The sequence below is a fragment of the Melozone crissalis genome, unplaced genomic scaffold, assembly GCF_028551555.1.
Source record: "Melozone crissalis strain CALT ecotype California unplaced genomic scaffold, PUWL_Pcris_2 ptg000006l_1, whole genome shotgun sequence".
Taxonomy (NCBI): domain Eukaryota; kingdom Metazoa; phylum Chordata; class Aves; order Passeriformes; family Passerellidae; genus Melozone; species Melozone crissalis.
Genome location: NW_026535784.1, coordinates 6,335,297 through 6,479,475, shown reverse-complemented (window position 1 = coordinate 6,479,475; position 144,179 = coordinate 6,335,297). Strand labels below are relative to the sequence as shown.

At 37.2% G+C, this 144,179-nt stretch overlaps 1 protein-coding gene across 1 annotated transcript; it reads right to left on the bottom strand.

Moving 5' to 3' along the window:
* Window positions 1-51,267: 51,267 nt before the first annotated feature.
* ADGRA3 (adhesion G protein-coupled receptor A3) lies at window positions 51,268-105,005 on the bottom strand. The gene is made up of 19 exons (XM_054295722.1): window positions 104,740-105,005; window positions 90,295-90,366; window positions 82,977-83,048; window positions 80,901-80,972; window positions 79,933-80,004; window positions 78,316-78,476; window positions 77,218-77,431; window positions 76,129-76,293; window positions 70,672-70,873; window positions 67,431-67,580; window positions 64,893-65,054; window positions 64,414-64,617; window positions 63,141-63,354; window positions 62,816-63,024; window positions 57,705-57,829; window positions 57,051-57,174; window positions 55,294-55,439; window positions 53,089-53,184; window positions 51,268-52,901 (listed from the first exon to the last, which is right to left on the bottom strand). Exons 1-19 carry the CDS (start codon window positions 105,003-105,005, stop codon window positions 51,659-51,661), a joined length of 3,969 nt encoding a protein of 1,322 aa, XP_054151697.1. The 3' UTR covers window positions 51,268-51,658.
* Window positions 105,006-144,179: the final 39,174 nt, after the last annotated feature.

The window sequence follows — 144,179 nt, the reverse complement described above, 5'->3', positions numbered from 1 at the left end:
GAAGCAAAATAGTTACTTTGCCAGACTTGCCTTTTCCTAAAAAGCCTTTCCTACCTTTACATACTGTTGGGTATGGCCCCTAAGTTCAGCTGCTGTCCAAACACTAATTTGTGTAAGAAGCAAGAGGAATTCACATCTGCACTGAAATAATTCTGCAGTGGCCTTCTCTAAATGTTATAAATACAGTTTTTCTATTGGCTTGGACAGATCAAGGTCCTTTTTGTACAAAGTCACTAGCCGGAAACCTTGCATTCAGTGCTTGTTTGGCAGATGATATCAATGGTGATATTACAAACACTAAATATTAAGAAAGTAATAATTTTTTCAGATATAGAAGTGTTCACTTTTTTCCCATTGTAAATTCTGAACAGTTTACGCAGCAAGACAAGGATTTTTAATAAATGTAATTACCAATTTTTTCAAACTTTACAGAAGACTTTATTCTGACAATCACAGAGCACAGAGTGGGCAAAATGTCATTTATGTTAGTACAAAACCTCATAATTTCTAATCTCATAACAAAAAGAAGATACCAGGGAAAAAAGACAGAATTAGGTCACTCTTCACAATGGTGCAGTAAAATGTGATGATGTGGTGGATGCTAACTGGTTTAGCATTGGGAAATAAAGGTTAGTGGCTATTTTTACTGCACCTGGTTATCATTTAATGCATGCAGAGTTCACAAAGACTCATTATTTCTGGCAGTAATAAAGGTGTATAACATTCTGAAATATTTTGTGTAAAATAATGCATTGAGCTGTTCCCAGTCATAGGAGAGATATTTCAGTAATCTCTACATTTTTCCCAAGGTGCCAGGACTCTATGAAAGAACTAATGCAACAGCTGTAATTAATTTTCCTTTGTTCACAACTAAATTAAACAGTACTTAATCAGTGGATGCCAGAATATAGACCCTCAAAGAACTTTGATATGATACAGATACTAGAAAATTGCAGAGGAGCAAGAGGAAACCTTTCTTTTTAGGATAAAAATAAGTCAAATTAATTACAGGAGGACTGAAGGAAAATTGGCCCAATTGTTAACTCCTGCCCCCACATATTTGCAAAGATGTATCAACTCAAATATCTGTTTATGCTTTCAATTGCACAAAAATATCTTTGGAATCTCTCCTTTGTTGTGTTTGATATTGCTGACTACAGTTTTTCAGAAAAGAAGTGGTATTCAACAAAAATAATTTTACTTGACCTACTTTCTGCAGAAAAATATCAATACTTTACCTATTTTATAAACAAAAAAGTGAAAATTAGCAGATTTTAAAATTATTTGCATAAAATCAAAAGCAAATTTGCTTTTTTTTTTTGTAGTGTCTGAAAATCTTAAGTAGCAAGCGACAATGAAATAGCAAGAATTGTGACATAAAACAAAAGGTCAGTGAAATACTTTTGTGTTCCCGGCCCTTTCATCCACTAGAGTAAGTGTGTCATTTTATTTATCCACCTCTGTTCATGTGCCTGGGTTATAGCAAGGCAAATCAACACAAAAGTGTAAAATGTAAACTTCACATCCCACAGCATGGCCTCCCAACCAAACACTGTTCTTCAGAGTCATACCTTAAAATTTTTATTTACTAATATGACAAATACAGGTTCAGAGGAGTTTAGAACCTGTTTATAAAAGAATTGAAACAAAGTACTTCTTAATACCTGAATTTGCAGCTATAGTAAATTAATTTCTCAGGTACTTATGCAAGACTGTCAGACTCCTTCACATGACTCCTGTATCTCCTTTACACAATATTTAATAACTGAAAGACATTTCTCACAAGGTCACTATCATTACTTTTCTTGAAGAATGATAATATTTCCCTCTTTATAATTTTCTTTCTTTTCCCTTATTTTTTGCTCTATCAGAGAAGTTATTTCAGAAGCAGATATTCTCTTACTCTAGGATGGGTAAGAGAGAGACCAGCTTATGGAAATAGAAAATTTATTTTTTCCTGAATTTTGGTCATGGATAAGGGAACCCCATTAGGCTGCCACAAAATGGTTTCCCAGAGTGCAGGGAAGAAGTTAATGATTTGCTTTACATTAACTCATTCACAAATTAAAAATTAAAAGGAATCAGAAATACACAATGCCAAAAAAGTGGTTTTTTTAAATTTGTTTTTTCTCCTTACTATATTAAAGTATAAGGGTAATAATGCTATTTATTGTACAAGCCATGAATTCAATACTGGTTTTCTACAATACTTGACAACATTTTGGGAAAAAATTCATTTTATCATTCTTCTTCATTTTTGTGTTAAACACTAGGAAAGTCATAATTCATCAGAAGCTAAAAGAAGAAAGAAATAATTTTTGTGAAAGTATACAGAAAGTGAAGAGGACCCGTACAAAGTTTCCTGGAGATTTAGGTAAGGTTAAAAGGATTTGCACTAATATAAGATTCAAGACACTATTAGACCATTACTTAAAAGAGTGTGTACCATTATAATCACCTTCATACAGGCAGACAATGAAGGATATCAACTTATCTATTGTCTACAAACCATTTGGAGATAAAAATATGAAAAAGAGAGCTAAACTGAAGGCCAGGGATAAAGCTGGCACAGGAACATAAGGGTGTGAATCACACATTAGTAAAACTGATGGTGAAATAAGAAGGTACCAAAATGATCAAATTTGCTGAAGAAGAAATTTGCCAAAACAGAAATTTGCTTCTTCATAGGCAAAAAATTGTAAGCTTTTTGAAGATGAAAAGAGTTATGAAATAAAGTTGCATGTTACAGGCAATTCCTCTCCCTGCTTCTTGTGATCTTATGTACATATAATATGCAACTTCAGTTTAATGATATCCATACACAAAGCCAACATTGTATATCACTGTTCCATGCTTTATTTCCAAATGGATTCAGTTTATTAACTTGCATTTATAAATATTTATAACACATGTAACATGACTGACTTGACAAGAACGAAACAGATGGAGCATATCAAGTTGTAAATGTAGTGAGATGGTGAAAACATTAAACTCAGCAGCACTTTGCCATTGAAGTCAGGCTGGAGTGAGAACAAGAATCAGACTTCAAACATGGCAGGAATAGAAGAGCTGCACATGACTTTATAATAGTTCTCAACTATTTTAAAAGCCCTATCAAAGTGCAGAACAGCAGTATTGCAGTGCTTTCAAAGGGCTGGGGGCTCTGCTGGCAATAGGCCAGAAGCTGTCAGGGTGACAGAACTGCACTGTGTCACCTTCTCCAGCTGATACACGGTTGCTCCTGTCTGGAAGCCTCTCCATGTCTATCTAGTTTATTGCCAAGATTTTCTGCGAGGAATCACTGTCATCTTTTTATATGGATAGGTATTCTGCCTCAGGACTAAAGTTAGCTTTCTTCACAACAGTTTTGTGTGGAGGGATAGAATGTAAGAAAATAAAGATGGTGCAGAAGGTAATCTCACATCTGAGGAGTTGCAGCTGTACTAATCACCAAAGATTAGGAACAGGCCTGCCCTTAACAGTGACAGCTGTGTCCAATAAGGAGACAAGTGCTACAAAAGAGTGGGTTAGCTGGGTGAGGAGAGAGCTGGGGTTGTTGTCTGTGCTGTGAAGGGAGTTGGCGGGTTTGAAGAAGAAGGAGTCTGTACTGTGAGGAGATGACCATGAGAAATCACTGTGAAGGTATGAGAGCTTTGCAATATGATGACAACAGTGTTGTGGTGCTGTGATACACATTTGTAGGTAAAAGTGTTGAATATGCCCTGGTGACTTGGCTGCTCTTGAGCAGCGCTGGCACAGCCTGGAGGTTTTTTCTTTTTCTCATTATGCCACTGCTCCCAGCCAGTGAGCTGGGTTGGGTGAACACTGTTGAGATGGCTGAGCTGAATTGAGCAAAGGCATGATATACTCTGCCATAAAAGCTGGGGAAAGGAGAAGGAAAGGGGAACATTTATGGTTATAGCATTTGTCTTTCTAAGTTATTAGGCATGGTGAGGCCCTGCTTGCCAGGAGATATCTGGACATTTGCCTACCCATGGAAGTAGGGAATCAATTCCTTAGTCTTCTTTGCTTGTGCATGCAGCTTTTGCTTCACTTGTTGAACTCTCACATAAACCTTCTCTCCCTCCTCCTAATTTCTCCCCAGAGGAGAGGGAGTGAATGAGTGTCTGTGCAGGGCAACATCAGCACAGCCAAGAGGAACAGAGTCTGCAAGGCTGCTCAAGCTAGAACAACACTGCTTGATATCTGTGTCAGAGATTCCACTGTAAGGTTAAAATACTCTGCTAAATCACACTTTTAATACTCACTGTACAGCATAAATTGACTTTCTAAATTATTTTAATGCCAAATAATGTGATTGTTCTCTTCATCTCTGTGGTCCAGTTCCATACTCAGGTATTTTATACTATTTAAAAATTCTTCTACAGGAAACAGAGACTATTGCTCAAAAACTTTAAAATGGAGGTGCGAAGTGTAAGTCCTGGTATGTGTCTGTTCAGGAGAGATGGCAAAGTAATATTCTACAGTCTCAATTACCCTTACTCAAATGGGCCTTTCAAACACATTTGATGGGCCGCACACAAAAGGAGTTTTCTTCCTTTTCTTATTAGACAGCAAGAAAATGGCCACAGGCCATAGTAAGTGAATTGTGGGCTACCTCAGCTTCAGCTAGACTATATATTCCCTATCCCTGGGCTCAGCATTTCCCCTGATACATACCATAGGTTATCCATACGTTTCTTGTGCCGTGTGGCTACAACGTAGAATGGGCACCAACAAAATGCAGAGGAATTAAGACAAAACTGTGTGATGGCTGTGTCATATAGGGGCCTTCTGTCTGGCCTTAAAATACGTGAGTTTGTGGCTATATGGCAGAAAGTCAGCAAAAGCATCTGTACGTTTACTTTATAAAGTAAAGCAAATATCTGTTCAGGAAAAATTTATTAAAATATCCTGTAAGCACCCTATTCACAACAGCCTTTACAGCCTTTTACTTTAACATTCATATTGTCAACATTTTCTGGACTAACCTTACTAAACATATTTTTAAATCCATTAAAAGCCTTAGCTTCAAGTTTTTGCATGAAATATCAATACTATTGATTCACGCTTTTCCTCTCCTCAGGGCATGGTTTAATTTCACATCAGTTTGTATAATGAAAAAAATGAGTGAATCTGCCATAAATGAATGCTATAAAAATCAATTAAAACACCTTATCAGCAACAAGGATAGTCATATCCTTTTACTAATGAAGGAAGATATATTGCAACATAGAAAATCAGAGTTAACCTGATATCTGTGTCCACTAGCTGATTTTGTGCTTCAGTTGGCTAAAATGATTTATGCAGGTGTATTTGAATTTAATTTGCCCACTATCAGCATTAAATTAATGGAAGATTAAGTAGACAACTCACTTCGGTGGAATGAAAATTGAATTATAAAATAATAAAAAATATTTTTATCCTTCAATGTTTTGCAATGTGTTTATTTTTGTTTCATCAGCATAAACCATTTGTAGGCTATGACTTCTACTCACAGCCAGGAAAATAAATAAAAAAAATATATAACATGTAAATAGATACCCCAGAAATCTATTTTAAGAGAAGATAGATGGTTGCTTTTCCTCAGAATGAAATCTTGCTCTTGAAGACCTTGCTTTGGTAGTGACAGGAGTTTACCCCATGAAATATACATTAAAATGTATTCAACCTGTAGAATTGAAGAGAGGTTGGCTGGAAGGAGTTTGCAGCCCAAATTTCCACCTGATGTAGTATCAGTTGTCAAGTATTGAAAGCTTCCAAGGTTGACATTTTTACCATCTCCATGGGTTACTTAGGGTGCTGTAGCATCAAAGTGAGGCTGTTTAAAGTCTGACTTTCAAGACCTTTGACACTGGAAATTTACATGAAGGGTGTTAGTTGTTATCCCTTCTCAAACCCAGATCCTTCTTGTCCTCAGAGATTTAAGTTCTACATTTTTCAGTTTCAGTCTCTCTGTTTCTTTAACATGTGGATTACTGTAGTGATTGGAACACATTTTGTGATGATGTGATGTTAGTCTGCCTGGCACAATGGAAAATGGTGTACCAAGTAGCATGGGAACATTGCCTAGCACTAGGACCCACTGTGTTGCTAAATACCAGCACCATAAATGTAAATTAGTATTTCCCTAGGATCTGGGAAAATAATCTAAGTGTTGGTTATTATGCCTCCACCAACCTCTTTTGCCTAGATGATGGGTGGCTGAGACTTGAAATTGTATTCTGTTGGTTGGGACCTTGACAAGATTTTGGCTAAGAATGAGTTTCCCTATGGAGGTTTTCTGTATAATTCCAGACGTTAATTTTCATCTCATGTAATGTGGTGTATCTTCATCTGTCACTGTTTTTTACCTCTACTTAAAAGGTTCTAAGTGAGAAAGGATCCTAATTATATATATGTTCTGATTGTTTGTCACATTTTATCTATGTAAGACAATGAACATTAATTTTTCAGTATAAGATGTGCTTTCATTAAACCAATAGCCAAAGCTTTTGAGAACTTTTACTTGATTTTAAAAATAAATGTTGAAGCTTTTATTCCCTTCTGCTGTAGCCTTTATGAGCACTAATGCTCCAGACCTTTATTCTTTTAAATATAAGCTGCTAGTGTATCAAAGTGGAGGCCAATAGTGCACAAGAAGATAAGCTTTTACAGTGGCAGTTCCAGAATTCTATTAAGTAAAATTATTAAGGATTTTAAAATAAATGGGCAATTTATCTTAGGCTTGGAGATTTGTGCCAATTTCATTAAGGAAGAAATATACTTGGTAGTCCATCCTTATAATTGCCATAAAATGCTGCATTTTAAGATTTTTTGAAAACTTTTGAAGATGCAGATCATCTGTCTGTGGTATTTTCAAGATTAGGATAACAGATTTGACATAGGGTATGAAAATCCCAGCAGAACCTGCTGACAACTGCTGATTATCTAATCCCAGCAGCCTGTCTGCCTCACCTACAGCAGCAGTGAACTATCACTGAATAACAAAAGCATCTGCATGCCTTTTGTCCCTTACTATGTCTCTGCACCTTCCATTCATTCCCACAGGTGATCTACTAGACAAACACCACCCCAAATCAAATGTTTGGCAGCAAATTATGAATATAAATGTGCTTCAATGGAAGAAAGGCAGTTATGGAATTAAAAGGTAGACTTCTTTGTTTTTCTTTTCCCTTTTCTTTTCAAACTGGTATGGTTCCTTCGAGTTTAAAATTGGTAAAAACTTTTACAAATATTTTTGGTGACCCCTGTATAACAGTCCATAGGACCCTCTGTGTTATCCAGTGGTGTCTTGAAGGAAGAAAGTAGTTTTCTGCCAAATGGCTTTGTCACAATTTTTCTCTTTACTAAAAAGGAGCCACTTTGTGCAAATCTGTCCTGGGGATAATATTCAGAAATATAATTAGTACATGATGCAAACAGCTATAAGTTGGATTTGTGGCCCTAAATGTTTGGCTATGAAGGTATGCAGAGGATATCCTGGAATAAAAATAAGGAATGGTAAAATTGTTTTTTATGATGAGAGTGGTGCTTCTTCTGTTATGGATATTGATGTGATCCTCATTCTTTTCTGCGTTTATAATTAGATAATCAAATCTAAATAAAATTGCTATCTGTATTCAGAATGTTTGGACTCATAACTAAGATTGAAAAATCTATTTTGATTTTTGCATCTCTAAAGTTTGAAAGTTTGACAGTGAGTTAGAAACTGTAAGTGATTATACCTGCTTCTATAATTTCTTTGCACAAAGCTGGAATTATTCTGATGATAACCTGAATGTATCTGATATATCCTTGGCAAAGCAGTTTCAATGAGTCCACCAGGATGTTTTTATCAGACAGATAATGAAAAGCCTCTACTCTGTTTTTAAACAGGGCTTGTTGAACAAGTTGTATTGATGGATCATTAGGTTTCCCATTTTACAAACAGGACAACCCAAGCTAAGAAGCAACATATTTACAAAATACCATAGACCATCCATTGCTCTTTCTTAGATGTTTTTGTCATAAAGCCAAGACTCCCAGTTCCAGGGTTTTTCAAGCTTTTTATTTAGATTTGCGTTCAAAGTTTACGCTGCATAGACCTGATTTGTAAGTTATGAACCTGTGTTTGACAATTTATCAGTTTGTCAACTTGAGACTATTGAAAAGCAGAATAACTCAGTTGAAAAATATGTGGAAAGAAGTAATTATGAAATAAGTTTCTAAAATGCCACGAAAATATATTTAGGGTACATAAGTATGCAAGTATAATTGTCTTTTTTATATAAAATGCTATGTTTCCAAACAGCTAGAAACTGAAGAATAATATAGGGAAGCTCAGAGATCAGCTGTAAGTTTACATGATTAAAAACAGCAATCAGCAAGTGAGATTGGTAAGATGTTTCTGCTAGAAGCTATTGATTCAGCAGACTAAGTGTCTTTTGGAAGCAGTCTAAATTTACAAAAAAAACTTTTTGGCTGAGATTTTGCTGATGTATTTGATAACATCTCAGAAAGAAACCTGCAAACCTGGCAGACAAAGGAATTCCTCAGAGTTTGCACTCTCTTTGACAACAGTTGACTCCAAGACAGTTCTCCATATGAGCAGTACCAGAGCCAGAGTGCCTCTTTCTTAGAATTGCAGCATTTTAGATAGAACAGAATAAGTTTTCCTGGTGCTGTTCTAAGAGCTACATCGTTAGCCAGACATAAAGCTCAGGGATTCAAGTGGCAAAATCCCCTTGTGTATATTGAGTCCAAGCTAATGTGAAGATTAACTGTTGCCTAAATAAATATGAAAGACAGAAAATAAGGTTTAAAAGGTGAAAGCAGTTAATACAATACTAGGGTTAAAATGAAGCAAAATCTGTGAATATTAATATTTTGGGGTTATATTCAGTATGTTTAATTTTAGGAATAGTTATGATTGTTTTCTTTCAAAAATATTAGTGAGATTAACAGCCTGCTGGAATTAAATTTATCTTGTTTTGGCTGCTAATTTCCATTGAAATGCTTGAGAAATATAATACTAGTTTTAATGACAGTTAAAGAGGAGTTATTTGTCTGACCCAAATAGCCTCAATTTATGCAATTTGATGGTTTACAAGTATTTAATCAAATCACACCATTTTGTTAAAAGACACTGTGTTTGCACTATAACATAAGTCTTAACATCAGAAATATTTCAGTTTTAAAATGAGGGATTTAACTGATAACAAAACCAGGAGTGAGTACAGAGGGCTACTTAGAGATACCTATATCTATATCTCAGCATATCTATATGGCTGAGAGACAGAGACAGAAATTTATAGACAATGCAATTTCTTTTCAGCATACAGAATAAAAAAAATAAACAAATTCAACTTGCTTAGGGGGTACTTGCTTACACAGAGCCAAACTCTCTAAAATTCCACCTTCTGCATAGTATATTCAGCAGAAGAACTCAGCAATTCAGTCAAGGTCCACGTGCAGTAACCTGCAAGTGTGATAACCTGCTATCTTTGGAAAAGCTAAGAATGAGAGGGTTTCTCTAATGCAGGTTTGTACAGCAAAATAATACATGAAGCACATCTTAAAGAAGTAGGAAGCTTATGTTGCCAACCTCTGCATGAGGAGAGTGAAACCCCTGTCTACTGTTTCCTGGAAGAATACTCAGACTTTCAAACCATGGGGTTTTTCTGGGCTTTTTACTGAGATGGTGCCAAAGGCATGAAAACAAAAGACTCATTAAGCACAGATGAGAACCTTCTTGTACCATTAAGCTGCAGCATTTTTCACCTTGAAGAACAGATCCTCCTGTTCTGGTTTCTGAAGGAAGAGCAGTTTGTGTAATTTAAAGCAGGAATCTCTAACTGCTAAACTATTAAGTAAAGGGCATTTGAGATTAGATGGCAGTTCTGGGTTTTCTGAGAACTTCAGGATTGAATTAAGACCAAGTACCAAATCTTCCTGCCTCTGTCTTCTAACAGGTGGTAGATACCAGCAGACCATCATCTTTGAGAGTTTGTCATAACACAAATCAGTAAATGACTAATGATTCAGAGATGGTCCTTATATTTCCTCATGCCACAACAATTTATTAGTGTATTAAAAGAGATCTATAGAGCTAGTTTCTTAGCAGGTATATATTAATTTAAATCTGAATTAATGGTTGCCTTATTTCATACTTTTTATAATGCAAACTGAGTAATTTCATTTATTAGCAACTTTAATAGATGTACCTAATTAAATGCAGTATGATTAATAGGTATTTGAATATAGACATAAGATCTGTACAAATATTGTCTGTTTTCTGCTCTATTAAAACATGGCATGGTTTTGGCGTTACTTCATTTCAATTTTACTGACCAAGGCTTAGGAAGTACTCTGCTGGAAATGATGAAAGATGGAGGCTTGAGGTTCTTACTGAATTAAATTAGGAGAGTTTCAGTGTCCTGTTCAGGGTACAGATCCCAAGTTCACTCTAAGATCAACTGTTCTGCAATAAAGTAACTTATAAACTTCCACTTCTTGCAAATGTCCAAAGTTTCTCTTGGTTTTGTCTTTCAGTCTCAGAAAGTAAAATATCTTTCCTTCATTTTCAATTCTTGCAAACCCCTTTATTAGCATTATAAAGAAATAAATAAATCCTACTTTAAAACAAAGCATTTATTAATGTTTTAAAAGAAAGGAAAAAAACCACTCAGCACAAAACAGACATAATCCTTCAAGAACAGACAAATCCTAACTGCTGAAAACCCAGTTTTAGCAGCAGCTGGTTTTTGGATGTCTGACAGAGTGCAAGTTTTAAGCTAGATACCTAGAGAGTGAAAAAGATTAAATTAGATATGCTCCCTTCCAGCAGTTGTGGGATTTAAAGTGTCACTATACTTTGGTTGATTTAGATCCTTAAATTACTGTCTTTTGGAGATTTTCTTCTCAGAACAGTGTCTAATCCCCAGTTCTCCCTAATCCTTCCTACAGCTCCTTTGTATTGTCTAAGGAATTTCCACGTGCTTAGGTCCATGATTTTTATTAAGATCTTTCCAAAGCACAGGGGACCTTTTGAATGCAAACCCAATTTACAATGTTTGTGTTCAGCTGCATGGAAATTCACCTAAACCAGCCAGTAGGAAAAATTGAAATGGAAGATTCCAGTAGCTTTCATTATTTTCATTAATCTTATTAAAGAAAAACATGTCAATATGGCTTCTTTACCTCTTAATGGTTTTGACAATTATGGAATACCCTGCAAACGACTAAATGATGGTCTAGTTGCTACAAATCAGCCACACACCACTGGATAATTTAATTCAGCTGAATGGTCATATGCGTCTACTGAGGCTCTTACTCCTGTACAGCAGTTTTTTCATACCCAAGGTTGACAGTTTTGCAGTAAGAGCAACCCAAAACACAGAATAAATAAACATCTCAGTTGGGACTGTGGGGTTTTGCAGTGTGGGAGCTGTTTCTAGTTAGAGCTCTCAAAAAACTTTTCCTCCTTGGCTGATGTTGGTGATGCTAAACAGGTCGGCTGGCTGTTGAGCAGATAAAATTATGACAGACAAACAGATAAAGTTTTGACTTTATCATGGTGAAAATTGATTGCAAATTTTAGCTTGATAAAGCAAACATCTCAGACAGAAAGAACCAGTATCTGTTTACTTTTCTATTTGGTTCTGTAATGGAAGCTCCAGTTCCCACTGAGATAAAACATTGTCTAGGTCAGCAGGAGTCCCAGGAGAAGATCTGACAACAGTTCACTCACTCTGCCATGGGGCAGATTCCCAACACATTGGGAATTGTCTGATACATGTGACAAAAGCTGGCATTTCTGGTCCTTCTTCTTACAGCTCAGGGCAGAAGAGGCCTTTGAATGGTCCCATCCCTAAACTCCCCAGTTTTCTTTGCTAAGGGAACCCTTTGTACTGTTGTCTCTGTTTCAAGTGATGACTTGCTGCTAAACTGCAGGCAGCCCTGTACATCCCCCTATCTCCACGTATTCCCTTAGGATGGTGGGGAAAATGCTCTTCCAGCCACTGCAGTTCTGCTATTGCCTGTTGGCAAGAGCACTCCTCACCTCACCTTGGCTGCCCAGGGGAGCTCCCTCCTGCTTGATCTCCCTCCACGTGTGGATGCAATGAAATGCTGGTGACATGAGGTGTCTGTCTCGGGTGTGATGACCTGCAGTGACTGGCAGACAAGTGTGCTCTGGGAGGAACATTTCACCCTCCTGTCCAGATATATCCTGGCTTCCCCTTCACCAAGTAAACACAGGTAAGCCTATTATTCTTCAGAAAATTTCCAAGGACTAAGGAAAGTATGTGATCCTTACTCTTGTCAGATTTTATTAGGGTAGGTGCTCCTGCAAAATCTGCCATTTGTTTCTTTAGAAAGATAATTAAACTAGCAGGAAAAAATGCTTAATGTGGTAGCTAGTGCAGAAACTGTTCCATCACCCTGCTACTCAGATTTCCCGTTTTAAAAATCTGGATGTGTCTGTAAATCAATGAGCTATTTTTGTTTGTTTACCTGATCATAAGCTGGTGAAACTGAATATATTTATAAATGCTGATATTGCCTGTATTAGGAACAGCAAGCTCAGTACAAAGCACACCTGAGCCCTCTGAATTTTGTCAGATATTTATGTCATTTCATTAACTAAGTTTTCAGATTATTTCACCTCAGTTTCAGTTGCTTAATGAAAAACAGTCATTTCTCCTGCTGTTTTGATTTAGTATTTTACTGAATTTCATACTTATTTATTTGTAAAATAAAATATCTCATTTTGTTTTGTTACATCTCCTCTCAACTCTTCAGAGAATTTTTTTCAAAAGGTTATGCCAATCTTGCTGTCTATATAGCTGAAGAATTTAAACTTAAACTAGGACATCAATTTGTTGATTCTTTGTATTTTAAATACATGAAGATGCAGTGCATATTTTAATCAAAACTATACAGAATTAAACATAGAGTTTTGTAATGATTAGTTCATCTTATGTTGTTCTTTCCCTTAGATATAAGTGCAAGCCAAATTAAAACAAAAGTTACTCCTGGGAAATCAGCACGGTTCATATATTCTAAGTTTATTTTCAAGAAATAAATGGATGTAATTTTTTGGACAATTTTATACAGGTAGCCTGTTCATTCCAGTGAAGATTTAAGCCTGGGAGAATGACTGGAGCTAAGCAACAGCTTCCCCTTGGCACAGCCAAAGTGAGTTAAATATTTGAGTTATTCAGTGGAGCAGAAAGGTGCTGACTGCTTCAGTTGCTGGTGGAAGATCTCTTGGATGCAAAGCAGGATGTGTAGTTGGTGCAGACACAGTTTGGATTGAAAGCCCTGTCTCAGGGAATTTCAGTACAGGGCAAAGACATTTTGGAAGAAGAGCCTGTCGACTCCTTTTAAAGACCTGCTTTCTAGGATTAGCTTTTTTGTCTTCTTGGTGGCACATGTACACATACTCTCCTCAAACCCTGACACACACACACACTGGAACATGCACACATGTTCATGTGGCAGAACTTCCTAAAGACAATGCTGGACTGCAACACATCTAAGTACAAAAATTTGAATGAGGGCAATTTCATTTCTTGAAATGGGTTAACTCCCTGCCCAAAGTATTATTTTATTTAACAGCCTGGGCTGGCTCCAAGCCCTGTGTCCCACAAGCTTTGAGGCTTTCTTTATCTTACCTTAGTTTCTTTCCACAAAAAGGGGAATGTGCCAGCATCCAGCTACAGCATGTTGTCAGCAGTTCTCAATTCCTCCTCCTGCAAGATTCCTGCAGCTGACATCTTCTCTACATCCTGCTTGAACTCTATTCCAGCCAGCCCAGGCTGCACCCAGCATGACATAAGATGTTGCAGCAGTCCTCTTGTTTCTCTCCTGTAAAAATTCTTCACCTTCTCTGTTTTCTGACAGTTTGCCCTTGCTCTGACTCCTGCCTTCTCATAGTACAATGTCACAGCCTGCCAAAGATGGTGTGCCAAGAAAGGGGAGCACATCTGCTTCCACATCCTGGCTAGGTCAGCGCAAGGAGAATTGATTTAATAAAATTTATTTTTGGAGGTTCTATCTTTCCTGATCTGATATAATCAAATCAACTATCGAGATAATCCCTAAACTGGCTATTTTTCCTTCAATACTTGAAACCATAACACAAGTTAGTTCTCAGTTCTTCCTGATATGGATTAAAAACACACTAACTAAAATATATCTTAAGGCACTTTGGAATTTAATTAATATTATCTCTAACTGGTTAAAAAAATACAGCCAGATTTTGAAGAACTAGTAAGACATAACAAGTCTATAGTCAGGAACAAGACTTAGCATTTGAGTCTTGGGTCAAATAGATTTCACCCAAGCAGTCTTTTATTTCCACCAACAGAGTCAGGGCAAGTCCTAATAACTCTAGAAAATGCTACCCCTTTGCCTTTATGCAGTAATAAAGACTTGATGGGTTTTTATATGGAGTTTATATCAGCTGAGTAAGAGGCAGCTGGGGTTTGTCTGGTAATAAGAGTTAGAATTCATAACCACGGGTAGGCAAATGAACACAATAAATTATAAAGCCAAATAAAATTGTCAAGATGCATTTTTGGAAACTCAGTGAGTTTTCAGAAGAGTTTTCTGTACCTTTCACAGTGATTAGATGTGACCAGAACAGAAAAAATAGGCAGAAAATAAAGGTACTAATAGTGAGTGCCTGAGCAGCTACAGAAATTAACAATAAATTTGTGTTCACTGGATAGGAAAGGAATACAGACTGTCCTGAGGGGAGAATGAAGTCTCACTGCACAGTAAAAAACTGCAGGTTAGGGGCAATGTTCCAAGAGTTAGAAGAAGAAGCTTGCTAAAGCACCAGTAAAGACAAACCCTGGAAAATCATTGGCAAACTTCATGTTTGAGCTTCATATTTTAGCTAGTTTTTATTTTGATTACTTATAAGTTTGAGTGATCACATTGAGTCAGAAGACACACAGCACCATTGTTAATTTACTTCTGAACTTCTGCTCTTACAGCTTCTCAGCAAGTGTGGTAACCCTGCTTGCAGTCATGTTCACCTGCAAAGGCCCCTAGATGAAGTAAGCAGGGAATGTTCACAAAAATGATGTTTAGGCACAATAAAATGTCAATTCAAAGGAAGCATCTTGTGCTACCTGTACTCTGCCTGCATCCCAGGATGGGGTTGGTATCTACTGAATGTATGGCACAGCTTTGCATGCAGCAGTGTCACAGGATTTAATTTTAAACCATACCATTTTACAGCACAGAAGTTAATCTGATACAGTACAAAGATTTTTGCCATTACTGATTTGTAATTTAATGACTACTGAAACTTAATTCACCTGATACCCAGTACCTTGATAGCAATAAGATCAGCATCATCTCTCAAGTTATGGCTCCAGGATAGGAAGAATCATGTAAAATTTCATAGGAGCTGTTTGCTACTGAGCTCTCAGAGGGGCTGTATAAGCCAGCAACTAACTAATGAGGGTTTTGATGCTGTTCTTGTTCCTACTTCCTAATTACCTACCAAAAATCTTTAATTCTACTGACTGAAGCAGTTACTGATTTCTGAACACGTGATACGCAATCATGGGGCCTTGCTGCATCTGTTCCCATGGACTATGTGACCAATTCCTCACCAAACAATGTTCAGAGGCAGAAATTGCTACTTCCATTTTGGCAGTGGAACTACTTTTGTGAAGGAATGTTGCTTTGTGCATGTTTTTGAGGATGAATTTTGAAGTGCATCCATTCCTTTGGGTGAAAGATTTCTGCCTGTAAGGTTTAAGATGGCATTGAGGTGGCCTCCAAGAAAGCAAGAATATGGATAGTTGAAATGGGTAGGATATACACTGCATGGAAGAGCAAGTTACATAACAAAGTGACCTAGGCCTGAGGAGTTTATTTTAGAGCCCACAGACACATGCTCTTATACTCAAGTGTATTTCTCTCTTCATTTATACACATATGTTATACACATATAGAATCATCAAAATGCCCTTCATGGCTAATACAGGGATGAGGATCATAGGCAAATTCATAAAACACAGACCACAGTTTTTCTAGTTATTTCTAGGAACTTAAATATCTTCCATAAATTCAGAACTTCATTGACAGAGTCGCTTTTTACAGTCAATGGAAAACACCTGAGAAGGATTTGGCCCATGGAAGGGTCAAATCATCTTCTGGAGAAACTTGATCCACTTTCCACTGAAGATGGCTTATTCTGTCAATTATATAAGAAGTCCAGAGCAACTGTGCCCCTGGAAACCTCAATTAAATACCTAAAATTTGTCAGAGTAAAATGGCCCCAGGAAAATGGTTCCAAAAACTTCAAATGCACCAGGCTGTGTTGTAATTCAGTTAACAGACTTTCAAATTAGTGAGGAAATGTGATCAAAGCATCACATTAAGGCACTATTAAGAGGAATACACTTTGATCATGACTAATGAGGTGCAAAAGCAGGGGAAAAAAGGAAAAAATTCTGTGGAATAAAAAGATAATTAAATGTAAAAACTAATCTGCCTCCATACTGTCTTATTGACAGGGCAGAGGTTAATATCAGTGCATATTTAGGCAGACCTTATTATCTAATTCTCAAACCAGTTCTTTTCATAAAAGCTGAGGCTACTTGTGCTAAGAGTAAAAAGGATTAAACATAAAAATCCTGGGTTATAAATGGGTGGCTCTAATGTATTTTTTCCATACCATTTCAGGACTCAAGTATGAATTCTAAATTCCAGTCTTTGGAAAAATTGGTGAGGCTATGCTAATGTATGGGAAGACTAAAACTAACCAAGTATTTAATAGATTGATTAAGCTCTGTATATCTCTCTGTGAGTGATCAAGTGAAAGTTCCATTTTTTGACAGAAAACCAGAAAAACATGAGTTAGGTATTTTTCTCTACTAAAATAAAGAGTAGTTTTAATTTTTAGATTTAGCATTCATTTGCCAGATATTACAGGGCCTCTGGTTTATTGATAAAGAATCTGAGATTGGTGTGGTTTGTACTGCAAAAAAGTATAACCATAGTGCTGCACATGAAGGAGCCTCTATGCTCCATGCTCTGCTGATCTGCACTATAAATACGTGTGATAGTAAAGTTAGAGTCAAAGTGAATTTAAAAGCTGTGAATTTATCATCATTTATCTTCAGCTTTTATTGATCTAAAAAGACTGTGCTATCAAAAAAAGGAAAAATAAAATGTCATATAAATAATGTGAATCAATACTTCTGATTCGTTGCCACAACTGTTGGTAGTATGAAAAATAATAATTGTGACGCAAACAGTACTCAGGGTCTTTGATGAAATTTCAACCAAGCTGCAGCAGCTGGTGAGGATATGCAGTTTTGTAAGCAATGCAGCAAACTTGAAACTGAGTTACCCTATCATCAGTTATATCTAGTGGCAAAAAGTTTGTATAAATAATATAGTATAAAATAACTATTATTATTATTATCATCATCATCATCATATATAATTGTGTTGCAAAAGTGTCCTCTGCTATCTTGAGTAGCTATGGTGTAGGACACCTAAATGTAGTGGGATGTAGGATGAATATATTATTATTCTGTGAGTATATTATATAGTTATATAGTACATACATTATAACATGGTATTAATCAAATTTTATTATAATACTCACTAAGTGAGTATTCGCTAAGACTTATGTCACTTTTTAGTAATATGTATATGGTAATCTAAAATACTATGTGGAGTCTATAACCTGAATATGATACACTGACCACTTCATTATTGAATTAGTACATTTATATTTTTAAAGTCCAAACATCTGAGTAAGAACTATGCCTTTCATATTGTGACCACTAAAGCTAGGGAAATTGTCAATTTTGTTGCATAGTTAGAACTCAGTTTATATCACCTATGAATGTCATCCATGGCATTATGTTCTTCTGTCTTTTCTCATTGATGAATGATGGGCCTTATATTGAAATAAAAACAAAACCAAACACTTTTGTAAATGTGGTAAATGGAAAAGCTTTTAAAGTCTAAATTAGGAGTACCCTGTAGAACATATTGCCACAATGACAGAGTTGATAGACCAACTCCTGTAGGTAACAATGGAATCAATGGTGCCCTTCCCTATTAAGAACTAGGAGAGGCACATCACATTTTCTGCTTTCCTCCTCTCCTGCACCTCAGAAAGAAAGGGTGATAAACCCAGCCTGGTGATGCTTTCTGCTTTTGTTAACAAAGAGGTTCTTCAGGCTGGAGGCATTATCCTTGCATTTGTGTTCACACACAGAGTCTCTGTGTGTACAGTTACTCTCACTTTCAACCAGATATTGGAATCTTTTTGAAATCTAAGTTAGACTAAAAAGTCTGTCTTCTTAGTTGTATCTATATTATAGGAGTTGTATTAGCTTCTCTTGATTGTTCAATATTCCCTTTGGTTACCCATAGATAGAGCATTGTTCTCATCCTTTTACATGGGCTCCAGCAGCTAAAATGTACACTTTTAGTCCTGAAACTGTCTCTGTTTTAAGCTGCTTTGTCAAATGGAAAAGAAAGATTATTTACTGAAACACTGAGCTTTTTGGTAAGGCAATAAATAAAACATCAAAATTACTGCATTAATTGACTAAAGCAGCAGCTGGTTCCTATGCCAAGTTATCAATGAATTCCTCATTTCTTATTAAAATATGTTGTGGAGCAGATTCTTTTTAAAAAAGCAGACAAGTAAAAACCAATTAGTATTTGTTTATAATGCCGATCAACGTTTCTAATAACTGTTGCTAGCATTTCCATGAGAATTTTTTTTCTGTATTTTTAAATTTTCTATTTTTAATAGAATTCTCTTTGACCACATAGTTTATGATTGACAGATGGTGGCTGTGCAATGTATTTTGGAACAAGTGCAGCTGACAGACTGTAGGTGGGTAGTATATTGAGCTGGCCAATCTCAGCATTCTGTCCACATGTAAATAGCACAGTTTATTAGGTGATTTTTTTTTGTTTCTGTCCTGTCGTTGAAAATACAGTTAAATACTAATACTATGAGTACAGAAATTAAAAAAAAAAAATACTTCATATAAAACATGCCCACTTGCCTGACCAAGGGTGGAGCTAACAGAAACATGTTGATTTAGACAACGGAGGATGTAACAACTAGTTCATGTATCAGGAGTCACAGAAAGATGTAGAGAAACTCTATTGCATTTGTAAAGATTTAGCACTTTGTCTTCTCCATACAGAATGAATGGAATATTCTATTGGTTTTACCCATCAGCTTCAGAAAAATGTATCCTCTGACTAGACTCTGCAAGATGCTCTCATAAAATGAATAAACCTGGATTTTTATTGCTGGAACACCAACAGGCTATCAGAAAGTAAAAAATGTGCTTTAGGGCATTTAAAGCTTGGGGAAAAAAATGTTATCTCAAGTTCTGCTTCTGATCAGGAGCCAAAACCAAGGCATTTTATCACATACCCCAACAGAAGGCTTCATTGTACTCAAAGATGAGTAAATTTTTAGAAAAAACAGGGACAGAATTTTAAGGGATTCTAATTTATATAAATTTGATTTCTTATATCCAAACTAGAATGTGCATGTTTGCTGATAATTCTTATCCTTATCAAACTACGGTCTGTCTGTCTGTAACAGGGTTCTCTGCCTCATAGGATCCAAAAGCTCCATCAGTGCTGTTAGCTGCCCCATCTAACCAATGAATGCTGCCAGAGGAAGAGGGCATGTTTTGTCGGAGCCTGGGGAAAAAAGGACTGCCAGACTGTGATCTGAAGATGGAGCTGAGCCAGTTGGTGTCCAATGCAATGATCAAATGAGTGCTGAGTTGCTGAAGATGGTTTTTGGTCTTGACTTCTTCCAAAGGCCTTGGCTTTCCTGATATGCTGAGAGGTCATGAATAGATGGCAGTTATGAATAGAATCTTTGTGAAGAGAAGAAGCAAAAAGAGAAGAGCTGTTCTAAAGCTGGGAGCAGGAAAGGGCTGTTAAAAGGAATGTGATCACCAAGATACCGTGAAGGGAAATGTGACAAGTTAAGGAGAATGTCCAGGCAGGAGCTGTGCTGAATGCAGAAAACAAAGCCAACTATGAGATCAGTTTGTTCCATGTTGGGAAAGTGCTAAAACTGCTGGCAGAAGGGCAAAAGGCAGGAGAAACATGCATTTTATAGCACTTGGAGTAGATTGGGAAGCAAAACTGGGAAGGGGTCTGAATAATTCTGAATCAGGTGGAGAAAATGAAGCAAGTGGAAAAGAAGGGTAACAAATTTTCCCTTCATTCAAGTTAATTTTGAGGGCAGGCTGTTGTGCAGGATAAAAAAAAATACTTAACAGCAAAGGAAGAGATATAGAAAATTTTAAGTCAGGAATTGGCAAGAAAAATGGGCCCCTGAATTTCTAGAGACACCTTCAATGGGTGCCAGATATTTAACTACAGAAAAAACCTGGGAGATGTGTTTTGTATTTAACATGCATGAGGTAGAATTGGCTGCTGTAGATGAAAAGTGATGGGAGACCTTAAAGTAAGGTGCTACCTGGAACCAGTTTTACTGTGCCAGTGGGTACATTGGTAGATGACTCTTATTAAACTCTGTCCCTGGTTAGCTCATGTGTGAGATGAGCTCTGGGAGACAGGGGCCAAATTAGGGAGCAGCTGAGGGGCTGGAGGCCATCTGGCAAGGAATGACGGAGGAAATGTGTTGTATTGCAGGAGTTGGCCTGGTTTTTAAAGAGGCTTCAAGAGGTATGTGTACAATAGCTGGCTAGATTCTCTGTGGGTTTTGAGGTCTTGAGCAATTTATTTGTGCTACTTCACTACTGATCCTGAGAGACAGAACCAGGCAGTAAATGGCTTGTGGGTAGTTGGAGGATGATGAAAATCTCTAGATATTTTGCATACACTCTCTCTGGAAGTCATCATATGACATGCTGTTGTGAGGTATAATACTGCCATATGGTGTTCTGGAAGATGTGGCTGCCATACACAATGGAACAGGTGAAAAATGTCCCCATTTGGTGTAGTTTACAGTGAGCAATGTCTCTGCATGCATCTCTGTAAGTGGAGCACAACCTAACAGCAATAAGCAATGGCCACACTATTTACCATCATCATGATGATTAATGTCAATATTTTAACATTTTTCATTCCAGATAAAAGCTTGTGATTCACTTCTCTTCTTGTACAATTAGATCAAGGCTATCACATAATTTACTGAGTTCATCAAATCCACCTTGTACATGGTCGATTTGATGAACTGGTTCTTTCTTCTTTCAGTCAAATACAAAATGTCCAGGAAATGTGGCTGAAAGCAATGACATCAATGGCCAAATATGTTTCATAATTGCTTTGTTTTTCTGATTGTAATGGTAATTTAACTTTTTCTAAAAAGCACTGAAGCTTTGATAGACTAAATAATCCATGGCAGATATCTCTTGACTTTTGGCTTAACCACCTGCAATGACCCCAGCATTTGAAAGAATCCTTGTGATACAGATGGAAAATACCATGGTTGAGCCTTTCCTTTGGAGAAATATTGAACAGAAACTTATGCCTAGGGAACAAGCAGGGCACAGCTTGTTTTTTATTGATCTTAACACTGAGATTACCATGGCAATTCTCCAGACCATGATGTAGGTAGAGAGGTGTGACTTGCTATGTTTACAGATATCTGAGCTTAGTTAGTTCTTGAGATGTCTATGTAAAGAATATAATGGATATATTCATCTCAGTGAATTGGTATTATGCAAATATTAAATAATTTCAGCAATGTCTTTTTTTGCCTCTAAATATCATGATGTTAGGAAGAGAAAAATATTTACTGGGACACTGAAGAAGAAAACTTTTGTTTGAACAGTGCTTGTCTGAAATTTGATAAAGCTAAGAAAGGGAGAGAAAAAAATCTGTGTATCACTGTCACATACATAAACAATGAAGGGAAACGAAAACCACAGGTGAGAGTAGCTAGCTGCAGAAGGATGAGATTAGGAGTAATTACAAGCTCAATGATTAAGCTTTTTAAGCATAAATAGGGAAGGGAGACACTTTCAGAATAGCAAACTACAATGTTATAACTGTACATGGGAAGAACGAGACAGTTCTTTTCAGGACACTCAGATGTTTTTTTCATTAAAGGAAAGTCATAATATTTTTGAACAGTTATGCAAAAGAAGACAACAATCATATTTGTTTTAGCAATGTATGTCTAGAAGTGTATGTGTTTGTGAAGAGCTTAAGAGACAGCAAAAGGGGAACTGAATTATTTGTGAGAGTTTATTAATAACATGCTTCGTGTTGAGAAGGAGAGAGGAAATACAACAGTTTGGAAGCATGTGGGAAGTTTTTATGGTTCACTTTTAAAGAAAAAAGATATTAAAATCTGTATATAGAATGCATGGTTTTTTAGAGCCAAATCTTTAGGAGAGATCTTGTGATAGTTACACAGATAGACATTAAAGGAAAGAGCTGGCATTTCCCTGGAGTGTAGAGGACGACCACTGGCATTTCAGGAGGGGTAATTATCCTGAGTTCTGCTGGATAAAATTGCTGTGGAACGAACCTCTTCTAATGAGTTGAAGTTACATATTTTACCTGATTCCTTCTTTTATGCCTTGTTTAGAAGTCTGTCCCTTCCTTGTTGTACCTCACGATATCTAATATTTAATTTGTAGTACTGTACTGTGGTGTTATCAATGCTGTGTGTGAATAAATAGCTGGAATTTGGAGTAAGATCAGTTATTTATTCTGACCAAATGAGTTGTGTGAACTTCATTCTCACTGTAGCTCTTTGAATCCCAGACTGTATGTCGAGGTAATCTCTTCTGTAACTACCAATGTGCAGACTCAGCCTTGGATATGGCAATAATGCCATGATTTTCTTTCCCTTCCCTCCTTCTTTATCACCTGGCATAGAGTCTGCAAGGCAAGCTGATCTTATGATCCGTGCTTGTGGATAACTGGAAAAATATCTCTGAAATATGTTTCAAGAAATTTCTTGCTGTGAGAGAACTTGCCCTCAACTTCTGCTTTCTTGCATTATAATGGCTTCAAAAACTGGTTGTTTAAAATGTCAAATTAAAAATTTCATTGCATAAAAAGGTTTTTTTTGGTACAAAAGGGCTATTTCGGAAACTTCCGTTCAAAATCAATTTGAATACTAAGGGATTCAAGGAAGATTATATAGAACAGAAGGATTTGACACTTTAAATTGAATACTCACAAGACAAGTTCTAAAGTAAATCAACTTGACAGGCTCTTTAAAAAAAGAAAATGAATGCTTGCATATTAATGAGGAGCATATTAGAATATTTTCTTTTAGATTATAAAATTTTTCTACCTGAAAACAAATAGCTGTGAGAGATATAACAACTGGTATGGGAATTGGTAACATTCTTAACTTAGAGATGCTGGCTAATGGCTCCTTGTGTAATGTGTGAATGAGTATACCTAAAGGGTCATAAACCTCAGAAAATTCCCCAAATACTCAATAGTGAAAAGGGAAATCATGTCTGTTTTTCCAGAAAAGTTGTTTTGCTGGTCCTTAATGTTAGGAAAAGTTCTATCATGTGGGCTAAACAGCTTGGGTATGGTATTCCTGCTTCTGGTCCTGCCAGTTGACTGAACCTTACCACAGTGTCTCAAAAAGACTTTGAGGTCAGATCACTCAAATTTTTATACATTAATTTAATGGTTGGATTCAATAAACAAATGCTAAGGATAAGATGGTGCTGACCATCAGAACAAACAGTGATGCAAATGGTATGTACTAGTGCAACTATACTGCTTGTTTACCTAAGTACAAGAAAAGGTTGCTTGTCACTCACCTATTGTGATTAAATTAATATGACCCATGTGGTGTTTTTATAGTTACTGAATGTATTCAGACATGGAAACCTCCACTTTCCTTGACAGCCTTTGGGAAATATTACTTCAGAAAGTATTTTTTTTGGAGGGAAGTATTACTTCAATAAGTATTGGAAAGGACTTAATGCTCTTGGCAATTATGTTACCAATCAAATGTTCACTGAAGTGAACTGTGGAAATATTTCATTAATTTTGTGATGTTTTGAACCAGCCCTGAGACTTTTCTTTTGCTTATTAGACTTCTCAAAGCAGGAGTCACACAAGGCATTTGAACTACAGGTACCAACACATCATGAGTGTCTGAAGGAAATGCCTCCAGCATCACACAACTAAACACTCAGCTTTGATGATCATCTTCTGCTTTTCTGGCAGCTCAGCTACCATTTGTAGGTGACAGAGAAGACACCCTGTATCTGAATTGGCAGGCTTAGGAAGTGCTCAAGTGCTTTCTGTGCTTTATTTCTCCCTAATTGTGGATATCCTTTCCTTAGACATCTTATTCAGATTGTGGATTGAGCAAGAAATCTTAGTTCTGAGCTTGACACTGATGCATGACCCTAGACACTGTTAAAGGCTAATTACTTCTGACAGTTATCCCAAGTGCCTTGTACAGTAATCAAACAGGAATACTGTGCTAATACTGGAAATGGAGCAAAGGCCTCCTGAGTCTGAGTCTTAAATGCAAGAATTTTTCTGTTGATAGGGGGAACTTTCTGCACTTGAACATATAACTGATGGCTTTATGATGGTTTTCACTTAATCAAAACCAATTTGTCATTGGAGTTTTTTAATCATAAAGGTCAAGAGTTTTTCATATGCTTTCTATTATTATTTCAGTCTCTAACAGAATTTATTACTGAATATGTGTCTCTTGCAAAATGAGATATGCACCATAAATTATATTTGACAGTTCTTTGTGTATTTCTGAATAAAACAACAAATCTGAGATCTGTTATAGGAGGAGTGCAGGGCAGACCTGAACAAAAAAGCTGCTACAGAAAGACAAATTAGCCAGACAGAGAGAAAGGAAAGACAGACAAATGACCTGAAAATATATTCTAACTCCATTATTTAAATGTTTTAATGCAATTATAAGATGTATTGTAAGTGTGTTTTTAGACATCATCAGCCAAAGTGGATGGCAGGTGATTAAAATATTTCAAATTAGAGGTGAAGCCCTGCTCTCCTTTTCTTGTGGTGTCTGAATATGGTGACAGAAGTCTAAATTACAGTCTGTTTCAAGGTGGCTACATTTGAAACATCACACCAGTTTATAAATCTCAAACTACAGTGACCCAATTCATCAATACCTGCCTTTGCTTTTTAGTCTGTTTCAACTCCTTTTTCTTGCATATATAGGACTGGGAAAGAAATTGGAAACAAAAAATTTACCTTTCTTATCCGTCTTATGTAGCTTTGGTATTTGTGAAATCAAGAAAGTAACCTGGCTTTTGGAAAATATGCTGAACGTGGAATGTAATAGATCACATACCTGAAATGTTATTTTCCATTGCTTTGTGCCTCAGGGTGTTTATTTTTTAAGCCAGAAAATCACAGTACAACCCTTAATATAGTGATGAAAAATTTGAAGTAACTTGAAGGACAGTAAATCAGTGGTTTGCATGTTAAAGCACAGGCTCTATAACATATGAGGAATGATGAAGGCCCATACCCATGGAAGCTGTGTACTTCCATGATTGGGTTGGGGTTTGGCTACCTCAATTCAGTTGGACATGTTTTCATTCTCCCTGAGTATCTCCCTGAGTTGTGTCACAGAGCAAGCTGGTAGATATCCCAGAGTTTCAGAAAAGCTTGATTAGCTTTGGGAACATTGAGAAATGCTTCCCCATCCCACTCTGGTTCTGATCACTGCTGCAGATTTCCTTTCATGTACTCACAGATATGTTATTCACAGCAGTGTCTGTTCCCAAGAGGAGGGGAGAGCTGCACCCCCATTTCCAGTCCATTCACCAAGGTATGAAAGACAGAGATTTCTCCAAAGGGATCCAAAGAGAGCAGACATTTGCCAATAGGATGGGAAATGCTGGCTAACTAGAGCCAGGACTACTCTGGGTACTGGAGCTGCAAAGTGGAATTTGGGTGAGAAAGCCCAGGTTGGAAGAGACACCAGCATGCCTTGGAAATGTGTCCAGTGATTGCTGCAGTGTCTCTGCTAAAAGTCTTTCCAATGAGGAGCAGCATGTATAGTGTACTTTCAGGTAATAACCTAACAGATGGCAAATCAAAGACTTGTGTGAAGGAGCAGATAGAATTCTGGAGGGAGAAAGAGCATCATGCAGCACAAGAAGTGTGGGAATGAGCTGGGAGAAACCAGGCAAGCAAGCAAGTGTCCTTTTTGTTAATGGAACTCTGGATTTCAAAGCACAGAAGAATAGCTGATTTGGTGTAATCAAATTATTTATGTACTTGGAGATGTGATTTTTTGCAGGCATGAATGGGAAGCTGCTTTGTCAGATCTGGTTGCTTACTGACAAATCCTTAATTCTCTTTGTGAGATCTGTGTGCTCTGGGCTGTGTTTACTAACATTTTTGCACCTTTGACAGTTTTTATGTGCTGTGTTACTGCAAATGTCTAATTGAGCAAGAGGAGGGACAGGGAGGGTGCAAAGGTTTGCTGGGGTGTTATGTGCCTTAGATCAGACAGAACAGAACTTGCTCCTTTGGCAAGCAGTTCTTCTGCTGAAGTGCAGATAAATACCAGATGGGGACTTTCTGTTTTGGCTCACATTTCTTGTTTTGAAATGTGTTGAAACATTTTATGAGAAGGACAGGGTGCCATCCAGAATTTCTGACAACCTTGCCTCATTTGTTTGACTAGAGATGTGCCTTAGCTATAGATTTACCCAGGAAATTTTGTGGGTTTAACACTAATTTCTCAGCCTTAGTACATAAACTGGAGTATGCAGTGCTTCTTCATGCTCTTGATGTCATCATTTTTCTGCAGAATGATAGATATGTACATAAAGAAAATTGATACATGATCTATTGTCTAAATCTGAAAACATCCCTTAGGGCTGGGGACACTTGCACTAATTTAGGAAATTCTGAGCTTCCTGTTCCTTCATTACTGCAGTTGTCTGAACCATTCTAGGGTAACTTGTTACAGAAAGTTTGATCAGGTTTACAGTATTTGTCCTATATGTTATCACAAATACTCTACTTTTTCCTACCTCTGACCGTCCAAATCCTAAATTTACACAAAAAAACCCCGGGTAAAGGCACTCAAGTTGAGCCATTGTATTGTGGATGTACAGTGTTTTCCAGAAAAAGTTAATGGTTCAGTAGGGATGACTTCTGGGGTAGTGAAACTCACATGGTTTCACCATGAGAGTAAACTGCTGAAATGCAAAATCCTTATTGGTTGCAGGCAGCTTTTATAAAAAATCCTTTCCTTAGGATTTTTTCCTCCTGAGAAGCTGAGAGGCCTCAGGAAGAAAATGTAAATAATGATTATCTGCTGCTGTGGAATGCAACAGGTGCATCTGTGATTGGTTCACGTTGGATGTTTGTAATTAATGGCCAATCACAGCAGAGCTGGCTCGGCTGTCTGTCCGAGCCACAAGCCTTTGTTATCATTCTTTTCTATTCTTAGTTAGCCTTCTGATGAGAACCTTTTCTTCTATTCTTTTAGTATAGTTTTAATGTAATATATATCATAAAATAATAAATCAAGCCTTCTGAAACATGGAGTCAACATTCTCGTCTCTTCCCTCTTTCAAAAACCCCTGTGAACACAGTCACACTTATCAGCTTTCTTATAGTTGTACTAACTGGTTCTTCTCTGGAATATCACTCCTGACCTTCCCAACACTGAGCATAGTAAGGGAACTTTGTGGCTAGGCTCATTGACATTTCCTTAAAAAATGAGTAAAATGAATGCACAGCCAAGAACACTCACCTATTGCTTGGTGTGTATTTTACATTCCATCCTGATCCCTTATCCAGTGTTTGCTTGTTTGCAGATTGCTAACCCTCTTCACCTGTTCATAAATCACTTGCATTGTTTTCTAGGTGTAGAGGAGAGAAAAAGGGAGTGATTTTGGAGAAAATAGGAAAGAGAGCTGGATAGTTTAAGTGAACAGAAAAGAATTAGAAACAAAAGAGAGTTTCTTAGTTTCTTTGGTATTTTTTGGAATGTAATGCTGCCTTTTCCCCCCCATGCTAAAGAGTTTGATAACTAAAAAAGCAAACTACAGCTTTGAGAAAGGCCCACTGATGAGGAGTTATTTTGGTCACTACAGCAACAGCAGATTTCTCTGCACAGAAAATTCTTCTCAAAATGCAAGGAGCTTGCATTGAGAACAAAACAACAGATAATTGGTGTACAGGTGGACAGAAGATGGCCAGAAAAGATCGGCCCCTTTAAGCTTCAAGAAGCAATTCAAAACATTTGTGGCAACTTTGGGGGCATGGAACCTGAAATGTAAGCATGTCTATGGTTGGTCTCATTGGTGGTTTTGACAGAAACTTGCCTGCAAGGGTTTAGGATGTGTTTGCATGGTCCACAGCTTTGCCACCTGTGACTTACAGGCCTGGAGCTGGGTACACCAGCAAGAATCAGCTTAAACCAGAATGTTTTTGTTTCTTTTCCTTTCTTCCACCTTTTAAAGTTTATGCTTTCAAGCTCAGAATAGGAGACCTTGATGTAATGTCGCTGATCTTCAGAGGTCACACGTGCCTGAGCTGGACCCTTGGAGCTGTGGTTCCTCCAGTGCTCTGCTCCTGCCTTCACCACAGGAAGCCACCACCAGATGCTGCCTGTAACTTCCTCAAGCACAGACACTGATACTGCAAACAGTTTAACAAGTGTCCACTGTTGTCCCATAATGCATCTTTTTGGGCAGTGTTGCACTAAACATTCAGTTACTTTCATCTTGTGAACCCTTCTATTAGGATTTGCATCTTTTGCCTTTGTTTCATTGAATATCTGTATTCTATAGGTAGTGTTGAACTGTTCATTTCAAATCATTGTTATAAATAATTCAAAATATTGGATAACATGCCAGCACTGTAAATCTTCTTTTGTCCAGAAATCCACAAATTTTGGAAAAAATAGTATTTTTGTGTCAGTTTATAATGACACATTCTGACCTTCGTAAGAGAAAACTGTTAGGAATAAATGAAAACAAATGACAGTATTCAGTATTTCAGCCACTGTAATTGGCTTCTTGGTTTTTTTTTTCTTTCTCCTTTGGTTTCTGCTACTTAATACAAAAGAGAATCACTGCCCTTATAAGAAGACTGACAAATCCTATTGCAAAACTCACTTAAATAATTTATTTTAAAGACCATATATCCTCTTATCTACCCTGTTCAATTCTGAAAGTAGTAAGCTGGGAAATCCATAGGAAACAACTAGTGTCAAAACCAGCTTAAGCTGCGTCTCTGGCCTCTGAACCTTGTGATTCTACCCTTACTTGCTCAACTCAATTACTTTTCCCAGATGATGGTCTCTATTAATGAGGTTTTTCCTCATGTGCAACATATATACTGAGCTAATTGCCTTCTAAAGAGAGGAAAATTCTTCTCTATTTCATGATAGCTAGAATAAGCAATAGTGATCCCAGCCTAAGCCATGTAGAATGAACTTAGTGAGAATTAAAGTTAAATAAAATCAAAGAGGAGAGAAAAAGGGATACTCTTGAAGGTGTCTTCCTATGCAGAACTGTGTGACAGTGACAGATACTGCAGGAGGCAATTGTAAAAGCAGGGCTGGGTAAAGCCCTCATTGCCATATCTGTGTGAAAAATTAAGTATTCCTCATGAGGTTTTGCACAGAGGCCAGGGAAAGCCTGAGATTTCTGTCTTTCAGAAAGCTCCATAGGGAGAAACCAGCATTGGTTTGGGAATGAAGATCTGATGTGCGTTCTTTGTAAGGAAATCAAAGAAATACCAGATCCCTTTCGGACTCATCTAGCTGATGGAAATAACCTGGTGAAGGCCCATCTCTCTGTTATGTGCTAGGGGTCGAAAGGAACATGGCCTATATCCATTTGGATAGCAAAAGATTTATCAATAAAGAGCAAAATTGTATTGTAAGGCAGAAATTACTTACAAGAGTTAACAGACATGATTTCAAACATTTATTTTGGGTAAGCCTGGGGTCTGTAATCTCCAATCCAAACATACACACACCTCCATAAATTAAAAAGAATTTACTGTAATCAAGATTTGCATCACTATTATATATTATTTTAAATCTCACAGCATACAGCTCTGACTTGTGAACAAATTATTTGAAGAAAAGATTTAAAACAATCAGTATGCAAAGAGAAAAATGTAGAACTATTATAAATAAAAACAGTAGCCACTGTTTTTACTGTGTTTGCTAAATCAGAAACTGAAAGCTAGGGTACCTTTCCACAAGAACAAAACCTTAGCCATGAGAAAGCCATACTACTCTGAAACAATCTTCCTTTTTTGGTTTTTTTGGGGTTTTTGTTTGTTTGTTTGTTTGTTTGTTTCTTTCTTTCTTTCTTTCTTTCTTTGGGGGTTTGGGGGTTTTTCTGTTTGTTTTGTTTTGTTTTACTTTGTTTTTTGGGGAGTTTCCTGGGGATGAGTTAGCTAAGATTACAAGGGAAATGTCTCAGCTGTGTGTTCACAATGATGTGTATGTCTGCCACTACTGAAAAAGATTTGGGATTTTTGGTTTTGCACTACATGCTGTGCTGCAGTGGTTGCAAAACTCAGATTGCATTGCTCACAGACTAAATGGTAAGTGAATAAAAGATGCTCAAGTTATCTCCAAGGAACCAAGTTAATTTTTGGAACTATATTATCAAATACTGCCTCTATAGGGGTGTTAAGAGAGACACACGAAGCAGCAAGCAGGATTAGTGCTCATTTATGCATGGACTTCATCCACACCTTACTTCAAATAATATTTCCTGCTCTAGTGTGTTCTGCAGGCACAGCCATTATAAACTGCAAATAGCAGAGGAACAATGGTATCTTTATGGTATCTTTATTAAAGTGTAATGGTTAACAAAAAGATAATGCCATAAACCAATCTTATCACTTTCCAAATGAAACTGATTTTCCCATCCATGATCTCTAAATAGTATCTGGAATCCATAGAAATTATATAATGTTTAATCAGATTACAGTATAAAATCTATTGACTCTCCTCAAGAGATTTTTTAAATTGCAGTGTATGCTCTGTTAATCAAGCTCCTTGTTGCTGAGAAGAGGAGTCACTGTCCCCTCAGGAACAGATTTCTGTGCCCATTTAGTGCAGGAAATTGCAATGTACACTAATCTTGCTAGATTGGTAGAGATCACGTGACTTAATGCTTTTACTTTCTAAAACTCAAACTTTCCAAGAGAAATTAACTGTGTTATTCAGTCCTGAGCAAGAGATGTAACTAAATCTGCAAATGAAATCAACACATATTCAAAGCTCTACAGGCTACCAGCCATGGTGAAACTATTTCGTACCCAGCTCATTACAGATAATTTAGAGCATGTCTTGAAGTACAGTAACAGTGAGTGACATCTAATACCCCTTGGAAGCAAGAGTTGGAAAGAGTTTCCCAATCTGGACAGAGTTCAGTTTTCCTTGTGATATTACACAAAATTAATTAAAAAGGAAAGACACATTTCTTGTCCAGGTTAGGGCTGACTGAGAATGTCACAAACCCTAAAGCTGTCATCACTTAAATACATCAGCTGAAACATCTGTAGGATGTCCCTGCTTATATGCCATTTTCTTTTACCCATTCCTCAAAATCCTATGCCTGGCCATCATCCTGCCAGTTTTGTGTGCTAATTGTGTTGTATATTCAGCTGGGAAAATGGTTTTCAAGAATAATAGGGAAAATGCTGATTTTAATCTTTAAATGAAACAACCAATAGAATTCAAGCTGCAACAGAAGAAACAATTACTGAATAAAGGTTTTCTAATATTCCTCTTATTAGATCAGATTATTAATAACAATGGCTTGTTCTTTTGTAGAAAAATATAACAGCAGTAGGAAATTGATTCTTTGAAATAATCATGAAGTTCTGCCTGACAGTAAAAAAAGATCTGTTTCTCTTCAGGATAGATGACTTTAAATTTATGAATTATATCTGTGCTCCACCCTTACCACATTAGTACTAACACCTAGCTGTAAACACCACGCCCATAAATATTTGATACACTTCAGCCCATAGGAATGCACCATCAAATTTCAAAAGCAAATCTTGAGTCATGTTGTACATAATTGGAGTAGGGATAATAATAGTTAGCCAGCAGGAAAGAAAGATTTAATAAGTTTTAGAATTAAAACTGAAGAATACAATATAAATTCAGCATTCTGTTCAAGAAGACATTAACATTTTATAGGTCTTTGGTCTTGTTTTCCATTTTCTCAGTTTAGGCTCCAGGCAGTTCAGCAGGTTTGATTTATACCAATTACATGTGATTGCCTTGTGTACTCTGTAATGCTTGGAACAATAAGGGGATGTAAACATCTCTGTTTCTGAAGGAATAATAGGTTTCATTTCAAATATGTTCATTATACAGCACATACTTTGAAAGACAGATAAATCTGATTACTTTTTGTTTACATCCAACTTACAAGATAGGACATTGCTTGCCTCTTAGCACTCTGGTTGTGGATTCTTGGCAAGGGAAAAATCAAAGGAAAACAAAACTCTGACAGGTCTTTCTGTTTTTTTGGGAGTGAATGTGTTCATCTAACAAATATCCAACATTAACAATATTGTAAGAATGGACTATGCACCAGCTAATGCTGCTTCAATAACTCTTCTTCAATCTATTCCTCTATTAACTGGTAAAGAGGTCCGTATTATTTGGGGATTTATTTATTATTTATATATTTAGATAAAATATACCTTTATTTTTAATCTTATTATTATAAATGAAGGATTTGTATTTTGCTTTTTTAACACCAAATCCCCTCGTGACTGGGTCTCCTGAAACCGATTTTTTCTGCACTGTGGAAAAGCAGAAATCAGACTGTTCTTGCTCGTATTTCTGCTAATCTTGTTCCCACATGTGGTCTTGGTGCCTCCCCAGCCCAATCATATTCTTTAAAACTATTCTCTCTTCTTAACACTCCCTGCCCATGCACACAATTTGCCCCCAGGTCTTTGTTGTGTGAAATCCCTTCCTTTCTCAGAATAGAGGTGCTCGATGCAGCCTTCCTGGGAGAGATCTCTGTCCTTAGAAATAATTGTTCCTAAAAATAAGTGGATATTTGCTTATCTCAAAACCTTTCTGGGTTATGGAGGCAAGGAAAGGACAGCAAAAAGGGAGTCTTCTTTTGTTATTTCTTAATGAAGTTTCTCCAGTACTTTGCCTGGCAGGGAGACACAGTTTAATTTTCCAGGTCTGCATGGAACTAGACTCTGGTTGTTCTCCTTGAGCAATGCTGGAAATGCCAGGCTTTGAGTGTGAGCCATTATGTGCCTCTGCTCTGTGCCTGTGGTTCCCGCCCTGGCAGTGTGTCAGAATGTGCAGGATGAAGCGTGGGGATGCTGCTCTTGCTGCTCAGAGCAGGCTCATGGAGCAGGGGTGAGCACCAGCGAGGACCACGTCTCACCTGAGCTCGAGAGAGGTTCCAGAAGCAGAGCTCCCAGCAGAACCCTGGAGGTCTCCTCCTCTGCCCAGAATTGCATTTACAACTGATTTAATTGTGTTGCCTTCCCTTGTGTATCTGCTCCTCGGCTCTCTTGTGCTTGGTTGATCTTGGGCTCCTTTTCCTCTGGCCACAGGGAGCGATGGCTCCCTCTGAGCACAGAAGCTTTCTCCCACCAAGTGGTGTGGATTTGAGCTCCTCAGCCTGAATAGGGACTGAACACAACATTCCTGCTTCCTTGCACTCTGCTCTTACAGAGGAAATTGATGCTTCTTTCCAAAATACAACAGCCAGAACTGTTTTCTGTGTGTAATATATCTTCTCTGTAAATATTGTGCATGCTGTGAGGACATACAGTATTTGACATCCCAGCACAAAAACATCTACTAATTTGTATGAGTATTGACTGTACAACAGCCAGGAATTCCAGAAACTTTTAAATACTGCAATATTGTTATTGAAGCAGTAGCTGGAAAGAAGAGGATCAGGAAAGCAGAAGGAGTGAGCCCTCAGATATTTACAAGGGCAGACCATGGAGTGAGGAAGGGAGCAAGGGCTGGTGAACTTAAGAGAACAGATCAGCCACATGGCAACTTCCTGACTCCTTAATAACTTGAAGACTTGCTTTTTCACAAGTCTTATCAATGAATAAAATCCCTTTTTATCATGCATACCTCCAGGCTATTTGATTTAAAAATATTTTATTTTAACTTGAATTTTCTTTTCAGTACCAAAGGTATAAGGCCTTTGGGACACATCCCCTTGTATATGACTACCAAGTTTATTCTTTGCAGGAACAAAGATGTTCTGAACAGAATTAACTTTAGGAATTATTAATTGTGACTCATACTATCTCATAGTCACAAGGAAAATGAAATTGATTGAGAAAATAAATACTCAGCATAAGGGTTTATAAGAGCAGGGAACAGGACACAGCCTTTGTCACTTCATTTCAGAGAGTTACTTAGCAAAAAGTGCATTGAGACTCTAGCTTGTTTTTCAGAGATTAAGTTAAAATACTTTTATGCAATTCATCAAGAGGAATTTTCAAAGGTCAGATGGCCAGATGGAAAAAAAGTAGATCTTTTCTCTGAGCAGAAAAATAGTCCTGTCTAGCTAATCCATTAGTGATTTTCTTTTTGTGCTCCACAGCACTTAGGCTGATTTTATTCAGCCTGTTTTTAAATGTCTGCAAATATGAAAACAAATGGTACGGGTTTTTTTGTAGAGGGAAACTTAGTATTAAAATCATTCACATTTACCAAAGTGTATCAGCATGGTTCATGGCATTCCCCTTTCCTCTCATTCCTCTGTTCCACGAACCTACTCAAATACTTAATTTAAATAATCACAAATTTCTTATTAATAATGTACAAGTTTCCCAAACACTAAATTGTCCTTGTTGAAAATATTAGAAACTGGTTAACATCAAAATTTCAAATGCTGAAAGGTCAAGGGGCACAAGTGCTGCCTCAGGTGTTGGTGATTGTCACCAAGTTCCCCACAATGCAGACTGAAAGTGCCTGCTGCTGTTTCTTCTCCCTTTGGTATCAGCTCCTGGTGTGTTTGCATGTTTTGTACCTGATTTCCCCTGGCCATTCTCTGCAGTGAGGCTGCAGGCATTGGCAGTGGGAGGATTTATTCACACTTCTGCAGGGCTCACGTGGGGTGAGGTCAGTGGTGCTCTGTCACTGCTCTGTCACTGCTCCTCAGCAACTGATTGTGGCTCCTGAGGCTGGGCTGCTGCTCTCTGGTTCCTCTGGACACAGCAGGTTCTGTTAATCCCATCACAAGCCAGCCTGTTAGTTTGCTGTGATAAAAGACATGGCATTAGATTTCAATTTCTACATTTCCTGATTATCAGGCAATCCTTAAAGGCTACTGAATGGCATATGCTAAAGATTACTTCTTCACACATACCAAGAATTTATTGTGTAGGAGTCTTGTGAAAGTAATGAACAGAAAAAGCACTCATTCCAGCTCTTTTTCTGTATTTTTGACATTATAGTGTCTACTTTTTTTTTCCTGAAAATAACATCTGGAGACTGCAGATTTAACTGTTGCTCAGTGTTTCATTATCATGACAAGTGTCTGATTTAATCAAAATTGACTTAAGGAGAAGCATTGAAGCGAATTGCATGACAGAATTTGGCTTAGAAACCTGACTGTCTAGTGCTTAAATTGTGAGAAAGAGATTTCGGTACTGAAAAATCTTTTGTGTCTAGAAGTGTATCCTGAAAGTTTAAACTTGGAGAACTCTGCACACTGAAATGAGTTCTAGGAAAAGACATGGAAAAAATGCACTGAGTATGAGAACAGCTTATTTTACTGTATCTGTGAGAATGAATTTAAAGCATTGCAGAGAATAATTTGATGCCAACATCCTCTGAGACAAACCGGGAAAATGCTTGTGACCTGGTTTGGAGGCTCAGTGGAAGAGCAAGAGCAGTCACTGGTCCTGTGGCTGCTCTCTGCAGCTCTGCAGTTTCGTGTCTGACAGCCCAGTGGCACATCTGCTCCAGTGGCCCTCAGCCCAAATGCTTTAACTCAAGTGACAGTTTGTGACTCCTTTTCCTCTCTGCATTCCTTGCCAATACCTTAGCTGTGATCATGTTTTCTTCCTTGTGATTTAATCTTTATTTAGATTAGACAAAGGTGGGTGGTTCAAATCCCACTGGGCTATGCAGAAACATTTTCTGGCACAGTTGGTAAACTGGGAATTTTTAAGGGTATTTGTGGGAGGCAATGTTTTGGGGTTTTGTTTAACTTTGCATGGAACAGATTTTCTTCTCTCAGGTGATGTGACTTGATGTGTCTGCAATGTCTTTAACACTGCTGCCTCCCAGTCAGTCTTGGAGTCTCAAAGGATGTTTGCCAGTTCATAAAAAAACAAGTGTAGGATACTACAGGGGTTTTGCTGTAATCTTGAAAAGCAAATGATTCTCTCAACAGCAAAGCTTAAACATGCTTCAGAGGCTTTGGGTCTCGTTGATTGGACAGTATTGGTCCAGTAACAATGTGGAAGGTCTGAACAGTTTTTCAGGCTGTTGGTTTATCTAGAAGCTTGGTCCATTCTCAGCATCTGCATTAAGTTGTTTGATTTTATCTATACTCACACAATGCAAAAATCTCCTGAGATATTAATCCCTTTTTAAGTAGAGTAGGTCAGAATGTTCCATACAAACTGATACAGGTTAAGGTAGATACTTACCCAAAAATAATGTGTCCCAAATGGATTTTTTACCTTCTGCTTTTCTAAAACAGAAGGGAGGTTTATGATATAGAAGATTGTAAGAGAAGTTTAAAAGGCAGAGAGTATGAAGACTGAATTTCTTTATCTTTCTCAAGTGAAAAATTGCTTTGGATGCTAGCATGAAATTTCCCTGATATGAAAGCCTACAGAATATCCACAGGTCATGTCCTTCAAACATCTTCCGCACCTCCAGAAAGGGAGAGTGCTTTCCCTGATGCTACCTGCTAATTGCAAGCAGATGCATAATTAGATGCATTGTTGCCCTTCTCCAGGCTTGTCAGGCACCTTTATCAGGTAAGGTAGAAAGACAGAGACATTTTACCATATCCACAATTGAAATTTTGTGGTTCCACTGGTTGCAAACACTTTTTGTGCCTGCTGAGATCTGGCAACCTCTCTGAACCTACTACTGCTGATCCTTTGTCACCCGTTTTGAAGTGCTGCATTAATTTGAGATAGCTCAGAAAATCATCTAGAAATCTTTGAGTTCCTTTCAAAACTTATTAACTTGCTCATTAGTAAGAGTCAGCCTTGAGAAGTGCCTGCCAGAGTGGAAGGGTGTGGCACTGAAAGGGGCATTGCTGGGTAGAGCAGTGGGTAGAGCACTGGCAATCCTGGTAAAGCAGCTCTGAGCTGGCTCTGCTTGGGCTTGCTGAGAGCCAGGACCTGCCAACTCAAGCCCAGCACCTGCTGATGCAGTCCTGCTGTGTTGTTGTCCCAGACAGCATCTCTGAACAGTCCTGCCCAGAACATACTGTGTGTGTAAACCATTGCAGCTAAAACTCCCTCAGAACTCTGACCATTATATCCCAAATACCTCATTTTGTGATGTGGATGTGCCCCATAAGAGTAACTCCCAGTGCTGCTCTTCAAAATGCTGTCCTTAAAGCAGCTGTCTTCTGAGTAAAATTCTAGTGGACAGAACCCATTTGATCTACTTTCCTTCTTCATAGGTTATCATTTACAGCTTGCCCCTTTCATAAAAGTATCTATTCATTTTTTTGTCTTTGAAAAATGTTTATAAACAATTTGGTAGTGCCATTTTTATTACCCTGTCCAATTTTCTGAGAACAGTGCTATTTCATGTGTTTCCATTTATTTTCCAGACTTCATGTTCCAGTAATTAAAAGAAAAGATTATATATCCAGCTGGCTTTATAAAGCAAAACCAATTTTTTTTTTAATAGCAAAGTCATTAAAATCATGTGTAAGTATGAGATAGACTCAAAAGTATTCTGGTTTAAGTATTAGTAAGTGTTCATTCTGTGCATTTAGTCTCATGATTCATTGTTACCCTTACAGTGTTTTGAAAGGGTCATGAAGATGACTTTCAGCAATACAAACTGCTTACCAAATTCTATCTTCATATTTTAATTAATATGCAATTCACATTCTTCCTAAGAAAATTTTAGCTAATTTCAGAGACTGGATTTGAAATTAATCTGACTTTTATGAGTTTTGAAAGAAGGAAAAAAGAAAATTTCCTGCAATGGAACTGCTTTCTTTAATAGTCCTCAGAAACAGAAGTATTAATAACCCAGGTTGCAAAGTAAAGCAAAGGGACAGAATGTTTTTAAGGATCAGTGAGGAAAATATTAAATTCTCTGTTCTGGTGCTGCCTCCAGGGTGCCATAGGGTCTCTTTATCTAGTACAGAGTACCAAGTGCTGTGCTACAGAAGCCATCAGGAAGATCTTGAGTTACCCTGAGTCAGATGGGAACTGCCCAGGAAGAAACACCCCTATAACATTCCCATTGCAGTGACAAGAGGGAAAATCTCTGAAGGCATGTCTGGTTCTGTGTCAGTGGGTCGAGCCCTCTCAGGCAGCCAATAATCCATTGCCATGTGACTTAGAATAACAAAGAGGGGTTAGAGTTGTGACTTGATGGTCAGCTTGTCTGTGGTGAGTTCTAAGAACACCTTTTTCAAATAAAATGAGAATTTTATTAATTTTCTTGGAGAATAACCTCATCATTCACCTAGATGCAAAATTATTATTATTATTAGCGTTAACATTCACATTCTCTGAAAAAATTCCTTTGCCCAGGATTTTTCTCCTGGGAAGCTGGGAAGCCTCAGAGACAAGGAAAACAATTCTTGTCTAAGTTGCTTCTCCTCTGTTTTGCTCGTGTGGAATGTGTTTGGAGATTGTTTACCCACAGGTGATTGTTTAATTGGATTCTGGTGTGGGTTATTTTGACTCTTTGGCCAATCAGGGCCAAGCTGTGTCGCGACTCTGGAAAGAGTCATGAGTTTCCATTATTATCTTTTTAGCATTCAGTAAGTATACTTTCTGTATTCTTTAGTATAGTATAGTATTCTTTAATATAATATAGTATAATAAAATAATAAATTAGCATTCCCAGTTATTATTATTATTATTATTATTATTACTACTACTACTACTACGACTACGACTACTACTACTACTAAATGTGAGGTAAAAATTCATATATGCATCTATAATGCAAACCACATCCACCCTGACTTCTGCAATACAAAATAAACCTGCAGCAGTTCTACTGAATGAATTCACCACACAGTTTCTTTCCAAGCAATTTTTGTAATGATAATAAATCCTAGAATTGACATTGCTGTTCTTAGGAAAATTAAAATGAGAACCTGACCCAATAAGAAACAAGCAAATTTAAGGGAAAGTTTGAACTGTTGCTGTTTTGCTTTAATTCGTATATTCTCTGACCTATTATTTTGGTCCAGCAGCTTAGTGCCAGCTCTTTTCTTGGGGCAAAAAAAAAGTGAGACAATAGAGCAGGATGATATTTTTGTCTTCTTAGGCATGGGCTGGAGGTATAGGAAATTAAGTTTTGCCAAAATACATTGTTCCTCTCCTCATTGCTGCTTTTTCTTAGCCAAGTAATAGGATTTACATTTTGGTGATTGCTCACGGGTGAGAGGTATGAAAATATTTTAATTAAACAATGAATCAAATTTTGGATGGTAGCCCTTCTCTCATCAAGATTAATATGAGGCTTGACAGTGTTTTCAAGGATTAGTGGTGACTTGGGAGAGAGAGCACCTCTTCATGCCACGTTACAGAGAGAGGAGGGCAAGCTCAGGCAGAGATTTTGGGGAGAACAGAGCTGCCCTTACACAGGTTACCCACACATTGTGCACAGATTCCCTGAATGTGGTGTTTGCAGTAAGGCTACTGGGACAAAACAAAGAACTGTGATCTAGGAAATATTTGCATATTGGCTGCATATTCCTCTAGCTCAGCTCCCTGCAACATATCACACATGAAAGGATTTTATGCTGCAGTATGGAAAAAGTACACCCTGCAATATAGAGCCATCTTCTGGGGGAAAAATGGACATCTGCCAATGTATTAAATATTATTTTATAAACAAAAGAAAGCAGCAGCAGCAAATAAAACTTTGATGAATTCTTAAAAAAAAATTAAAATACAAGAACTCAAGATGGGATTTTACAGTGTGAATTTTGATTCCAAAGCAAAGATCTCCATGATCATTGTGGAAGTAATTTATTAGCTCATAAATCATCTGGGATCTTCTGAAAATATCCATAGGAAATTTTACATTCTTTAATTAACTACCTGGGGATATTTGAAAGAGGGTGAAGCTCATGCATTTTGTACACACACCCACACACATACTTGCATGCACACAACTCCTCTTTTAACTTGCAACAAATCCTAAGAAATTAGCAAAAACTATAGAATTAGTGGAATTATCCAGAGAATTTGCATTCGGTTCTGAAATCAACAAACATGGGCTTTTCTTAATCTGGACCCAAATTTCTGTTCTTTATTCTTAGCCCAAACAAATCTTCTGTTCAGTAACAACAAAAACAGTAACATTTTCCTGATATAGGTGACTGGTTTATTTTTTGTTCTTAGCTCTGTGTTTCACTGCTTATTTTTTATCTTAAGTTTCAGTGGCTTTTAAGGGCACCTGAATATGTTTTCACCACTACTATCAGACATGCAGAACCACTAGTCTGTCACATCTACAACTTTGTCATGACTTACTTGAGAAGGGTATGGCAAACATATGCAATTTTGCATTAATGAGCAATTGTTGCAAAACTATTGTTAGATATTATTCATCTGATGAATACTTGAAATGTCTGTTTTCATGCTTTAGGTGGCTTAACATCAGTTGACAGTATGTTTCTTGTATCTTGAAAGAAGTTTATGTGTAGGGGGATACAATATAAGAAAATAAAGGTAGTATAGAAAGTAATCTTACCCCTTAAGGAGTTGCAGCTGAGCCAATTATTAGAGATTGGGAACAGGCCTGACTTTATCAGGCCACAGCTGTAGCCAATAAGCAGAGTGTTATAAAAGAGTGGATTGGTTGGCTGAGGGGAACTGGAGTCAGTGGCTGCTGTGAGAAGAGGAAAGAGGCCGTGCTGGAGGAGCTGCCTGTCAGAAACATCAAGGAGGTACAAAACTCTGGCAATATGGAACCCTTGCAATGTAATGGCAATAGAACTCTTGCAATAGAATGACAACATTTATGTGGTAAAATTTGCGATAATTGTCTGTCTGCGTGGCTTCAAGATGGCATTACTTGGCTGAGCTGGTGCCTTCACCAGCAAATAATCTCATGAAATTGGCAGGACAACTCAAGACATAGGACGATCTTAAACAGAACTTAGAATTTACTCTTCTAGCTCATACAAGATTGTAGGTGCACAGTTTGTGGTGACTGAGAGTGGGGCTGTGGCCCAGCCTCATCCCCAGTGGGCACAGCTGAGAGCAGCACTGAAGGCAATGAGCCATGGAGCGCCCAGGGGCACTGACCAGCCACCAAAGGGAGCAGAGGGCACACAGGTGCAATGCATCAACAGGAGGGTATAAAAGGTTGGGCTAAAGAACAGGAAGGGCAGACACTTTAAGCTTTTTGATGTGATATTACTTGGTATGGGCAGACAGCTGAAGCCCTCTGAAGTTGTATGGAATTACTCTCTCTGGGTTGAAGCCTTCTGGTATTGCATGGTGACACTCTGTGTATTGTGGCATGTGCTGCAATACAACATGTGTGTACATATGTTAAAACCCGTTGTTTCCTGAGATGAAGTTTTGGTTTCCTGGTGTTTCTTGATACCTTTGTGACTGTTTCACTATTTTAGAGAGTTTTAAAAAATGCTGCACTTGTGTAAAAATGACCAGGAGAAGCCCAGAAGAACAAATTGGTTACGGTGTGGATTTTATGACAAGGGTTTTGTTATGGCTGCATCTCTTCTGAGATTGAAAGGTGAATATTTCAGTACTGCACTCCTTCAGGTGTGTTGGGTTTCACTGAGATGGACATATTCCTGTCCCTAGCTTTGAAATTATTTCAGAATCAATGTCATTATGTTACAGTTAATAACATAAAAGAATGTCTTTCATCTCTAGAAGCAATTTACAGCTTACAATAAACTGGCACATAAACTCTTCAGAAAGATCACTTTGGGCATTAACTTCTGCCACACCTTAGAAATCTATTTAATCATGAGTCAAAATGTTTTTTCTGAGCAGACATTAGAGCCTGTGGTTCTTTGATTAAACTTATCACATCATAGAGTGAATGTCAGAATAGCTCCTTAATACAGGTGCAGCACACCAAAAATACAGGTTATGCACACTGTAATTTTGAGGAAAAGCTTTGATTTTTGCTAATCTGATAATACAAGAATAGCATATGAGGGGTTATTTTGCTTTTTTTCTGGTATTAACATTGGAACCAAAGTTAAGCTTTAATACCAAGGCCAGCTGTTATCTCTTTCCTTATAGCTTTAAATGCAGTGTTTTTCTTATACATTTTAGGGAATGCTGATTTTTATTGATTATGGACTGCTTTAATTTATTTAATTCTCTGGCTCAATTCTTAAGAGAAGATGCACATGCAAGATACAGATGTCAATTACCATAAATCAAGTTCTTTAATGCAATTGTCTTTGGCAGGGCTGGGCAAGCAAGGCTGTTTTCTGTGTCTGGGATTCTTAACTAGACCTTTTAAGTATTTGAGGTTTATTGTTCACTTGCTTCATAGGAGATCAGTGAAAGCATCAAAGTAATTGAATACATTACGTAAACTATAATACAATTATTGATTTGGGAATATGCGTACGTTGTTGTTCTAAGAGGATTTCTATAAGAACCCAAAAGCTAAGACTGGGAGTTTGGGTGGAGGTCACTGAGGTTTATTCTAACTTTCTTTTTCTTCTATTGCATCAGGTTCAGAATAGGTTTTCTGGGGTTGGTAGTGCAGGATTTTGCAAAGCTAGCAATGATAGGAGGGCCAGAAAACAATTATTTTGAAATTGCACTATTAAAAGTAAAAATAATAATAGGATTTATGAATGCAGTATTACTTGCCAGTTTTCTCTCTCTAATCACAGCTGCACTCCACTCACTCTTTTTCTCTGCCACCTCTATTATTGAAGCAGGCTTTCATTTCTGGAGATGATCTTGAGTGTGCTCACATTTGGGAACGTCTTCTATTTTAATGTGACTGAAGGCAACTTTGAAGACTGCTGCCTGTTGAAATGTGTGGCAATGCTCTCTCCATGACTGAAACTGTCTGACAGGCTTGCATTTCCTCCTCGCAGTTAGTCACATTGTAACTTCATAGCATTTATTTCTTATTATGTCCTGCCCATATGTTTGTGATGGGTTTCCAGTAATGTATTTTGCCTATGACTGGTAGAAGTGGCATGTCACTAGCAACAAAATATATTTAGAACTTTTTCTAAATACATTTTCTCCTCTATTCTTTCTTCTTAAATCTTCCTGGGATCTTTCAGGCCTTGAAGTTATTTCTGCAGCCGTGGCCCTTAGGAGGTGTGGGAGGACTGGGAGAACAGCAGGCAGTGGAGTCTGGTCCTATTAACTGCAGAGGCCTCTCATAAATGTAAAGTCTTTCTATAAATCACATTTCTTTCACACGTTCTTCCATTCCCACTTCATTTATCCTTTTATGTTTCTTTGCTTCCTGCTCTTTTTTGCATTAATAAGTGGAGCACGGTTCTAGGAAATTTTTCTCTCCCCCTATCAAATAGATTTGGTTGTAATGCCGCTGAAAAGCATAAGCATTATTTAAGCCTGAAGAAAGGAAATGTCACACAACTTGTAACTTGAAGTATAACCACTTTAATTTTGTCCTTGAAATGAAGAAGGGAATCTTTGCATTATTAAAGACCTGATTTTTTTTTTGTTTTGTTTTTAAATAGCAAGTTTCCTTAAAACAAAGGCTGTCCATAGAGAACTAAACATTTACCACTACTCTTGCTTCAATTCTTTACTCTTTGAAAGTACGAAGCCACTGGAGCTTATACTTCTGGAGGAACAGGGGGGAGCTGAGACAGATGGAATACTGTACTCTGCATCTTATGCTCATTGTATGGAAAGGAGATGAATTTTCTTCCTGCTGAGTTTTTAGCATGCTGTTATTCTGGGTGAGCAATACTTTACTCAGTTAGCAGTCAACTCTGACTGCCAAGGCTGGGTTTGATCATCCCTAGTGTGAGACATTGGATCACTGAGATTCTACATCTGTGAAACGAGTTGGGGCCTCATTATCACAAGGCACAGGGTACCAGCAACTCCCCCTCAAAATGCCTGCCTGACAGCACCCTGACTTTGACTTCATCTGTACAGAACATGCAATGGAAATGGTACAGCACAGGAGGCAAGATGTGAGCATTAAAAAGCATTCTTCACAGCTTTGTAGTTCTGGACATCTGTTCTGTAATTGAAAAAAAAATTGAAAATCTTGCCCTTATGCAAAAATGCAATGTAACAGTATCTTGAATCTTTTCAGCAGGCACAGTTTGAAAAGAACCAATTTCCTTATGGAGGTTTGTGTCTTTTTTTTTTTTTGGGTTTTTTTTTTTTCAGTAGAGCTATCTAAACAGCCTATTATGAATGATGTTGGCAAGTAGGCACATATTTAGAATTTCTGACATGTGCTTTCAGAAATAAAAGGGTTGAGCTTTTTATTTTCTCTAGGTGTTCTGTGTGTTAAGAATGATGATATATTATTTGCTCAAGACAAGGCTAAGATGATACTTGTTAAAAAGCAGAAACACTTTAGAAAAGTAACAGGAATAATATAGCAGGTCTTAGAAACACTTCCAGACAATCTCTCACATTTCTAGTCCACACTCATGATGATACCATGCTACCATAGCACCCATCATCTTTACACAGGTGAACAGTTTTCTCACAGAAGAGATACCATGGCCTTGTAGAAATTTATCATCTATGCTTTAATTTCAATAGTATTGAATAAAGCTTATTTTAAAAAGCTTTTCAGTTACATAAAGCCACCTTGCAGCTGAAGCCAGTATTCCAGGGGGAAGGGGAAGGGTGTGCAGGGGACTTGGGGTAGACTTCTTGAGTTTTGCTCATAAAAATACACATCTTCAGGAAAAAAATGTATATTGGGATGTATAATTGGAAAATTTCCCATTAGAAAAGATACATGACATGTGTTTGACAAGCTAACTTGCTGAGTTAACAGCTGTTACCTGTTAACTTCATGGGGTGGGGAAGGGAAGAAGACCTCCAAGTGGGCAAATTTAAGATAAGCATAAGCTGTTCAGCAGTAGGCACAAACTAATTTTACCCTGGTCCTAGGATGGTGGTAATTACACTGTTCTAAAACATTGTGTTTTGGGACACAGATCACCCCTTGGATGGCTTTGGCCATTAAGTGCTGTGGTATTTCTGGCACATAACCTTATTCTGAGTAATTTTTTCATGACACTCCTGGGTCTCTCTGGATGTTTCCAGACAAAAGCTTCAAAAAGAGGTTGGTAGAGACTAAATTAGAATGGTCAATGTCAGCAATTAAACTCCAGCATTATCACCATGTCTAGACACTAGGCACTCCTAGGGCACCTCAGAGCAGCTTCATCTCTTGATCTTTACCATACTGAAGATATTTTTACCTATTAAGCACTATTAAGATTTTCATCTTAATACTTAAGCTTTCCTTTGTACATGAGGATACTTAAGCTTCTTTACAAGACTAATGAAGAAGACTTAAACTGGCTTTTGTTCCTGTTCTTGAAACCAGGAACACTGGATATAAGGTGGTAAATGTAACAGGCAAGAGGAACCACACCAGTTGGGCTGGTATCTTTAATAAATTAAACTTACCAAGCAACTAACTTATATATAAAAAATAAAAAAAGATGAGAAAAATCTCTAAGTATAGACCAGCTTTATCAAAAAGGTGGCTGTTGAAGGTGACAGGAAGGCTGAGCCATGAACTGGAGGGAGCAGCTGACACTACGCTATGTGCTGTTATCCTTGTGCAGCTGCCTGCATTTTACATGGAAAGATGCATTTCTTGGAAACCAGTAACACAAAATTGTTCCAACTCTGAATGAGGCTTTTTTTCAAAGCTTGTTTGTTTTGTCCACAAGGTTCAGATAAAACTGTAGCTATGGGATAACCAGATGATACTACTTCAGAGGATAAGACAATGTGAGTCATCATCAGGGATTGTGTCCATTGACCGATGACGGTTCCCACATCCAGGTCGTCTTTCAGCAGAGAGGTACTGGCCAACTGTGTGTGTCACTCCAAAATGGCAGCATTTAGGGCAATCTTTTGGATTGTTCATTACCCATAAGTGGAAGGAGCAAAGTACTGGTGATTGTACTCATTTTTGTTTATCAAATCTTGAGGCTGTACTGGTCTGAGAAGATATTTTTACATCTGCAACTGTATTTAGTAAAAGTGTCCTTTCAACTATCCTCTTCTACTGCATATCAAAATCTTCCCTTCAAACACTATGTGCCTTGTAGTTACCAAGCCGTAACTAAACTCAAGTACAGTTTCACTTGAAATTTGTAATAGTAGTACAGCTTCAGCCCATAAGAGCTGAAAATTAAACTGTGGCCTGATCCAGCTAAGTGCTATGTGTCAACAGAATTGACAAGTTCATGTATCACAGCTCCTCTAAGAGCCTGTCAAAGTTGCATGTCTGGCACCTTTAGAGATAAGCCTCTTAATCATTAGATGCACACTACACCCAAGTATTTATTTTAAGAATCTTGCTCAGCAGCTCCAAATGTTACCAAGGATGCCTCCTTCCCTAGGAAGGAAACTGTCCATTCGACATGTTTCTATTCTATCAGTTGCATCCAATAAAAACACCATCAGCTAACAAATGAAACAGAGTACCTGCATACTGCACATTTTTGCTGTTCAGATTTGGATTCTGCCTTATAAGAACAACTTACTCATTTGTGAACTAAAGGGAAATTGCTGCAAAGAATTCAGAAATCTGCTCCACAGTGTCACAATGTAGAAGGCTGTTGGGGAGGGCAGAAGACAATCTATGTCAATTTGTAGCTGGCAACAGATTGAAAAAAAGGCTGCAGGAGAAATATTTGATAATGAAACTGAATGATCACAGACAGCAAATAGACTTGTAAGTGGATGAAGTGAAAATTTCAGGTGTGTATTGTAAGAAAGTGTTCATCCTCTCAAGAATTACAGAGTGATTCATACTTTAGGCCCTTTAGGCTTTCCAAGTGAGCTAAAGTCCTCCTCCTCTAGGTGAAAGCTGAAATTTACACTTGGAAGATAAAACATATATGAAAGGTAAAAAAAAAATGTCTTTAGTAATTTTATGAACAGTATATCTCTGACACAATCTCTAAAAGCAATCTCTAAAAATTAATCTATACTAACATTCAGCATTCTCTTTTATTTACACAATTACTGGATTTGAGGCTATTCAGTGATGTCCCACATGAAGAGGTATATCAAACTCTTAATATATGCAGCAATTAAGTATCAAATGCAAAATTTCAAGAATCTTCATCTAATAAAAACTAAAAATTTCTCCTCAGTTTTATCTCACTAATATCTAGTCTGCCTCATCTATTTAATTACAAAGCTTAAACAATATAAGAATTATAGGTACTATTCCACTGAGTAAATGCTGACTTCAGAGAAAATGCCACGTTCAGCTAAGCACCTAATTTGTATACTCAAATTGTATACTTTGGGATTACAGGTGTTTAAAGGTTGTTTGGCTTTTTCATGATAAAGTCACATCAGATGTGTAATCAGCTGGCTGTGAGTCATGCTTTGAGAATGTCAGCAAGCCCATTTCTGCACTGACCTTTTAGTTTCTGTCTTTCAGCTCCCTAGAGCCATCCTCCACAATTCCATATTTTGCCTACAGTGCATGGGGGAGCCACAACCTCAGCCAGCAGAGAAGCTGCTGTGAGCTCTGTGGAGGCTTTTCAGAAGTGGCCAGGTGAGTGGAGCAGGCAGATGGCTGCTTTCCTCACCTCTAGCCAAAGACTGCCATTCTCTTACACAGAGGCAAGTTTCAGCTGTGATGTTCATGGGCTTGTCATACTTACAATCTAAGTTTTCAAAACTTGACTGTTCTTTATAAAATAAATTGTACATTTGCATACATTCATTCCCCACATAATTTCCTCCTCCATCTTCCCAAATGTCCATATTCAACCAATCTGGGAAGCAAATTTATCTAAACCTCACTTAAACTAAAACCAAACTCCTACAACACAACACGTTCCCCTTTTTTGAAAGCAAGGATTAAAAATACAGTGTGCTCATTTAAATTAGGTGCTTTTTTCATGTTTTATGTTAATCTTGAACACCAAGGAGAACAGTACTTCTCACTGATGTCTACGCTATTAAGCTCTCTAAAACCTGGATACTGTGTCCTATAAAACCAACACTTCACTTTGCTCAGGGATGTGAAAAGGCAGCAATAAAAAACATCAACAGCTTCAGCAAGCAGCACAGTGCTAACAGAGCAGGGGTCAAAATGTAATTAAGTAAAAATGAAAGAACTTAATAAAAAATCATTGTTTCTTCCAACATCTGAAGTACTTCTTAACCTACACAAAGCTTAAATTATTAGCATTGAAGATGTTCCGATAATAGGTGAGATCCCATTGACAAAAGATGCCTTTGTCCAAATTAAGGTGCAAATGAGACCATATGCCAAGTCAATAGCATGCATTTAACAATTAACATGAGGCAGAAAGATAGAAAATTCTGTGTAAACTTCATCACCTTCCACATCTGAAGGGGCATACAGGAAGTCGGAGAGGAACACTTTATCAGGAATTGTAGTGACAAGACAAGGGGCACAAATTAGAAGAGGGGAAATTCAGGTTATGTATTAGGAAGACATTGTTTACTCTAAGGGTGGTGAGATACTGAAACAGGATGCCCAGGAAGTTGTGGATGCTCCATCCCTGGCAGTGTTCAAGACCAGGTTGGACATGGCCTTGAGTAACCCAGTCCAGTGAGAGGTGTCCCTGCCCATGGCAGGAACAGCTGAAAACAATTACCTTTAAGGTCCCTTCCAACCCTTAACTTTCTATGATAAAACCACCAAAACTTTTTTGCCATAAATAGGGTGTGCTTATACCCTTTTCCACTATACCCATGATGCTTTTCAAAGTCTGCTTCTGGCAGTAGTATGACTGCACAAATATATTCACTTTTATCATGGAGGCAACCAGCCCTAACTACTGTTTCTAGTCTCTCCATTTTTTTGGAGATAATACCAACTGTCCCCACAACAGCACTTTGTATTATCTGCTTTCCTTTATATATCTGATTAATGATTGTAGCAACTCTCTCATTGATCCACTTCCTATTGAGAAGGCGAAAATAAGCTTTTTGTGGTTTTGTTTTGGTGGGGTTTTTTTTGCATTGGAGTGATTGAGGTGGTTTTTCATATGAAGATTAATTACAATTCTGAAAATAAGCTTGCTTTACATTATTAGAAAGGTATGAAAAAGCCTGAAGATTTTTTGTTTCTAATTTTCCTAATAAGAGACTATATTGAATATTCCCACTTTTACACAGTCTAATAACCTGCCTTCCACATTTCATTTACAGAAATTCTTTCAATTTAAGATTCTTCATGAAAAATACAGCAGATGAGAGTATCATTGTGTTTGTCAAGACTGTATCAGAGAACAATGTCTTATCATCTGAGCCAAAGCACTTGTTAGATGAAAAGCTATGTATATAGCAATGAGTGAACTAAGCATGTTCATTAGAGTTTATCAGAGTGATGATTTAAGAAATATTTTACATTAATGACCCTATCTGTACAAAGCTAGGCAGAATTTATTAGGTACTATGAGAAAAGCCTTTTTATCTCATCAAAACAGGGCAAACTATCAAGCTATGCAGAATTATTACACATAGAATTAATTTTTAAGGTGGGTTTCAAGAAATACTAAACTGATGTTTGGATCCAAGCAAACCTATGAAAAGGGGGCAAGTGCTAAAAGCAATGGAAAGCAGATTCTAAAGGATAACTGATCCTGCCCTAAGTCCCTATCATACCTTGTTCAGAAAATAAATAATCTATGGACTGTTTTAATATCTTTCATATATACATGAATTACAATTTTCCAGCATTATAACTTTAAAGATAAAATGTAGGGTTAAATTATTTGCATGAGTACATACATTTGTTACTATAAAAAAACCACAGTACTGACACCTGATTAAATATACTGTAAGAGCATGTCAGTTTGAGCTACAGACTGTGAATTGCTCCTAGCTGTGTAATATATAAATTCATCTCAAGAGATGATTGTTTCTCTTGAAGCACGTGACCCTACTGTCTGCAGTTCAGTTTTCTTGACTTGCAGCATTTGGAATGAAATAGGATCAAGCTGCTGGTTTTGACTTCTAGGTGCAAAACTACATTTCTGCCACCAAAACAACCCAAATACCAAACAGCAATTACAAAACAGTCAGTTGTCTAAGATATGTCGATACCTTACCAAATAGATTTAACACAGATATTATATATTTTTATATTTAGTTAAAATTCTTTTCTTAGGTAATACCCATAAGCTTATTTTTCTGAGAATCTATCATTTTGGTAGCTGTAAGGTTGGATACAAGCAAAAAGCCACCTCTCCTGAAACCAGGAAAATAGAATAGCAGTGAAAACTGAGTCATACACTTGTCAAAATGTTCCTGAAAGAATTCTTAAATGCTAACTACCCACAAGAAGTAAAAATAGAACCCAAACTCTAACAACACTGTCCTACTGCAGAGGTTTGTACAAACTAATTGAAAATTAGTTCATGCTGTCAGACTACTAGAGGCTGCAGTAAATCTGGCAAGCAGTAATTAAACATATCTGAACAAGTTTATAAATTATTTAACACAGTATTTGAGTAGGGACAATGTTAGATCTGTATCATAACTCAGATACACTTAACTAAAACACCCAAAAGTGGCAAGTCTGAAGTGGGTACCCAACTAACCAAGCATATACAACCCAATTCCATTTGCTGTTTAAAGGCTGAGTTGTGGTATCAGTACTCAATTATACAGAAGCATTTTTTGATATTTAATACACATAGCTGTAACAAAATGGGTATAAATGCTAGAAACAGGTACAACCTCAAGCACCACTGCAACTACAATTCAAATTGATCACAACAGCAGAATTATATAAAATATTATCTTGTTTACACTGAGGTGTCAACAATCTGAGTGTAGAAAACTGTAACTTCAGTACTTTCTTGGTCATGGAAGCTCGTAAGTTTCAGATAATGAAACAGTAAAATCAATACGACATTCACTGCAGTAGTATTTTAAATACTCAACAAAAAAGTGCAACTTTGGGCTGCTGGGGAAAATACTATTTATTATACATTAAATACAAATTTGAAATGTGTTGTGGACACATCTGCAGGGTTACAGGTAAAAAAAAGTACAAAGTTGTGTTCTGCATCTCTCAAGACTGACACTTCAAAAAAATTTCACAAAATACCAAGCAAGAGTTCATCTTTGTAACAACAGCAAAGGTAATGTTGCATAACCATTTTTTGCTTGGCATATTATCTTTGTTCCCTCCCTGCATTAAGTACCTACAGTTTGTAAACAGTCTTTAAAAGTGTTAATAGCTTTAGGAATGTGTAATCACAGTTTATATGGATTCATCCCATAAAGAATTATAATGCTACACAGTAGTTTCATGTTTCCATAACCCAGTTCTAATATTACCAGTACTGTCTGCAGTGAGCAAAGGTCCATCCTGTGCACTGCTTTTCAGTGGCCCATTCTGGATGGCTAAATTTAAGCCATAAGATTTTTGCTGGTTTTCAAGTTCGGCTGCTATCGGTTTCCTCAGAATATCTTTTTTATTGTTGGTAGCTATTGTTTTCTCTGTATTTCTGCTACTTTTTGGAAGCGTACTGCAAGCATCACTGCTTTCTTGCTGGGACTGGTTATACTGACGTTCCCTGTATGCCAGATAGGCCCTTCTGCTCCTGGAGTGCCCTTCGCTGTTGCTCTGGCGCGTTTTGGGTAAGCCATTTTGCACACTTCCTTCCACACTGGTGGGAACGTCGTAGGCGTATTCCCTCAGCACTGCAAGCCTGCTGGCACGATGGCCCTTGCTCCGGTTCTTATGGTGCCGGCTGGGGTGTCCGTTTGTCCGGAACTGCACCTCTAATGGAGCTACGTGCATTTTGATATCATTATCTACCGAATGCTCAGTCAGACTGTTATCAAGTTGAGGACCTGTGTTCAATGGCAGAGAAGTAGGGTGGCACTGAGCTGCTGCAGCTTGTAAGTTAGTTAGTTTACAACCTTGAGATGAATTTTTTAGGCTTGAGGCACTTTTATTTGTGCATGAGGATTCTGCGCTACTGTTGGTGCATTTTGGGGCCTCTCCGTTGGTTCCACTGGAACTGGAGGGTGGCACATTTACTTGCACTGAGTATGTACTCCTTCCTGGGCAGCACGTTGTTATCCAAGCATGCCTGACATCTTCCCTGTTAATGCAATGGTGCACCATAAGAAAGGCACTGAGGCTTAAACATGTCACCCCAAAAAAACAGCTGAAGATCAGGTCCATAGGATAATACAGGGAGATGGACAGAGCTCCAAAGATCCACAGTGTAACATACAAAACCAAAGTAAGGCCCACTCCCAGAAGCTGTGCTGGAAAACTGTGTTCATTCTCCAGAGCAGATGTGGACACCAGGGACACTGACAAGGAATCCTGATGGGCCAGTTCCCCGTGCTCATTGGTGGCCAGACGCTGCTGCTCCTCAACGGGCTCCTTCAGCTCATATTTGCGTTCAGGGTGACGCTTTAGTTGGATGAATATACTCAGGAAATACATGCAGTTTATGAAAATTATAAAACTAGCAGGTCCATAAAATGCTCCTAAGCTAGGTTCCCAAGCCATCCAGCAACTGCAAAAGAAACAAACCAAAGAATAAATTAACATCTCACAAAAGTCACTTATGCTTTTTCAGTTCATTGACATGATCTTGTCTGTGGTATGTTTTCAGAAAGAATCAGAATTAATTGCAACAAGTACTCAAAGAAAAGCAAACCTAAGAAATCTTAGGACAAAGCTCTCACTTATAGGGTACTTACTAAGGTGCATTAGGTCTGCTGCCATAATTTCGGATGTTTGCTGCAGCTGTTATTCCACAAACTATGATAGGAATCCCTCCACCAATAAGGTAGAACCTAAAAAATAAAACAAATTTATCAGCAGCTGCTTAAGTGAAATGGATTTTAAGTCACCATGAGGGAAATTAGAGCTTTCCAGGATTTGGGAAGCATACAAGCTCTTTATGAAACTAAACAGGGTGAATCAGGTTTGGGCTTTGGCAGTATCAATTGTTTGCTAAGTCTTCCTCACTACAGTTTTTCTGCTCGTGCAATAAGCTGCCTCTCTCTCAAAGCTGCTCGCTCCCACCTCCCACTCGTAGAGACTGAACAAAAGTATACAGTGCTAGAAGGAAGAAGCAAAAGCACTCAGTCAGAAGTTGTAAACTGCTAGAAAAGAAAAAGGAAACTTAGAATAAAAATACTAAGTGGTATGTCCTGTGTTCCTCAGATGAATCTGCCTAGTATTATATACACTGTTAGCTGAATTTTTTTTTGGGTGCAGGGGTTCAGCTGATGGCAGGTTGGTTTTGGTTTTTTAAAATTTTTAATGGATTCTCTAATTTTATAGTATATACTTCCTGCTTCCCTGTGGTGGTATTGTGAAAACTGTACACTTTCAAGAAGCAAAAGGGCCCATGTTGTTGGAATATCTCACTTTTCATTCTGATTTGTATGTATTCACATTGCATTCATTAGTGGCAGATCAATAATTACTGATCAGCAGTCAATTTAAGAGCACTCAGTCCTGCAGCTTATACTAATCCAGTTCAAATTCAGACCAGAACACAAAAGTGAAAACTCTTGCTGTGACATGCAGGGGACCTTTGGGTTTTTATTAACAGAGGACACCTATTACAGTGGTCCAGCTCTTTTCCACTGCATTTCTGATAATTCCCCTGAAATTACTCTTGTCTTGCTTGAGATACAAAACAACAGTCTAAAGCAAATTATGACTTTTTTTGGAAATCATGATACACTGAATTTATTATTTACTTGATGAATCCTACAAAGATCAGATTCTGACATTGGTCTATTCTATATCTTGATGCAGTAATCAGGAGCTGGTCAGACAAACAAATCTTTATTTGTACAAGCACTACATTAATGGCAGTTTTATTTTGAACCTAAGTTTAAAAGACAGCCAAAAAAATAATCCTGTGGCCTTTCCATACAAAGATATCACCTATCTGTCTGACTGAGGAAATTCCTGATCTGCAGGAAGCTGGACACTGAGAAAGTCTGAGAAATATAAAACCTGTTTGCTCCATTTTTCTCTTGGATACTTGCCTCCAGAGCTACTGCCACTGTCAGAAATGAGGTGCTCACACCTAAAATGGCATGTTCATGTCTATGCCGAGCAGAGCCTGTGAGGTTGGTAATTTTACTGCAATGTTTTCCAAAGTAGGAACTTCATAATAAGGGATATAAAATGCTTGTATGTAGCATTGAAAATGTTACTTGAAAATAATCAGAAAAGCTCTTCTGTTTTTCTGCAGTCTCTGCACTTTCAAAATGAAGTTCTTTAAATATTTGCCTGTGACTAATCAAAGTTAATCAACTTCTGCCACCTTGTGGAGAATTTCACAGTAGCAGTTTTTAATTAATATCCAGAAGCTGAGGAGGCAACATGAACAAGGTAGGTCAGTATTTTCTAATAAGAGCATTGCACATATGTGACTTAAACAGAGAATTAGTTTGTCTCATTTCCGGGATTTCAGAAATGAAAATTTTAGGAGGAACATCACACAAAAACCACTATTTTCATTTGACCATAAGTGGCACCTATTTTTCAAATAATTTTGTAAACAATCTTTGGAAAATACATTTAACTGTATTTACTTAAACTGCAGTGTTAAATTGTGTGAACAGCTCTACATATTCTTTCTTCTGACAATTTAATGGGTTGTGTTGCTATCTAAAGTCCTAAACAAACCTTCAGTGGTGATGCTGAAACACTTCTGATTTTTAATTTACCAATCAGCAACTCAGCATTGCATCTGTAATACACTAACACCAATAGTCTTTCAGCTCATCCTCCTTAATATAACACTGAGGAACAAAAAAATCTAAAGGAACTTTACAGACCTGGAGAAAACATAAGGGGATCAACTTTTTACATTTTCTGGTCAGAACATAAATGTATATAACCTGGGAAATAAGGAGCCACAGAAACAAACAACTCACCTAAGCATCGGCCTGGGTGGAGGAGGTGGCTCATCAGGATCTTGACACCTTTTTGCTTTTTTGGTTACCTGCTTGTAAATATTACGAGATGTCACTCCCAGCCACAGTACTGTTGCAAGAGTGGAATAATGGAGAATTATCCCAACCTTAAAACAAAAATAGACAACAAAAAAAGAATTAACCCCTAAATATTTCCTTTCTACTAAGTTAATACAGAATTCATTAAACTCACAACTCACCATAAACCTGATATTTTCAAAAGCTCAATTCAAGAGAAAAAAACCCTCTTATTTTATACGACCACTCTATCAAGTGATTGTCATCATATTTTAAAAAAAATCAAGTTATTATAGTTTAAAACAACAAAAAATATGTAATGCAAACCTTTAAAACTTAGTAACAGGAGAAAAACACTTTCAGAAGTGTACATATCAATCATACACTTTAGGAGACTGTATTTTACAAAAGACTTAAATTAAAATGTCCTGTGTTACAGATATCATTCAAATTGAAACAAGTAAGAGAACAGCAAACTCGTGATACTGTGGTAAGTATGGAGCAGATGGCAAAATCACAGCCAGCCAATACCCATCAGCAATTTTAACATAATGCAAAGACAAAGAGAGTGCATTAGATATTTAACCTGCCCCAACATTAATGCAGTCTGCTTCACAGGGGAATCTCCTTATCCTCTGCTGCCTTATTCACAAGCCAACACTGCCATGATAGCACATGCAGGAAGAAGGGGCAACACTTAGGTCCAATTAAGCTGACTACAAGTGTGCGTAAAAACACACAACTTTTAAACAGCCTATCTGTATCACAAGGTTTCTTCTGGAGGATTTCTGTCTCCAGGAAGGTATGAAAAAAGGTGTGTGTGTGTGTATGTGTGCACACACATAGGAGAAAGTTCAGGGATATATTTTACTGCAACACTTTGAACCGTCAACGTAATAACTCCAGTAAATTCAAATAAAACTCCTTATGGAATATTATGGTGAGGGACTTGAAAATTTTTGTAACCACTGGATAAAAAAAATTAAAATTTCATTAACATTTTTTGAAAGCAGGAACTGTTATACTGAAACACTGCAACTGAATTGAAATGGCAATTTTTGAAGGGCAAATAATTAAAAAGAAGGAGTCTCAATAAAGCATGGAGGCTTGAAGCACTTCTCTCCCCTCCCCTTCAGTTATACTGAGCAAATGGAAATAGGTATTTTAATACCTGTGAAAATCAGATCTCACGTGGCCTGTACATACAGGCCTATAAAATAATTTCATAGTAAGTCAGTCTCAAAAACAGAAATAACCAATAAAATAACAGAATAACCAATAAAACTTAGTTTCTGTGGTAGCATTTTGGGAAAAAATATCTGTTGCACATTTTACAAGAGTATGTAGTGATAGGAGGAATGACTTTAAAATGAAAGACTGTTGATTTATATTAGATGTAAGAAAGTTAGGATTTTACAATGAGACTGGCAAAACACAGGCACAGGTTGCTCAGAGAGGTATTAGATGCCCAGTCTCTGGAAATATTGCAGGTCAGGTTGGATGGGGCTCTGAGCAATCTGATCAAATTGAAGATGTCCATCTTTACTGCAGGGGTGTTGGACTAGATGACTTAAAACAAAACATTTTTTTTCTAGATTTTATATTTTGATGAATGCCTATGCAGCATTAGAGTTCTGTAAGTGGCAAGGAGGGCATATTCAAAAATAAGAGTACAAAACCAGTAACAAAGTTTTACTTACTGCTTGACAAATACTGGCATTCCTGGTCTGAGTTATGCCTCCAATAAACACCACACATGTCAGGAAAATATGAAAGCTCAAGTTAACTAACATATGCCAGCTTTTAACACTGATCCTGATCACACTGTTAAAAGAAACAAATTAGACAATATAAAACACAGCTACAATATTGTTTTCAGAAACTAGCAAGATATTCTAGTGATAAACAACATATAATTCCTCTTAATGATCATTTGACTACCACATACTTTGTAATCAAATACAATCTTAAATTAAAACACCCACCTATTACCAACTTTATACATCTATTTGGGGCACGAGTTAAAAATTTTAGGATTCAAGCTTTCACATCAACAGAAATGTAAAAGGCTGAACAGTTTGTTAAATTCTATCATTATTATTGAATGGCCTCCTCTTTTATCATTCATGAAGCAAAATGAATAATTAAAGGAGAGACATGGTTATGACAGCTAAATTATACTCAAGAAAGACAAAATAGCTACTTGCATAACTGTTAGTTTGCATCAACAAATTTTATAGGGAAAAAAAACCCACTGAAAGCATATTACTATATCATGCTCTTCTTACAAAATAGAAAAGGTAGTTCTAAGCTGATCAAACTCATTTTCCTAGTCTGGTAATTCTGATTCCTACCTGTGATGGTATATGTAACTGACCATGATCATCAACAGGCACATCAGCAAAACCATGGCAGTGGCATAAATTACTGGATGCAGAAGGTCAGCTGGCTGTGTATATAACTCAGCTCCAGTCAAGTCCTGACAACAAAAACAAAAAAAAACATTAGTCCACTGTATCTATTTTTTGAGGGTGAGGCAATGACAAAGGGAACACAAAAAGTAAAGTGAAGAACTTTACAAGAAGTAAACACCTTCCAGATGAAATGTCTTCTTTCCTTTCCCACTGGTCACGTAACAACTCTTCAATTATGTATTTGTTATTTCTGGGTTTCTTCTGCAATTACCTGCTATTCTGGCTGACCTTTATAAATGCAGTCACAATTCTTATAGAGCAGTTCAACTTCATATATTTTTGAAGATACAGAGAGATCAGCAGCTTAAAGAAACACACAATTTTCTTCATCTTAAAATATTTCTATGTACAGATGTGGAATAACTGTGTGTTTCAGTTATGACTATCTTCTTTACCAGCCCAAAGAACATCACAGAGAGCAAAATGTTAAAGGATCTGCATCTGGAATGGAATGACCCTATGCACATAAAAACAGAGGCTGGGCATTGGACTGCTTAGAAAACAACCTGAGTTAGTGGTAGACAAAAGCCAACCACAAGTCAGCAACGTCACCTGTAGCCCAAGGCCACCCTTTGCTGTGTGAGCACTGACACAGCAAGTGGGTGAGCTGATCCTTTCCTTCTGCTGAGAGACCACCCTGCAGAAGCTGCAGTTTGAGGCTCCCCAGCACGAGAAAGACACTGACATAATGGATGGAGCAAGTCTAACAGATCACCAGGACACTAGCAGTGTGTCCTGAAGTATACACTGTCTGAGGCTGAAGATGAGGTCTTTTATCTTTAAGAAGAAAAGGAAGAGGGGAGAAATCTCATTATTGTATTAAACTACCTACTGGGATGGTATAAAGAAGACTAAGCCAAACTCTTTCAGACTCTTCTTGGAGCTGAACCATCCACTAATGAAAGGAAACTGACACTACCAGCAACACAGAAAATTCTGATTAGACTCAGGAGAAAAATTCTGAAGTGGTCACATACTGCCCAGAGAGCCTGTGTCCCTGGAGATACTAAAAGATTGACTGAATGTGATCTGGAGCAGTAAGATTTGACTTTAAAAGCAGTCAAACTTTGAGCAAGCTAACTGGACCAAATGGTGCCAGATGTTCCTACCAGACTGTTATTCTATGATTACTGTTTGACCAGAATAGATAGTTGATAATTCTAAGAGAATTCAACAGCTCCATAGCACCAATTAAATTTTCTGTATCCACCCAGATTTTAATTTACTCAGAAGAAGAAATAATTCTGTTTGGAAGCAGTTAAAATTTACTAGAGTTCCAGCAGTGGGGAGGGGATGCAGACATGACATGACAACTCAAAAGAAACTGTAGTCCCCAGCAAAAATACCGTAAATTTACTTAACTATGATTAGTTGTTGCAGACATTTTTTCATAGAAATTCTTTCTTTGGAACTTGTTCATCTTCTGGGAAGCTCAGGCCCCAGAAAGAGAATGTAAACAATGATTATCAGCTGCTGTGAGATGCAATAGGATGCACCTGTGATTGATTCACGTTCCATGTATACAATTAAGGGCCAATCCCAGGGCAAGCTCTCTGGAACACAGTGACAGAGAACTCTCTTGTTTTTGGATTCTTTTCTATTCTATTCTTAGCTTAGCAGCCTCTGCAACTTCTCTCCTTATTCTTTTTAGTATAGTAATAATGTATTACATATAATATATCAATAAATCCAGCCTTCTGATCATCAAACAAGATTCTCATCCTTCTCTCACCCCGGCGACCTCATCAGGTCGCTGTAATAATTAGTGAAAAAAATCAATTAAAAGTAATTTTTTGGAATGGACAGGATATAGAAAAAAATATCTCTCTTATGATTCTGAGTAAGTTACTCTTAAACTTCTGGAGCTGGCAAAGTTCAAAAGTGTCCTGAAGGAAAGGAGAAAAAACTTAGCATTAAGAAAGAACAGTAAAAGATTGGGAAGAAGTTTCAGTCAGTTTTGAGAAAAAGCAGTGATATTTTTAAGCCTAAGATCAGTAATCTGATTTCATGGACAGGAAAAGAGTTTTTGAATTAAATTAGAGTCAACAGTCTCTTCACCATACCTTCAATTGTTCTTTCATCAGAATATAAATTCGTTATTCCTAACTAACTCAACAACCTCATTTCAAACTAATTTAATCAAGTTGTCAGTTTGATTCTTATTTATTTGGTTTACTTTGGCACCTGGCAAAGGATCATAAGAATTTATGCCTCAGGCAGCCAGTGTCATCTGACTTCAACACTACCCATGGCCTGGTTGTTATGCAGCTGGGGATCCTTGAGAACTCTCTGCTGTTACAAGCATGAGCAAATGTTTAGTCACACCTAGCCCAGGAGTACCAGGCAACACAAACTATAGGGCAATTCCGCTTGCTGCTTCCAGACTGGGGTCAGGTATGCATTGGTGTGAATTTTGACAATGAGAGCTACAAAATCACAAGACTTACAATAATCTTCTAAAACATGTGAGGAAACTCAGTATATGCCTTGCCTAGATAGCTGGGGCCTTGACCCAATAACCAATGGAATAAATCAATGGAATTCTTTATCCATTCCACTAACATTTTTCATCTAGTAAAAAGAGTAAGGGGAGCAAATAATGTTATTTCTGAGTTAAACTGATCCTAAATAATTACTGAGTAAAAAAGAATGACAGTAATAGTAGAGATAGCATTAAGAATACTGGGGAGTTTATAGTTAATTAGCAGAACTCTTGTTTCTTCTCAAGCACTATTGCTGGGTTTTTTTTCTTCTGTTCAGTCTATAATGAGTTTTCAGCTGAGCCTTCTGCTTATCTCTTCTATTATTAAACAGTGGTGAAGATAATCTCCAAATAAATACAAAGTTTTACAACTGCATCTTCCTAAATCATTAGATCAGAAAACCAGGCACTCAGTGATGTGTTTCTTTATCAGAGGACTTCACATTCTGAAATGTATGAAGAGGGTCAGTACACTACAAATTCCTTTCTTCTACACATATATGTACTAAAGTAAAGTAGAATAAAATAGAGTGAAATAGCTCTGGTTAAGTCATTCACCATCCAAGCCAGGATGATGAACCACCATGCTCAGGTCCCTCCTGCCTCTGCTGTTTCACATATTTGATGTTAATGACAACTGCTGGATTAAAGAGCAAACTTCTAAAACTCAACCCAAAAGAACTTCCTCTGAGCCTGAGTCAGAAGCCAGACTTGCACAACGTGATGGGAGTCTAGAAAGTAAATAGGCTCTTATGGCTTTTTTGGTTAATATATGGATAGGCATTATGAAAAGCTTTTTTAGCAGCACAGAGACATCCAGAGTTTCTGCAGTGTATTATCTGTGTGCAAAGAACATCTGTCAGGTGAGTGTTATTCTGGGCCCCTCCTCTCCAGTCTCTACAGCCTAACATTTTGCAAAGTGGCTTAATATTTAAAGAATACCAGTTTTGAGTGAGTATACAACAAGAGCTACTGACAGAAAAAGAAGAAAGCTGTCCCTTTCTCTAACTTGATTTCTGATTGTTAACAGTTCCCTCTACAATTCACAAGAGGATACTCATATAATCTTACCATGTGTTAATTCCGAACTAGTCTTCATAGAAGCAGACTGAGCATGCTTTTCATTTTTCTTCCTCCAGGTGACAGAAATGTGACCAATTTAAAGCATAATCTCTTTACTTGCATATTATACATACAAATGAATTTTATTTCTGTTTTAACAGATGCTGCTAAATTTTAGGAAATTATTATATATTTTAAAAATATCAAAGAAAGGAGCACTACTTGTAGAAGTTTACTTCATTGCAGAAGTTTAAAGTAATTTAAAACACTACCCTCAAAGGTAAATAGAAAAAATGCTCTCTTTGAGCTCTTTTATAAAAGCCTGGCATGTAAATCAATTTTATGTATGTTTAGCCTGGTAATTACCATTTAATTCTCTTCTGAGGAAGATTTTTAAAAATCTGAGTTGCTAAAGAAAAATATCATCTTCTAATCCACTGATCATCATAAAAGAGTGCTCCTTCTTCCATGTAGGACTACATAAAATATATATTTAGTTCCACATGGAACACATTAACTGCCACAAAACCCATGCCAAATTTACATTTAACAGCATTTCCTAAATCTCATAATATTTCACTACCAGTCCATCTTATTTATGTATCACATTTTATAATTTAGTGTCTGTAGGGATCATTGACGAGCAGAGTAGAAGTCACCATCTATAAAAAGGGAAGTTTCCCAGGCCAGACTCTAAAATTAAGAATTCTGAGAACAGACAAAGAAGAAATTTAGCTTCCCAAGTGAGGAGCACTAAAAGAAAGTGTCTCTTCACCATGCTTCAGAAGTGGTTAACCATTTTATTGATACCAATACACTTAGACTAGATTTTGGATACTATTTTTTCAGCAGTATTTAAAAAATATTTTTCATAGCTACAAAGTGTTTTGATCTTTTTTCCATTTCCACTGATGTCTTCTGTAAACAGACCTACATACTAGTGAATTAACAATTAATTTGGAGTGAAATAACTGTCTTTGGTTTTGGATCACAGAAAAAATACCTGGGAAACACTCCTGGTCAACTGAAAAAGTCAACAAATCTAACACAGAGAAGGTAGTTTAAAAAAAGAGCAGTAATAGTTGAAGATAGCCTGTCATTCATAGACTTAAGTTCATGAAAGCTCCTGAATTTGATTAAGTAACTAATTAAAATGTCTTCCTATAATACTTTGCATATGAAAATTCTTTCTTCCTAGCATATCCAGTTGTTCATTAATTATTTATTACCCAATTAATTACACTTTGATAGATTTCTGCGTAAACCTCATCTAACCTCAACGTTTACATCAACAAAAGCAAAAACTAAAGATCTATTTATTATGTCTAGTTTTATGTGAAATGGAGAGTGGGAATGCTTGTTTTCCTTAAATCTAAAAACCAAAGCAAAATTCTATTTTGAAACATTTTTAAGTTCCAGAAAGAAATTAAATTCCCAAGTGTCATACCATTAACACAGCATAGTTGCTGAGGGAGTAGCACTGAATGGTGGTAATATTTTCATCAGACAGAAGGATGCGACAGCCATCAGATTTCCATCCCCCCTGTCCGTTCAGGAGGTCGAAGTCCCACTGAGCTGCAACAGCATCTGCTCCGTGCGCAATGCGCCGCAGTGTCACGTTGATAGGAACGTGGGGGCTGGCTACGTTCAATCCATCTGTTACAAACAAAACGTATTTGCACATTTCTCAGCGTGAAACTAACACATTAATCAAAATAAGGGAATCAAAATTGTTTGCTAAAGATCATAAAAAAGTAATAATAAAAACAAACCTATCTTGGTAAGAATAACTGGAGTCACAACTGTGCGACGTTTCCCATCGTCAGCCAGGTTTGTTGAATTTCCTGTTGCTGGGAAAAGCTTTCCATTGCGAAATGCAATAAGCTGAAGCTTGTAGACAGATTCATCTGCTGGTCTGATTTCTCTTTTTTGTTTTTGGGTGAAAAGGGAAGCTGGCAACTGGATAGAGGCTTCTACAATTGTGTTCTAGAAACAAACAGATTTTTAAAGTTCAAACGAGAAAATTATGTTCCTCTACATGTACAGAGTCAGAGATGAATGCATTTAGCAGACTATGTATCATGACCAACCTATTTGACAGTGTTTTCAAGTAATCCAGGATAAAATAGCTTAATCAGGTTATTAAAGCCTTAAAACATTTTTTAAAAGAAAAAAAGATTCTGCGGTTACTTTATGGTAACTGTTACAGAGACTAAAGTTAAAGTTGGTATAAGTAAAGTATTTTTTGAGACTAGACTATTAGCAACTAGAAGCAGCAACCAACACAAGCAGAGAGAAATGCTGCAATTGTGCACTAGCAGCATTCAAAACAAAATGCTGTGTACAAACAGGGTGGTTTTACTTGTGTATAAATACTACTTGAGTGAGAAGTGTGCATATGATTTCATAGAATTACACAAGCATAAATTGTAATATACATCCTGCAGTGACATTCAAGCAAACTAAGTGCTAAAAACAAACTGGTAAGTTGGGGAATATAATTCAAAAAAATACTTTTATGGAATATGAGGAAGTGTTTCCATTTCATACACACCCATACAGAGATGTAATACATGTAGGTGAGTGTGTGTATATGCACAAGCACACACAAAACTATCACAGGTCCATCTTCTACTTCATGCTTAATTACAGTATTACTCTGAGCAGAATATTTCACATTTTTAAGGACACTGCTAATATCTGATTTAATATGTAATTAAGGTGAAAGTACAGAAAAATAAAGATGTATTATTACAAACTAGGAAGCGTCTCAATTTGCATACTTATGAAAAAGTCAGAAAGGATCTTTCAACTTACAAAGTTACAATGAAGAAAACCACACCTACTTATTAAAATCTGTGTCCATTAAAACAACTATTTTATAATCAAGCTTTATTATCCTTTACCCCTTCAATTCTTCTCACAGTCATTTTGGATTACACAAAAATGCAAATTTAAACTTAGAAATTAGTAACAATCAACTTGCTTGCCAAATTATTCATATATATTATTACAAAGTCAGTAGGGAAACAAAGAGCATCCCACCTTTAAAGCCAGGCTTGACAGTGTGTTTGAAACATTGCACTTAAAGCTTAGCTGTTTATCTAGATTTCCATCTGGGTCTCTTCTCCCATAATCACTGAGCCCTGTACGGTCTGATGTAGCCACTTTCTGAAATACGGTGCAAGTCATCCCAGTGAAACCAGCAGCCTTTATTACATAGGCCTCAAGAGCAATATTTGGAGAATACTGTAACAACAAAAATCAAACATGAAATGATTTTACACACCACAGACGGGATAATAAATAATCTAAAAGGGATTCTCTGTCTTCACAGAAAAACACATCCACAAAACCATCTCAGTTATCTGGCAGGTATAAATCTTTTCAGAGTATTGCTCTACTCCCTTCAGAAATAGTAGGCATTTCAGATAATGCCAGCATTTATTAAGAAAAATAAAAAGCTATTCAAATTCAAGAGTGAGCAAAACCTCCTCTAAATAAATAAATAAATTCATGCTTACAGTAGAATAAACTTGAGCTCCGTTTGCAAGCCGATACATAGCGATTTTCTGTAGACACTGTACAATTCTGGTGCAAGCCCTGGCTTCCCTTTGTGCCATCCACAGAACACGTTCATCAGCCAACATAATATTACTTGCTATGTCCACCATGACGTCGCCAAGCTAACATGGAAGAGAAGTAAGACTCTTTTATAGGTGTGAAAGCATTCAGCAGGTGGGGTCATCATCAGAAAACACAAAGTGAGTTGGCAGCACAAAAAGCACAAAGAAAATGGTTGCTCCTATTTCAATCACCTCCTCACGCTGGCACTGAAAAACTTTGACTTGGACACTTACTCCTGCTGAAGAAAAATGTAGTGCCAATAGAATGTGTCTGTTTATATAGTACTCAGGAAAAAACCCACGATAAATATTTTATTAAAAGGAAATGGTGTGATACTCCACCTTCTACTGTACTAACTGCTTAAGAGGACCATTTACAATCAACTTGGAAACCAAAACTATAAATCAACTATAATACAGTTTGCATGTATGATAGAAGATAATAGGAAAAGAGAAAACAGGCAAAAATTAGCATACAACCCATCTGTTTTGCTTCCTTTTTGCAAGTCAAACTTTTTTTAATTTGCTTTCTTGTTTGCCTTCAAATTTGCATGACCTGTTTTAGGTCACAGGTTTACATGAGAGAGACAGCAAATATCCATAGGTACCAGTGCTGCTTTCAAACCATCAATTCCACTGTTTTAAAGTTCACAGTCCTCACCCTGCCTTCTGTATGAAAAACAAATGATAAAGGGAACTTACTTATTTAGGCCACTCTACCAAAAATAATGAGCAACATTGACAACATTGACCTATGCCAGATTTTCACATTTAAGGAGCAGTGACAAATACTGGACGAAAAGCTAAGATGAGTATAATTTTTAGTTGAGTTGACCAAAATGCAATTGACAGTGCCTAAATTTAAGGACTGGAATTTTCAGCTTGAAGAGACAAAGGGTAGGGTGAGGAAGGTATCTCCTTTACTATGCAGGCTTCTCAATTTTTTTCCCCCAATATTACTAATAAGAAGAGAACAGAGTAATTTGCTCTTCTCTTTAAAAATCTTTAAATATAAAGGCAAGAATTGGAATGAAAAAGTATTTTTTATTTTGAGAACTGGCTCTCTGAGGAACATAATTTTCAATCAGTAAAAATTCTTGTAAATTCCTTAAGTAGCATTTGCAGGCTGTAGCCCTTTCATTAAATCTTCAACAACAAAGTTAAATTAACTGAAAGTATTTGTCATGACTCATTACTACTTGAGAAATGGCAACAAGTTTTACACATCAACACACAGTGACTTTAGAATAAACCAGCACAATTTGCAGAATTAAAGTTGTGTCATGCTTTTAAAATATATTACACATTATTCTTTCTCCTACTTATCGAGGTATGAGCAAGTTTTTCCAGCTGTATTCTAAATTAAGACAATCTGCTAAGAACTTTCTGAACAATTGTCTTGTTGCTTCTGACACGAAAGTGGTAATAATTTGTTATTTATTGTACTAATCTTTTAAACAGCCCCTTTAGCACAAACTAGGAAATGAATAAGAGGATGGTATAACTAAATCAATATGAAAAACAGGGTCAAGAACAAGTTCATAGAGTAACAACCTGAGAAGAAACCAAGCCTTAATAGCTACTAAAATTTTCACATGAAATTGTACTCATGTTCTTTAAATACACCAGCAAATCACAGGCTGAAACAAATCCACTGGGAAAAAAACCCATTGTCTAAGATAAAAATCCTCTAAGGAGTTCTGCAAAGGATGTAGAACCAGCATCTATGGTTTGGTGGAGGGTGGACAGGGAAAATTTGGCTTTTTTTTTATGCACGAGTTTAAACTCGAGGCATTGCGGTCTCCAACTTCCCAACATGCACTGTACAGTGAGATCAATATAACCTCTGTTCAGCAGTGAAACAGAGAGTCTCTACCCACTGGTGGGACTATTCAACTACTTGCAATTTTCTCCCCAAAAATGAGCGTTCTCTAAGATTTTGTTTTAATGTCTTATGTTATATCCTGCAAGACAGAGAAGTCCTGAAAACCTTAGAGATATGGCTCAATATTGAATAAAGACAGTCTATCACAGTAGAGGGGGAGAAGATAAGTCTTGTTTTATTCATTATTGAGAGGATCTCTGAGGCTTTCATTATTTGTTTTTAGATAAGAACATACCAATGAAAACCTGTGTGACCCACTCCATATTAAATAAAAACAGACTTACTGTACCTATCTCCCTGCTCCAGTGCTGACCAGAGGTGTTACTCACATACAGCTCCAGTGAATGCTGGATCATCTCAGCGCCAATGCAAAGTCTGTGACCATGGGTCAGCAACTTCAGGGACCTACTAAACAAACAAAAACATGGAATAGAATCTGACAATCCACTAACTCAGTGCCTGCATCTAGTGTTGGGAAGATTTCACTGCTCAGAATACTTAAGGACAAACACTTCAGTTATCTTTAAAGTGATGGCAAATTATCCAGTTACCTCTTTATATTTTTCAGCAAATCTTCCAAATTTCTCTATCATTTCAGCCACAAAAATAACATCCATTTTATCAGAAAAATTTGCTGCTTCAACTGTGTAAGCCAAGAGCTGTCTTGCTGTTGCCACTGCATTAGTGAGGTTGAGAGGCATCTAAATAGAGAACAAACATGAGCATTTGAAAAAGAACAAGATAGAGACAACACTTCACCAATTAATAAATAAGCATTGATCCAAAGAGGAGAACAACTCCAAGAGGGCTCACAGTATTTTGAGTAGCTAAGGACCACCACCTTATCTGTAAGCAAAAACATTTCCTACAAGCCAGAGAACTACTGTTTGTACTGGCAGCCAGCAACTGGGATTTGTGCTGTTTGTCCTAGAAGGGAGAGAGGTATTACACCGAAAAAAGGAAAAAAATCCCCCAAAACAGTATTGTCAACTGCTTATTTTCATTTTCACCAAAGCCAAGGCATGACAACACAAAGCTCTTTAAATATAGCAAGAGAAGCCAAAACCAATTCAAACAAACCACTGCCACAGCATTCACTCTCAATTCTGTAATTATAGGAAACATTTGGAATGGCATACACACACAAAAAAACAAGACAGATCTCACTATGACAAAGGTCATGATTTCACTCCTGAAACAAACCCCATGCTGGAAAATTCTTCACTAAATAATACACAACATCCACATGTCTGAGCCAGCAGGAACCAAAACCAGGAAATTTCACATAGTATACTGGAAAGCTGTGCTAATGTTATCAGCTCGTGTTCAGATGCTGTTCATCCATGATAATCTAAACTACAGAGGCTCTCTCTCTGGTTTTTGGCGTGGAGATATCAAGTCTGCCCTACTGAATTTGAAAAGTGCCACCTAAGCACAACTATATATGTGTCCTTGCCAGTCTTAGCACTTGTACATAAATTCCAATGTGAGTAATGGAAGTTAATTTTTTTGTCAATTTGCTGAAAGTTATATATTTAAAGTGCAAATAAAGTTCAAAGTCATAACACATACTGAACAAAGTCAACCTTTAAATTCAGACACTCTCCATGATTTCTTTGAACTTTTTCTTTAATCATGAATTTCTTGTCACCTAAAACTGTACTTGTTCAATACACAAACAAGAACAGCAGAATATGAATGCTCTTGTAGAATGTTATAAAGGTTTTATTTTATTTTGCATGTGAACCTTTATTTGATTTAAAATGTTTGGCAAAGTTTTGATGTTCAAAACAGCTCAACTACCTTTATTCAAAGGCTATAAACATGCTTGTAACATGATTACATTTAACATTAGTCTCAGAGACAAGAAACTTCTGTGCAGAATACTGCTAAAATTTCCAGGCCTACTACACATAAAAAGAAGGCAATTTTTGTAAGCAAAAACAACTCCCAAGCCCAAAACATTTCCCTTCTCCTTTTAAAAGAAGTTCTGCATAGAATACCTGTTTACATTTATTTTTGAGTAGGTAATAGGAGGTTATCTACTTCACACATGAAAATTATTCTGCTTTTCTGAAGATAGCAGTCTGATGCTTACACTTTAAACTTCCTAACACAAAGCTGGCAGCATTTTTCCACAACCTGAAAAATGCTGGCTAACCAAAAGCAGTTAAAACCACCTTACGTTATCTATGCTCTTGAGCATCTGGGCTATGGTAAATAGGCAGGAGCACTGAGTTGTCACAGACCTTGCAGAAAAATGTGAATTCCCAGGTGAGGAAAAAGCAAACCAGGAGCACTGAAGCTCTATTTAAACTAACACTCAACCTTTCTGTGTCCCAGAAAAGGACGAAGTGATCCCAGCATCGCCTCTCTCCTGTTAACCAGTCAATAAGAAAGAACATTTGAGCCCTCAAACCTGTTTCATGTGATCAAGCCAAGGCATGCACCTCTAGTGCTAAGAATATAAAGCAGAAAAGCAAATAGTTATGTCAACCTTTAAGTTTCTGTTGGGCCAAAATAGGCATTCCCTTTTTTTTTCCTTCTCACTCCTGCCATCTTTGTTGGCCAGTGCTCAGGGGTCCTCAGGGAACCAGAGAAGGAGAACAGAAAGCTGTGTCAGCATTATTAAGTACCTGAACACAGAGGGAGCAAGTCAGCCCATCTTACACAATAGGCATTACAAATCTTTTGCCTCAAACTGGAGTTAGCCCAATCAACTGGACATCAAGATGTCACTGTGTGTATAAATCTAAGGCATCCCAAAGAGGAAAATACCAGTTTGGATCTGATTGTCATGGTTGGGGGCTGAGGTGCTTCAGATTGGTAGTGTGAAATTTTCCTAAAAGATTGTGAGATGAACTGGAACACTCCAAACCCACACAATATGTAGAAATCCTACCCTGGCTCAGACAAGCACCACGGCCCCATATTAAACTTAAGTGGTGCTACCAACATCATCATCCAGTGACCAAGCATTATTAATAAAAAACAAACAAAAAACCAACCACCAAACTCCAAAACACCACACCAACATCAATCTCATATTTCCATGGTTTCAACTTTTGCATCCATACTAGTGATCTGACTGCACAAGTTGGAAAACAAGCTTAAACCTGAAGTCCAAAGCTTTATGGAGTAATTTCCAACAGAGCACCTATACAGACAAGGATGGGTACACTGCTGCAGAACAGCATTTGTGGAAGAGTGCATTAACTACACAAACCTCAAAAGGAACTTGTAGCTGAAAAATTTTGTTTCATAGCTACAATTTAAATTCTAGAATGCTCTCTTCAACCTGGTAAGTACTACCAGATAAAGAAGCCTAGTTTTTACTTACTACTTTCACGAGTTAACCCTTATCAATCATACCAAATCTACCAAAGGTTTACAGCAACAAAGGCAGAGCAAAGTTTGACTACTTTCTACCACTATCATGAAAAGAGCTGTTCTCACTACAGATTAAGCCTGCCTTGTTACTTTATAGCATGTGGGCAGAACAGGGCATCCAGCTGACAAAAATAATCATGACAAGCCATTCTCTTATGCTTTAGATAAGTACAAAAACAAAATCTTCCTTGAACTTTCAATCTAGGGCATTCAAAACAGATACTAAACCAAGCATTTAACCTTAACCTACAAGTTTCAGTATTGTACTCAGAGGCATGTGTCCACCATAACCTATCTAGACCACCAGTATTTCCAGCTTGGAGAAGATAAAGGGTCCTCTGAGTTTTTATTTTCATTAATTAGGTTTTCATAATTTGGTTTTTACAGAAATGCACAAATTACCTGATTGAACATATACAGAACTCGAGTCACATCATTTGCATACTGGCACCTGGAGTAGTCCTCGTCTGCCCAGTACCCTCCCCTGTCGCATCTGCGCCAGGCTCTTCTCTCATCTTGGGAGTTGCCAGGATATATCCCACTGCCAGCAGAGTAACGTGTACACAGCAGGTATGCCGTGATGCCTGCCAATGTTCTGGGCCACCTGGGGAGTCAAAAGGGAAAAAAACCCCTCACATTTAGACAAAATTACATCACAAGCAAATAAAAGGATTAAGCACTACAACATGACATAAAGAGACACTCAAAACTAAGCATCTCTAAACTATTTAAAGGGCCACCTTGGCTCATCTTCAGCACTTTCAAGCTGTTCATATTTCTGTCTATTAACAAAATGAGTTCGAATGCTAGTATGGTTTTGAATTCTTTCATGAGGTTTCAGGTGGAGAGAAGGTGCTTGTAAAATTACTAAAATAGTTTACAATTTTTTGATAAAAAACTTTGCCTACTTCATGAAAAATTCCCTGTTAACACTATAGAAACAAATTGATGCTTGCTTTCTACTTGTCCTCTACAAATGCATCAATACAACCACCAAACAACTGCACTCATATTTGCACCAAACTGCAGATATGAACAGATTATTACATTTGCAGTATTCAAGAAACACTAGTAGCAGAAGTACAACCACTCTGACCAGTTTTGCAAACAAAATACCAAAGAGAATGTCAAGGGAAAAAATTTGTTTTTAATGTCAAGAAAGGAGACAAGAATTTCCTTCACTCAGGTATGTGAAACTATGCCCTTCTTAAGAAAACTCCTAACATTCTCTCCACTTTCTCCCCTAAGTTTACTGCATATTTTATCTGTACAAACAAACACAGATAACAAAAGCCCCAGAAAATAAACTGCTATATGTCTGTAATACACTGGTCATTCATTAGAGCAGAACAGATTTGGTGACAACAGAGGTAATTAAATGAAAGAACAAAATTCAAAAATAACTAGCACAGATTTTAAATGCCTGGAATCATATTGAGGTATTTCAGAGAATGTAAATTAATTAAAAGAACAGATATAGATTCTGCAATGGTAACAAAAGGATTTTAACATTTTTTTAACTGTAAAAAAGGCAAAAGGACAAAAATCTTCCTCAGAAAAAAATTACAACAGTATTATTGTGAATTGCCACAATTCCAGCAGTAACCTTAGTGCAATGTTACATGCACCTCAGCAAGGTAACAAAATATCAGACTGGATCATGTCTGGCCAACTCTGCTCACAGAGAGAGCAAGTTTTGCATCTGCTGGGAAGGGAGGGAGGGACAGCAGGATACAATACATGTACACTTATCCAAGTCTCTGAAATGTCAGTAGCAACAAATTGAAACAAACTCTGATTCAACACAGACTGGAAAAACAAGTACAAAGATGAAATAATTCTGTGGTCCCAATTTTTATGTATTTATAATAAGCCTTCAGAGAACCGAGCCAAAAAGAAAACAGGCAGATGAGGACAACTAATAAATCAGCTGGCACAGCTGTTAGGAGACATGCAGGCCCACAAATACCTTGCATAATACACTCAAACCTCCACTTCTGGAATGTGAAGTCAGGTTTCCAGAAATGCTGCCACTGGAGTACCAAAGCATAATTTCCAAAACCATTTATCAATGCTGAAATTTTTATTTCAAGTTCAACATCAAAGATGCCACTTTGAAAGGGATATTTGTCTGTCTTTACAGTTGTATTTTTCCAAAGCATTTTCAGTACAAGTGTGGTCAGCTCAGTTTTCTGAATGTATCACCTTACAGACTGAGTGTCACATGGCCTTGGAATAATTTAAATTCTGTGGTCCTGACAGAGGTTTTATGACACAACCTCCAAGACAAATATTTTAACTGAAATATGGCACATGCTGTTCTTTTTCTCACTATTCACGTCTAGTGCTAAAGAAGTAGAAAAAGACTAAACAGAGTTTCTCTCTGGCTTCTCAGACTAGGACTCAAATGTAAAACAGGTTTTTCAGCAGAGTTTCAATTACTATGCTTTTAAACAAGTAATATTTCTGAGCTATATACATATCTTCTAGAACTTCTATAGCCATCAAACAGGAAAAAAGTGAGAACACTGCTTCAAAGGTTATTAGATTATCACAAGGTTATTTGCCTTTTCTCCCTCTTCTTATCTCCACTTTCCCTATTTTTATTACCACTCTGTTTCATTATTGTCCTTTCATTCTCCCTGAGTTCACTTTGCATTTATGTCCCTATACAGCATTTTATCATCTTTTGCCATGATCTTCTAAAAAGAATACAAGCAATACCAGGTAGTCTTATAGTCTACACTCCCTTTAGAACAAATTTAGATATGTACAGAAACATTTTACTGTTAAGACTAATGTATTATTTGTATAATGATTTAGAAAGCTTTCTACTAAACCAGACATAAAAGGGACAATTTAAAACTCAACAGCTCTGTGCCATAATCTCACATCAGAAAAACAATACAAATGCACAGCACCATGGAGAGAAACACTTTCAAACCACAGCATCTTTTAGCCTCTTTACCATGCACAAAACCCCCTTGCACAGGTACCAGTTTCTTTGTAGCCCAGTGGTGAATGAGAGAGGGGAACTGATTTTACCTTTAACTAGGTTTCCCTTATTCCCTAGTTTTGCTGAATGAATGTTAAGCTGTACCATTCTCAGTCATGAGCTGTTCTTCCCAATACCTGCATGACATGAGCTAGAGCCATTCTCCAGTTTCCATGAAGGAAAGGAGGACATCCTTCCAGCAGAGCTCAAAAGGTGATTAAGGGCATGAAATTCTTACCATGCAAACAAAGGCAATGTAAATTTGTATTATTAATTCCTTGTGAGTCTAAGCTTGAATGTCTTTCACAGTTAACCCAACTGCTAGCAGAAGTGCCAATCTGCGCTGTATTAACACTCTTATTTCATTACTCTGTATAATTAGGTGCTCAAAATTTATCACATATACATGAGTGTAGACAGCTGTGGGGGGAAAGATGGTTCATTTACGTTTAAGCACTTTAATTTCATTTCAGGGGAAAAGAAGGCAGGCCATGACATTATAAAAGAAACCTTTCTTTCTTACATATTAATTCTGTTTTGAAAGCACTCATTTCTTTAAACGAACAGTAACTTTCAGTTACAAATTTACAATGAGTTTTTAGATCATAATTTCATTAGCTTAAAGATAGTGGAGTCTCTTTTATCACATCCTAGTAAACCTCTAAATTCAGCACGTTAACTACAGTTTTAAAATATATTATGCCCAGTGAGTAACACTTTTCAAAAACGTAATTCTTTTATTTAAAAAAGAATTCTATCAACTACCATATAAAATTAGGCTAAGAACAACAGTTAAAGGATTTACTGAAGTGAAAGTATTTTAACATGCAAACTATATTTTCAATTTAATCATTGTAAAATACTCAGGGAGTTTATCTGAGTAAGCCTTAGAATATTTAAATTAAAGAAAACATATTCCAGGATGAAGTTTCTGCCTAACTCTTGCAAACTCTGCTGAACTAACACTGAGCCAAAGACACTGAAGAAAAACTCCCTCCTTTGCTACTCTTTGCTAGCCCATCTCTGCAGGGATAAAAATCTAGATGCCAGTTTTGAAACACCATCCAAGCTAAAATGACTAACCAGTTCCAACTAAAAAAACCTATAAAATCAAATACACCTAGGATCATTTACAGCCATCTGCTCAGAACCATTTTCTCACTAGTCAAAGCCTTATTTCCATATGCTCTCAAAGGTGAAAAATTACTCTTTATTATTACTCCACCCTAGCTACAAGAGGAAGTCTGTTATAGTAAACCCAGACACAGTGAACTTTTTGATAAGCTGAACATTTCCTGAAATCTTATTTCTTTCTACTGAATTCCAGAGGGGGTAAATCCTATTACACTGAACAGTCACTGAACAGCACAGGTTAATTTAATGGAAAACACTTTGAAATAAGCCTTTACCATCTGTTTTCACCTCTAATGGCAAATCAAAGAAGAACAATTCACACTAGTATCATAAAAAATGCATAAGTGATTTAAATAGATGTGTTCTTTGATGAATACAACCTGTGTCTGTTTGACTTTCTTCACCTTTTATCTAATGCAGGAAGTTCTCCTTTTCTATTGTAATGCTGCAGTTGAAACCACCACAGTGTAAAAAGACAAGATGCACAGTTACTTATCTAAATAATTCCTTACAATGTGAAAGTGAACTTCTTTAGTAATTCTAAAATGCCTCTGTACAGCAAGTGATCTTAACACTAATTCCCTTACTAATGAAGGAATACTCAACCCTTCTCAAATTGTCCAAGTGATGAACATAACGGAGATCCACTTGGAAATAATGCTCTCAGGCAGGACTTTAAGTGAATTTTTGCTACAGCTGGAGGTCTTCTGCAGATGAAAGCTTGTTTTTCCCTCCCCCCCAAAAACTATGTCCCTGCAATGTGGTTGAACTTACTTTACATTTCTTAATATAAAAAATACATGGTCATAGATCAGCTATATACAAAGAGCATGGCTTTAAAAACTCCAATGCACACAGGGAAAGGAAAAGTTTCTAACTGTAAACAAAAGCAGAAGATCAACACAGCCAAGCAGCATAAGAAAAGTGAAATGAGTGGATAAAAGCAGTTTATACAACATTAAGAAACCCTATGCACCATAGTGAACACAATGCTATTGCAGACACTAATTCTCAGTAGGAACTACTGCAGGGAAGTAAAACACAGAGTAGTCATAAAGGGAATTACCTTACATATAGAGAATCTATACAGAAGCTATCTGTTACAGCTGGCACCTCCAGGAGTAACGTGTTGTTAGAGTGACCAGCAGCAGAAAGATCAGAAAAGGGAAAACAGGTGAAGAGATAAGAACAAAAGATAAAATACTCTGCAACACTCAACACAATGGAATATCACAGCTACCACTAGAGTCCCAACAATCATTAAAAGCAAGCAGCACCATTCTTATTGTTTAATACTCACAGGGGGAAAAAGATCCAAATTCTGTTGCATATTTCTTAAATATTTGTATATTTTACCATATAGGAGCAGAAGGCCTTTAAAAAGAGAATGATAACCTGGCAGAAATCCCCCTGTCAGTATGTGGTCTAACTTAATCTTAGAGGCAATCTACAGAACTTTAACTATTTAAATAATTTCATTTATATATTTCAAGTATCATAGGTTAGTTTCAGTATCTTTTGAGGATGTGTTAGCAGGCTCAAAGTTTAACATTTCATAGTAAAATTTCTTGCGCTTCTGTCGACACCCAGTAATTTAGAACAGATAAAAATCTATTACACACCATTTACAAGCAAACATCCACACAGGCGCCTCTAATGCATAAATTCTTAGTTAAAAGCTAAATTAAAGGGACTTTTTTTACTCTGAAAAAAACCCTGAGGTTACTAACCTGAAATCCCCTTTATTGTTCACAACCCTCTCTGGAGGGCAGTACTGTGCAGAACTTTCTAACACCACAATATCTACTGTCCTTGTGTTATTCCCACGTCTGGTTTGTACATGACAACCCCAGTTTCCCGTGGAGCCAGCCTGAATGTTCGAGATTGTCAGTGCACTGGAAAGATAAAATAAAAGAATAAATCAACAGAGTCTTGCAATAACATTTATGTAAGCTTTTACCAAAAGATGAATTAATAAGTATAGAAAGACAATGGAAGAAAAACCAAATTACATACAGCCATGAGTGATCTTATTAAACCAGAGCTATATACATCTCAAAGTACTGTAATTAACAGAGAAGTATTTACTATTCTTTGGGCTTTTAGTTTTGCCAAGGTAGGAAACAAAAAGAACAGCCATAGGAAAAAGTCCTCAGACTCCAGAGAGAAGAGAGAAGTCCAAATTCCTCAAATGTTATATTACTATTCAAGACAAAGTTTTTAGTTGCTTAGAAAGGCCAAACTAAAATAAGTTCCCAAATGCATAATTTGTTATAAACATTGATTCTCTAATTTACTAATACAATTACAGGATATATAGCCACTCGGTAGATGCTGAATAAGTCAACAATCTGGTGCAGGCAGAACAAATTACACTTTTAGATCTCTGCTGGAGAACAATATTAACAACTGTGGTGTGCTCAAAAGGAAGAGTAAAGAATTCATGAGCAATTCAGTTAAATGCCTTGCTTCCAACATTTTGGTAATTTTAGCATTCCATGAAAACAAATGTATCCTACCACAAACATGTTTTAAATTAATGCATTGGGTGAAACTTGCAAAAAATTAAAACCCAACTGCAACTTCCTCTAGCTAATCCTATTTTAAGCATGTAGGTCTGACCTACCAAATCTCTAGACCTCCTTCCTCCAACTCTATTGTTAATAGGAGATGTGTGAAGATTACTCCCCTACTAGGGATGTTTCTGTGTACATGTTCCCTCAGTGAGGATATGAGAGGGCCTTACTGTTAGGGTAATAGTCACTAAATCAGAGCAGAAAGTAAGAAGCAGGAAATAAATTTTCTCACTATGGATTCACCTTGCAATCAATGAGCAGTTATGAATCATGTTTTTTTCAACAAAAATACCCTGGGACTCATCAGTTTCCACTATCTTCCCATCCTGATACCACAAGACTTGCATGTCTTGATCAATATATGAAGCCATACATTGGAAGGGCAGACTGTCTCCTTCAAAGACCACCTGACGATGAGATGGAGTCATGTAGAAAGACGGTAATTCAAGCGGCGGTTCTAGAATTCAAGACATAAAACCACAATTAACAGCAAGAATCTGTTATAGAACTAATTTTCAAAAGGGGAGATAGATACACTAAATGAATATCAATTATTTATATATCAATATAACATCTGGTTGCATCTGGTAAGAGGCATATAAAAGCTACATTTACTGCATCGGACATTGAAAAATACAAATTATCATCATATTCTTTTTCAAAATATGTATTCCTTTAATGTAATATATTTCAAGACTTTTTGCTAGCCCATATCTAAAAGAGTAGAAAATAGAAATTTGAAGGAAAAATGTAATTATGCATTTTAGTTTTTCCCAGTTTTTCACCTGGACTTCAAAATAACAGTAACATATGAGTTTTTATTTTTACAGCTGGAATAATTCCAATATAAAAAAAGAAGTTAAGGAAGTCAGTCACAGTTTTGTCACAAAAAGAAGGCTAGTCAAGAATAGAATCACCACACAGGAAAGCAACTCATAAAATGAAGATCTTTTAACTTCAGAAATTTGGGGTTAGAACAATTGACGTATCTGAAATCACATAGCTAGACGTATGAAAGAAATTATCAGTTTCTGGTTCCTCTTGTGACATTTAGGTAAAGATCTCTGAAAAATACAGATTAGCTGGAAAAAGGAGTTCATCAAGAGAGCTACTTATCATTAGTTTCTACATACCATCATCAATTTATTTATTATTCATTTCCAAATGCAAGCAATAATGAATCACAACTCAAGATCAACCTTTGAAAAAGATTCATTATTACCACTGTCATTTAACTGTTGAATATTAGGGAAATGAAATACAGCAAAAAACTCGGCTCAATAATATTAGCAGAACATGGAATGCATTAGAAAACAAATAGCAGTTGCCTGCAGTGCTTACCACAGGTGAGAAGCTCCTGTTTAACACCAGTCACTGTCTGTGACTGAAGTGACTTGGGATAGGCACATTTAGTCTCACGTACAGTTATGTTTCTTTCCTTTAACCACTGATGCATCCACAGTATGTTGCAATCACAAAGAAGATAATCAGTTTGAAATTCTCTGCAACAAAACACAGGCATTTACAGTGACAAACTGCAGAATCCCAATGTCTGAAAGCTAAACTTTAACAGTTGTGCCACGCCTCTCATTGTCACCAGGAAGGCAACAAGCAAAGTCCAGACTACAGTGGATTTGCCTACCTCTACCCACTGGAAGTTACTCTAACCCTCTGCAAGCTGTACTCTGAGAACAAAAGGACATACTCCCTCAGAAAAGGAATCCTCCCCATAAAAATGAGGAATATCTAATACCAGTACATGAAAATAATACTAGTAATTTCTTTCATGGAAAGTGTTCATGCTACTTCAAGTGAGCAGTAAGAAAGAACTATTGAATGTGCATCGTCATAACCTAAGACACTTCATTGCTTCAATGTAGTGATCAAATGCTTTAGCAGTAAAATCAACTGAAATAAAAATAGCTCCTCAACTATTTCTCTTTTCAGAAGAGAAACAATATTAACAACTGTGGTTGTTAATAATTTTTTCAGAAGCACTATTCACACAATTTCATTCTCCTTTACATAAAATTATAAGGCTTTTAATTGACTCCATCTTTTCTATATAATTCAGTACTTTCTAGTAAAAAGACATACTAAATCCCCTATAGATGTTAGCTGAAATCACCTAATTAAGGGATTAATTAATTAATTTTATCTGTTCAGAAATTATTATTTTATCTGTTTAGAAACAGGTAAAAATGTAGCAAAACATATGACTATGTCTACATTGGTTTTTACCTCTAGTGAAAACATTTTCTTTCTCTTTTTGCAGATGTCCAGAGGATAACACATCACAGGCAGAACACTACAAACACTAAATCATCACTAAATTCCTATGAAACCCCATTTGGTGTTTGTTCACATGAATTCCTCCAGATCATCCATTATTTTAATAATAATATGTTATATCCAGGTTCTCTTGTCATTTCTGTGGTGTTGTTGGTTAGCAACCTTTATGCAGACAACTAAAATATCATGAATAACACCTTATGAACAATGAAAGGGATGAAGGGAGGAAAAGAAACATTCTCCTTTATAAATATAAACAAGAAATTAACTCAGTGTCAAACTCAGAAACCAAAGCTTTTGATTAGGTCCCAGAACAGTGAACCAACTGTCATGACTACCAGGGAAAAGCATAAGCTAGTCATCAGCACTTTTTTTTTCATTTACTTTCTTTCTTACACAAGATTACAACTCATGAAACCAAGAGAGAGCAAAGGAACACGAGGCTGATATTATACCCACTGTTATGTGTAACAAAATTATACTGCTCATCAAGGACTAAGATCTGGCTTAGAAGTATTTGGTTCTTTTGCTGTAAAGGTATAAAATGCTATTTATTTACTATAAATTAATAAGTGATACATATAGAATAAAACTCTTGGAAGCTCAGATGAGAAAATGGCTTTGCTTTTTCAGAATAATGTAGGACTAGATGCAGCAAGTACTTACAGAGACTTTAGTGAACCAAGATGATCAAATGTTCCCTGTGTAAGTGTCGAAAACAGATTTCCAGAAAGATTCCTGAGAAATAAAAGTATGTTCATGATTTGAACTCATCCTCAGACAAATGACATGTGAAATAAAAAAACCACTTATCTTCAATATAACTCTGTTTAAAAGTTATAAGGTACTATTACAACACTTTAATTAGTTCACAAGACTATAACAATAATAATCAGGTCTCGAAAGCCTAGCAAAAATCTCCAAACCAACTTTTCTCTAACACTCTTGGTTTAGGTGAAGAATTTTAAGATTGGAAAAAAAGTAAATGCAGAGATTTTACTTTTACTTAAAGCATCAACTGGCAGATGTTGAGCACAGATTTCAAGAAGTGTAAAATTAATTTTGTTGTTCACAGTGAACTGCTGTCTTCCTATTAACATGCTCTAAGAAGCATGCTCAATCTATCAGAATGCTTTTTCAAAATATTATCTATACCACTTTCTATATATAGGTGAAAGCACTGTGTGTAAGAAACTAACAACCAGGGCAAAGAAATATTTCATAATCTTACATGTTATCCTCTTAAAGTAAATGAAGGACTTCAAAACATGCAAGACTGCCAGCAAAACAGACTGACAGCAATGCCACTGTAGAAGGCATGGATACTGAAAGAGTCTACAAGGATGAAATATTTTTTTAAAGAAAATATTATGTATAATCTCCTAGTCTCCATCCCAGCTACACATTCTAAGAAACTGGAAAACTGCTGCAAGGCCAACAGATCACTGAATAGCCTGGTTTGGGTTGGCCCCAGCACTTGTTTTTAAGCTTGCTACTGAGTCACAAACCACAACCATAGGCACTGGCTGTCTTTCAAGAGCACACTTAAATAAACTACTCCCCTTGAAACAAAGAAGGTTAACTTACACAAGGCTAAAACTTAAATGTATTTATATAAGACAAATTATACTTACAATCTAATAAGGTTTACAAGTCCTCTAAATATATCTGCATTCAGGCAGCCTATTCGGTTATTAGTTAAGTCTCTATAAACAGAAAAAAGGAAAAATTGGAACAAGCTGGTTTATTTCCCAATGACATACATACAGTCTGCTAATAGAACCATTTGAACAAAATTCATGAGCAACAGATTGCACCACATGCATATTTGGGTCTCAGGAAAACCCACAAGGTACTGCTATAGGGTGTCTACACATGCACACAGACTCCTTAATCCATCTCTTAACTAATTATAGTTTGTCCATATACAATTCAACAAGTCTAGACCTACCAATAAATTCCCTTAAACAGGCTTGGCTTACATCCCTACCCAGCAAATTTTCATATTTGTGTAGTATTTATATATGTGTGTGTAAAAATATATATATATATATATATACACACACACACACAGAGTACATCACTTAATTTTTAACATGTCAAAGACCTATAATAGTGCATTTATTATACATAAGTAAGATCATTTTTATAATTATACTTCAATAAATACTTAAAAGTTATATATTTTTCATATAGGTCTTGAATCAAATGACCAAAAATTCTTCAAGTAATAAAAATTAAGCTTGCAAGTAATAATGATCCAGAATTGGTCCTTCAGTTTTACTTTTAAGGTTTTCAGAAGTGCAATTACCAACATACTTTCCTTTTAAGTGAGCCAGATCATGTGATCAGATAAAAATTAACATATATACTCTACAAATTTAAGAAACAGGGGAGGCAATACCAAAAATCGCTAACACTCAAAAGGTGTAACAATATTACAAAAATCTGAAGAGTGTTTAAAAAAAGAAAAATAAAAGGCAATAATGCTGAGTTTTTGTTTTTCAAGTTTGATCTGGTACAGAACTTTTACAGCCAACGCATAAATCTCTCAAATATGTTAATGGGAATGTTGGCAAAACCTTATATAAAGCAGCATAAATAGCACTGTAACTTCAGTGTAGTATTAATAGCAACTCTATGTTCCACTGTGACCTTTGGAAAATAAAAATCACGAGTTTAACATTCAACAAAACAAGACTTGATGGAATCAAAGCTCTGAAAAAAACGTCCCTCCAGCGAGGTTTCAAGCCACTCAAGTACAAAAAAACAGGAATACAAGCAACTGTAAGAACAAGGGAGGCTGCCAAGCCACAAGCAGCGGATGTTCTTCAGTCAGAAGGCTGAAAGCAGACTTTGTTTTATACATGTGTGTGTGCAATATAAAAAACATGTATGTTTACAAAATTTCAGACATTTAGAAGCATATAATAATCTACTTAGGCAAGTGGAGGGAAACAGAAATATATATAGCTTATTTAGCAAGTTTGAAAAGTAGAAAAAGCCATTTGCAACAGAACACATAGGAATGTAACTTGTTAGGCTGGAACAACTTGTAACAGAACACAAGAATACAGTTGCTAGTAGAAGGCCATAAAGGTAAGATATATATTGTGAAAACTCAACAAAGCAAGACTCAAGTATTGTAGAAAACCAATAAAGCAGAACCTTTTACTTAAGGAGCCAGCAAAAGCCAGGTTCCTGGTTTTGGCCAGGACAAACTGACCTGAGAGTTAACCAAACCTCCACTGCACCTGCCCAGAGATGAGGTCAAAAGGCAATCCCTGAGGAAGACCTCTTACTTCACCAAGAAGGCCCTGGCCATGACCACCAGAAGGCACCACAGAAGGCTAACTATAGTATGAAGCACAAAGAGGCAGGGAATGGGCGGGCAGGGAGGTGTGAGCTTGTGGGATCAATGTTTATTTAAACCTGGCACCTGTCTCACCAGGTACACATGTATGGTGGAAACATCCCCCATGCATCCCAGCTAGAAATAAAACATACCTGCTTTACAATTTTACAAGTAAAGTCCTTATTCCACAACACTTGTATATATTATACATCACATATATATAGCATATATATATATTCAACTTTCAATATATAATAACTTTGCTGTCTAAAGTTCCAGAAGTTTAGATTTACTCTCTCTCTGAGAAGCTTTTTATTTGTTTTGTTTAAACTGACTAGCTAAATATACTACTTACAGTCTTTTCAAAGATGAAAGCCCCAGAAAAGCTCCTGGATCTATGGTACTAATAAGATTGTTCTTAAGATCCCTGTGGAGAAAAATTAAGACACAGCACTTACCAAAAATTACACTTTAAAAGAGAGATATTTGTAAAGATACATGTAACTTGTCTCAATTTGCTTGAGAACCTCAAAAAAACCCCCACCCAAACCAAACTGACCCTCCTCCCCACAAACAACCCAAACCCAACCAAACCATCCCCAAAAAAACTCAGAACAAAGCATCAAACAAAAAACCCAACAACATATTTTTATTTCTCTAACAGATTTCCATTCAAGATTGGAAAAATCTCTGTTTTAGCTACAAGGAGGAACAGAAACAGCACATGTATGTCATTAAACATTCTATCAGTTTGAATCAGGTGAAATTATATAGCCTCAAAGATACTTTGCCACAGTGTGAACAGTTCACAGCTATGCAGGGTGAGACACCTGTTTATTACACAGTATGATACTGTCTAGCACATGTTGTCTTCTGCAGCCTATCCAACTTTCAATACTTCAGTAGTGCCCAACACCTACCAAAAAAAGCAAAATATGATCTTGAAAATACACCGAAGACCCAACACTGAAATTTTCCACTTATGTTGCTGGCACAACAGCAAAGCCCTCATTGAAAATCCCAAATACAGCTGGTGAAAATTTTCAGAGCAAATTTTTAAACCTTAAGTTTCCAGAGACTGTAAGGAGAAATGTAATCATTAAATTAAACTGCTTTATTAATTGTACAAGTGATATAGGAGTTTTAACTCCTAATTGAGATATTCTGCAGATACAGCTTAATTTCAAAGGTCACAGAAAGCAGCTGATAGCACTTATATTAGTTTTGAACAAACTTTATCATTGCATGAATGCTAAAATTACTTCCACCTCCCTAGTAACACTTGAATTTTACTTTAGTACTATCTGAAACTTCACAGGTGCTTATTACTATAGGTAAAGTTTCTCACTCCTTGGTCATATCCAAACATTCTAGATTTGAAAAGAAAAATAGTACTTTCATTCAAAAGCAGTGATTAAATTTGCAAGAGTAAAAAACATCTCCTACATCTACCACAACATTAATAATTCTGCTTGAAAGAGAACTGCACAAGAGGATTACATCTACCATCACACAGATATTCATGAGTAAAAATATAATTCGTCCCAAGATTTCACAACAGCATTTCCTGCAGACAGATTAACAAATCATGGTACAACAGACAGTGTCATGGCACATGGATCACACCTGAACGCTCTACCTAAACATCTGAAATACTTGAAATATGTTAAATTCACCTTGCAGTAAATTAATTTTCATATACACACTTCACTTAACTTAATTTTCTTCCCTTGCTATGGCAGCAGGAACTGCCAAGTACTTCCAGTGCAGTAGTACCAGGAGCCCAAAGAGCTGGCTCTTTAGGCATATAACACCCTGGAATACCAGATCATGGCAAATCTGAGACTAATAAAAGGTATTCATCACTCATTTACCATCATTCTTTGAAGTAGGGAAGAAAAATTACACTTACTCTTCATATTTCAAATTTTAAATAAAAATCACTAACTTCCACTTAAAACCTCAATGTTGAAACCACTGAGGGAGAAAAACCTTCACAACATGCCTTGGAAATCCACTAGTCTAGATTATCAGGGCTCTCTGATTTCACTCCATGAATTCAGAGTACTCCCTGAGACACCTCTTTCATAAATCCACTGCAGTGGATTCATATCAATGAATGTCCAACGTGCTAAGACTTTTCTCAACCTGCAACTACAACAGCTGAGGAGTCTCTGTTTGGTTGGGGCTTTTACCCTTAGGGTAGGCATTAGCTGTATATCAATCTACCAAAATTATTTCCAGAGGAAATCTGTGAAACAAAAGAGATACCAAAAGATCCCAAAATTAACAGTGCTGACACATCTAGCAGGTCTTTAGAAACAGGGAAAGATGTTAATGCAACATAGGCTGGTACTAGTACCAGGACTGCAGCATGTAGAACAGTCTTTAAATGAAGAAATTACAGCGGTGGTTAAACCAACAGACTTGTATTGCTCACAAAAAAGAGAGGTGGGGAAGACAACCTTACTAGAAAGTTGTGCTTGGCTTTAATGTTTTTGCTGGTTTTAACATCAATGAGTACATTTATATAAACTATATTTTAGCTTCAGCAAGAGGAAATTAATCATTTCAGATGGTGATTTTTCTTTGGCAAAGCTCAACTAAGCAAGACATATCTATAGATACATATTTGTCCAAATGAAAGAAAATCTCTCCAAAAGAAATGCAGAAAAGGATTTGAGTAAGGGTAACATCATTTATATTATAATAACTTTATCTTCCACCATCAAGAATCCTTCTAAAAATCAAAACAAGGAAAACAAACCAAAAAACATGCCCCCCCAAAAAAACCTCTAACAAAAAAAACCCATGCCCCCCCAAAACACAACCAATCCACGAAAAAAATACCAAAAAAACCAAACAAAAAAACCCATCCCCATAACAACACAAATCACAAGCCAGGCATAGAAAAATCTTACACTGAGAATGCAGTAAAAGATTCTTAATTTTCTCCTAAATCTAAATAACACTGTAAATAAGCACTTCCCCATATTTATCAGTGAAGGCAACTAACAGATGTTAAGATTGTAGAAAAACAGGTTTCAAGAGATGTTTTGAGGTCAGTCATGTACTCCATATTCTGGCTCAAATTACCACTAAATCAGATCAACTGCCCCACTGTTACATCCAATAAAGGCCTGAAAACCTCACAGGATGCAGATTTCACCATCACACATTCAGTTTTCTTTCCTACCACTGGATAAATTATCTTTTCTTCCTTAACACTACTTGAAAGTAAATGTTAGACAGGAAACATATTAGCTACCATGGACGACTCCTGTATGAAATGCTTTTTCAAGAGGGAAATGAAGGAAGAGCACGAGGTAAGAAATTAAAGAAATTGTAATTTCTGTAATAGCAATAGTTATACATCACACACATTACAAAGAGAGCCTCTTTGGCTCTCTGTGGTGTACATTTTTTGTGGGCAAATCAAACAAATACTTATGACTGAATTTTTACATGTCCCAGTACCACCCAATGGGTCAGGCTAGAAGGGACTACAGTGGGTCATTTGATCCAACCTCCCTGCCACATGCAGTCATCCTAGAGTACATGGAACAGGATTGCATCCAGATGGTTCTTGAGTATCTCCAGTGCAGGAGACTCCTGGGAAAGCTGTTCTATCTCCTGTCACCTGCACAGTAAAGTAGTTCTTCCTCATGTTCAGGTGGAACTTCTCTGCATCGGTTTCTGCCTGTTTCCTCTTGTCCTGTTGCTTGGCCCCCCTGAGCAGAGCCTGGCTCCATGCTCCTGCCACCCTCCCTCAGGTACTGACAGACATTGATGAGCTCCCCTCCCAGCTGTGTCTTCTCAAGGCTGAACAGGCCCAGCTCCCTCAGCCTGTCCTCACAACAGAGCTGTTCCAGTCCCTTCAGCATCTTTGTCACCCTCCTCTGGGCCTGTTCCAGCAGCTCCATGTCTCTCTGGTCCTGAGGAGCCCAGAACTGGACACAGAACTCCAGATGAGCTTCACCAGGGCTGAGTAGAGGGGCAGGATCACCTCCCTCAGCCTGCTGGCAATGCTCTCCCTGATGCACCCCAGGTACCACTGGCCCTCCTGGCCACAAGGGCACTGCTGGCTCATGGACACTTGGTGTCCACCAGGAGCCCCAGGTCCTTCTCTACAGAGCTCCTTTGCAGCAGGTCAGTGCCAGCCTGTGCTGGTGCTTGGGGCTACGCTTCCCCTGGTGCAGGATCCTTTGCACTTGTCTTTGTTGAATTTCAAATTAATATGAAAACAAAATGGAGATTAAAATACTTAGCATCTTTTTGTACAGACACTTTTATTACCACTTAAGACATTTGTTAAAATTTTTGACCTGGTTACTCTTATTTGCATACTTTTTCCTGTAAGACTAGATGTAGACATAGCATAGTCATTTTCTACTCTAATTAACATATATTTCACTTTCCAGTATAATTAAACTTCTATTTTGGTAAATTTATCACCCACTCTACAAAATAATGCATTAGCAAATTCACATTATCATAAGTTAACACACCTGTAAATATTATTATTTATTAAAACTATGACTTATTATGTCTACCTGGGGCCACCATTTTTAAAGCACTTACTCATTGTTTCATTTGTTGCTTGTATGCCCCAAAACTATATCCCTTTCAATAGTAACACAGAAGAATTACCTGATGTGGATGAGGTCAAGTGATAACATGTTTGAGTAAAATGATAACCTGAAGTGCAACAAGTTGTCAGCTACAAATACCATGTCCCCAAATTTACTAGACAAATAAATACAATGACAGAAACCATTTAACAATATCTACATTTTCATTAAAATTTCCAAGAACTGAACAGGAGAAAAAAGGTTAGCATGTTAACAGATGAATTATAAAGTTGTCAGTATTGATTAAAATTCAATCAATTATTATGCAGATACATGTTCCTGACATATTCCTCTGATTTATTGTTCTAAAGGCTTTATTTAAATATATCACAGAATCACTAGGTTGGAAGAGACCTTCAAGATCATCCCAGCCCTAACACCTCAACTAAACCATGGCACCAAGTGCTACATCCAGTCTTTTTTTAAACACATCCAGTGATGGTGACTCCACTACCTCCTCAGAGAGACCATTCCAGTACTTTATCACTCTTTCAATGAAAAGCTTTCTTCCTAATATCCAACCTAAACTTCCCTGGGTGCAGGTTGAGACTGTGCCCTCTGGTTCTGTCAGCTGGCACCTGGAGAAAGAGACCAACCCCACCTGACTGCAAACACCTTTCAGGGAGCTGTAGAGAGTGATAAGGGCACCCCTGAGTCTCCTTTTCTCCAGGCTGAGCACCCCCAGCTCCCTCAGCCGTTCCTCACAGGGTTTGTGTTCCCAGCCCCTCTCCAGCCTCGCTGCCTCCTCTGGATGTGCTCAAGTGTCCCAAGGTCCTTCCCAAACTGAGGGGCCAGGACTGGACACAGCACTCAGGGTGTGGCCTCACCAGTGCCGAGCACAGGGGCAGGATGACCTCCCTGCTCCTGCTGGCCACACTGTTCCTGACACAGGCCAGGATGCCCTTGGCCTTCTTGGCCACCAGGGCTCCCTGCTGGCTCATCACAACACATCTATAATCTCTACCTGAAAGCCACTACAGTAAAATGGCAAAAGTTTTTCCTATCAAGTGTAACATAACAAGGAATGAACAAAGAAACATGAAATGCATACAGAATCTCTGCCCTAGTAAGCAGTAAAGTGACAATCATACTGTCTGAATTAATTATTTAAATACTGAGAATTTATTTCTGTTATCTCCAGTTCATCTCTTAAGTTGAATGTGGGGAAAGGAACTTATCGACAAAGCACAAAACACTCATAAGGAAACAAGGGAAAGTATGAGTCGTAGGACAAAATAAAAATAAGCAAGAAAATGTCAAAAAATGCAATTTTCAAGGCATGCAAGTTCTTACAATGAACATCAGGAAAATAATTTGAAGCTACTTAACCATGTAAATGTTTAAAATATTTACTGTGACTTTCAACTGTTTTTCCTTTTACTACTGATTATCTATTTAAGTTTGAAAAACTATTTTAATTACAATAGTAGTTTCTGTCCAAGGTCACAAAACATTTAAAGAGGAAAATTTTACTGTGGCTAAATATCTATGTCTTTTAAACAAGTTTTGCATGTACAAAAGGAAAAAAAAAGAAAATATTATCATTTCTAATTAGTGTAGCACACTTGTCATCCCTCCACTTATAATGAAGACACTAGGCCATTATTAATCTTTTGCTGATGAATTAACTCCTACAATAGTGCACAATAAGGAATGTTTTCATTCTGATGAGACTACCACACCCTCTAAAATACTGATATCCCAGCTCACTTCAAATGCTGAAAACTTGATGCCAGCCTTGCTGCTTTCTTTTCCTTTTCATGAAAGAAGATATTAAAATAATCTAAAAAAACCTTACAAATGACAGGAGTTAAATGGAAAAAAGCTGCATTCTTATGATTTTAAAGAAAATTAGGATTTGGATTCATGAAGAAAACTTAAATCATTATCTCAAACTAACTAGAGTTTCAAGTGTTTCCTGTCTGAAAACTGTAATGAGTTTCAACAAATAACAACCATCAGCAGATGCCTTTATTACCTCATCAAATGGCATCACTGCTGATAACCTCGCTTCTTTGGCGCAGCAACTTACTTCTACAATAAAGTTCATCTGCCAGTGAAAAGATGCTTTCTTCTAGTACATGGGAGAGGGAATGGTAGAAGTGTTTGAGTTTATTTAGGTCAGGTGACTGGGATTGGAGCCTTTGAGTTTTAGAGGAAGAATAAAATACTTTTAATTCCCTGAAGCCAAAAGCTGTTTGGAACTCTTCCTAGATGCTGTGAGATGATTATGAAGCTGGCTACTTTCCCAGTCAAATGGCCTAGAAAAATCCTTATCTCTAAAGTTTATGCTTGCCCCCAGGTAGATCAACCTGCCAATCCAGACCTTCTACCAGCTGGAAAAAGGCTGATTGTAAGAGAAGCTACAATGCTGCTTCTTATCTCATAGGCAATGTATCATCTGTAAGGAAAGTGAAAACAGGAAGCAGAAGATATCCAAGAAGTTACTCCCATCAGACTCACTCCCACCCCCCTGTACCTTTGGCATATACCAAAGCTGTGAAGTAAGCAGTAAAACTCTCAAAATAAATGTCAACAACAAATCTTTAATAAATCCAGTCTCTCTTAGGGGCTGTAATACATATGCTTCTCCTGCAAATATACTTTGCAACTGTTCAATAAATGGTTTGATACTTACGAAATTAAAGATATAATTTTCTTTACAACACAGTGTTTGCATAATGAAACAAAAAACAAAGCAAATCCAGCCATTACAGCATTCCAGTAAAATTCCCACTGAAACTGCCCTCTCACCTGCAGGTGAGATTATCCCTTTTTTGCTGGGGATATCCCTTTTTTGGGATATCCCAAAGGGATTATCCCTTTTTTGCTTTATATGTTATTTATATATTATTTATGTTATGTTAAATTATTAATTCATTCATATTAAGAGAACACTATGTTAACTCTTTAATCACTTTAAGACATCAAAATAAAGAACAGATCCCTTATATAAGACATTCGGTTCTTAAAATTATTAATGAAACAAACAGTATATGACTTGATTTTTAAAGCAAAAACAGCTTTTCAAGAAATACTTACAATCTTTCAAGAAGGTGTAATCCAGAGAAGGAACCATTCTTCAACTCTGTTATTTTATTGTTACTCAAAATCCTGGAAACAAAACCAATTGAGAACAATGCATTATAATTTTGGTAACAACTTTTTTTTGCTACAGCTTACACTTCTTTTGTAATTATTTTTGTTTAACAGTCTGTACAAACTGCCTAGCTCATTTTCTTGAGGTGTGTACAACAGCACTGCTTAAATATGACAAAGAAGAAAAAGAAGGCTTTAAGTACCATGCAAGCTTACATACATAACATCTGAAAGGAAGAACACCCATCTAGGATTACCCTAATAAGACCCAGAAGTGGTGAGGTAGAAATTAAGCATTAAAGAACAAATCACTACATTCAACATTCTTGTCTTCTATACCCATTTTGGTTTTCCAAACCAAGCAGCATCTTGCCTTCTCCCCACTTCCTCTGCTCCCCTTTTTAGCCACATACACATGCACTTCTCCCAGACTGTACTACCTGTTCCAGCCATCCTTCACACATTCATCCTATTCCTCAATACAATCTTTTTAAAACATCTGCAAATAAGCTCAGCAAGCACTCAAATATCCTTTCTTCTCCTAAAGGACAACACAACCACAAATTCCTTCTTCCTTTGGAATAACTGGATCAGGTCTATCTTGCCAAGCACCCTCTCCTCCAATCACAGCCATCTGCACACATCACAGCAGAAGCTAATTATCCTCAAGGTAGGAAATTCTTTGTATGGCTGATATTTCCTTACTTAGAAGGACCTGCTTTCTATACAACCACATAGCTCTCTGTTGGACAAAAAACCAAACCAAAACAGAATAACCTGTTTTCCTTTTGAATCATGTCAAATTTTGGCATCTACAATACTCCTTACAAAAGGGTTTGCAGTACAACTCTCCAATCCATAAAAAATGCTTCATTTCACTTGTTTTGAAAACACCTCCTGCCAGCTTTATTTAATGTTCCCCACTTCTAAAAAGAGAAACACACAGTAATCAATCCACTTACCCTCTTTTTGCTATGTGCAATTATGTACAAAACTAGATGTCTTTTTTCCATGTGTAAAATCCATGTTTTACTTAATTATTCTTAACATAAAAGCCATTTGTGCCACTTAATAATTTCTGAGTTCCTTCCAGCTTTATTACACTGAAAAAATTGTGAGGTAAGACCACTAGACCTGAAATAGTGCACAACACACAGACAAGTCACAGTTCTACATACTGGAATAACGACGTTGTTTCCTACAATTTCCCTAGCAATTCCTAACATATAATCTGCCTTTACCACTTATGCTAAGAATCTAAGATTTCTAGTCAGCTCAATGTCCATCATCTTATATAAGACAGCAGAGGTTTTGTCCCCAATAAATTTTTCAATTTTTTACAGTGCTGCTGCTGCCATTTTATTGCCCAATTACTTTCACAAACTTCTTCCAAAATTCTTCACTTTATCCTCATCCTTATTACATCAATCAACTCACTCAACTATGTCAACCCCTTACTCACACTGTTTTACAGGTCATTAGGAAGTAAGTTGTGCATTACAGTTCTCTATGACTCCACTCCACTGAGAAGGATTTAGTTCCACACCCTCTTCTTATCCTTTAGCAAGTCAGCTGCTCATCTGATCATCCTCCTTTTAAGACTGACGTAGTTTTTTCATCAAATGCCTTTGGCAAGGGACAGACACACCTTTTAGAAAAGCATGCTTCATTATAACAGCTAGATGAACCTTGTAAATATTTTGCTGACTCTGAAGAGCTCCAAAGCACTGTGAGGAAGAGCTTCTCATTACAGGAGATGTAAATTTTCCATGGTACCTTTATCCAGGTATCCAGTATATTTATTATAAGTTCTACTGATTTTTCAACACAAACATCAGACTTGAACCATGCAAATGGTGATGCACTTTTAAAAATAAGCATTTGCTATTCTCCAGTCCTCAAAAATCATGTTCATTCTAAGCAAGACTTCAGAAATTTCATCCCCAAGTTCTTCTAAAAGCTCTTCAGTCACACCATCTTGTCCTGGAAATTTATTCACTGTCAGATTGTTCCACAACTTCTGCTACAGCCACCTCAATTTCAGACAGATTCTCTATCAAATGCATCCTTCATATCCAACACGTCCCCGCAGTTCTTCACTTACACCAATTACATCTTCAGGCTGGATAACCTAAAGGTGCCACACTATGAGATTTCTTTCCAGTCCACTACATCTTTCAGATGTCCTTTAAAACAACCATAAACCAAACACACACACACACATCCCCCTCTTTCCTCCAGTGCATAAAATTTACTATATAATGACAAGGAATAATACTTCAAAACACACAATGAAGAAGATAAAACTAAAATACAGATCTAGCAATCTAAAAAAACAGCATCATTTTGACAAAGCTGTATATTACATTAAGTAGTTTTCTCCAGGTTTCCCAAAGATTACCTCAAGTCTCTATAGTTTGGACAAACAAAGAGCAGGCATTTATTGTCAAAAATTCTGGCTCTGACAATTTCTCTTTTTCATCTCACAAAGTCAAGACAGCTGAACAAACTGTTCGAAAATCCTTTCATTTCCAGCCTGATGGTAAGAAGGTTTGAAAATTCTTAAAGTTAACCTTAAATCATTCAACAAAGGTAAAGTGTTCTGATGCTAAAATGAGGAGAGTCCATTCCTTCTTCTCACCTTCCAATCATACCATGTATTTCTGCAGCTCATGTCAACCCATCCCTGGTGCCCACTGCTCCACGAGCTGCAAATGTTAAACCACACATTTATCCAGGGTAACTACCAGGAGACTGATTTATGTGTCAACTACACAAGTGTGATCTACCTAGTATCCTACACGGGTAATACCAGGTGAAGACTGATCGCAGGAATGGTGGAAAGGAAGAAGGGGAAAAAATACTTAAAAGTATCCTGAGAAATTGCTATTGTACTGCTATATTGTCTGTAACACCTACTAGAGTGTCAGTGAAGAGCATTTGCTCTTGTGAAAACATAGTTCTGCAGTCCAATACATCAAGCTACCTCACAGGAAGAAAATAAGGAAATTTTTCCCTTGCCTGCAGCTGTGATAAACTAGATGAACAAAAGAACCAGTGCTGGTTTTTAAAAACACACATAGAAACCAAGGAAGCACAGGCACTCTTAAAAAATGTATATGTATTTCAATGACTCTTTCCATCAAGAATGGCACAACTTTTAACACAAAACCACTAAATACATTTGCGAGAGTGGTAGTAATAATAATAAACATCATCTACAAATTGGAATGCCCACAAAACTAGTAAAATTTAACCTGAAGCATTAAAATTACACATCCTAAAGTCTTTGAAACTACTTCCTCTTCTACTCAAAGAGAAAAAGGTTTCAACGTAAATAATAAGTATTATTTGTAAAAATGGCAGGTACTGGGTACATTCACCAGAAAACCAAATAAAGTACACCTCTACTTCAACATCCTTCCTGGTTTCAGAAATGCATGCATGAAGAAAAATAGTAATAATATCTAAAGAAGTAAATGCAGGAGCTTATAAAAAATCATTAATAGTTAATGCAAACTGAACATAAGGCATAACAGCAGCAGCAAGAAAAAAAATGCATACCAATTCCACACTTCTGGAGAAATTAAGAAAAAACCCCCTGATATTCACAAACACACACTGATCTAAATCAACACAAGCAAGCAAATTACAATCCTTGGTAGCACAGAAATTAAATTGTATCTTAGTTACAATTTACTTCATCTAAAGATTTATTGATATACCGGTGTTTTTTCCAGAAAAATAAGTTGCTCAAAATGGAGCTGGAACCACTTCAAAAGTAGCTATAATTGACTGAACTAAATTTAAACTAAATAAAAATAACAGTTCTGTAAGAAAAAAAAAAGTTTTCTGACATTGCCTATAAAATAACAGGTCTAATGTAGATGCCTTTGAATATCTGGGTACAAGGTAAATTTCTCTCTTGAGTGTGATTTACAAATTACAGTCAGACTGATTAAGTATTTTCTCTGCAGAGGCTGTTATTTGTTCAACCATAAAGGTTTAGTACAATAAATGATAGATTTTACAACACTCCATATAACTTAAAACACTTCATCACCCAAAAATGTTGTGTAATCTTAAAAAAATGCAGTTCAAAGCTTGCTATTAATATATAGTCTATACATTATTTGAAGTATTAAGAGATGTGGCACAAGAAGACAAAATGTAATAAAGCATCCACCTGAAAGTAGATGTTTTATAGCCACTTTCAGTTTCTGTGCATTAATGTACAATGAAATGATGGACTATTATGTACCACTTAGGCACAGGATATTATTTGTGATCAATAATAATTCTAAGTTACTAGTTTAAGACCATAATTTTTCCAAAGAGCCAAGTAATTCTGAAAATATGCTAACTTTTCCATCATTAAGAAGTCTAAAGAGAAAACAGTAGAGAGCCACCATTGAGCTGAGAGCTGCACTCATCCCCATCTTATTCAACTCTTTAACAAATTACTTTGAAACATAAATGTTGTCACTGAAGATTCACAAGGGAAGGGGTTTCCACAGCCCAATGCCACTGTTGCTCCATATTTCCTGAGTGCCATATGGGATTTTTGTTTTCTTTTCTTTTAAATAATCACAGTAATAATACAACACCTCATTGGAACAAACACATTTTGCTTGTCCAACACTTATATATCAGAAAATAAAACGTGAAACTAATGCAGGCAATGACAGTTCCTGTGTTAAAAAAAAATATGGCCATGGGAATTAACACTAAAAAACCTGGAAGAACAAGCAGCTGAAAAGTAGGTTCTAGAAAAATTATGGACAACTCAAGTTACCTTACAACAAAGCATTTCCCTCTTTCTCTGAGCAGATGATCTGAGAGACCAAGAGTTAATCTGAAACAATGTACCTCAAGAAATGTACCAAACCCCTCAAACCCCCTTAACTATCCCCAGCTTTTCACCTATTCCAAGAACATTGCTGAAATGTTTCTTTGTTGAATATAGCTTGGATCAAAAGCCCATTTTCCATTTTGCTCCACAAACTGGCAGACAACTTTGAAAAAACTGCAAAGAAACTCAACTATGACTATTAACTTATTGGCTAGACCTTTAGCAGTAGATGCTCAGCATCAAAACATCAATGCAGCCAAACCCAAAGTCTGCTCTTTGTACTATGAGGAATTTTAGCAATAGGTACCAAAGATGATGTCCTAACTTCCCTTTCTCATACAGAGGGAGAATAAAATCACTGCTGGATCCATTTCTACCGTTAGAATGCACTGAGTAGAAAAAGTTTTGTTCTGTGAAACCATTCTGGCTTGTCAGCTATAAAACAACTATCACTAAGACAGCAGTGAATCAGGCAGTAATTTAGAATGCATCTCCTAACATCACAAATGAATCCTAATCCAAAGAATATAATTAAAACACACACACATCCATTAACACTATTACCAAATAGTCAAAATGACCACCAAGAAGCTGGTATGAAGCATAACTGTTAGCTGAACACTGAAGTAACTTCCAAAACACATTTTAAAAGACTCAAATGGAGAGCCAGGAAATAGACAATAAATCAGATCAATTCATGGTGACTGCATACTCTAAGGACTGGGAAAGTGGCCACCAGCAAGAGTCAGATTTAAATAACCATCTGCAAAAAACCAAGAAAAATGCTTTCTGCTGAAAGTTGTGAACATGGAAAAAGAAACACATTTCTCAAAGTTTTTCTTCTAGAAACTGTGAATTAACAAGGATATAAGCCCAGTATTTTTCAACAGTTAGTATTTTGCCTTCTAGTGAGTTACTGGTATCAAAGCAAAAGAAACCTTGAAACCTAGACTGAACAGAACACAAACAGTATTCGCTTAAGAGTAACTCTGAAATGAAAGCACTCCATAAGCTTTTTACAGAGAAAGACCTATTATTAATTCCAAAACTAACAAAAGGAGACAGTATTTTCCAATTCAACAAAACCATTATAATTAAGGAAGCTTAGCAATGGAATATTTGCAAAATAGAAGTTTGCAACAGATAAAATATTTCCTGCAATATTTCATTATTATGCAGATTAAACGATATTAAAATTGTAAACTAAACCTCTCAGAAGTAATGAAATTACAGAATTGAAACTGTGTCTACTTATACTGCTCCATTTTTAACTGGTAATGTGCTAAATTTATATCATCTAATGAGGAATCTTGATTTTTCCTACACAATCCCTGGATTGTTCAAGCAGTGATGCCCACTATGCAGTGCTGTTAAAAAATTTTTTTCTTGATATTCAGTATGCAGCAACACACTTCATTTATTGCTTTTCATTAAAAACAAAATATTCTTAAGGACATAAATTATTTCTAGTGAAAAACACCGCCAATCACTGGAGCAACACAGCAAGTTTTCTAAGTTTTAATAGTACCAAATAAAAAACATCTTAGAAAAGGACAGAACAGAGGGGCAAAAAAGAATGCGAGAATGAGCAACAGCATTGTTGAAAATCATACTAATTCCAAAATAAATTCTTGTCAAATTACAAAATTACCAACCAAATTTTGCTTTCTTTCTTGTATCTATGCCAGGTTCAAAAGCCTACCATGGAGCAAATTCAGAGGACACAGCTACACCCTATTTCTTCCAACATTAACTCTGTGTTGCCATTTTTAAAGCAAACAGAAAGCACTGGAAGTCTAATCCTTGTGACCACTTAATTCTATAAAGATTCCTCCAAGTTCTCTCTCCCACTGGTCAGATCTGTAGCACTGGCATTATTTTAAGATATCATGATCAACTTTTTCTGTAGTAACTGTCTTGGTTTACAAACTTCTGCTCCCTCCTGATTTTCCCACTTAGCCACCAGCTCTGTAAGTTTTAGGATTACCACTGATTTGCAGTTCAGTGCAAGTTCACCTGACTCCAAAAAAATCCATCCTTACATGCAAGAATAACTTTCTTCACACAAAACACCACACATGGATACCTTGCCATCCACTTCCAACTTTACCTGCTATGGCAAATAAATTAATAAATTCTCTGTGTCATATCACAGTAGTACTAATTAGAACATAGACTGTCACACCCAGTCTCACATGTATTCACATTTCCTACCAGGTGTACCTGCTCTCTTTGAAAGTGCTTTGTCTAGACACGTTAACAAGCACTTCCTGTCAGCTGCTGGCACACAACGATACATTTACAAAAATTTATATCCTAATCCTACAGAAGTAAACAGTTTTTGGATAGCTTAGCTCCCTGAACTGACTAGGCATGGAGCCAGACAAATGCTAGTACTGCAGCCAGGGAGGGGAGGGAAAAACCCACAAACATCCACACAGCGACAGACTGGGAGGCGAAGGTATGAACACACCAGCTCCAGTTTAGGCTCCGGTTTTACTGACAGCTGGATGCTGATGCAACATTCCCAACACAGGCGGAGATCTCAGCCCTTGCATCTCATCATCCCTGTGTCAGAAGCAGGAAGAGAAGGTTGAAGGAGATCTGCAGCACACAGCCATAAGTCAGCTCACTGCAACCCACAGAAGCATCAATGAGTCAATCAGCACACAAATTAAGAGAACTGCTTAAAGTTCCTGTTAACACCAGAGGCTGTTATCCTGAAAAAACAGTCCGAGAATTGGAATAAGTTGTCCAGAATGTCTGACAGGACACTTTTAGAAACCTAAGTGTATCTTGCAAAAACTCTGCCTGACACTCAGTTTCTAGGTAAAACATAACAACACGGGAAAGCTAATAAGGACCTCTTGAATCTGACAGGAACAGCTCAGGTGGAAACAGCACATCATGTGGACAGCACCAGAAGAACTTTCCTGGACTGTGTTATATCCCTACTATTCCTCATATGATCCATCTCTCTTACTGGCATAGAGATGTCAATCATCTCTAGTGATTTTGGGGGTAGCTGCTGAATTTCCAAAAATGTTGTTGATCCCACATCAAGCCAGTTTACACTCAGCCTTCAGTATCTTATTTGCTCTGCCTTCACTCCCTCTTAAGTTTTCCAGGTTCCCACCTCCATAACTGACATATCAATTCAAGGAAACCCAGACTTCAATCCCAACTCCCAGCAACAGCCTCCATCTCTTAATCCAGTCCTTCTGTGTTTATTCCCTCTAGACTCAAACCTCCCTCCCCCTACCTCAAAGCACCTTCTTTCCCTAGACTGAAGTGACGTAGCAGAGGGCACAGATTGTACTTTTAGACAAAACACCTGTAAACAGCACAGTCCCAACCACTGGGAGTCTGGACGACTCCTAGAACACACTGTCCAGTGCAGAAAGAACTGGAATTAAGATGCCTGTTTCTTAAACATCTTTAATCAGTCTGCATCTATTATGTTTGGGTTTCTTCCCTCTCCCCAAAAAACTTTTGGTCTGTCTTACCAAAAAGGTCAAGTTCCCACTCCAGAAGTGAAACTCTGCAGCCCAGCCAAACCCGGCTGACCAGCCTGGATCACACACACAAGCAAAGCAGGCAGTCTGCTCCCTGGGGACCCAAAAGCTCTGCCCTGCAGTGCCCTGGCATCTGCCTGGCCCCAGGACAGCCTGGAGACCTGAGGGACAGCGCTGTCCCCACCGCTGGAGTGCCCTGAGGCAGCGCACAGGGATCAGCCACATCACAGCGATCAGTGAACAGCAATTAGTGCAGGATATGATCTCCAGCACTCCAGAGCAACAAGGCATTGCAGCTGGCACTGCTAAACACCCAAACAGTGAATACCAGGGGAAAATTAAATTCCCACCTATTTACTACGTAAAGACTAGAGACATTTGACAGATTATACTATTTTTAAAAATAAATTTAAAATTCATTATTTATCTAACTACAGAAAGAAAAGCTCACAAAAACATACTTTATGTGGCTGATGTTCTTAAACAGTTTATTATCACTGATGAAAAGAAATGCTTAGCTGTTTTTAATCTTCATGGATTAACTAGTAGTACAAAAAATGCATTTACACTGAACAGATTCAAAAATTATAGACTGTAATGGTGAATACAGACTATATAAGGCAGTAATGACAAATCCATGAACCTGCAACATATCTGGCCCATGCAAAGTACATATGGGAACCATTAAATTCTGAAAAATCTAAACTTGCAGCTCCATAGTTGTTTTAAATTACAAAAATAACCTCTGAAACATGAGCAAACTGCAAGCATGGAAACATAAGAAGTTATTCGTTCTTCATCACTGCAGCACAAATTCTAGTTCCATTCTTTTACTCTTGGCATTAAATAAAAAACAAAAATTTCAGTATTTTGCAGTTCTGAAGCAAACCCAGGAATACTACTGATCAAAAAGGACAATAAAATAAAAAAAGTATTAATTATGAAGATTCAAATCTGCCTTTTTGAGGCTAGAAACAGCATAACACATTCAACATTTCATAGTCACTTTAGGGCTAATTGAAGGGCAAATGAACTCATGAAGAGCATTGCTTAAATGGGTATCTACTTAGGAACAAAGGTATTGGGCACTTTTACATTAATATGGTAGCTCTGAGAACTAAAAGAAAAGTTCCACTACAAAAACTTAAATTTGCTCTCCAGAGTTATGCAGAACTTAGCTCTGTCCGTCTCCCTTATTTTCAACTCAACAGTAACCAACACATAGCTCTGATGCAAAACCTGAGCCCCAGGCTCGTAACAACTGCTACAGCTGTACCTGTGGTACAGAAGCCATATTTGTAATTATCTCATGTATTTATTCAAAAGTAAAATCATCTCATTGATAAAGGCACATAAAATAGTTTTAAAATGCTTATACAGAAGAGTATTTTTTTATTAAAAAGAAATATGAATCAATATAACAATTGAATATAAGATTGCACGGAGCCTATTGCCAGTTACAAAACCATCATGTATGTTAAAGTCATTACTGCAGCACTTCATGAAATAGGAAACACTATTCAATCTTGACAGTGTATCCCAGTGGACACATACAAGCCATGCAACATGATGTCTTCCAAAGCTGAATACTTTTTCCAATAGAACTAAATATTGCAATTTAGAAGAAAACACTGTTCATATTGTGACATCAGAATTTTCTTGCAATAACTCTACATAATAAGAGAACACTACACATACATATCTTATAACAAACTCACAGCAATGAATGCATGTTGGAAAAGTACGTACAGAAAAGCACAAAATTGGTTCTCTTCTCAACAAGGTGAAAGACACACAAAATCTGATAGAATTATAGAACACAAGCCAATCAGTAAATTACACAGTAAGGATTTTTAGGAGTCAGATGTCACTGATACAGAGGCATGTTCATGTACTCATGAATTAGTACATTGTGACTACAGCCTCAAGTACAATCTCTGTACTGCCTTGTGTTCATAAATAAGATGCATTTTGCACAGCCTGTGTATCCACTGGCCAAAAAAAATTTTAACTTTCAATGGAGATTATTAGTCCCCCGTACCTTCAAAAATGTTATCACTGCCCAAATTATTAGTACTCAGCACTTTAACAGTCTAAAACTGACTATTCCAACAAAAAAAAACCCCAAACCCAAAAAAACCAAACCCAAACCAATAGCTATCAGGAGTACCATCAAGTTAGTAAATAGAAATGTACTTTAAAAGAGACAAACTTCCACAGAGGACATTTACATTACATGACTCAGACACAATGTAATCACACATTGCAATACAAATGGCTTCTTGCAATATCAGTGACATTTTGCTTTGAAATTTTTGAAATTTAAATTTGTGTCATAAATAGAAAAATTGCACAGCTATTTGGAAGTCCAAGTAAGTATGCATATGAGCTTCTTAATGGATGTAGTTTGATGTGATTTTATTTAGTAGCTGGATGAAAGCTGTAACATTTTAAGATGTTTCCTAAGAGCAATCCAGTTAAATGTATCTTTGAAAAGCTCTGAACATTAACCCAAGCAAGTGCTCTGGCTTGTAAATCCCAACATTTTTTTAAGTGCAAACACTGATACTCCTATGCTCCTATGAGGATATGTGCTTAAGCAAAGTTGTTTGCAGAGCAGTAAACCTCCTGATCCAGAAATGCAATTCTTTACTGAGTACATATGCTTTTCCTTTATTTAGATTCCTGTTCTAATAATATATGTAACAGGTAAATAATATTTGCAATAAATAATAAGTTTCATGGGCTTGTCTTCAGTGGACTTGCACATTCTCTTCCAAAAAACAAAGTAATGGCTAATAGCCAATAAGTTCAAACAAGTATCCACCATCATCATTTGAATTTGCACCAAGAAACACAACAGCAGCAGCAATTTTATCTCAGGCTTCCATTACAAGAGTACAGGGCATTCCTCACTTAAATCTGCATCATGTCAATGGCTTCAATACCTACTGAAATAAAGAGCATGGCAGACAAACCTCAGTTACATTCACCCTGTTTTGGTATATTCAAACCAAAAGCATCTCATCTGTCTGCTTAACCTACAAATGTCAAAGCAATCGATGTTGTATGTGTAGATACACCCTTCATTTGCATCCAAATCAACTGTTATTATACAATGCTAAGAAAAAAGTCTCTTCCTTAGCTATAAATGAACTTGAACTCACCTTGGAATTTGTCCTAAGTGCCCCATAAAGCAACAGCTAGTTCTACCTGGATCGTAAAGGAAAACCAATTTACAGTACTGCCAGAAATCCTACACATTACTTACTCTCCCATAAACAGGGTTCCCTACTTTAATAGTCCTCTTCCCTGCTTTTCTTCCTCAGTCATGAAACAACCATGTCTGCTTTTCTTTCTCAGTCATGAAACAAATTTACTTTATCTCTTACCAGTTGAAATAAAATTAGGATTTTTTTTTTCTGAATTGTATGAAGATTCTCATCATACTGACCTAAATTACGGGGACAATAACATGTTTTATGGCAAACACAAATTAAGTGATGTTGCCCAACTCGTAAATTAACTGACCTTGCCCAACATGTATCATCATTAACCACTAACTACAATGTGTGCAAGACTGAAAGAACCTTGCCAACATCCTCAAATGCTACTCGCTTATCCTAATTTCCACTATTTCTCACTTATTTGCTCACTTTCTAAAGACTATTGTCCTCAAAAATATTTCACTGGGAAAAAAGAAATGATAAATGCTAAAGGCACAGTAGCTTATCTGCTGAAAATCTAAGAACTTGACCAGTGATAAGGAAGAAATAATTATTTCCAAAATGCATATAATCACTTCATTTGCATCATTCTCAACTCGTTTAAAAAATAAGAAGTTATATAAAGCTATATAGGTCATTGTATTTAAAACTGGTTTGTGCAAAATAAAATCAACATAAAAGAAAATTAACTGAATTAAAATGCAGCTGATATACACAAAAGTGATCTATTTTCAGCTACATATCTCTGCAGTGATCCAATAATCCCAAAAGATCTAATAGAAGTAGTACTTATCTTAATAGAAGAATTCCATAAGAATCAAGATAACTCAGGGCAGTTTGACTCTAATCAGACAACTGTTCACCAAGTGCAATTTTAAGTATTGGCTTGGGGAAAAAAACATTATTTTTGGCAAGATTAGGTACCAATGAATCTAGACACTACTAATCCACATGTAAGTGAAGTGGCATTTGGTGACAAGCTCCACACATCACCAACACTTTCAATCTAGGTTAACAAGGATTTGGTAATAATAATTAAAAAAACCAAACAGACCCAACAAAACAAAACCTCTGAGAGAATGGAAAGCCATGCCTCAAGAGTCAATAAACATGCAAGATTCTGAACCTGAATGCAACAGCTAGGTTTGGGAAAAGGAGGTAATTGGTTTAACAATCCTTGTTTTATATTTAAGCAAAATTTTGAAGTGTATGTACATTAAATTGTATCAACACAGTTATGATATCTCCTATAAATAACAATGAAAAATGACATTGTTTCTTGCTATGTCTACTAAAAAGTTCAAATCAGAAAAATGTTTCAGAAGCTGCTATAAACTTCAAAGGCTGATTAATTGAAAGTGACTAATTAGTGTATGAAGATATGCCCTAGATATTGAAGGAGTATGAAAATCAAGATGAAAGATGAACCATTCTTCCAAATTCTTCTGTCACTACAATGATGAACAAAGATCCACTCACAGCAAGGCTGCTGTGTTTGGTATCTGCTTGTCTTTCACAGCAATCATAGCTGTGATTCAAGTTTTTTCAACCAAAAGAACCCCACAGTGAACTTGAGCATATCAACCATACTAACATCTACTTATATCAAAATTTTTATGGATAATACCATACTCATAACATGTAATCAGCTGCAAAGCATTTGAGGCTAACAAAGATTAAGAGATTTGCTGATCAAACTACTGTCACTTCTACTTTTTGCCTTGTTTTCTACTTCAGAAACTTCAAGTAAGAACATCTATAATCATTTCTCACAAGTAATTTAGAAATATTGTCTGAACCCCTGCAGAGATTCAAGTAAGAACAACTACTTCAGCCTTATTTAGCTCCCATTTTTTGCCTTCCCTTTTCTCATGGGTCCAGGTCCACGCATCTGCGGGGTTCACACCTCACTAAGACTCCTGGAAGAACACCGTTCCTTGGTGTGTCAGCGCTGTCAATGCTCACAAAAGCAGAAGATTGTTGTTCTCATGACAGCACATTCTGTACTTTTTAAACGTCAGATTCCTGGTAGGTCTTTCAAACCTACGATTTCCAGTTAAGTACATAAATATCTTAAACTAGAGCCCGTATTTCATCTCCTTTTCACTGACTTTCACTGACACTACTTGGTTTCACTTGTGTCTTCCCATGGCAGCACAGGCACAATAAGTGTCTCTAAAGAAAGGGCAAGGGTTTCACTTTGGGAACACCCACGGATGAGATCCAGTGCTGAGCGACCTTACCCATGCCAGAGGGACCAGCTGATCTGGAGATCTCCCTTCCAATCCAAACCATTCTATGAACTTCTTTGCTAGAGTCATGTCCCAGGAAGGAAAACAACTTGCAAAGCCTCTCTTTACACGTGCACACTTATGTCTAAAGTAAGTGGCAACATATTTTTTACTTTGGATTAAGTTGCATATCCTGTTTGAAACTTGTTATTCAAATGGATGAGCAGGATTTGCCTCCGCACAAAACCAGCCCGCCTACTGAGGGATGAAGGAGGGAGAGCTGGGGATGCTGTTCCACGGAGGGAGCTCCACGGGACGGTGCCTCCCCACAGTGAGTTACGGGACATTTCGCCCCCTTCAAAAACGACCACCCCGTGAAACTACCGGAAAACATGAACAGTACATCCGCTCCCCGGGGCTTTCTCCAGCACTAGAGGGGAGTCACCTACGCTCCCACTGCCCCCCAGCTCACCCCATTTCACCTCGGACCGGCGCTCCCACTCCCCCTCCGCCCCATCCACGTCGCACCGAGGCCGGCCACCCCCACGCGGGACGGTACTCACAGGGTGACCGTGCGGTTGGGCAGCGCCTCGGGAGGCAGGACCTGAGCGAGCTCCAGGTTGCTACAAACCACCTTCACCTCCGCCGGGCCGCCGGCCGCCGCTCTGCCGGCGCTCTTGGGACGCCCGTCGTACTTGCAGCCCGGGGGCAGCGCGGCGCCGCCGCCGCCCAGCACCGCCAGCAGCAGCAGCACGGCGGGCACGACCCGCGCCGGGCGGCGGCGGCGGCGCGGCAGGCGGCAGAGAGCGCGGCGGCCCGGGGGCAGCATGGCGGGGCCGCGCAGGACCCTGCTCCGCTCCTCCCGGCGACGGACGGGCCGGCGGCGAGAGGCCGGAGGGAGAGGGGGAGGGAGGGAAGAAGGGGGCTCCGGTCCGCCCTGGCCTAGCCCCGCGGGGGCGGTGCCGCCGCCATGCGGTGCCGAGGGAGCGGCGGGCGGGCGGGAGCCGTGGTGGCCGCGGCCGCCTTTGTGTGGCGCGGGTCGGGCCGAGCGCGGCGGCAGCAGCGCCGCCTCCCGCCGGGGCCGGACCCCGCGGCACCGAGCGCGCCCGCCGGGCCGCGGCCCCACTGCGCAGGCGCCGCGGTGGCAGCCGCGCCCCCGCGCATGCGCGGCGCCGGGCGGGGGCCGCGGCCTGGGGCGCCGGGCCGAGGGCGCCGCTGTGGGGTCCGTGCGCTCCCGGGCAGAGCCTGTGGGCTCTCGCTTGCTGTGGCCCTGTGGGGCCCTGGGACTCTCCCTGAGCCCTGTCCTCCTCCATAAAGCTCTTTGGTTTCCCTCTCCTCTGCTTCCATGACTTGGCTCTTGACCTCCTGCTCCAGTTCCTTAGTTTTACAAGGAGGACTGTTGCTGTACTCGCTTCATGGAGGAAAGATGATCCCCTGCCTAGTTGCTAAATGGCTTCAAAATTCATAACGCCAAGTAAATAGTACTTAAAAACATTTTTCCTCAAATTGGCCCTGTAAGATGAGGTAACCAGTTATTCCCACTTGATAGCCAAAAGCTACTCGAATATAATTTATCTCAACTACAAAAAACCACCAAAGATACAGACACACACACCAAATCCCACCTCTCTACAATGTGTGTTTTCATGGCACGCTTGAAACGACTTTCCAGAGTGTAATTGGGTCATGTTCTCAAATTTCTCTGCAGCCGGCACAGCCAGACACAAACACTTCCGTGCCAATGACAGCTGAAATTCTCAGTATGGTCTTTGCCTCTGGTAGGTGTGAGGATAATAAAATAACTGTCACCTAACAATCAAATTACAAGAAGTGGCAGGATCTGCTTTAAAAATTTTTTGACAGATTTTGCAGAAGCCAAAGGAAGTTCTGGTAACTAACCAAGAACTCACAGTGCCCCATCCTTTGAGAACTGCAAATGGCGCCCTGCAAACTACCTGCTATTACACAGAAACGTCATTTTAGATATTGTCAGTAGCAGCTGCCAAAATGAGTCTTACGAAATCTCTAACCTAAGATGTCCTTGAATAATGCTGAACACTCAGACTGTAACTCAGTTTTAAGGGTAACCTAGCAAAAGATTCTGGCAAACCATTGGAATTGTGGATTGGAGCAAAAGGAACAAGATTACAGTAGAAATTGCACAATCACCCTTTACTCCTAGACTCTGTGTCCTCTTACAAATGAAGATGAAACATATTCTAAGTACTGAAATGGTTGACCAGAGTGCAAAGAAGACACCGGTCCCTGAGCTTTAATATGATGTTTGCGTGTCACGGAGTCACTCAACAGGACAAACCTGATCTGGATGAGATGTGAGGCCACTGTTACATTTGAACTAAATTAGGTCAGACACAAAATGCAAAGTTGACAATGCTTTTTTGCCTTTATGCTGCAGTTATACTAACTGCAAGAGAAATTCACCAGTATACAGAAAATTCTTTCATTTTGGGCTCTGTTTTAAACAAATCTAAATTGTACTGTTAATTTGCGTTGGATGAGTGCTTTTCATCATAGAAGTTTATATTTTTTTTATCTGGCACCAGGATTTGTAAATTATTTGTAAATCTGTATTAACTAAATCAAGCCATGGCCCAAGATATGTTTTCCCTCAGAAACAGTGCTGTGTTAAACAGTTCTTTCCTTTGGCTACCTTCTTCCCAGAACTTTTACCTACATCAATAACATGACCCAGTTCTCTGCATAGCCACATAAAAAGCTTGTGCTGGCTGGTGGATCAGCATGGAGATAGGACATAAAACTGCTTCTTTTGGCAGTGGGTGCAGTAAATACCAGTTTAGACTATTGATGCAACCAGAATTTTGGTGTGGCATCACCACAGCTTCCACATACCTAATCAAGAGATTGCACTTCAGTGCTACGGAAAGAAACATTCTCGTGTTTTTCTCAAGCTACTTGCTTCTCAGCCTTGTCTTGTGTTTATGGCAATGCATGTTTTGATCAGTTGTATCAGTGAGATGATCCATGTGGTCACATAATCTAAAGATGATGATGATGGAAATGGTGAATGTTGCTTCTGGTGTCTGTGATCACAGCCCATGATAATTTTCTGTTTTCCTAAAGTCCTGGAGAGAAAAATTTCTTGTTACTTCTTTTCATCTTAATGCCCTGTCCAATTCCTTTCTAATGTACAGATTTGTGTATTAATTACCCTTGATGTTTCTGAACATTTGCTCTGTTCTTTCATCTCTGCTGAAACCACTCCTACTAAGATATCTCACTATGCATGCCAGTTGCAAAACTATGATTTTAAATTATGCCTCTGTTTAAACTGCTACTATGGAAACCTACAAGTCTTACTTCTGTTGATTTTTCTTCTTAGTTTGACTGCTTCTGCGGTGAATCTAATTCCACTGTTCTTCACCTATTTTCAAAAAGCTTGAAGGCCTCAAGCACAAGTCTCTTGAAGGCTTATCCTTGCCCCTTCATCTTTCTTCTTTCATGCAAATTACTGCAACTTCCATTCTGTGCCAAATATTTGAAAATGTTTTTTCTTACATTGATTCAGGAAAGCCCTTAATCCAAAACATATGTCCCACAGGAGTCACTTAACAAGTTTCATGTGAGGGTTTGGGGTTTTTTGAACTGCAGTATACCTATGTCAAGTTTATTTGGTCATTACTTTTATTGTAGTTGTTGTGGTCTAAGGATATAATAACAAAGCTACATAGTATAGCTGCTTCAAAAACCAGGAAGTCCTGTTGCTTCTACCTTTCCAACGACCTTTACCTTTAGGATATATGCCCTCACTCTTGCTCCACATGCTATAGGTACCTGATTGTTCAACAAACCAATTTAACCACAAAACTTTTTTGTGTTTAGTTTTCTGTCAGGTTATTCAGTTGAGTCAAGGCAGGAAAGGGTTAAAAGAATGTCAGAGCTGAAGAGGGGGACGGGAAGAGTGAAACCTCCCACCTGGGCAGCAAAGTCATCTTATGCAACTTCAAGAAAAACAAGATTTGTAGGGGGACAAATGCCTTTTCTTATAATAGCTGATATAGGTACACAAAAAGAGCAAGTTGCTCCCAAAGCTTACTGGCTATAGCTGGGATAGCAGCTACTTTTAAAAAACACTTCTTTCTGCAATTCTTGCTTCTTTTTCTGCACTGAAAAATCTCAAGACTTTCTATCCCTCAATCCCCTCATTCTCCGCCAGTGTTGGTGATGTTGTTGGTGCTGGTGATGCTTTCTTTGTAGTGGGCCATGTCATTTGAACTTTTTTGAATGTGTTTTTCTTTTGGATTGCCAACAAGCACATTTTGTCCAGTTGTGTTGTTTCCCTTCCCTCCATAAAATTTACTGCTAGTATATTCACTTTAAATTACTTTTCAAAATTGAATGTACTAATGGCAAATTTTATGAAGGGAAGGGAAGGAAAACCACAGAAATGGAAAATTTTCCACCCTTCTTTTTAGTCTACTAATTAGTAACTTTTTCTATCCAGTATATATAAGAAGAAGGGTGTGGGAAAGAGAGCAAGGCAACTAAATTCTTATTGGTGATTATATGTAAATGAAGGTAGCCTTGGCAGCATTTCAAGTTCTACATTTGTCCTCAGGTCAAAGAGATAAATAGGAACTTTTACATTATTTGTCTGTCTTTCATTCTTTTCTTTGCTTACTCCTTTTTTTTTATCATCTGTTATTTTACATCCCTGCAGATTTTCCTGGGTTATCATCACCTTCACTGAAACAGTTACTCTCTAATTCTTCTCTCAAGGGACTCCCAGGCTACCTCTACCTTCATATCTTATGGGGTTTTTTTCTTACTGCCACAGAGTTTTTTTTACATACCACATTTCATGGATTGGGATATCATCAGTTACATTTTGTTTGCTACAGTCACGAAAGAGGAAGCATTTGGTTGCCCCCAGCTCTGTCTGCAATACTGTGGTTATTTGATATTCCAAGTACAGGGAGGTGATGAAAGCTGCTGACACATGCTGGCTTGCTGTTGGTAATCACTAAATCTAAGCAGGCACAGAGTCACCTTTGTACAACCACTTCTTACACAGCTGCACGTTGTACTCCTGCACCCCTGCCTCTGTCAGCCAGTTCACTGAGCACCCCAAGCTCTGCTGTGTGAATCACACAGGTATTCCCAGATGCTTGGCTAATGATTTTCAGGCTGGACATTCTCCAGCCTGAAAAACATTCATGGTTTGTTTTTCAGACACAGAGATATTCTCTGCAGCCGCTCTCCCCAGTTTGCAGCAGTCAAGGGTCAGAGACCTTCAACTTTAGTACTATAATGGGGAAAATGGAGTTTTTAGCCTCTGTTGGGAGTCTGAGGAGAAACATTATTTCCCTTTACCTGGCTGCTCTTTAAGCAGACCTATTTCACCAACACTGGCAAAATACCAAACATTCATTGACTTGGTTTGTATACTTCTTATGGAAAACTTCTTTGAAATGTTTAAAAGAATGCTCTCCAAGCTGCTTATTTACAGATCTCTGGGTTTGGTTGTCAATAATTCGAAATTAAGTTAGAATTATACACTGAAATTTTGTATATTAGAACTTGAAATACCACCAGATTACCTTCTGTGGAAAGGACAGTCAATCCTTGAATATTTTCATGCTTGATTTTCATTTTCTTTGCCATGACTGAAGGAAAAAACCCATTCTGGATTCAGCAGACTCATACAGGGATCTCACTCCTCCTCTGCTGTTTTAGACTGTAATTGTAGATAGAGCACTGACTTTGAAATACAGTTCCATCCCATAATTTTAGAAATGTGAACAGCTCAAAAATATGTAAAATATGTTATACAAGGTTTCTTTTTTTAACATACAAATTCCATTAGCACTTTTTGTGTATTTATCCTTCAAATCATTGTTTCATATAATTTTGAAACATTTTAACTTTCTATATATCTTACATAATTCCTCACAAAAAATAAAGCTAAAAAATATATATTTGCATGGAAGATCAATATAGTTTTCATACAACTGATCATTAAAAATTTTCTAAAATGTGTAACAGTCATTCCAGTCCCTTTTGAAATATTTTCATGTATTAGGGACATTACTCAGCATTAGTGTACTAATAGGTTTCTAAGCAATTATCTACTAATAAAAATGGAAATAAAATAGTTTTCCTTCTACTCCTTGTCATACTTCATTATATACTTCAATAGAAGTTGTAATGTAGATAGGTTTCAAACATTGAGGATTATGAGGAAAAATTATAAAGGAAAACAAAATCTGGAGTACTTCATTACTAATATAGCAGTGTTTATGTCTCAAAAGAAGGTGATGTGTTCTGAGGTGGTGGTGGTTATGTCTGGGTAGATAGATGGGTATCACTGTTGTGTGAATAATGCATATGAAAGAAAAGCTGTCTGATGCTTTAGCAATTCAAATGGTTCAGAAGTTAAGCTTCTTTAAGAGGAATAGTTTGAAGTATTTCCTTTATTCCCAAATCTTTTCACCTTAGATTTTACAGAACATTAGCCATAGAAAAGTCCCAAATTTATTGGCTGTATAATGTTGCCTGAAGCAAGAGATTCTCTTTTTCTTCCCTGCATGATATCTTGAACTCAGGGAGAAAAATAAGATGGAAAAACAGGAGGGAAAACACTATTTTGCTAACAAAAATAAAGAAGACTAAACTGGCAGAAGCAAATGACAACTGAGTCCCACATTGAGGACTGTAGCTCAGACAGTATGCTGCAGGACTGAGCCAGGCCTGGGCTTAATCAGAAAAGCAGAAAGGGAGGATGATACCAAGATGCTCACAGGTGTACCCACAGCGATGGAGCAGGAGCCACGGGCACACTGATGAGAGTAAGTGAGATGTTGCCTGTGAAACAGGGGTTGGCATCCTTGCTGCCCAGCACCCAAGATGTACCTGTATGTACCATGTGCCAGCATGCACCCTGTGTGTGGCACTCAGACCCAGGGCACAGCCCTGCCACGCAGGGATGCAGAAGAAGCAGCCCGTGGATGGGAGAAGCACCGTGCCTCACTGTGGCACTCAAACTCGAACCCATACCTTGCAGCAGGTGGAGCCACAGCAGTAGGTTATAGCTGCCTGTCTGCTTGAGGAGCTGTATCATCAAAGTGAGCTCTGTGGCACCCTCAATTTCTACACAAAACCACACTCTAAACAGTCTGCAATGAGACTTGTACTGATCTTTTCTCCCAGTACATTTTATCCATAGGATTATTTATAGTTCTGGCAAACAATCACAAGGCATAAAAATTAAAACAATAGGAAGCATAATAATAAATAGCAATTAATACATCATTAAAGTTTTTCTTTCCAAGACAGGAGGAAATGGAGAAAACAATGCATTTTGATGTCAACATCAGCAAAATTTCTGGATCCTGCTTTTTGAGTACTTCATCATCCTGACATCTAGGCACTTCCATGGGAGTTTTGGCAGTGAAACTATCCAGGGAAAACTTTTTGTTCAAGCAGGACCCTCAGACTGCTTGCCTTTGTTTTTTCTTTTTTTTTTTTTTTTTAAATAACGATGTTTTTTTATCACAATAACACGGCATAGGAAACATATTTCAAATTGTATCCTGTAGGCAATTGAGATTCAAGTATTAATTTAAACTTCATTAAACAGTTAATATATGTTAAACAAATAGCAGCTACATACTAAAACATATTTGCAGAGTATTATGGCAATGCAATAGGTCCATATCAATTTCACTGTTATGAATCTATTGCATAACTTTTAATCCTTGGTGAGTGTTTAATAATCAGTATTCATAAAACATACACTAACTGTCCTATTAATTCTAAATTAATTGTGGCTCAGGGAACATTAATTTAAAGGTTGCCTATTTTCCCAGCAGATCTGATCTTTGTTTCATATTTTTCCATTAAAATTAGTGTTAAAGACTGAGTTTGTTTCATTTGGAATCTATTTACTAGGTGCTCTGAGTACCTGTGAATTACATTCTGCTAAACTTCTCTGCTAATAGCAATAATAAAGACTCTCACCCATTTTATTCCAGTTTAATTGGCATTATCTGGAGATAATAACGATAATAAAATATCACATATTTGTGTAGGAAAAGCAGTCCCTATTGGCTGAAGGAGCTGAGATTCAGCAGTTCATTAAAACCAGTGAGTCAAAATATGTCAGTGGGATTTGCATAATTCTAGTTTGCAAAATGACCAACTCTCAGGAATGGATGTCAAATTAAAAAATTTGGAATACTTTTCTCGTTTAAATGAATCATGATCCCCACAGTGATGACCTAAAAGTGACTCTATCCCTTGTTGTCCTCTGCAACAAATGTAAGAAGCTGCAATAACACTGCCTGCAGACCTTGATGAAGACTGCATTGCTGTGAGCAATAATTGGCATCAGAGTGTTTTGGTAAGAGAGCTGAGATATTTCTTCATTGGAGAAAGGGTCAAGAATCCTTGAAATTAATGTCAGAAGAAACTGTTCAGTCATATAGTCTAACGTATAAGAAGCCATCACAAGTCCATATTGAACTTAGTGGATTGTAACTGATTCAAGCTCTCTATGAAGATATTTCTGAGAACATCCAGAGCTAGAGAATACATTGCTTCTTTTAGTAATCTATTTCCAGTGATTGTTCACCTTCAGTTTTAAAAATCAGTTTTGCATTTTTTAAAAACTAGTAACTAACTAACTAACTAACTAATAACGAACTAAAATATATTTATTTTATTTATTATTTATTATTATACATATTAATATAATAGTTTATTATTTGCTTATTATAGTATAATAAGAAGATAATAAATAAATGAAGGCATTATTCAGTAGTCTTTATGAAACTCACAGGAATTGTATCAATACACTGAAATCACAACACCTTGCAGTCTTTTTCAAGCCAAACCATCTCTGTCATATAAAGGTCTTCCCTTCTGTGGATCTCTTCTTTACTCCCTCCTGTTCCCAACTCCCATCCTCCCAAAACAGTTGCCAAAGCTGAATAGAGTATTCCAATACTAGCCTCATCAATGCCATATAACTTCTTTGTTCCTATTTACCATTATTTCCCATGACTGTGTTTTGTTTTGCTGCAACTGCACACTGAGATTCAGGAGCTCACTCAACTGTCTGTTAGTTTATAGATCTACCCTCAGTTCTTTGTGCTGTCTAGATACCATGCCCAGAAATACCTGTATGGAAAACACAGGGATGTTTTAGCAATTGCTGAGCTATCCTGTCACTGCATCAAGGCCTTTTCTTCTCACTCCGCCCCATCAGTGAGGAGGCTGGGGGGGTACAAGGAACCTGCAGGGGACATGGCCAGCATGACCCCAGCTGGCCCAAGGGATGTTCCATGTCCTGTGGCAGCATGCTCAGCACATACAGCTGGTGAGAGAAGGAGGAGGGGAGGCGCATTTGGAGTGATAGCCAATGTCGATGGTGCCCCGCTGTCCTGGAGATGTCTAACTAAACATCTGCCTGCCCGTGGGAAGTGAGGAATTGAATTCCTTGGGAAGTGGTGAATGAATTCCTTGCCTTCTCAGGATGGGCAGCTTTTCCATTAAACTGTCTTTATCTCAACCCATGAGTTTTCTCTTTTACCTTTCCAGTTTTCTCCCCTGTCTTCCACCAGGGCAGTGAGCAAGCAGCTGTGTGGGCCTTAGGTGGTGAGCAGGGTTAAACCGTGACACTCACATAAAGCCAGAGATTACATAACTTTTGGCTCTTGCCATCTATTTCTTGCTATACAGCCTTAGCACTGATGTTGTAGTCCTAGCTCTAGTTTGGCTGAAGCAGTGAACTTTAATCTCAGCTGATTCATACCTGAAGACTCTAAACAAACAACTGACAACATTTTTCTCCACTGTCCCTCACACGCTGAAGAAATACACAATCACAGAGATCAAGAAGTATAGGAATAAGAGAAGATATGGTCTTGTGAGCTATCTCGTGAGATATGGTGGAAGGGACCTCACTACTCCTCTTTAAGCAGAACTTTCTCCTTTGCCCATTAAGTCATTGGTTAATTGAGCTAGATTTTATTAGCTGTGCTATTGCTTACTGCTCAGTTTAATATCCATCTATGTTTCTTTGTCTCTGGAAACCAATGGGAGGCTAAAATTGTATTACAATTTAAAAGAAGAGAATAAGTGAGGGTTGAGGAAAAATGAAGAAGAATTATAGGCCACTTTTTAACTTCAATATCTGACAAATAAATAGAACAATTAGTAAAGCAAGAGCAATCAGTATGTAAACAGGTTGAAGAAAACACAGTGATAAATCAGTAACACATTTGTAAAAAGCATAAATCAAGTGAAACCAAATTAATTGGTTTCTTCAATGAAGTAGTGAATGTACAAAGCAAAAGTGGTAGACAGAATTTCTTAATATTAGTAAAACACTGATCCTGGTTGCACATGGCATTCTCAAAAAGAAGTTTCATTGGATTAAATAGAACCAGCACAAAATGAACACACAGGTAAATAAATCAAACTCTGGAAAACTTTTCCAGTTGAGCTGATAGCTGGGAGTAGATCAAAACCACTTTGTACAATCAAACATCTTACACAGCTCAATTTGGACATGAAGGGATTTTTTTTTCCTTAAGTCAACCCCCCCTCCCCCCCAATAAAACAGCATCTCATGTAAGAAACACCTAAATAAAGAAACTGAGCAGACCAGCAAAAATGACAGCCATTTTGGTTCTGTGCCAGCACCAGAATAGCTTACATCAGCATCAGTTTTCTGCTACACAGCTGAGCTGCTTTATTTAGATGCATTAAATATTCCAAAGCATATCTAAATAGAGCTTTGGTTGCTGTAGGATTATCTCAAATTTATTTATTGACGTTGCTTCTGTTGACTGTTATTTCTGTCCATTCATCTAAAATTGCAGGATTCATTAAATGCTTATGCCTTTTTGTTTTGACTGAGTGAAAAAATATGTCTACTGGCACTACATGTCTTTGGGATATTTTGCTCTGTTTTCTTTATAAAAGCTATTAAAGATTCATATGATTATTTATTTGTTTTCACCACAGCAAATAGTCATGCTGTTGGCAGATATGGCCATGTGGTGGTTTTGCAAAAATTGATTTTTGATGAAGAGGAAAAAAGTCACCTATGTTTTTTGACAACTAAGAGAATTTTTTTGGCTTTTAAGAATACCGAAACATGTTCTTGTCCCAAAAGCTCATGTGCTAAAAGGCAATAGATGATAGAGATATAAGATCCCAAAATATCAATGAGAGGCTCTTTATAACACTTAGAGACAGCAATTGTAGCAGGAACATCAGCGCTCTCATTATTCTTATGACTTTTCATTGCAGTTAGAGGAAAGGAACATTTTTAGAAGTTTAAAAGGATGATTATCAAGTTAGTTTTGCTGATTCTTATGAGATAACCTTTCCAAGTTAAGGGTAGCACACACCTGAACAGCAGGTGAGCTAATCAAATCTGACAATGAAACACAACAAATGTATTTTAGTGTTGGAATAAAAATATAATGGTGAAAGGAGACATCAGTTGTAAAAAAAAAAGACTGAAATGCTGAGCACAAAGAATAGGCAGATGTAATGAAGAGTGTTTTATGCAAGAAAAAGCAAATATTATTAATTGTTAAAGAGTTGATTTTGTCTGCATATAGACTTTATTTTAAAGTATAATGAATTTATATATATATCTACATATGCCACAAATAAAATCCTAGTCAGTAAAACTTTTGCCATGGTCATTTCTACACCCTTAATGTAATCCAGATTGCATTAAAGTTGAAAAAAATGCAAAATTGCTTCTGACTTCCCCAGGAATGGCTTTGCACTCATAAGCAGTGAGTCTTCTCATTTCAGTCAAGTACCACACGACTTGAATAGTTAATTTTAAAAAGGGCAAGGATACAATATCATTAGATAGATTGGGGTTAAAAAGTTATGAGCTTGTATTTTAAATAGTAGAAAATTACTTCACTGGGGTTTTTTTCAGGGAAAGGATCCCATGTAAAGATGCAAAGATGAAGGTAACTTTCTTTTCCCTCATAATGAATGCTACCCCTAAATGTGTGTACTAGTACAATCACAATATTCTTTTAGGATAAATTTAAGTGTTTAAAATACATAATTAAAATGGATGGTTTTAGGGTTTTTTCCCGTTATAACTCAATTTCTACTTAGACCTGTTCACTTCATAGAAAATGGCAGCAACCTTTAACAGCTTACAAATACATATTAGATTGCAGGTGTTGCTTGCTGAGAAGAAAATAAAGGACACATGCAATATACAGAGGAGAAATGTTGCTCATGATGAGTGGAATAGACAGTGAACAAGAGTGACTGTGGAGTTGCTGCTGTTGGAGGCCCACATGGCTGGAGTTGATGCGGTGTGAAAACAGAAGACATGAGATCTTTTAAGTTACTCTCAGCAGGCTGTAAGGGCCTTTTAAGAAGCCTACATACCACTGCCTCTTCTTTCAGTGGAAGCAATGTGCCAGGAATGCTTTCAAAAGTTGCTGGGAATAGTAGACCCTATCTAATGTCCCAATTTTTACATTCCAGGTAATTGTCAGATTTTTTTAGATGATAGTGTTTTGAAGCAGCGCAATGAATGGTACAGAGATTTACATAGCCTCCAAAGTTTACAATGCTTTGTTGTGAGTTATAATGGGTATAGATAGTTCTACTCTAAAACTGAAACCATTTGTTATAGCATACCTAAACAAATTTATTCATAAGTAACAATACTTTCACTAAAAAAACCCCTAACAACTTCAGATATAGGGAGGTCTAATCAGAGCTTAAAATACATTTTTAGGAATGTTTCGTAGGATAGATGGAAGGGGTTTTTTTTCCTTTTTTAATTGAGAAGCTGTAATATAAATATCTATGTAGAAACACATGCAGATAAGCAGTTTCCAAAGTTTTAAAGTGTTTTTGATATCTACCCTACAGAAGTGCATTAGGTCATGTTCATGTAAGTAAGAATGCTAATAACAAATGTTAAGATGTGAAGATACACATGCTCTTTCTGAATGCCTTCAGAAAGAAAAAAAAGAAAAAAAATTCTATAAGGAAATGGGGGCACCTCATTCTCTGAAGGTGAGGAAATTTGAATTACAGCTGTATAGGAGATTTCAGGCTCAGATCCTTATTGCTCATAGTTATTGTTCTTCAATTGCTAGTCTACAATGAAAAATAGAAAAGTTAATACTTTGAAGATTCTTAACCAAATTATTAGCATAATCCACTTTCAAAAATATACCTCCTAAAAATCTCTACTAACACTTTTTTTCTAATCAAAGAGGTACAGCTTCTTCTGAGGTGTAGCAAAGAGTACCATGCAGTGGTCTTCCATGCAATTATCTAAACCAAGAATCAAAGACAATATCTGAGTAAGACTAGATGGTGGGAGCAGGAAGATTTTAAAAAGGCAGAATTGTATTGCTGGATGACATTTAACCAAGGGAAATAGTACAGTATGTATGATCTCAGTTTCATTGAGTCTGGTCTAATTGCCATTTGCAACTGGAGGACAGCTTTTCTAACATGACCATGGGGGAACATTTGGCTTCTTGTGGGACCTGTGTCCAAGTTATGCCAAAACCCTATAACACTAAAAAACCCTGTAACACTAGCCCTTGCAGATACTGCCTGTGGGAGAGGCAATCTGTAACACAGCTCTGTATGGTGATGTGGCCAGGGCAGCACTAAGATCAGCTCAAGCTTGCCACCCAAGTAGTTATGCGGGTCTTTAGTCAGTTGCACAATTGGTATCAAAATACCAGTGCTATCAACACATCAACTAGCTAGCTGAAACTCAACCTCTGTAAGTACACAGAGCTAATCACAACCTTCATTACAGAATAAATTTCCTACTGGAAGGAAAACATCAGTCCTGACAGGTTGAGATTGTGCTTCTCCAAAGTGCCTTTTGGTCAGTTACTCACTTTGCCTAGTTTTAGATAGAGTGAACTGACTTAACTTCATGCAATTTTCAGCTTTTGTACAAAAATTGCTCAAGCCTTCTCCAGCCCTTGGCATAGGCTGAAAGTTCATTTGCTCACTGAGAATTTGTGTGCTTTCTTCTGAAGATGCTTATTATTGCCACACACAGAATACTCACATAGTTGGATGCACTGAATCTATTCCAGTATATCATACCTTATGATCCTATCTGATAAACAGGTTCCACTGAAAAAGTACCATGAAAATGCTCAAAAAAAGGGAAGGTGGGATGACCTTCTCAGGCCTGACAGCAGTTGTAGGGAAGCAAAGCTGCATGAATTTCAATTAATTCATTCATTCATGACACTGGAAAAAAAAAAGTAGTATTGAAAGTACCTGAAGGGACTTCAATTTATGATGAATTAAATTGTTCTATACTAGTATAGCAGGATCTTGCCATATGTTTTAACATAACATTACCTTGTTTGTGTTCTACATAGGAACACTTACCCAAACTTCACATAATTGTAAATCAATAGTCTAATTTTACTAGGCTTACCCACTTTTTCCACTAGATAAAGCCCGTTATCATCCACTATGGAATTATGACCATGGCTCTTCATTTTTTGTAATACAAAGGGTAGCTCCTCCCATACAATTTTTGACAGCCTTGTGAAGGTGAGTTCACCTAATGCCCAGCCCTTGCCTTCTCAACACCTTACCCCACCAGTTTAGGATGCAAACAGGTTTTATGTGACTCTCTAAGGAGAAGAAGCATAGAGTTTGTGTTCATATAGTTTGATTTAAGCTAAGAGCATAACCAAATTTTATCCACTTCATGTTCATGTTGAATGATCTAAACCTTTGTGATTTTGGATCCAGGTAAAAGTGCTGTAAGTATTAGCAAGTTTATATTTTTGGTTTAAAATGCCTGGGCTACTTGACCTGACACTATGCATCTGCCTTGCTCAGGTAGCATTTGTCAATGAAAGACCCTCGTTCTCAACATTTGTGCCCTAGATAGTTTGGCAAGTCATTGTATTTGTATCTTTGGAGTATGCTCCAGTTTTTCTAGGCTCTTTTCTGAATAGAGTATGTACTATCAGGAAAACTATTATTTCTTCATAAACAATGCCCATGTTGATGACTGCCTTGTTTATAAAATTCACCTTTTTTATAGTCAAGCAGTATATTATATAAATGTGAAAATAAAATGCTTATTTTAGGGTCTTAGAGGTGCACAGCTGAAGATCTTCTTCCTCTCCTAAATGCAAATGCTATTAAAATCACTTTTCCAGCAATTAAAGAGCATTAGGTAGACTTTCAGTTAAGATAAATTTACCTCAAAAATGTATTCATTGCTCTCTTCAAAAGTAAAGCCCCAAAGCAAAATACACACAGTTGCCAGAAGCTTTAGTCGAAGCTAAAATTAGCCATGCTGATTAAGTGGATTTTGCATAACCTTAACTATTAATCCCTCATATTGGTCTTCTTTTCTTTGAAAAATCTTTAAGTACCAATAACCTAAAGGTTTATAGAGTCACTTTTTAATACTACTTAGTTAAGATTTAATCCTTTGTATAGCAGTTAACATTGGCACCATCTTTTAATAGTGCAAGATTTCTAACATTCACTTGCTGAACAAAACAGGCATTTTCTATTCCAGGGAAATAATGACAGTACACATAGAGCAGAGGAACTTTGATTTAAAGAATTAAAAATGTACTTACAAGAGATAAAATGGAACTAACAGTAAATTAATCTCTCAGTTTTTACCCTTTCCTTAAATAGTATTCTTTTCATGCCTAATTCTTTCCCTTTCCATTTTCTTTAACTCAGCTCCTTATTTTCTAACAGCTAGATTGCCTCCCACCTTACCTGGCTAAGCAAGACATAAATTACATTTTCCAGAAGACCAATAATAAATTTTACTCCAAATCTTTTTTTGAAAGCAACCCCTGTTTTATAGACACTTCTGAAAAGGTAAGATAGTACTGAGTCCTGGATCATTCTGTTGCTGTCAGAGGGAAATTAAATTACTGCCTTTAAAAGTTGAAATTGTTCCTATTTTCAGAGTAGGTCAAGGAGGAGTGAAGTAAGTTGTTCTTCATAAAGTGGTGTGCCTTTGCAAACTTTGACTCTTGTTTGGGGCTGGTCCTGCTAACAGAGGGTGCTTTCCCTGAAGATTTATCCCACACCTTTTGCTTCAGATCTGCTCCAGGCTAAAAGTGCAAATATCACTAGCTACCCAAGCTCAGCCAACACCTGGAGGCTCATTAGTTTACCATAACTCCTTTGTGTGCCCCAGCCCTGCCTCTGCATTTCATAGCATTTGCTCATCTGCTTGGTTTTTTACAAAAAGTAATCAACCTTCACATTTTGTAATAATTTGCATTTTCTGATATTTATTTTTTTAGCACCAATAATTTGAAAAAGGTTGGGCAGCACCAGCGACCCTGCTTCCTTCACTTTAGAAATAAACAGAAATGCAAAGAGAAAAAAAAGAAAAAGCAATTATAGGTAGCTGGCAATTATAGCTCACATTTCTGTTTTGCCAGTCAAACAATTAAAAAATCAATTATAAGGCGAATTAATTGAGTAGTAAATATTTTTGCTCTTTTATATCAGCTAAGGTTTTTTTTTAATCTGTGTTTGAGCATTAATTCATTAATTGTTTTAAACATCACTTCATCTGCAGTAAACTCAAAGCAGCTGACAGTTGTGTTTTGTTTATATATTTGATCAATACAACCAGCTGAAAACTTTCAGATCATTGATCATGTCATGTTCTGCTGAGTAATGGGCCAGTGGAGCTGGGTGTTTGGAAACTGATGACTTGGTGGTTCATAGGTCGTTCCAACTGCAGCTGGCTAAAACAGACTTTCTTTTCTTTGTCTTACTCCTTTGCAGGGCGTCTTCTGCATGATCTGTGATCTCATCTCTAATTTTCATGATACTTTTCCTCTTTATTAAGACAGACTTTAAGACATATTGTTGTTCCTTTGATCACCTTAGACTGCTGTCTGTACTGCATTGTAAAAGTACCAGCAATGGTATTCCAAATGGAGAGCATAGTGACATTTATAGGGTTTTTAAATGTTTCCTTTCTGTCCTTTTCAGCTATTTATGATTTTGTCAAAATAGCTTTGACTTTCACCTTCACAGCTGAAATTTCTCAGATATGATCATTGAACAGAGGTCAATTTTATCCTAGTTCACTTATTAAGTTTGAGGGGAAAAAAAATCATCCAGTTTTGTGATCTTAACATGTAACAACAGTTTGCTTTTCCTTACATGAAGGGTTGTGGATTTTTTTCTGACAGAGCTTTAAGCAAGACTCATAGCTGAAGACTTTGAAATTTATCTTAGAGAACACTTAGTATAGATATGTTCTTTTCACTATTTTTAACCAATCTGTTCCTGTTTGATAGATTTATACAGATTATCCAAACTCTATTTCTTTTTTATTGGTATGGACCTTGCTTAGAAAGAAAGAGAGCTTTAAGAAACAGGTGAAATCATGAAATTGCCAGTGTTTGGAAAATTGAATTATTTCCTCCGCTCTTTATGTGGTTCCTGTCTCAGAATAAGTACATGTAAGCATTTCTCTCACTAAAGGATGCAGTGACATTGCATGGGAGACAAGCAGCCAGGAGAGATTGCACCATGGTCAAGGAATCACAAAGAGACACAGTGCCTGCAGAAGTGCCTGTCTGAGCAGAATGAATGAACTCATGGGAGGTTACAAGTATCAAATGCTGTGAGTGGGATAATGGCATTACTCCATAATATTCCCTGAATTATGGTCAAATAAACAAACAAACAATTTCTTTTCCCTTTTCCAGCCTTAAATAAAAATTTCCTTAATTTTCTTAGTTATGAATAACTATGCAAACATATTATTCAAGCTCTAATGATTGTTAAGAGGATACATTTTAAGGTGCTTTAAGTGGGCAGCGGCAGAGATAAGCCACAATGGAAAAGCATAGCAGTTTTTTGATGCTATCCAATGGAAAAGCTTTGGTTTTCAGATAGGTTTGTCACTTCTGTTAAAATTCTAGTCCCATAGTCAAGTACTTATCCATCCTCTTAGTAGATTGTGATCACAACTCTCCTCAAAAGCAGCTATAATTATGTCTTTTATAAAATCACCTCTTTCCTTTACAGATTCACAGGAGAAATTTGAATGATAAAAAGGTAATCTTTAATGTCATTACAGTTGTCCTATTTTAGTTGGTTGCGTACAGAACACGTCTTTAATATTTCCTTCTCCACAGAAGCTGAGATTCTATATTATTTGCTTTAATAGGCAATCATTCAACTTTTAAACTTTTAAGATGCAAAGTAAATTTAGTACAGCAAACTTGCTATTGCAAAGTTATGGATGAAAATTTATATTTCAGCATCCACTCAGCAGTACATGCAGGTTACTGCAGAGAAGGGCAGAGATAAGACACACGGGTTTGGGTTTCAGGTCTTGTTTCTGACATTTTAACATTTCAGTTACAAAGCTCCCTTAATGTCAGTTTTTGAAGGAACATACGAAGTTCCAAATTCTGTTGCACATTCCAGCAGACATGCTTGCAGGACTGTATATTTGCTTTCAGTGTATACCTCAATATTAAAGACAGAGCTAGCAAAAAACTTCTAGCTTTCCATTTTTATAGTTATGTATTTTAAAATAAATATCTGCATGTTTCCTTAGCTTTTCAGAAATGTGCTCAGTGCCAGGTAATTCTGCAGTAGATATGAGAAGGTACAGATAGGTATTGTCCTCTAGAAAGGACATGTGCCTGATGAAAGATCCAAATGTTTCCTAATCCTGATATTGATCTTTTGTGTGGCCTTTGAGAAACCATTTCTCTTTTCATTAGGGGCTCTTTTCTCCTGTGTATTGTCTTTCCAGGGACAGAGAAAGATCTGTGCATAACAGTATTATAATCCATTATAATATTTTTTGCACTGAATGCTTCCAGTGCTGTGGCAGTAAACAATTGGTAGGAACATACTTTTTTTCCCCTTTCTTTTTTATTTTTTAAGGGTTTTTTTTTTTAATTTTATTTTTTATTTTAAGGATTATTTCTTTTTTGGCAGTGTTATTCCCTATGTATTGTGTTCTCACTCCATTGTTTCATCTGTGAACACCTTTCATTTGAAAACTCAGCATATTCAAGGGAAAAAAATGAAAAAGTTTCAACTCAGTATCACCTTATTTTTAAAGAGAGAGCAAACCAATGCCTAGAGAAATTAATGGCTATAAAGTATTCCAGGGTAATAAACAGGTATGGTGATAAACAGAAGTTATAATAATCACAAGATCTTCTCTTAAGAAAGTGTTCCCAACTGGTTCTGTTATGCTGACATTCCCACTGAACTATTGTAGGAGAACAAAGATATTGTTCATTTTAAACCTTCTTTTTGAATAGCAAAGGTACAGGTAAGGCACTAATCCAGCTGGATAACAATTGCAAGCTCTATAACCAATAGCACATGACACAAAGCATGATGAATGATACAAATTTTGCATCTGTTCTAAGCATCAATCCAGGGCTGTATTCTGTAACTGCAGGAAAAATACCAAACCTGCAGCATTTAGAAAATCCTTAGAAATCTTATGTATAGCCTGAAGACTTGGCTAATCTTGAATAGGAGAAGGAGAGTGAAATAAAAAATCCAAATCCCTTTTGCAATACCTATTAACATCCTGTGATATAGTGGAAATTCAGCCATTTTGAAGTGATACTGCTAAAGTACCTTTAAATATGTCAGCTCCAGTCATATGAAAAGAAAATATTTTGATGGACAAAAAATTTTGATAATATTCATATGTTATTTTCTCCTCTTTTTATTTTATTCTAGTGCATTACTTTTTTTTTCTTTCTTTTTTTTTTTTTTGTGGCAAAAGCTAAGACTTGATCCAACTGTCAATTAATAATGGAAAGCTTTTGTTGATTTTATTTGTAGAGCCTGTGTCTATATAGAGTCCAAAATGGAAACCTTTGGCTATTCTACTTGTGGAAATGTGATAGAATTTGCATTTTTTCCACTGTATCCTGGGGAATTCTGAACTAAGATGTTTAAAAGGCGGAAAATAATGAGTATGGGAAGATGAGGTCTAAAAAGAAATTACTATGACTTTTTTATTTTCCCCTTACAGTTGAAAACTGAGATTTAGAAACAAGATATCATGTCAGAAGGCAGCATTGTGGTATACTTTTTTCAAAAATATCCAGGATGCCAAGAAGAATGAAAAAAAAAGAAGAGGAATTTTTGGGTTCAGCACAGGATAACCAATATGTGCTGCTTAAGACACTCCTCTGGTTATTGAGAAATGCATATTCTAACCTGTCTCAGGTGAAACAAGAACTGGACCCTTGCAAAAAAATTCCTTTAAGGCATCTAATAACCATTGCATCTTTCTTCATTGTTTCAGGCCACAAGTCTGGCTGCCTTTTTCTTTTCAGTCTCAAATTTATATGAGTGGTATGGATCAGGGGCATCTAAAGCATGAAATTTCTGCTGAAAGGAAACAAGATAGCTTTAGCACTCTAGGCACTGACTGAGGAGTGAATAAAAATTGGGATACCAATGACACATCCTTGTCAGCTTACCTCTCTTGCCATATCTATTAAGCTTCCATAAATTTGGACCCTGTGTAAGCCTTGGAGAAGAAATACACATTATATAAGCTCAGTGGAGAACTTTTAATGTTTGGTTGTGTAATCTGCCAAAGATTCTGTCTGCTTTGAGAATGCTTCAGCCCCCATCATCTTTTCATTAACTGGATTGGACTGTTCCTACAGAGCTGGAGCAGGCTCCATGCTAGAATTTGGAGGCCCAACAAAAGTTCCCCTGTCATTCTCCTGCTACTGCCAAAGGCTGTGTTTAAAAAAAATCCAAAAGACAAACCAAAACAAAATTGAGGCTGAGATCATGAATAGAGACCAGAAACAGAGTATAAAATAATTGGTAATCAGTAGAGCACAGTCTGCTGGAGAACTTGGAACTCAACATAAAGTTACTCACTCTTTGGCAAGGAAACAAATAACTGCAACCAACAGCAAGGTCCACATCAGAGGCAACAGCTTTCTATTGCTACAACTTCTTGCCTTGGCTCAGACTGAGAGGAGAGTGATGTGGGTAGTAGCATCACCATTGGACAGATTTTAAATACATTCAATAAGCTGCTATATGTATTCTGCTAAATAGTGGTTACTCACAACATCTGCTTTTCAAAAGCTAGAAAATAAAAGGTTGCCTTTGTTCCCCTGCCCCAATCTATGCCATAGATCATGATGTTGTCTTTTAATTACCTAAACACAATTTTTTCTGCATATCTCCATGGGAATGTGAGGAACCAGAAACATTTCTAAAAGCTCAGTCTGGATGTGTGCCAAATATCCACATCCTCAGAGCTCTCTAACTGTTGCCTCCAATGGCATATTGATCACTCAGCAGCCAAAAACTTTCATACAACAACCATTACTAGTTCTATTCACCAGTTTAGTCTGAAGGGCAATTAAGAGAGAATCAAAGGAGCTTGATCTAAAATTAAACTTGCTTACCCATAAGCTCTGCTCTTTTTTTTTTTTTTTTCTGATTATAAAATCCTGGAGTATTTTGTCAGAAGGGGAAAAACATGTTTGATTTCATCTACACTATGTCATAGTTCAGTTTACTCTGTGCCAAGGTAAAGTATGGGGAATGCATAAAGTGCTTAAATTTAATGAGACACTGTATTTATCCATGTGATTTCTTTATTAAGGAAACAACTTCTGTGATAGTAAAAAAGTCAGTGTTGCCTCATGATACCCATTGTATCTTTTAATATTTTTTAAATTTATGTGAAATCAAGAAATAGAAAGCTATGTTAAACACTTGTGTTAATTTTTTTTTCTTCATTTTATTCTATTAGATTAGCTTCAGAGTCAGGTACATATTTTGTGGTATTTCCAGAATAACATAGTCCTGAGATATCACTGCACATCTGTAATAGTGTTTGGAAGTCTATATATATGTGTGTGTGTGTGTATGTATGCATAAAACTCAAGTTGTTTGAAAAATAACCCATGTTTACTGAATTTCAAATAGGTATTTGAATTAATTTGTCAAATTAAAGTACTGTTGTACATCTCCTTTTCCAGGTGCAAGCAATTGTGCTCACTACTATTTTGCAGGATGAGAAGGAGTACAATGGATAGTATTTCTTGCAAAAGGAAAAAATATTTACAGGATAATGGGGTAGCACAAATCTTTTGGAAAGTAATATCAACTACTGTCTCTCATAGTGTGCTGCCATTTAATAGTAGATGGTTCTATATTGCTGATACAGGGAAGTGAATTTTATGTAAATGCACTAATATAATGGCATTTCTTAATCCTGACTGGTGGAAGAAGATTTTCAAGCATATTTGCTAAAGTCATAGTCAATGTCATTAGTCATAGTCAGTGACTTGAGAAACAGAATTTCTGGAAGAAAAAGAAAATGAAAGATACAGTTTCAGTGCTGTATAAACTAGTTGCACTATTTCAAGCTAATTCTGAAAACAAATAGTGGGACTCAGCAGGACTTTATGCATATTATAAATGTTGAAATAATTTTGTTTTGTCAATATATCCCCAATATAAAATTGGTCTGGGTAGAATCTTTTCCTGGTTTATTCTATGATGGTGTTAAAATAACTAAAAAGTATTAAAAAAAACCAAAAAACAAATTTAAAAAAAACCCACCACAACCCAAACCTTGAAAGGAAAAATAAAATGCAGTAAAAAGTGTTAAGAAATTTTAGGTTATTAGTGCTTTGGTGAGAAAACCCGCATATAATGAAAAAAAAAAAAAAGTGTTTTTTGTGATAATCAGTTTTAAAAACGAGTTTATCTGATGGTGTTGATTTTTGCTTTTTTGTGGTCTCATGGATGTTGCTTGAAGCATTTCCCTTAGTACCAGCATGTGTAATGTCTCCTTCAAGTATGTTCTCTGGTGCCTGGTTCCTGCACCAGCTTTTCAGGCTTTCCACCATGTTGCAGCACTGATATTTATTCAGCCATGTACTCTCACCAGTGTCAGTTTTCTTTCAAATTTGTTTGGCTCTGGTTAGTGATCTCCACAGATATTGTGCCTGTAAGTATTCAAACATCTCAGCAATGTTTTCACCCCCTGCCATGTGATGTGATGTGATGTGATGTGATGTGATGTGATGTGATGTGATGTCAGCATACGTCCTGTTGATGGCATGTGGGGTCAGAAAAAATTAAAAACATTCCTATGCTAGGAAATATGTAAGCTGTGAATGTTAGAATGGGAGAATAATAATATAGACATCATGTATAAAATCTTTCAGCAATAAAAAACAAGTAATATGACAAGTTTCTAAGAGTGAATATGATTTACCTGGTAAGAAGGGAGACATTTCAGAAACAGCAAAACAAAAACATTTTCAAATCAGCTAAATTTGACTTCTTGTTTTTGGGACTTAAATTATGTTCCAGAGGATAAGTTACTGGGATTTCAGAGTGTACCTAGTGTAAAAAATGATGCTTACTGATTTTAAAGCAGAACTAAGTATGTCCAGTGAAGATTCTATGTACATGATTTTGAAGATTTAGCTGTGTAGCAAAACAGCCTACAGATTCATGGCATAAACAGGGAAATTCTGCCATTTTCAAACGTGTAAGACTTTGCCTTCTATTTTAAAAATGTTATCAAGTTTAGCTAAAATAATTCAGATGTCTCTTTATAACCAGTTGCAGCCAAACTGATAAGTTGCAGCAGATATTTTCCTGGCAAGATCATTTTAAGCATGTTTGCCAGTAGGTAGCTCTGCAAACATCTTGAAACTCTCAGTTTCTGGAAAATTTAAACAGCTCTCCCTGGAACACCAGTGAAAGGGTGCTGTCTCAGAGTGCATTCAACAAGGGACCTGAGGGCCTGCCTATACTTCTGGGTATTTTTTGTGTTGTTTTTCGTATATCTATCTCTTCCTTTTTTTTAATCCTGATATTTTTTGCATGATGGCTCATTGTTTTAAGGTTGTTCACCTAAAAGATGAGTGATCCAGAAGTATGGAACAGCAGGGCTTGCCAAGATATAAATGAATAGAGCATGGCTTCACATGAAAGGGCTTTTGCCGGGTTTTCTACTGAGGTGTGCAAATTTAAAGCTGTGGATCAACGCCCTGCTCTGCGCACCCGGTGTTGTGTCACAATGCAGTGACAGTGACAAACTCCTGGGCAGACAAGCCCACTTTAAAATACTGTATGGAGGCACTCAGCAATAAAGAACAATTGCCTTCAACATCCAAGAACTATCAAGGACTTCTGAAGACTGATGACCAATATGGAATATCACTTTAGAAACTTACTATACATCCTAATGCTGTTGCCGTGCTGAATTGCTGAGACTTTCTGATTCAGGGAGTGATGTAACACTAGTTTGGCCCTCCACTATAGTTTGTGTAGAGTTATTCCCGGCAAGATTAATTTGTGTGAGCTCCCCAAATGCAGCTAACTAGCTCACAACTAGCTTTAGGTCTCCAAGATATTGTGCCCATATATCTGGTATTGGAAAGCTCATAGCAGCTGGCAATCCATTGGCAGTTTCCTCAGGAATATAAAAAATTCAAGCTGCATGATTCAATTACCAGAAGCAGTGGGAGAATATTTTATTTCTTCAGTCTTGGGCTTTTTTATGTTTTTTAGCCAGTGGCTCACTGTTATGTCATTCACTTTATGAAGGACAACACTGTTATATGAATGGCTTACTTTTAAGTTTTTTTCCAGGAAAAGGTTCCATAGCTGTAAAATCACTAACCATCTGACTGATTGTTTTTCCAGTGCCCATGCTGTACACAGAAGAGAACTGACGGTTGTAGAGCTGCTTTAAGATGAGTCATTATTTGTTTACTTATTCTTTACTGGTTTTGCCCAAATTTCACAGTTTATATCTACTGCTCAGTTGCAGATTCCTGCCTAGTTTTCCTGATGTTCTTAATTTTAAATCTCTTCCAGCATTACAGCTCTCCAGATTTTTACCTGTTACCATCTGTTGATTTTTTACCAAAATATTATTCATCTGTTTTCTAAATGGAATCTCATTGCAATATTCTGCTGGTGTTTCTAATCTTCCCAAGAACCCTTGAATTATTTCTCTATTTTCAGCAGTGTGCTCAGCTCCTCCTAGTTTAATAGATCTGCAGATTTCATTAATGTACCATTTACTCCCTCTTCCAGCTCATTATTGAAGCTATTAAATGTGATCAGAAGTAATACTAATCTTTGTGTACTGCACTAAATGCCTCCCTTCAAAGTTATTGTTTATCATTACCCTTCATTGTTTGTCATCACCCTTCATTTCAGTCAACATGATAGTTCATTTCCAATTTGATTTAAGTTTGGGAACAGAATTTTGACACATTGGTGATGGGAGAAGAAAGGCTAATCAACAATCCAGGAGAGGCTTCTAATTAAGGCTGAATTTAGAGAATCAAAGTTATGAGTTCTCTACTGCAGCCACAGTGCAAGACAGTATGGTGCCTCCATAACTTAATTGAGAGCACCTTGCTAAAGCCCAGTGCTAAAATATCTTAAAGAATACAGTATATGGTGAAAAGTCAGACATATGACAGTATACCTTCTGCTCTCTATTCATTAATTTTGTATTACTGTTTAAAAAGCAAGATTGTCTGGCAGACTTCAAAGTGTTGTAGTCAATTTGTTTCTCAATAGCTGCTCTGTTATGTTGCCAGAGAGAGAAGCTAAATTTATGAGTAGCAATTACAAAGAGAACCCACAGAAGATTTGAACTTCTGTCTTTGGCTGTTTCAAAGACATAGTCTTGCTTCCAAAGAAGGTATAGTTTTCTACTGGTCCATGCATGGTGTAAAATTTCAGGAACAAGATTTTAATTTTCACCATCCCTTCAAAATTTAATTTCGAAACTCCATAGTAAATACTATTAATAATAGGAATAGGATATTTATAATAGGAAACATCAATTCAGTCAGGAAAATCTCCTTTTGACAAGACACAATTCTTCTAATAATAATTTACCCCACGTGACTTGAAGTCCAACACCAAAATCTATTCTTCTTTCACCTTGATAAAACAACTCACATTTTGTAAAGTTAGTAGCTAACCTGTATTATCAGGGATGATTACTCCTGTTTTTAATTGATTTGACAAAGATGTCTTTGTCCAAATACATTTGAATGCTGTTTGTTTTTTCTTATGCATACTTGCCTTGAGCTCATTTGGTTACATTTGTGCCAGTGCAAATGTGAAGGCCTTAAGTATAGTCTGGAAAAAACTGCCTCTAGATAGAGCTTAAGAGTTCTCTTTACATTTTATATAGGTGTATGGCTTGAAAAAAAGCATGGGACAGTGGAATACTGAAATTCACAATCAGGCCAGGTTATTTGTTAGATGTAGGGAAAATTATCAGAGTAAGAAGGTGTGTGCATCCTAGGAGCCATGCCGAGGGTCTAAGGAAGATGTAATTTCAAGCAGTAAGGAGTGGCTTATGAATCCAGAAATACAACCAGAAGTGGCATCACAAATGTAGAATCTGGGTTGCCAGAAATGTTTCATTTTAGCTGCTATCAGTGCAGCTTTTCTGAATTTTGGAAGTCCTGCATCTTTCAGAATCTGCCTACTTCCCTGACATAAGCTGGTATCTCGTTACTGTGAATCTGTCTTAACCTCTGAGGCAAATTTTGTTCACTCTCCCCCAGACTGCTTATGGAATATATTTCTCCTACTCAATCTCTCTCAAAACCCATCTCTGTTGATTCCTGATAGGGAATCAGCAGTGACACTTTTTAGCCTTGTTTTTATGCTTAAGCATTTTTAGAAAACTTTTTATTGGATTTTTATTGTTAATATATCCTGTCTGCCCCTCTCCCCCTATTATTGAGTTACATTTTTATTATATCTCCTGTGAAATTGAATTGTGTTATTCTCAGGGAAAAATTTAAAGTTACTTACATTTTCAAAGGTGCCTACCAGTAACATTTAATGATGTAAAAAGCATTATTACTCTAGTCCATTAATACTTATTAATCATAATTTAAGGTGGCCCTGGTGAGTTTTACTGTTAACTGTCCTTATCTTGCAGATGAAAGCCTGAATATGCAGCATCAACAAGAGAACATTGACTAGTTCATTTTATCAGGTTTTGATCACCTGTATAATACACATGAAGGATATGCATGTTTGCCTAGACTATGTGTCAGTATGTGTTTTGGAAACAAATTAGTATGTTGTGCCTCATTTCCCCTTTGTTCCTTTGTATTCAAGGGGCTTTTACCTTTCCTATGAAAGACACTTGAGGAAATATATGCCTGCTGTGAAAGCCCAAATTATTTTGCATCGCATCTGCACTGTCTGGTTCTGCAATATTCGTTTTGGAATTAAATCAGCTTCCCTGTGTCTCTACAAAGGAATTTATTTTTTTCTAAGAAGTTGATTCTTTTATTGTGTGCATTCTTGGCAAAAGTATGTGCATTGACTGTCTTAGTGGCTTTCCTATGCATAGTAAGGTTTCTTATTTTCATTGTCAGAGAAAATGTCAGTTACCTGTGTAATGCTTTGCAGAAGTAGGTCCTCACCCAGAAAGATTTGAGAGTCAAGAGAGTTAAGTGGAGTAAAGAAGAAGAATAGCATGGATATATTACATCAGTCCAATATGTGCCAATACTGACCTTGGCAAAAGCAGTGTGCATATAGTGCTACAATAAATGAGGGAAAAGCACCAGTAAGTTTAAAAAAAAAAAAATTGCAGTAGTGCCATCTAGTGTGCCAGGTGTTGCAGTTTCCTGGAGAGGGACAGTAAACTACTTTCAACCATCCCACTTGTTACCTGACTCTCCTCCTGATGCTGCTCCCTTTTCAGTCTGCTGACAGGAGAGCAGTAACAGCCTTGACAGAAGGTAGAGGAAGAGACCTGAGGGCTGTTTTGCAGATGCTGATTCCGGCACACATGCCATAAGGTTGTCATTGCTGCTCTAAAAAAATGAGCATCCACAGGGTTTTAAAGAAGGAGAAAGATAGCTGTTCTGTCTGTACTCCCATACAAATCTTGCTTGTCTACTCATTGGTTTCCACTGCAAAACATGTAATGGCTAAAATATCCTTTTTCAGCTACTGCAGGCACATTTTCTTGGTCTTGGAAGAGAAAAAAAAAAAATTATGTGGGAAGAGGGACTGCTGGTTTTTGACACTTACTGCTGGAAATTATTTTTTGCCTGGTGGCTAAAGGACTTATATTGAATAGAGGGTCCACAAAGTATGGGGAGGTGAGAGGCAAGTGAAGGGAAAGAGGTATCTGTTTTACATATTAATTCTTTGCATTAGGAAGAGCCCTTTTACCGTGACCACCCTAGTCTTTTCCACTGCTGCCTTTTCCACTTTTTCTGGTAGCTGAACCTCTCCACTTTAATCCCAAGATATGCAAAGTGCATGTCTTACCCCTCAGTGTGTGAAGCTGCGCAGGGTTTATTTTTGTCTTCCATATAGAATCTGCTTGTAACAAGTGGAAGAGTGATCAAGCCAGGGAGTGTTGTCTGCAACTCCACAGCACACATAATGCTGTGTATTCACCTGTCCTCTGCAGACAGTGCTGGAGGATATTGCTTTTCCAGTTGAATTTGCTTGGGGTGCAGCTACAGCAGCATATCAAATTGAAGGTATCAAATTTTAGCTATCAAAGTGTTAAAGAAGTTTTAAGTGAACAAAAAGTCTGGACCAGGAAGGAGAGTGTTTGATCTTTGCCTTGTAATGTAGACACGAGTTCTGATGCAAATCCATTTAGCACTTTGGTTTAAACACTTCTGACTTGAGGAGTAAGAAGAAGGTAGAAGACGTTTCAAATCTCAGGAATGGCTAGGTAATGGAAATGGAGCTAGTTATTGGGGGGAGAGGGGTGAGGAGAGGAGGAAGCAGTCTTGAGTAATTTTTTCATCTACTTATATTGTTTCTGTAGAGCTAATTCAAGTAGATTGCTCTTGGCTATTTTGAAACTGGGTGGGAGAACTGCCTCATAGACATCAGTACTCATAGGAAGACTTCAGCTAGAAATTCTTCTCCAAAGATTATGAAAAACAATGAACTGAGAGGTTAACAGTTGGACTTGTGGGGGCTGTCCCCCAGGGACATGTGTCATGATCCCAACTGAATAGAGAGACTAATGAAGGGATTTGCCCAGCACAATATGAAAATATGTTGCAGATTAGGAAATGCAAACACATAAACACAGAGACACCTGCAGCTATAACCCCTCCAAACTTTATCCTTTCATAAATCTGTCTTTATAAACCTTCAAAATATATACAGACCTGATTTTCTCATATTATACCCTGCAGCATACAGACATTTAACTCCCATTGATTTCAGTACCTAAATGGGAGTTGTAGATCCTAAATTGTCTTTGAGGATGTAGCCTTTAGTTCTTGGTTATTGCTGAAATTGAGAGTACTTTCCCATGCTCAGTACCTTTTAACGAGCTCAGTTCACTTCACCTAATAGACTGCACAGCTCGCAGTTCCCAGGGAATCAATATTCTGGGCCAGATTCTAACTCGAGTCCTGCAATGCACATAGCCCTTCTAACTAATTTTTAAAATGTGAATTGTGTGTGCATTATAATTTCCTGCCTTTTGAGTGGCTAGATGTGCAACTTTAATGTTCTCTTAATGTATTTTTAATGAACTTTCTTAAGGCTTTTGAGAGGGGAAAACATTAAAAAAAATCTATAATATGGTCTAGACACTACTCAAATGACCCTTTTCCTGCAGAAGTAAGAAACTCAACAGGGAATTCCTTCTCCTGAAAGCTTCAGAGGCTGTGCAGCTTCCGACTTAGGGGCAGAATGATTGAAGCAATAGTTCTTGTGGAGTCCAAACTCAGTTGCTGTGCATATCACAAGATACACAGTGGAAGAGGCACGAGCTGACAGGCTACTTTATTTTTTTACTGTCAGCTATGTATTTATGCACAGCACAACCTTCTCCACTCTGTATATTTCAAAGCGCTAAAAAATCATACCAATTGTACTCTGCATGCTCAAAGTGCAGATTTCAAAGGTTCATGACTCAGTCAAATCAAAATCAATTTGCACCAGAACATTCAAAAGCACTTCTTCTTACTGAGGGCCATTTCTATGCTAAATTCTAACTCTCTGCTTGATTTTTTTTCTTAGGGAAAAGTTGCGAAAAAATTCTTGTAATGGTAATGGTTTTCTTCACTTCTTTCATATGCCAAATAATGGAACTGCATTAATTTAAACAAAATTACATTTTTTGGTCAGAGACCAGGTCAAGAAATTTTCACTTCCAAAGGTTAAAGGACAGCTGAATTAGAGGAAAAGTGTACTTGGAAAAGTACGTGAAAACTTATATACTCTTATCAGTAATATTCATGCTTTAGGAGCTTCACAAGTTGGAAAAGTATTGCATTTCTTTCTGTTGTAATAGTTGCAGAGTATGGGAAACATGTATCATAATAATTTAGATTATTCATTTGACAGCATGCCATGTGCTGATTTGGTGTCCAATTCACACATTTTGAGTGTAAAATCAGTTCCTCATCACTGTTCTTTCCTGGCCCCAAAGCTCACTAAAACTCCAGTTATGCCTATGCTATGGAGAGCTGTGTAACAGGGAAGTTTCTGAGCAAGATCAGAGGTGCAAGCTTGGCTCATTGGAGCGGAGCAGAGCTCTGCAGGCTAATTGTGGCTCAGCAGGATGTGCTGTGTATCTAGAGCTTTCTGTTGCCTCGGCTGGATTCCTTCCTACACTCCATCAGGTGGCTCAGACACACGGTGCTGTACAGAGAAGTCTCTGAACAGTGTCAGGAATGTTTGAAAGTGGATCTGTTTGCTCCAGCCCCATCAGGGCTTTGCAGTGGCTGATGACCCCTGGAGTAGTGCTGTTAGTCTCTGCTAAAAATCAAATGCTTCTCCTCCTCACTCCCACTGCCTCTGCTGGAGGAAGGCAGACAAAAAAGAGGGATCATTCAGCCTCTGCTCTAGATGACCATTCTTAACCGAAGGTGTGTTATCTGCCTGTTATGGCAGGTTTTTCTTCCCTTCGTTCCAGCCCTACTGAAAAAAGAGCACCATCAAATCAATATGGTGCAGGAAGCCTGCTCTTAAAGGCTTCAAAACTCTAGGTACCATCAAAGAATTACTGTTACTTGTTGTTTCCTGTGCTTCTCTCAGATGACTATTTATTTCAGCAGTCACGTTTGAAATTTGAAGCAGGATATAGAAAACTTGTAGTGTTGTGTTTTTCTGAGGAGCATACAGACAGAGCACCAAGTCTATCATAAAATCTGAGATTAAGAAAAACTCAAACTGGCTGGATCTAAAATTTGACCTACTTTGAAGGTTGTCCCATGTAAAATTTAATTTACTGACCAACCCAATGTAGATGTATAGGTGTTCGTGTGCTGCAATAAAATTCTGTAAAGACCATGAAATGTGACAATGATCTCTGAAAAGCTAGGTTATAGAAGTGATATTACAAATTTTAGTAATGCTTTAAATTAAGTGTCTTCAATATGCTTAACCTTGCATTAAACTTAGATTTAATAAGACAGATGTATATTAAGTACTGAATATACTTAAGGGAGCAATCTTGCATTGGCAGGGGATGGACTCAATGACCTCCTAATAGTTCTTCTCCATCTCTAATTTCTATGCTACTAATTGATTATTAAAACACTTTTATTGAGGATTGATATGTAGCTATTATATAGTTATTAATCTTATAACCCAACTGATATTTAATTTATACATAATTTTAACACACAATGTCATTTTAGTTTTTAAAGAATAACCCTGGAACAGTGCATTCACTGGGACTCTGAAAAATCTTGGTGGTAAATGAGGTTGGCCATTTTGAGGTTAATTGCAATTTAATGATTAAATCACACTTTACAGGGGTTTGCAGTGGAAAGTAAGTTTACAGATCTCTCCACAAAAAAAAGTAATGCTTGCCTCAGCTATAGTATGGCTTAGGAAAGACAAAGAAACTTCTAATGAAGAGAGGTGCATTTATTCAAATTAAATATTATATGTTGTTAGATCTCAGACAACAGCTAAACTTTGAATATTTTAATGGTAATCTGTGTTTCTCAATTTTAGAATTGTGAAGAAATATCCTAAAACCCTGAAAGTTTGGGAAAATGTTGCAGTGCTTTTGAACGTTCAAAATTAATTTCTGTGAATGTCTGGCTAAACAAAAAGCTGAGGTTTTTTAGAGCTGTGTTATTAATTCAGCTTGTATGTGCCTAGGGCCATGGCTCATAATGGCATTCCTTTCTTTTTAACAAACTGTCAAGATTTTCAAAGGACATCCTGAAAGCCATAAGTGCCTATTTGTTGGATGTATTTCTCATACCCTAAAGGCTTTCTTTGATATGGACTGATCTTTTACATTTATGGATGGAAGTTGCATTAGAAAATGCCCTTTGTGAAAACCTGTAATATCTCAAGAGTGGCAAACATCTGATTTTTGGCTAAGGAAGTATGAAGAGTGTTAGAAGTCTGAAATTTTTTTTAAAACATGATTTTCAAATATTTAGCAGCAAGTCAAAATATGAATAATTGCAAAACCTAATGCAAATGTATATTAATGCTTGAAAATTCCTAGTAAATTTAAATAATAAAAGGAGTAGGTAGATAATGCTTCTCAATTTGCCCATGGGATTTGCACCTACTTTGTGATAAATTATTTACTTGCAACATATGTCTTTTGATGTCAAAAGTGTAATGACCAAGTTTTGTTTTTCAAGCACAAGGCTGGAATGCAGATGGAAAGGGCCCTAATGTCTGGGACATATTCACTCATCAGGGAGGAGATGGAGTTTTCAAGAACCAGACTGGTGATGTAGCTTGTGGCAGCTACACTCTGTGGGAGGAAGATTTGAAATGTATCAAACAGCTTGGATTGACTCATTATTGCTTTTCTCTTTCCTGGTCACGTCTGTTACCTGATGGGACGACAGGTTTCATCAACCAGAAAGGCAATTGTTTCTTAAAAATAGAAGGTTGCAGCTTTAATTCAAGGTTATTGCTGCAGTCTGGCATAATTAATCCAGTATGCTATTCTGCAGTGTAGCTTTGAAATTGCAACTTTTTTTCAGAGTAATTATAGGATGATTTTTTATAGGTTTGCAACAACTTACTAATTAATATTCTAGATCCCCTCGGATAGCACAATCTTTTGGGATACGATTATTATTATGTTTCCTATGTATCTTTTTGCTTACTCCAGTTTTTTTAATTGTAACTCTAAATCATTTTGCTTCATCAGAATGTTTATACTTACTGGGATCCTAGCCATGAGAATATTTTTGGATGGCTTACAATAGACAAGTTATCTCATTTGGCAAGTGCATTTAGATAGCTTATCAGTATACTCCAATGTGCTGAACTTCACATTGACTATTTTGCATTAAGGGACATACTTTTCCCAGACATTTTTCTTTAGCATATTAGAGAGGATTCTTCAGACTGATAGGAAGTATGCTTAATTCTCTGGCAAACAGAAGCTCTGAAAAGATGAGTTTTCACAGTCTCAGCAGGCAGTGTGTAAAGGGATACAGCACATAAATAAACTAGTCAGATTGCTAGAAGTCAGATATAAAATTTGTTTCACTTCTGATTAATTTTTTTTAATTCCATTGGTGTGGACTGGGGGAGAGTTTCAGGTCACTCACTAGGAAAAGACAGGAAAGGGCAGTTGTGCCTGCAAAACAGAGGGAATGGAAAAAAGAAGAAATAAAGAGCATTGTGAAGAATAAAAGCAACTGAAGCTGAACCAGAAACAATGGGAGAATCAAAGAAGCTGGCTGAGATTTCTTGTATGCTGGGAGGATAATATTCCATAGAGAAAGAAAGTAAAGTATATTGGAATGAACTTCTGAATCTCAATTCTGCTTCCTACTCTTCTGCATCTCGGTTCAACCAAGAAGATGTATATCTTTGTACTTCTAGGCAGTATTTGCCTTGGCAATTCCTTTCTTCTGGTGGGGAGACTGCAAAGATGGAAGGCTACAAAGGATTGAACTTCTTAGAAAATACTCTTCAGGTTATCCTTATCTGTACTAGGGTGGTACCAGCAGAAGCAATCTTTTTCTGCAGAATTTTTGTCATGTAGAGCTTGGCTGTTCAGTAGACAGCAGCCTGTCCTCTGCATCCTGCAGATCAAGGTTTTCACCAGAGAGTGGAGGAGCCTTTGTTTCAAGATTTCAGAAAAGAGGGGCTGGTAAATCTGCTGTAAACAGACCAACAAGCCATTTTTCCCTGCAGAGCATGCCAGATACATGTGCCAGTATCCCAGAGAGGCTTGAACTGAAGCTTTTTCTTTGCCACCAAAATTTACAATACATGGCCCACTTTCACTGGCACAGCTAGTCTTTCCCTCAGAATGCCTTTTGTGGTGTGTTGAATTTAAATTTGGCTGAGTAGTTGTGGTTTCTTTCCTGTACTGATATTCCTTCAGCTAGGGCTGCAGGCACTGTAAAACCTCAGCAAGCTGGGCTGACTGAATGGGCTTTGTTATTTAGTTGTCAGAGTGGGAGATAGCAAGCAGGCATTCTGAATGCACTTGGTAAGGAAAGCTAACATTTTGACAAAACTCAGCTGTAGTTTCAGAAAATGTTCACTTGATCCTCAGTATAAGCAGTTGCCTGATTAATATTATGAACTTTACATTTAACGAAAGGGCATTGGCAGAACTCCAAGTAGGCCAACTTTCATTAGGCAGGAGTTCACTTCTCCTGTGCAGTGATCTGTTGAAGCAATTGTAACTGCATAGCATGGAAAGGCCATCATCTTCTATATAAACATTTTTGCAAAGAGCATGTGAAGAATTAGAAAGTTTAAAGCAATGTCCTTTCAAATAAAATCATTCACACCAACTGATTCGCTACCAATTTCACACCTAAGATGTAGGACAGTTGAAAACCTTTAAAACCATTCTGTTTCTGACTTGGCAGAGGTAGGGTCTTTTAAAGCAGTGATGTTGTAGATGTATTGTTCCTAAGATGTGTCAGGCTTTAGCTTAAAGCTTACACCAAGTGTTTAAAGTATTTTTGTACAATTATTTTTACCCTAGAAGGTGCTCTGAGAAGAAAAAGTGAGCTGCTAAACATTAGGTGTCAGTGCAGAAGACAGAAGCTGTAGGCAAGGGGATATTGAGTCTGTGAGAATTTGATGTTGTGCCTCACTTCAGCATGAAGCTAGGGAATCAGAATGGGGAGAGAAGATGATAGAAAGGAGAAAAGGACAATCCTTCACTTTCTACTGACAAACTGCTCCTTAATATCTGTAACCCCAAAATTTTGGGTTTCCTCCACAAAACCCTTATATACACATTTCCTCAGAAGAATGTTTTCTTCTGTATTTCTGCTTCTACCTGATTCACAGATACATCCAGACAAACTAATTCAACCTTCTCTGGAAGGTATGAGACAACCTGGAAATTTGAATTGACATTCACATTTTTCAGGCACGCAGTTCTATTTCTCTTCATGTTCTAACAAAAGACATAAATCTTTTCCAATAGAGGTGTTTAATTGAGATGTAAAAAAATAAATTATAGCTGGTTGCACTTAGATGTTATAAATGGTACTGTATAATTTATAATCTGAAAGTTAGGATGAGAAATGCTAGTGTCTTCTACATAGGGGTTGAATATGAGAGGACAGGATCCCGTAGCAGCAAAGGAATTCTTTTTTCCCAGTTTAAGCTTATGTAGTAAACCTTGTATTCTCATCAGCAAAGAGTTAAAAAACACCCAGTCCCTCTGAAGACAAATAAAAGCCCATTCAAAAGTTGGAGAATCAAGATGTATTTGCTGCTAATTGCTATTGCAAAATGCAAGAATTTGCTTTTCAAAATTTAAGGTCTAGTATATTCCTTTCTCTTTTGCATGGGTGCATCCTCAGGCACAGGCACGAATCTCCTCTGGATTTAATGAGTTTTTCTGGTGCTGCATTCAGAAGGAAAAGCAAACTACATGTGAGATTTATTGTGAATTACTTTGTAAACAATCTTATTGAGTCTTGCTGTGCTAAGGGATGTGCATGCACCTGTTTGTTTAGAAGAAGTCACTGTCTAAATCAGGGGTTCATAATTGATTTCTGCAGTAAATGTTGTCTTAAAAAAGCTATTTGGCAGGAATCCCTAAGATCAGTCATTTGAAGTTGGGTTAAGTTGAAGTCTAATACTGTCCTTTCAAGAAGAAGATAGTATGGCATTCTGTGTTGGCATTTTCAAACATCAATATTCAGTAAGATGAACCTGATAATACCAAGGAATATATAATAGAAGTATGAACAAATTTCCTGCTTTGAATTAAACAAAATCTCTGGTTCAGAAACTGTTAAGAATAATGATCTAAGCCATACATAACCTCCTAAGCATACCTTTTATTAACCTTTGCAATTGAATCTTCCTCCTCCTACTTTGTGCTGTGTTTTCTACTTCTGTAGACATTTCCGAGTTCTGTGTTTCAATACAGCAAGGCCTTGGGATAGACATTTCACAAGCATCTATGTGTTATTAAGGGTATGTGGTAGTTTAAAACCCACAGAAATTTTATGAAATTTAGGCTTCTGAGGTTATTAAACACTTTGGTATATTTAGCCCAAGTCTCTGAAGCAAAGACTGCCTGATTTCTACATTCCATCAGCATGAGAGAGACCTATTCCTGTCTGGAGCCTCTTAGCTTAACAAATAATAATTCAAGGCCACTGTTGGCCTTTTCCAATTACTGCAGTAAACCAGATAGTTCAAGTAAAAGAGCAAGCTAATTGATACTCTTTGAACCAGAGCTTATGATGTGTATTTCAATATCTAGTGTTTTCAGAAGGTTTAAAAGCAATACAATTGTGTTTGCATGTAAGCAAAATTAAAAATGCCTATTTGAGAGCTTAAAGTATCCTGATATTTAAACTTACAGTGACCTCTCAGCAGTGTAAAAGTCGTCCTTTAGGAAACATATTCATGTCAGCCACTGCTAAATCTGTACAGAAGGTGAATTCTTTTTAAGCCTCTAGAAATACATCACCAGTACTGGCCAGCTTTAACAACACATCCAGGAAATTAAAGTTGATCCCTGTCTTAGCAAGAGGGGACAAGAAAGGTTAGAAGTCATGAGCTTTTAGAGAGGTGAGCTAATTCCTTCTTGCAGTTAGAAGGACTGAGCAGTCTGCAGCAGTGGCAGTGTAAAGGGTGAGAGATGGTTTCTCAGATAGGCTATTGTCCAGCCATTCACGCTGGTGGCTAAAGAGACCAGCGCCTCAAACTCCATCTAAAAGCTTGTAGAACCCAATGAAAAGCCTTAAATAAAATATACATCTAATGAGTGAAATGTTGAACTCACACCATTGCACAGTGTTGAATGTGGTGACAGTGTCTGTCATGATGCTGGCACAGTGATGGAAATGGAACATTCTAGAGGAAACAGCTAATCCAGCTAACAAAATTCAAAACATGTAAGATCAGCTTAGTTACCTTGCTGAGTGTGGCACTGAAGTTTTTAAAAGACACAGTTCTCAAGGAGAAAAATTATTTCATTAGAACAAATCTACCTGGGAAGGCTCTCAAGCATCAGGCTTCTTCCAACACGCTTGAATCTTGCAATGCAGTCAGGCTGCCATTCAGGCATTTAAATGAAAGGATTATATTTTCATGTGACCAGCACCCATCAGAATTATGTTTTTCCTGGGGAGTTGCTGTCCACTGATCTATTTTGAAAATTTGCATCCTCATTTCATTTTATGTGCCTGGTTGGAAGATTTTGTGTGCTGAGCATTTTTGCCAACTCTGGGGTCTTGTAACAGTAGTCAGCATGCACTTGAGAGAAAATATTTGCATCTCATAATAGAGAAAATGTGCAGTGAGGTTGCTTCAACTGTTAAAATGTAACAAAATTATTATTAACCCTTTTTGTTTCCTTTAATATTTTCAGGAGTCAATTCTTACTGCAAAACCATTATGGACCTGGGAAATGGCATCCTGCTCCCCGTATCAGTTCGGTTTGCCTTAATCCTTAAAAAACAGGGGATCAACATCAATATTCATGTAAATTATTGCTTCATAACATTTGGAGATTGACTGATCATTACTAATGGGTCTTATATTGCTTTAGATGGTTGTTTAAAAGGTATAGCCCCAGTATTGGTACCAGAGCTTACAAGGCAGTTTTAATGTGTAAAAACTACTGCTAAACCCTGATGCGGTTGTGGTAACATTTGGAGAAAACATTTTGGACTTGTGTCAATAGCTCAGATTGATAGAACCTCTATGAATTCTGCAGAAGATTTTTTAGGATCACATCTTGATGGCATAAGATATTGTACAAGATATAAATAAACGAGTCACCTTGGGATTTGTAATTTAATTTTTTCATGCTGGCTATAGAGAGTAGGAGCCTTAGTGTTTCCCTATTACCTTTTAATTTGATATCTGTTTTACTATTTGAAATGACACACCAGTGTTATATCATCTTTTGAACTCCAGAAATTATCTTTCTGATGCTAGCAGTAAGGCTTTCCTGGCATACATCTTCTCCTGGCAAGGAGACGTGTGGTGACTGCCAGTACCAAGGGTTAAGGAGCAGTGACAATAAGCAGATGCTAATGCAGGAAAGATATTTTAGTCTTCTCATTAAAATAAGTCATTTCACTGTCTTCATGGGTATTTGCACAGTTTTGCTTTTCCATTGTTAGTCATAAAAGGTCACTTCATGGAAAATTAAGTTAATAGGGTCAGTGCAATTTGATGAAAACTAGTTTTAGTTTGTAGCTTAGAAAAGATAGAGGGTAATGCATCTGATTTTATGGGCTTTCTTACATCTGTTCTGAATAAAACTTTTGCTTTCTCTTGTTCTAGGATACATATAATACCCCTATAATTTACATCACTGAGAACAGGTTTTTACAAAGTGACCCTTCTCTACTTGATGCCAGTCAACGATGGGAGTATTTCAGACTGATTTTACAGAAAATTTTAAAAGTCAACATTTGAAATGATGAAAGATCAGTTGTGCAAACCTAATATAATTTTGTTATGTGCTTATTTGCATTCAGCAATGACCAATGATTCTTGAAGCTAAAACTTATGTAAATCAGAGTAAAGTGGTGTGATTAGAAAAAATGTTTAGCTGAAAGGAAAACAAGTAGTTTTAGTCTTGGTGTGGAAGCAAAAGAAAAGGTGCTCCATATATACATTGTTCCTAAACTTATTTTGTAAGGTCAAAGTTCTTCATTGAGCAGAGCAACCACGTTAAAAAGTGCTTATCATTAATGCTTCTTAGGATGTAAAGTTGAGTGCACCTGAAAATCTGATCATTGCATCTCATTATATCCTTACAGAATATAACCTCCCACACACAGTGAGGTCTGTGTAACAACTAATTCCTGTACACAGCCATTAAGTCATTATAACTCAGCCTCTGCCTTCATGTCAAGGTGCTTAAAACTGTTCAACACTGGCAAAGCTCTGTTTTTATGCTTTACCTGTAGTTTCTGTATTGGCCCCATTTCCAACCTTCTTTACCTCTCTTCTTTTGGTAGTCTTCTCTGTAGTTATTTACTGGAAGTAGATCCTCTCACTATGTAGCAAGCGAAATGCATTTTAAGATGTCAGTTCATTTAGATAACAGCTAGTACCCTATTGTATTTGTCCAAAGTGATCACAGTCATGAAAGTCATATCATAGTTCAATAGTTTTTTGTGGCCACTTTTATATTATCATGCTTAATTTTTACTTTTGCTGTTTAAATTCTTTTTTTATCCTTTTGTTAAAAACCCTGGTTTTGTTAAAAAACTGTTTCACTTAAAAGCTGTCTTTCTATCTTCTTCCTTTTAATTTAGACTTGCAATTATGCAAAAATCCATCCCAACTACCTCTTTTTCTACAACTAAGTAGAAGATGATCAGGACCTTTTTCCAGCACTGAACCTCTCTTTCTGTCTGAAGCAGACTGGTCATCTACCAGCTGTCATTGGAGAGCACCTCCTGGGCTGTTCCATATCTGACCCCAAGCCATGTTTGGAAACTAGTTGGCATTGGACAACAGTTTTATCAAGGAG

Bases quoted from the DNA above. Each gene is read 5' to 3' on its own strand.
- ADGRA3 (XM_054295722.1), bottom strand. From the start codon at position 105,005: ATGCTGCCCCCGGGCCGCCGCGCTCTCTGCCGCCTGCCGCGCCGCCGC. The intron at 83,049-90,294 runs GTAAGTATTTCT...TTTTCTCCACAG, and splicing joins TTACACCTTCTTGAAAGATT to GGATCTTAAGAACAATCTTA. The intron at 64,618-64,892 runs GTAAGCATGAAT...TTGTTGTTACAG, and splicing joins GAGCTCAAGTTTATTCTACT to TATTCTCCAAATATTGCTCT.